Below are 113,031 nucleotides of genomic sequence, written 5' to 3' on the forward strand. Positions count from 1 at the left end.
ACGTTTGATGAACGCAAACTGGCTCAGTACTAAATATATATTTTTTTTTTTTTTCTTACCATAAAGCTCCATTATATAATGGTAGCTTTATTCCTACTACAATCTAGCCTATGGGCTAATAAGTAATTTTATTCTAGCTTAAACTTCTACTTATGAATAATTTCTAAATCTAATTTCAGTCCAATAACTGTCCTTAGTTTATTCTAATATGCTTACTATGTTATTGTGACCTAGATAAAAATAAAGTAGCACAAACACTATTACACAATCACTGCATTTATGCACTTTTTAACACTAGTTCGAACGGCTTGGTTCTTTTGAGTCTTCTTTTTATGTCCAAGTTATCTAGAAGCTTCACAGCCTCGAAATTAACGTGATGATGAAGTCGATGTTGGTGAGCCTCTGCGAACTTTTGGATTACTTTGGATACGAACTCTATCTTAAGGTCCCTGTGGAGATCGTGATTTCTTACATACCAGGGTGCATTTGTTATTTCCCTGAGTACTTTGTTCTGGAATCTTTGTATTACTTGTACATTGGTCGATTTAGTACACCCCCAGAGTTGTATACCATACGTCCATACAGGCATCAGAATTTGCTTGTATAGCATAAGTTTATTATCTATTGAGAGTGTTGAGTGCCTTCCAAGCAGCCAATACATTTTTTTATAACGTAGTTCCAGCTCCTCGCGTTTCTTTTTAACATGAGCTTTCCATCGAAGCTTTGCATCTAGCGTCATACCTAAGTACTTTGCTGTATTGACATATGGAATAAGTTGCCGATTAAGATAAATCGGGTGATATTTCGGTCGCTTATTCGTAAAATCTATATGCATTGATTTCGATTCGTTAAGCTTAATTCGCCACTTTATAGTCCATTCGTTAACTTTATTTATGGCAACTTGAACTTTTTCCACTGCTTCTTCGTGACTTTGACCAGTTCCTATAATCGCAGTGTCATCAGCGAATGTTGCAATGGTATTATTTTCTAGTGCTGGAATATCACAGGTGTATAATAAGTACAGGACCGGACCTAAGACACTTCCTTGTGGTACCCCAGCTTTAATTTCCTTGAGTTCAGAATACGCATCTTCTAAATATATTGAAACAAAAATTTTACTGTAAATTAAAAAGTATTTACCTTAAATGCGCGGGTCTATGTTTAATAAACTAAAAATCCTGTTACCAACCACCGTTTTGATAAGAGATCCCTACAGCAGCGGCTGAGTTGAACCTCGAACGACTGAACATATTTTCATGAAACAGTTAGCTAAAATATAGGAACTCTATTAGCCTTTATAATAACTCTCGTTATACTCATATTCCGGATTAGATTGCAAAATGTTTTATTTTGGAAACGATATTTTATAAAATACCTATATCCTATTGTAACATTCTAATTGAAGAGTTAGCACATAATATTGTTATACCTACTTAACAGAACTACACTTTGCTTATATAAGTATTTATGAAAAGTTGGGATAAAATCTCAAAATCAGCTAAGAAAAAAACAACACAACATATTTTTATCACCCAGATGTTTTAGCCATTCAAGAGATCCCTGTTCTGTGATGTCAGTAATCAAGGAACAAAGATCAACCGCTCAAATAAATCGCAATCTTTCCTCGTTGTGGAAAAACTGGAAAGACTAAAGCCGCAGCGCATAGATAAGAAGCAAACAAAAAACTTCTGCCCTTGTCGTCCCTGCTCTATTAAAAGAATAATTATTCCGTTATTCTACGAAAGCTATCTTAACACAGAAAATATCAACACTTTTAACACGGCGGGAGTCGCACCTCTATTTAAAACACAAACCGCTGCTACATGGGTACTAAATACCCACACAAATTTAACATTGCAGGTTAGTGTTAAATATAATATTTTGTAGTACGAATCAAAAAGATGGATGGATACATTTATAATCGTACCTATTTAGGTAAGCTGAAATCCAAAGCTGTTGAGCGCGTTTCACTTTACGCACTACACAAAATTATCTAGGTACACAAAGCATTGTCTCGCTACATATTTTTATTGATGTCAACCATGCTTTTGCTAGCGTCGCACGAGTTGTTTTTGTTTGCATATCTAGATTGCTTAGTAAAAACTAATTTTTCGGAAGCGGAGCATCAACTTATGTTTCAAAGTCAATCAGCCAATCATTTAAAGTCTGTCTTCCTAGCGCACTGTTAATAATTATCACGCCCCAACGGCGAAAGCCAATCTTGACGGAAGACTTGCTGTCTATGTCTATGCTAGGACCTAACTCGAAATCTAGATTTTTCTTCTATTAAGTTTAGCAATCTATACATATAATAAAATTGTAGAAAAGTGGTGTCTGTACAATGGAAATATATAAAAAAAAAGTAGCAGGGGTTGTTATTATATCGATGCCGAACCCGAAATTGTTATTAATTTTTTTTTTGTCTGTTTGTCTGTTTGTCTGTTTGTCTGTTTGTCTGTGTGTTTGTGCACGCTAATCTCAGAAACGGCTTATTCGATTTAGATACGGTTTTCACTAATATATTGAAGTAAACTTCACTTAGCATTTAGTGTTTATTTCATGTCAATCGGTTCATAAATAAAAAAGTTATGTCAATTTAAAGAATCACGCTGCCCGAAAAGTCACTATTCCACGCGAACGAAGTCGCGGGCACAGCTAGTAGTAAATATTTTGATAAAAACTACTAATATAACTATACTCGGAGGTTCGGTGTTTTCAGTTTAGCGATAATGCTAAACTAAAAACACCGAACCTCCTCATCCTCCTCCGAACTCATTTTGACCATATCTACATAAATGTTTAAAAAAAACGCAAACAAAAGTATCAGCAGAAATGCATAATATGTGTGTGATATTTTTGACACGGCTTAAGAGAAGTATAGTCTAGTAATTTCTGAACGAATGTGCACGTGAAATGCATGTAGTAGCTCGGTATTCATATGCACAAAGTGTGAAGCTTAGAAGTACATCTATTTCTTTAGGAAGCTATTGAGAAAAATGTGTTCTGGTAAGTATAACCAAGAAAAAAATTGTCACTAAGATTTAATAACATTTCTGTGGTATTTTTTACACGATAGAAATTATCGGGTTAAAGATTTTTCTGAAATTAAAAAGGCCTTTAATGTTTGTCCCTTTGTGTTCTTGTATAAATCGAAGAGAAGTCTAATCTTTTATGGTCTCTATCTTGTGCTAAGTTAAAAGCTTTCTATATATTTTGTATAGCTGCATGAAGATCATTTTTAGGGTTCCGTATCTCCAGAGAAAAAGGAACCCTTATAGGGTAATTTTGTAGAGTTCTGTACAGTTTATTTTGTATTTTGTATTGTGTATTTATGTATAATAGAATATTACAATAAGTAATTTATGTACCTACAGTATAAGTATCAAATAAAATAGTTGGCATAAACTGAGTTTTGTTAAAGTTAAAAAACTGAGCAGCTAAAAACTTAAAAAGGGCAGTAAGAGTTAAAAATTAGTTGACAAATAATTTTGGCCGCGACTTTTGGAATACTTTGTCGTGAAAAAACCGCAAAAAGCGATGTCGCTCTGATGATCATTTAAAGCTTGGGTTCTACGAGAAATGAGAAAAATATATCGATTATCTACTTTACGGGTTAGCATATGGTACGAACTCCGTTAGAACCTTAACAAATTACCTGATGTAGGTACACAACAACATAAAAGTCCTGAATAGTACAACAAAAAAGTCTAAAGAAGACCCGAAAAAGATAAATAGTAAGAGTTGAAGGATTAAAAAAGTTACAATCTTGAAAGACGGACGCTTAGAATAAAGACCCGACCCGGACGGACGTCAGTAAACGAAGAAAAATCATATAAAGGAAAGAATAGGTCAAAACCCTCAAATGAAGCGCCTTAGGAAACGAATCATTTCCAAATCCTGATCTTTATCTGATTGGTTTCATTCCCCTAATCTAGTTTAGAGGCATCCATCATCGATCTTATCACGAAGGTGAATATCAATAATATGACCTCATCAGCATAAAGTCATACGGTTCGTGAACGTGAACCCGTAATATCGGTATGATAATATTTAGGATAAGAAAAAAATCATTATTATTATTATTTTCAATCTTTTTCGGAAATAAAATATGGAATTTTAGTTTCAAAATATCAAAATGTGGTGGCAGAGGCGAATACTCGTAGACTATCCAACACACAATCGCATAAAATTTTTCACAACTGTAGAGTTGCAGAACCATTTGCATTCAGCACACCCTTAGCTGTTTTAGACATATCGCACAGCGCGAAAACATATTGCGCAGTTTATTTTGAACGTGGAAGCCTGGACTGAGACTATGATGATCATCAATCAGAATACTCAGTCAACTCATTCATGAAAAACTGACTCAAGAGAGAGACTGAATTTTTTAAAGTAAAGATAGAGTCATACCGCGGTTAAGAAATGGTAGAATGAATGGAAGCTATTGAAATGAACTATTTTTATTTACCTATTTATAATTAGCTGATGCCCGCGACTTCGCTCACGTGGGTTTAGGTTTTTGAAATTCCATGGGAACTCTTTGATTTCCGAGATGAGAAGTAGCCAATGACAGTCTTCAGGTCTTTAATTATATCCATGCAATAAACTACGCCGATTCGTGGTTCCGTTGCGCCGTGGTTAAAGGACAAACCTATAAACTAAATAACCTACAAACAAACAAGTTTTCGCATTGACTATAATAATTTGGGTAGTGGTGAAGAACCGCTTCCATTATTATCCGAACAACTGCAGTTTTCGTATGTAAACGCTGAAAATTTTGTATACCTATTGTCATTATAATAATAATAAGTATAAAGTAATGGTCATAGAAATATTTATCTTTGTAATGGTAATTTCGTTTGACCGGCCACATGATCCCGTCTTTATACTTCAAAGACTTAAGTCTGACCCATCTTTTGGCTTTTGCCTTTATGAAAAGAATAGAACATTTATCTTCCTATTAAAATATTATTTTATGTTTAGAATCCCTTAAGCATCAATATTATAAGCTATTATTGTATAAAATATATTTTTCAGTTACTGGCATTAGCATTAAAATGGTAAAATTCGTTCTTCAGAAAAAGCAGACAATAGGTACCTACCTACCTAATAAATCTAAATGATTTGAGTTTTTATTGTAATCGTATGTTTTTCCCATAGACTTACGATTTTCTCACTACTACGGTTTTACCACTCTTGATCTATTTGACATATTTTTTACTACTTAAGTGGATAAATAAGAGTAAAATAACAGGATGTAATTATTTGGCTACAAGACAAAAGAAAATAATGTTGTTAATTGGAACCTACAGATAAGGTTGTCTGATCAAATACAATAATTAAGCCAATAATACGTCTTGATCAAACAATATCGGGCCCTTTTGTGAGTGAGTGAGAACCATCTAATACCCATACTCCAAACTCCATAGATCTATATTTACTTAATATTATAAATGATAAAGTCTGTCCGTCTGTCCGCTTGTTTGTTTTGACGGCCCATCTGTTTAACCAATTTTGAAGAAATCCAGAGATAGCTTATTTTATCTTGGAGATACATAACTTTACGGTAAAGGTATGCATCTCCAAGATAATTGGTTTAGGTATATTAGTAAAGGCTTTACTAATATACCTAAACCAATTACCAATTCTGCTACTTCAATGTTTCAGTTGCCTAATAGAAGTTCAAACTCATCCATATTATTGATTTTCTTAATAGTTATGCCTAATTTACTTTTGCATGATAATATTGACCGCAGTACGGGACTACGGGTAGATAAATATTCTCTCTACCGCAATAATGCGAATTATTATCATTGAATGAGCAAATATCTGTATTTGCTGTAGCTATTGTGAGCAATCGAGCCGAATGACCTATATAATTTTACCTTGTTCTTAATAGAAAAGTTGTAAACACATAGGGCAAACAATCGATTGTCTTTACGACTGAGATAACTTTTGTGATATGGCGACCTTATGATTTGCGATTTAATGAAATTCTTAGATAAGGTATTCTTTATGGAAACATCTAGAAGTAGAACATATCTAGATACCCCCGTCCTATTAGTTCGTGCAAAATAAAACGAGCCAGATACAAGACCTTACGTGGCTATGGCTACATGTGATGCCATTAGTATTTCGTCTCCCGGAGATTCTTGGCACTTCCGTACCCCAACATATTGAGCCTAACAGAGCCGGAAGAAAGGCGTGAAAAACGCCCTTCCACCAGATAGAGCAATTACACACGAAGATCCGCCGCCACTGATTGGATGTGAAAGTTGAAGATAGACAACAGTTTCGACACGATAGATGCATATTGGCTGTTAATGATGATGATGAAATTCAATGGGTTTGGTATTTGATATCTCTCAATTACTTTTACGATGCCTGTGCCTACAAATTAAAACAGGGCCCAATGGAAGGACATTATTTATCGCAAAATGTTGACTCGTCCTACTCGGTCATGAACTAACGAGGGGTCTACGGAGATACTTTCTCCACGAAATCCACCTTGGATTTTTTCATTTGCTGTTTATTTTTGGAGATAAAATTTGCATGAAGAGTCCCATTAATTTGTATTTTTACATGATTTCAAGAATCAACTACGAAACAGTGAAATGTCGAAAGTCAAAGGTTATAAAATGTTGTAGGTCAAAGGTTCTAAAATCATAGAAGGTATTACTTTCAGTAATCAGTGGCCTACGCTACTAAAACTAAATGCTTGCCTTCAATTTCTTTGTCATTGTATATAAATGGCTGTAATTTTCTTTAAAAAAGATAGGACTTGTATCAGTTAAATCAAATTACCAGCCGACATAAATAGAGGCGTGAACGTGCTGACGACCAAGCGAATCTGTTGGGTCAACATTTGCACAGATTGCGGCGCTTAATTAATCGCACGCCGCACCATGTGCAAACAGTGCAAACTCACCACAACTTTTGTGTATTATTTGCCAAACTCATGCCGAACTAACTACAAAAGCTTAGGACCTACCAAAGACCTATAAATTACTAACTGATGCCCGCGACTTCGTTCGAGTTTTTCAAAGATCCCGTGGGTAGGTACTCATTGATTTTCTGGCGATAAAAAGTAGCCTATGTGTTAATCCAGGGTATAATCTATCTTCATTCCTTTCAGCCAAATCCGTTCATAGTAGTTTTTGCGTGAAAGAGTAACAAACATACACACACACATATACAAACTCTCGCCTTTATAATATTACATTAGTGTGATTATTTCAACCAATCTACTAAGTATTGGTCGTGGAGACGTTTTCCACCAAAAAAGGCTTTGACGATACAACGCGTACGTACCTAATCACAACAAGTAACGGTTACGTGGCCCATATGAGCGTGTATAGGAGTTAGAAATTATAAATATCTTAGTTGCCCCTGCCGGGAATCGAATCCGGGACCTCCCATTTATCAAACCCCAGCGGCCACCACTGCGCTCGATAGGTCATCAGACCGTAGTAGTTCCATCAAAATCTTAATAATACAGAAGTAACGAATGGTACGAATACGGGCACTTTTGCATAGACCTTAAGCTGTACTTATCACAGACAGGTGACGTGGTTGAAGCTTCAAACCGAAAGTTATGCAGAATAGATATGTGTTCGAGACGTTAGCCATATTAAGGTCTACAAATCGTCTCCTTTATATAAACCGAGCTTAAAGTACAATCAAACTTGAGATTTGGGGCTTCCATACAGATTTCCTATAACTACTGTTCAACAGAAAATAGCTGAAAAGGTCGTTAGAGTTCTATTTGAAATATCGATAAACCTTTATCATTCACATTCCGGAAGATCCACATGGACGGGGAACTTTTAGGGACACAACCCTCCTTGATTACACCTAAGGTAAGAGCAACAGTGCTACATAATGTCCCAAATACTTTCGGTCCCTAGCAAGACCCCTGATATTATATCGTCGTCTATTTATGGAATGGATATTTAACTGTTTACCTTGCAACCCCTTTTTGACGACCTCTATTGCCAACTGTAAGCAATATTGCCTTATAGGGTATTAGATAATATGGAGAAAGGGTTCGTTTCTCGAGTGGGTAATTTGAGAATTTATTTCTAAAGTTTATTTCTTGTCTGGTACCTAGCAAGCATTGTTCGGATGTGGTTATAGTTAGCACATTACTGGCTAAGCTGTACTGCCAAGCTTTTTAAAAATATAAAAATATTGTCTTAGATGTAGAAAACGATAGGATAGGAGTATAGGTGGCATACCGCGTCCAGGTTAATCCGCATCCACCCATAAAGAAATATCTTTTCTATACTTTATCCTTTTTTGGTTACTTACTGTACAGTATGATATCTACAGAAAAGAAGGTAACAGAAAGATATATTTACAAAAAAACCGGCCAAGTGCGAGTCAGACTCGAGCGCTGAGGGTTCCGTACTTGGGTATTTTCCAACATTTTACACAACAAATCAAAAACTATTATACATAAAATTAAATAAATATCTGTTTTAGAATGTACAGGTAAACCCCTTTCATATGATACCTCACTTGGTATAGTTATCTTACTTTGAAAATTGAAACACATTTTTTTTAAATGATGTAACCACAAATTCGCGGCTTTCAGATTTATTCCTGTACTTCTGCTATAAGACCTACCTACTGAGCAAATTTCATGATTCTAGGTCAACGGGAAGTACCCTATAGGTTTCTTGACAGACACGACGGACGGACGGACGTGGACGGACAGACAGACACATAGACAACAAAGTGATCCTATAAGGGTTCCGTTTTTCCTTTTGAGGTACGGAACCCTAAAAACTAAGTATAAACAACATGCTCCCAATTTACTGGTAAGCTTGCAAACGATAAAACTAAATCTGTCTAGTACCTACCTACTCTTCAGATTTATGTTTGCATGATAACGTCTAGATCCTTGAATAAGGTCACTGTTTCAGATATACGAACAAACATATTTGATTAACTAATTCATAAAGAGAATAGGAAGGGTAGGTATATGTATAAGACTTATTGTCCATAATATTAAATAGGTTGATAAGGTAATTTTGTTTGTGGTTTTCAAAGGTTACCTATTAGTTTGCACGGATGGATCACCTGGGCCTGGGTGTGGCCCTTGAAGATAATAATGTATCCACCCTTAGGTATTCGATTTGTTGCTTTGGGATCCTATTAAGTGCTATTAGCTTAGGACCAAGTAACTCATAACACTAGGCACACGTTAGGTAGCTGAAATATTTTCACAACAATTTTGTTACACGTGTAGAGTCGTAAGCTTTTGTCATATTTCTTACGAAATACGGATACGTTCTAGATACATTAGGGCGTTAAGTGATGCGTTAACAGGACTCTCTCCGTCACTTTCTCCATACAATCGTAGTTCCCATTTCATTTGAATATTAAGCAACCAAAGTCCATGAAATTTTGCAGACATAGTCTAGAAACTAATATCTGTGTCTGTGGTGTTTTAGATTTTTCTAATAATATGTAGTTTTAAAATTACAGGGGCTCAAAGATTTGTATTTTTCTTTAAAAAAAGGCCCAACTTTGTGCTCGTTTTTCTAGACAATGGAGCAATTTAATGAAATTTGGAAAAACCACAGACCTAGAAAATTTAATGAATATTATGTAGTAAAAAAATTATCGTTATATATTTTATATTGTTATAATTGTGTGGGAACTACGAAAACCAGAAATTACACCCAGAAATCTTGAAAATTTCGTGTTGTCTCGATTTGTGCAAGCGGGGTGGTGAAGTGCGGGGGACGACACGTGAAACTGACAGAAACTGACAGTCTAAACACACGGGCCACATTTAGACTGCACCCAACTCCAAACTTGTCGATAGGTCTAACTAAATACACTGGTACATTTCAACTTGCGTTAGACGTATGCGTTACCTACTCAGACGTTGCCTGTAGATAAAAATATGTCTCATGTTTGCTGGCAATAGCGCATGCATCAAACCCTGCAAGTTGCAACTCTCTTGCAACCTATTCCTCACGCAATACGCACAGCTTTAATATTATAATTTTTGACAATGTATACTATATGTAATGCCATATCACAGGTCACTCTCTGATTTATTGCTAACAATTTACTTCCAAATGCAAAGAAATCTAAGTGTGTTGAATTCACACTGCCCAATACCAGGACCTTAAATGACATAAGTTCATTGATAAATAATCATATGTTGAAAATAAAGGAGAACCCCGTGTTTCTCGGTATAATGTTAGATGCAAAGCTTCTATGGAACACCCACATATCAACACTTGATGGTAAACTCAGCTCTGCTGCTTACACTGTTAGAAAAATTCGACAGGTACTGACGTGGAAACTGCAAAAATTGTATATTTTGCCTATTTTCACTGTATTATGTCTTACGGACTCTTGCTATGAGATAAAGCGGTAGATATTGAAAAAAAAATGTATTACAGAAAAGGACAGGACGTGCAATTTATAATTTAAAACCGCGCGCTGCCATACAATAAAAATATAAGGAAATAAGTACCTTATCTATTATCTTATAGTAGCTTTTAAATATATTTACAACTAGCTAATGCCCACAGCTTCGCTCGCGTGGATTTAGGTTTTTAAAAATCCCGATCCTTTCATTTCCCAGAACAAAAGTTGCCTCTCCGTAATAGCCCGTCCCCGGGATGCAACTTGTTTCTGTATCACGTAAGAATATTTAAACGGATGATCCTTTTCAAATCCCGAGGGATCACCAGGATTTAGGAATGCAATTTCTTACAGCATCCTATACCTTCAATATCAATTAATAATCGACACTTTTTAAATCCCATTAGCTTACCATTATTACCATTTATCCCATTATTATTAGCATTGTATTCCATTCCATTTCATTCTATTCCATTCTGTTCAAAGATAAATAGATAATAAAAATATTTGTCACCGAAACAATAATTTACGATACATCAACCAATATCAATTTTACTGATGACAATCTGACTATTACCAAAGTGAACGACTACTATAATATCTATTATATACGACTAACATAATATGTATTATAAATTGTGTGCCGTTTGCATTCTCACTAGGTTCTCATTAAGTTTGTTTTATTTGGTTAAACTTTCTGGCATTTATATTGTTATGACGTTTAATTGGCAAACAGTCTGTTTATTGGCTCAAACTCAAAAATTCAGCCAATCACAACAAAGAAAATATTGTAATAATGATTGATGCAGCTTTCTGTAATTGAAAACAAAATATTTGACATTAACTTGAATGTGACAGTGTTTTCCGAATAGGGTTGCCAGAGGCCCCGTATTTTACTGGTTACCCCGTATTTCGGGATACAGAAACCTGGCTGGCGAAATCAAACACTGACGTTATGTCCAGTAGAAAGAATATTTTCCTTTTGCGGCAATGCGTAGCCGAAACCCACTCGATATTGATCATGGTCGTAGCCAAGGCGGCGGGGCTTGGTTTGAGGATGTAAGCCTTTTTTTATACAAGTTAGCCCGTGACTTTAATCTTTTCTAGTGGTAAGTGATGATGCAGTCTAATTTCTTGGCCGTTAGGGCCATAGTAACCATATAACTAGTCATGACCGAAGCCTCCCATCAGACCAGAAATTTAGAAATGGCGACTGCGCCTGGGAATCCGTCAAAAACCTAAGCCTAAAATAATACTTACACTATTTCTTGCATTTGCTTACCAATTTTTTTTGGAAATATATCAAACATTCCGCGCTCACTTCACTCGCGCTTTGAATTTGTATTACTTGGTGTAAACTCCGCAATTTCGTTTGCATGAATTTAGATTTTAAAAAATTCCGTGGGGGATTTTCCGGGCTAAAAAGCCGCCTAGAAAAAAATGTCTGGGATGCAAGTTACCTCTGAATAGTAAGTACCAAAATTTTGGTAAAGAAGATGGGCCGTGAAAGGGTAGATAGGCAAATAGATATACTGTCGTATTCGTAATATTAGTATGGATAGGAAGCTTTAAAAATATAATCTTGCTATGGCTAAACTCGTTTCCCTTTCACTTTAATTTTTTCTGTATTGAACCAAAAACACTTACGCTCACTGCGCTCGCGCTTTTTTACTGTTGTATTTTATCTCACTGACAAATTGAAAGGCGAAATTCCACTAACCAGGTAATTAGCCCATAAAGTTGAGCGAATGTTTTTTTCCTCATGACAGGATTTAGTTCCGGCCCTGATAAAACCTCTCCCGCAATCGATTCCTGGCTACGGCCATAGTATTGATACTGTGAATGTGGAATTACAAATTAAATGTAATTTTAAGTTAAAATGAAAAGATTGTATGCATGAAATGTATAACATTTTGCTTTACAAAACTTAAGAGTTTTTAAAAGCTATTTAAATAAATAAATCTTTTATTTAAAACCACATTGCAAACACAGTTCACCAATCAAGACACGGCAACATACGGAGAAAAAATACAAAACTTACAAATAAACTAAAATATCTAAATAGGCTTTCCATGCATTTCAGAGAGAACCACCGCCTATATCTTTAAATACTTCAAATTTTCAAATTTCTTCAAATCTAAACCCCGTATTTTTGATGGTGGTAGCCTGTAAATCAAAAAGAGGCAGGTGGCAACCCTACTACTTCCTAGACAGAATTTAAAAATTGTTTTCATTACTCGGTATGCCTACTGCCATAGTGTGACAGAAAGTGTGACGGTAGTTGTGACCTCTGATTGGCCGACTCTCTTTCACTATTTGCTAAAATTGATGATTGCAACAACAATTTTTTCTTTTTTGTAATCGAAAACAGAACACGGACGTCAAACAGGTTGACTAATTGCAATCATTTCTGACCGGCTAACATTGTTCCGCTAGTGGCTCAAACTCACTGTCGCAGCAAGAACATGGTAAATTCAGCCAATCACAGCAATTTCAATTGGTTATCACAAATGTACCGATCTAGGAACCGAGAATGCACGAACCAGGGCAGATAGAGATAAGAACAATAATATCATACGTAGGAAATCGACGGGGGATCGTTGACAACGATAGCCTTAAGTGACGACGTAACATGATATGCCAATTCACACTTAGTTAGGCTACATTAAGGCATCATTTTATTAGGTACAAAAAGTAGGTGGGTACATTAGTCAAGAGAGTTTCAAAGGTAAAGTTTGCAGCTAGATTTACTTACATCTATTAACTTTCATATTATAAATAAATTCATACCTATTTTTATTCTTACGATATTCGTTGGCTGGCATCGAGTGGATGCTTAAAAGCCGATCGAGTACTTGGCACTCGCACCAAACTATTTACTATACCTACGTAGTTATTTGATTACAATAGTAGATACACATTGACAGAGGCCATGACTCCCTGGCACAGTGGTAAGTGCTGTGCTCTTATAAATGAGGGGTCCCGGGTTCGATTCCCGGCAGGTGTTTGAAATTTCATAAACTATAAATCTCTGGACTGGCCATGACTAGTTACCACGTTACCGGCAAAGCCGTGACGCCAAGCAATTAAGCGTGCCAGTATGATGCCGTCTAAAAATCAAAGGGGTATAAGCTTAAGTAATAAAAACTGCCATAGCCCTTCCACGTACTTACAAATATAGGTATAGTACTTTTACATAACAAATCCTTATAAATACCTATTACTTATAGCTTATTAGACCTACAGTATCTAGGTGAGATGCTGGCACTTATAATACGTAATAAATAGTATTCTGTGAAACTTAGGTAGGTACTCTAGACTTCTCTGAGATTAGCGTCCGATACTAATATCGGATCCGCTAATGTGGAAACGCTCTTGCCGTCACCAACTTTACGAGGTTTAATTTTGAAACAATGTAGTTGTACCTACCAAAGTTATACAATAATTTTACAGATAAATCTACGAACTGTCCAACAGCGGTCGTCTTTCAAAAGGAACAAAAGTTTCTTCATAATTTACAAACAATGTTCTGCGGCAAATTTCATGAACTCTTTACAATGCTAATATTATATTATGTTCTCCATTTAGAAGTTATAAAATAATTATGAAGAAATATATTATTATTAGGTACCAGTCGCGACTTCGTCAACGTAGAATTTCTAATTTCCCATCCACTGTAAAAGACCTCACTCCTCAGTCTAATCATGAGTTCATTCATGTATTACCAAAATCCTCCTCCTGCTCCTTGAGAAAAAAGAAGTTTTCTTTTATATACTTAAATAATTTTATAAGTTGTCGTTTGCGTCTTTTACTAAAAAAAAAAAAAAAGTTTAAAAAATATTGTAACCTGAAGATTTATCTTATATAAAAGCTTGATATTTATTTTATTTGTCAAGCGTTCAAATTGTATTGCAATATAAGATAAAGGTCAGAAACGCGATTACTAAATCACGTTTCAGACTAAGTTTATTAGTTTACAACCGAGACCAACGCATCTAACCAAATACTTTGCGTAGGTAGGTACTATAAAAACGTAGTTCAATGTAACATAATATACAGCTAAGTAATTGCGTAAATCGCAACTATAACTCGGAAAAGTTAGAGGTGCATGCTCAGGTTCGAACCCCCGACCTCCTAGGTCAGAATCAATGTCCTCAAAGGTGTCTGATGTCTGCCAATCTGCACTGAGTGAGTGTGGTAGATTAAGGTCCTTCTCTTTCTGAGTGGAGACCCTTGCTCAGTAATGAGCCGGCGCGGGCGATGGGTTGATCATAGTGATGATGATAATGATATTTACATAAGTATATAGGTAGGTATAGATTTACAAGCCTAATTTGCTAATAGCCTATCCACTATCAATAGATTTCTTAGAAAATGAAATATTAGTAATCCAAAAACTTAAGTTTGTTTAATGAAAATCGATTAATGATCGAAGTAAAAAAAGAAGCTATTAACAATTTTGCGTTTGAACTAAACAGATCATTTTCTTATTATGACATTCACTTTTAAATATGAAAACTTTATTTTTTATTTGAACGTGAACTTGAGGTGCCGTGGTTACAATTAGTGAAATTAATTTTAACACATTTCGTACTGATAAATTAATAATGTACCTACTTACGTAGTTTTGTTTCATCTATTTTTTTAGATTCTAAGCAAACTGGCTGTGTCAGTCGGACAGGGAGACAGATAGACAGACAAACACACGAGTGACACTATAAAATTCCCACTTTTACATTATGAAGTAAGCGATATTTAACTTGAAATATTAAACAAGTGTTTAAAAATTTATAACACCCCCGACAAGTGAAGGCTACAGTAACTAGAAAAGAGCTGATAACTTTCAAACGGCTGAACCGATATTCTTGGATTATAGCTAAGAACGCTCTCAATCAAGCAACATTTCAAACAAAAAAAACTAAATTAAAATCACTACGATGCCACAGACAGATACACAGATACACACGTCAAACTTATAACACCCCTCTTTTTGGGTCGGGGGTTAAAAAAAATATTAACAGAGTGAAGTATATAGAATACAAAGACATTAAATTAGAATATTTTCAAGTACACAAAGCTATAGACCAATGCAACAAGTAGTAAGTAGTAGGTAATTTCTTCCATGGGTAGCAGAAATGCGGTGTTATTGTAACTTAGTTAGACAGGCCCGCTGGAAGGCATCTATGAAATGAGCCTGATGTCATGTAATTAATGGGACATTCACCAGCCTCAGGATCACAATTGCCCGCCCGATGCCAGGAGATTTAGGTACCTACCTACATATATTAGTGTGACTATCTTATGTCCGCGATTTCATCCGAATGGACTACACAAATTTCAAACCCCTGTTTTACCCCTTTAGGGGTTGAATTTTCAAAAATTCTTTCTTAGCGGGTATCATAATAGTTATCTGCATGCCCAAATTTCAACCCGATCAGTCCAGTAGTTGGAGCTGTGCGTCGATAGATCAGTCAGTCAGTCTGCTTTTCCTTTTATATACCCATGCAGATTCGGGTCATAGAAAATATTATGATTTGAGTAGACTCAATAAACGTCGCGTACCGTATATTTTTTAGTTATATCGGGTCTATCAGGTGTACATATATTTTGATTATTTTGTATCTACATTTAGCTCAGCAACATAATTATCAGAATGACTTCCTAACCCCGCAAAACAAAGATTATTTTGAGTAGAGGTTAGATAATCCAAATAGGTATAAATGTATACCTATATGCTTATTGGGGAAATTTTCATGTGTCTTCATATCTTGGAATAATATTGTTCCGTGTAGTTATGTTTGTTTGTGTACTAAAATACCTATACTAATGTCTTAAATCAATTTTAAAGTTTCGAACGTATTGTCTAGGCTAATAGCCTGTTATCAATTGTTTTAGAAAACACTATACAAAAGTTTTGTGTATAGAGATAGGTAAGTACCTACATTATATGCGGATGAAATCGAAGGCATCAGCTCGAACTATATTAAACGAGGAAAAAAATAACTAATCTGTCTGTTTTATTATATTTCGAAAATCGAATATTAGAACTTACACACGGAATTTTTCAATAAGTAAATATATCTTGAATTATTTGACACCAAGACAAATTATTGTTCTCTCAGTCAAGAAAACCGGCTCTTGTTAAATTGCTTCTTCCTTTAAAGTTGAGGATACAATATCGAGCATTTTTCTTAGGGGAATAAAACTCGGCGTAAATCTAGTTTGAGTCTCCATCGGAAAACTTGTAAGTGAAACTAAACTTGTTACAGGATTTAGTTGAGTCTTTGACGGTGCATTGCGAGAGCTCGCTGCCACCTCGACTAACCTGGGAGGATAATTCAAGGCTATAATTTTGTATGTACTTTATTTTATTAGTAGTGAAGTAAGAAAACATGACCGGAAGGCTAACCCTTCACTAACGAGGTTACAAAAGAATAAATTCTTCTTGGGAATGAATCTAGAATTAATTCTTTGCTCCGGCGCTCGTTAACAATTTAAACTGAAAAATAACCTCAAGGCTGAGTTATTAGTCTAATGAGAATTTCTCAAGGGTTCACAATGTAAGTATATAAAAAGTACATGTGTATATGTATGTATACTATGAAATATTATTTTTATAAGAACTAACAGTAGGTATATAGGCACCTATCTAGAAACGATTGGCGAAAAATGGCTATTTTATTTGTAGAATATTTTTCGGATGCAGAAAAATGCTTGAATGTACTTACCTTGATATTTCGCACTTCCCTATTGAAGCTGTAACAAGTGTAAATTAAAAATTTATAACACCCCCGACGATCCAAAGTATCTGAGTTTTCCAAAACATCATTTTCAAATAAATAATTATGTATTTTGGCAACGTCCATCTTGACAGCTTGACATTTGTCTATTGACATAATATTATGAACCAAACGGTTATCTAACCTTCTTTTCTACAAGAAAACTAGAAAGAGCTGATAACTCTTAAACGGCTGAACCAATTTTTTTAGATTATAGCTAAGAACACTCTCGATCAAGCCACCTTTCAAACAAAAAAAACTAAATTAAAAACGGTTCATTCGTTTAGGCGCTACGATGCCACAGACAGATACACAGATACACAGATACACAGATACACAGATACACAGACACACAGATAAGTACACAGATACACACGTCAAACTTATAACACCCCTCTTTTTGGGTCGGGGGTTAAAAAATATAAGGGCTTGAAGAAATATCTCATCATCATCGTCAACCGATACACGGCCACTGATGGACATATAGATCTTTTGTAAGGACTTCCCAACGACACGTTTTTGCGCTGTCTGAATCCAACGGTTTTTACCCGACTGCGGCAAAGCCATAAGGAAGGGTTATGATTTTAGCAGTCTATGTACGTATGTATGTATGTGTATATGTATGTTTGTATCCAGATTATGTGTGTTCCACCGTGGCGCCTAAACTACTGGGCCAATTTTGATGAATGAGGTGTCAATTGATTCGTCGTAAATGTCCGGGTAACATAGGCTATATTTTGTATGAAAAAAATTTACCTAACGGTTGTTACATCAAAAAAGTGGATGTTTCCAAATTTTTTTTTGTTATTGTATCGAGTGGGATGTCAAATGAAAGAGGAGAACATACTAAATATAAATGTACTAGAACATTAAAACATATTAAGCGACAAAAAAAAAACAATTTTACTCTAATATTTCAGCGTTTATTAAGACGAACGCGTCGGGTTTTAGTTTTCAACTTTATCTTGTTCACGACTCGTTTTGTCTGTCCACCTAGTGGGGGTCTGCTGACGTTGCAATTTCCGGCGCGAGGTCGCCATTCTAGCACCTTGAAGAAATATGTATATAATATAGTGATTTATAAAAGAAAATAACAAGAAATAATGATTTCTTAATAATTGCGAGATAAAGACGGTTACGGGTTCGTGACACCGGCTAACAAGTAAACATGGATCGGGGGTTATCGCAAGATGAACGTATAACTGCTAAACTGCGCTTTATCCCTGCCATTCAATTCGGTAGCCTTGTAACTGTTGCACGGAAAGTTGCTGATAGACAAGTGAGTGCCTCTCGAATTTTAATTACTTTTTAAGTTAAAACCACTAGTTAGCTTATTTAGTTGTTTCCAATAACAAAAAAATAAGGTTAGGTATTTACTTGTTTTCATTTCAGAACAAAAACTTTTGTTTTTAAATAAGTACTTATTAAATATTTAACAAGTGTAAATTAAAAATTTATAACACCCCCGACAAGTGAAGATTACAGTAACTAGAAAAGACCGAAAAGACCTGATAACTTTCAAACGGCTGAACTGATTTTTTTGGATTATAGCTAAGAACACTCTCGATCAAACCACCTTTCAAACAAAAAAAGTAAATTAAAATCGGTTCATTCGTTTAGGCGCTACGATGCCACAGACAGATACACAGATACACAGATACACAGATACACAGATACACAGACACACAGATACACAGATACACACGTCAAACTTATAACACCCCTCTTTTTGGGTCGGGGGTTAAAAATAGGTAATACAATCTAAATTGGTGGTGTAGAAAAACAAACAAATTTTTAGGAGAGAGTTACATAAGGACAACTGTCCAGAGCTGGTAGAGAAAGTAGAAATCCTTTTGGTTGTGGAATGGTTTAATTGGGTACTGATTTACATAAAAATTACATATTATAATTAGAGATACGTCCGTTTCGCACCGATGGTAGGTAACGAAGGCTTCGAGTGTAGTCTGCATTCTCTATATGGTGTTATTTGACTCTCTCGGCACGTTTCGCTGATGAAGGAAGTCGTCCAGCGTAACAATCCTACCGGCTGCGCCAGTTACATAAGGACAACTGTCCAGAGCTGGTAGAGAAAGTAGAAATCCTTTTGGTTGTTGAATGGTTTAATTAATCGGTTTACATGAAAATTACATATTATAATTAGAGATACGTCCGTTTCGCACCGATGCTAGGTAACGAAGGCTTCGAGTGTAGTCTGCATTCTCTATATGGTGTTATTTGACTCTCTCGGCACGTTTCGCTGATGAAGGAAGTCGTCCAGCGTAACAAGAGAATAAATATTTGGAAGACTGACGAATTTGTCTGTCTGTTTTTCGAATTGCATTCTGTACCTATCTGCATTCCGAACCACACAGTAGAGTGACAGATGAGGCATAAGATACTCTTGTTGTGCTACATGAAATAAATACATTTCGTTTTTGATTTTTTTTATTTTAACTACGCCGATCGCGTCAGACTATGCGGGGCATGAGCCGTGAGTCTTCCAAGCTCCGTCCGAGTCACCGTACTTCATAGTTCATATACCTACTTACAGCGTCCGATGTGGCAGTCTGATACGAATCATACATTAATAGATACTTAAAGCATGTTTACTTATATTAGGACATTAAGGTTTATAATTAGGTAGGATGGTGTACAATTGTACAACTGAATAGAAGACAATAGAATCTATTTACAGCAACCTCACACTACGTCCTTTGTTTCTGAAAAGCTATATAGGCGGTAGGCCTATAGTGCTTACAAGGCAAATATTTACTTGTCAGCCACGTACCAAACCAAATTTCCTATTCATAGCACGAACGTACTGGCAAACCGTTCACTGTCTGCTCGATGGAACAGCCAAGTGCTTTCAGTTTTTGCAGATTCATCTGGGATTATCAATTCCCAGAATAAATCTAGCCAATATACATAATATTATAACACTGATGTCATCTCCATAAACAACTCCAAACATGAATCATACTTTTTTTATATTTACGCAGTAAGTAGGTACCTAACGTCAGCAAAATAAATAGAAACAAGTGTAAATTAAATATTATAACACCCCCGACAAGTGAAGGTTACAATAACTAGAAAAGAGCTAATAACTTTCGAACGGATGAACCGATTTTCTTGGATTATAGCTAAGAACACTCTCGATCAAGCCACCTTTCAAACAAAAAAAAAACCAAATTAAAATCGGTTCATTAGTTTAGAAGCTACGATGCCACAGACAGATACACAGGTACACAGATACACACGTCAAACTCGTAACACCTCTTTTTGGGTCGGGTTAGAAAGCGAACGAATTAAAACAACATATACTTACCTATAATAACCTACCTACCTATTAACCTATCTATTATTTTACTAACGAATTTTTGAAATGAAGCATCATAGACGTTTCGAGTGGGAACCTCAAAGGTAAATATTGACACAGACAAACGGACAAAAGCCGCGGTGAAACGCGCCTAATTTCTTCGTTTATATATTGACTGGACGATGCCCGCGACTTCGTCCGCGTACACTCTTTTATTTTCCTTGATAAAAAGTAATCTACGAGTACGTCCGTCTTCAGGATACAAGCTATGTCTGTACCAAGTACCTAAATGATATCCTCAAAATCTACGGATGTGGATTTAGGTTTGTTACCGTGAGAACTCTTTGATTTTCCGGGACTAAAAATAGCTTATCCCAGGACCCCGGGAACCAAGCTATCTCTCTACCTTTCGTCAAATTAAGTCAAAGGATGTGCCGTGAAAAGCTAGCACACATACAGACACATGGATAGGCAGACAGACAGACACACTTTTGTATTTATAATAAGAATAATATGTATGGTATGGAAGTATGGATATGGTTTTCTCTGAGATTTCTAAAAAGTACTTACTATTGCAAGACTATTGCGTGTTGCTTTTTGTCAATATTTTTATTTTTCATTTTTAAAACTTTGACTTTTTATTTAAAAATAAGTATTCATCGACCATTAACTATCACTACTATATATCATTACCATAATCTATACCCCACTTGAACAAAAAATAACGAGTTTTTATCTTTAATTACAGAATGAAAGTCGTACTGGTATTAGCCATCGTAGCGTGTGCCGTAGCGCTTGTCTACGGCGACCTCGTCTGCGGCACCAACTATTGCAAACAGAACCCTTGCACCGCGAAGTTATCCTCATCAAGCTGTCGCCCGCCTTCCACGTACCGTGCCTTACACGCTGGCAAGTGCGCGTGTTGCCCGGCCTGCGTCACCTTATTATGTAAGTTTATTTTGAATATCAGATACCTACATGTTAGCCCTTGACTGCAATTTCACCTGTTGGTAAGTGATAAAGCAGTCTAAAATAGAAGTAGGCTAGCCTGGAAGGTCTATGGCAGTTAAACCTTTGGTTACTACACGGCATCGTGCCGGAACCCTAAATCGATCGGCGGCACGGCTTTGCCGGTAGAGTGGTAACTAGCCTCGGCCGAAGCCTCCACCAGACTAGACGAGAAATTTTGAAATTATAAAATTCCAATCCATGCCGGGAATCGAACCTGGGACCTACCACTAGTAAGACCACAGTCCGACAAAGTTCTTATAGGTATCCGACAAAGTGCCCGCGACTTCCTCCGCATGGATTCGGTTTTCCCGTAGGAATTCTTAATTTTCCGGGACAAAACGTAGCCTATACCCGTCTCCAGGACGCAAGGATGCAAGGACCTAATAGATGATGCCCGCGACTTTATCCATGTAGATAACTTTATTTTTTGTAGGTTGTTTAAGTAGGTTCAACTTTAAACTGTTACACCTTTACTTTGGAAAACATGTCTGGCGTGGTTGAAGTAATAACACTGGATTTATTTGTTTTTAAGCTGAAGGAGCCGCGTGCAAGACGTACAGCAAGGAACTTGGAGAGACTCCGTCCGCCGTGTGCAAAGAACCTCTCAAATGCCTCACTGGTGTTTGCACTAAAGTCGCTCCCAGAGGTTAAACTCCCGTTTAATATTAAAATATTCAAAGCGAGCTGCAAGTATGGTTGCCAATATAGTTTTCAGCTGATTATAGTATTTTTTCAAAATATGTTATAAAAAATACACGAAAGTACCCTTTAAAAATAGTATTTTACGGAAAGAGTAAAAAAATACAAAATTACTTACATATTTTGTTTTATCAGTTCACTTTTTCTGTAGCTGTACTTATACTCATTTTTGCATTTCTGTTTTTTTATCTCTTTCTGCCTGGATTTCGATTCTATTTATTTCGAACATTTTGTTTATTTCTTTGAGGTCTTTGTTAAAAAAGTGGCATCCCTAATTTTACAAAGTGAGGGTTTTGCTTGTTAAAAGAAAAGTTACAAAAATATAGAATTTTTGTGTAGTAAATATATAATAGTATGCAGAGCCAAAATATAGTAAAATATCTACTGTATAATATAGTACAGTTGGCAACCCTAGCTACAAGCCCTATAACAAGTTATATAATGTCCCTACTCGTGTTGCAAACACTGCTCTTACTTAATAAACTTTCCTCGATATAAATACAACTTTTCACACTTCGGATTATTTGGATCTGTACTTAGACTAAGTTGAAAATTGCATATTAAGTTACAGTTAGAACTCTCATCCAGTCAAAACTAGTTATAACTGCAAAGAGCAATCAAAAGTGCTTTAGCCAGTAAAGAGTGAACGTAATTAATAGATAACGGTTATTGATGCTCATAACTAGAAATATAAATATGACGCGGCGCGGCTCCAACCAGTCCTATAATTATGTCCTAGAGTGTTTATTGTTTTTAAATGGGTTACGCCCGAAGATTCTTGGACTTCTAACTTTGCAAAAACACTCTAAATGTAGGACAGACCAGACTGCGTAGAGTCATGGTACTCCGATTTCGTTTTGGACTGCATTCAGTCTAATCTTATAATGCATCATTTATGAACTTTGACCAGAATTTCAGGCAGAAATAACCTCTATAGTCATACTTTTAATTGCAAAATAGTCAAATATAATCATATTTGACTATTTTGCAATTAAAAGTAGTTTTGACCGGATAATAGATTTGACTGTAACACATACAATATTATGTGCAACAATTTTCGAACTTAGTCCGAATAATTACTTCTACTACGAACTAATTTATTATGTTATTTAACAATATATTGGATTTATACATTTACCTGGAGTAAGTAAATAAATGATTTATGAAGTAAAGGTCACCAGTATTTTTATTCAATGCCAACAACTTTCGTGAGGGTGCAAAGTGGCTGAAAAAACGTACCAAATTCTAAGCTACTAATGTGTACGATATTTCAGTTGTTTAGGGTATTAGAAATCTACCTAATTCATCTCTACTTGGGGAAGTATAGACGTTTGTGGTCAGGATTTTCACAGCCTTGTACCTCCATCCATCACCATTCTACCTCCGAACAGCGTGGTCAAATCCTCCTTTTCTTGAAGTCGGTTAAAAAGAGCTCGTATTGCAAAAAGGTTTTTATAATCGTGGAATGTAAGAACTATCATGATACTATCACAGTCCCACGAAATAAACCTAAAATTATTAGCTGGAGTAAAATGGAGGAAAAAGAGTAAAATAGAGAATAGGTACCTAAAGGCTGAAATTATCTACCCCATAGTAGATAACCTACCTAATAGTTGTGGTGCACAAATAAATGTGCGTGTTTGTTTGTTATTCCCTCGTAACCTTTTAACGGCCCAACCGATTTCCACTAATGAATGGTCATTAAATTCATTGGGATCAGTGGCCTGAATGTGAGCTTTAATAAAATTGTATAGGTAGTTACAAAATTGTTTGTGCGTAACTACATAGTTACATCATATCATTCATTCATTTGTGGGAATGGGTTTAATCTTTTATAGCAAAATTCCTCAATCAATTTTCATCAGGAGCATAGTTTTAATAGATTTTTTGAACCTGTGTAAGGGCAAGTCCTAAATTGATTGAGGAATTTTGTTATAAAAGATTATACCATCGAAGATTATGTAAATGATAAAAGAGCGTGGATTTGACCTGCAGCTCGCTCCAGCAATGCGCGGAACCTCAATTGCTTTTATATATGGCATAATATTGTATATCAAATTTTTGAAAAGAGCAACCGCCGATTTTCTTGCTGGTTCTTCTTGGTAGGAAAGGCATTCCGAACCAGTGGTAGATGCTTTTGACGATTCAAAAGAACTTGTAAAAGTCTAATTGAATAAAAATATTTTGAATTTGAATATAATATTATTATAGGTTAGAACGGGATAAATAAAGATTTCATATTTTAATAAAATATTCATAATTTATTGTATTTTTCAGCAGGCTGAAGAACAGCAGTTGTATATCTATAACTGTCCAGCAACCTAAGCTAAGGGCCGCTCGAATACCGTTTAGTTAAGTAGTGGTTAAGTGCCTCTCCATGTTTCTAGTTTCATCGTTAAAGAAAAACGTTTTCTGACGTTTTATTCCTTTTCGCGGAGGTTCGGGGTTCGCACCCCTTACTTTTTAGCAAATATTACTACGGTGAAGGAAAACTTCATGAAAAAACCTGCAGGACTGAGAGTTCTCCATAATGTTCTCAAAGCCATGTGAAATCTGCCACACTTGGCCAGCGTGATGGATTATAGCAAAACCCTTATTCTGAGAGAATTATGCTCAATAGTGAGCCGGCGATGGGTTGGTGATGATGATGATGATCCATTCTCGCCAACAGAGAAACAAACGAGTAAATATCTACGCGCTAACGCAGACGACATCGAGTTGATCACAGGCACAACGCTTGTAATCGTTGTCGGGTCGGTCTCAGACAAAGATAGGAAAGATAAGAATAGGATAGATGGGGTTGTCTACGCCCAGCTTTAATGGAAGAAGCCGCAAATAGGTATGGTATAGTCAAAAGCAAAGCAATATCAGCAAGATACTGATCCTCATTCATTTTAAATGTGAAAAGAGCTACATTTATTTATATGTGTAAATATTGTCCTGGCATTTTTATAAAGGAAAACAGCTTCGCAGTATAATAGCCATTGTAATAAGGGTCGCTTTCTAATATTCCAGTTTGTAAGAAAGGACCGAATTGAAAAAAATATGTAGGTAAGTACTCAGAGGCGGACTCCTCCGTCTCGCGATGGCATTTCCGTTTGATAAAAAGAATAAATAATTAAGGCGACCCTTCCTTTTCTTTCATAATTAAGTGTTTTTATATTAAAATTAGGTATTTACTTTTTTAAATGGGTAAAATTACTTCTATTCGTTTTCTAAACAATAAAAAATATAACTTCTCTTTATTTCATACCCGAAAGCCAGTAAAGAATTAACTAGTTCATTGATTTATAAATTGTCTAGCATCATCACCCAATCGTGTCACAGTGTGACTCGTTGGGAAATGGGAACTCACCGATTTTTTCCCCATCGAGTCACACTGTTACTTGTTGCAACCTTTTTATCCATTGGGATTTCCAACGAGCCACACTGTGCTTTGGGTGGGGCTCGATGGGACGAAAATTTCCTCGGATTCCCAACGAGTCAAAAACAACACGATTGGGTGTGACTCGTTGGGCACCCCTCTTATTTTTGTTTATTAGCCCTAATTCGCACGAGCGTTAAAAAAAGCGTTGCGTTAAAACCCGGCGTTGCGCTAAACGTACAAAGTGTGCGTTAAACTTGGGAATGCATTTGTTCTATTTGAAACGCTTTTTTAACGGACGTTAAAAAAGCTTTAATGTCTGAAATGGATACAAATGAGAAAATTATTAAGATACTTAATGTAAAAACCACCAACACTAAAAAGTTAAAAATATTTTTTGTTTCTACACGTGTAATATACCTAGGTATGAAGTCGGGCGAGCTTCACACTTGGATTTCTAGTTTCTTTTTTTATAATAATTACTTATGTCGCATTGCAACCCATGCGGATAGTTATATACATATAAAATTACGCATAATCGATTAGTACCAATTACTTATCACACCAAAGTCCGTAATCTAGGTACGGTCCGATAGTAATTCAACGATTCACTCGTCGTGGAAACTTAGAGATAAATAAAATATTCTAATCGCTCGTTGTATACTTCGAGACTCCAGACTGTCACCAGTGTGTACTTACAATAGATTATTCAATTAAATCATAACCTTTGACAAGTTTTTTCATGACACTAAACATATTAGACGACTACCCACAATTGGGTCAATAGTAATTTTGTGATGGGTACCGACATTCCATATTTGCACGAGTATGTTCAATCAATTTTATTAAATTAGTCGCGTGCGTGTGTTTTTATTAAAGTTACAGAAGAAATTAATGTGTTTATAACTAGTTTTATATTATGAAGATTGAATTGCTTGAAAAACGCCTTAAGTTCATTGTTTGATTCATTTACATACTACATACAGTGTTGTTTGATTCCTTAAAAGTTATCTGAAGTGAAAGGTTAGTATGATAACTAACATTGTATTGAAGCTTTGATATTAATTGTTAAATTGGTAAGTACCTACCTGTCGTGCCTCTTGTACATTTCACATTATAATTTCATATTTTCGATATCACTTACCTACTGTGTGTGTGTAAAAAAGTATTAATAAGTAAGTAATCATAGAACAAACAATTTAGTGTAAATACTTAATTAACAATGAGTTGTAATCCTCTAAGGTACGTTTCCCTATCTAAACTGATTGTTTAACTAATAGTTTGACCTTACGTCAAGGGATTTAAATTCATTGGCGAAAATTCAATTAACGGATTAATGTTACTTGATTTATCTTTCAATAGGATTTGCTTGGAAATAATCAGATGGGCATTTTAGAACTTGCTTCAATTTCATAACAGCATTAACTATTTAATTAATCGATATAAGACAAGTTTCTTTTTTCGTATATACTTATCTGGATCTTTTAAATGTGTGGATTTTACCTGAAATATTGGTCATAGTAGGACGGTATTAAGTTGGTATGCAAAGTAGATATACGAGTATCATTAGGTATAACTACTGACGACTTAACTTATAGTTCAATCTCAACCTGTCATCAAATTCCTAAATTAAAACTTAAGCCTAAATTCAATCAAAAGATAATAATATCTCTTGATTAATCTTTCAATCATTTTTAATATAGACTTCGCTCAAAATAATGGGAATGGAAATTTAAAAAGTTTTATATTTAATCCAGCAACATGGAGAATGGATGAATATGCATCAAAAAGATGGTAGCAATGAGTCTTAGCTATTGCAAGAAAAGAGGTTCCGATTTCAATTCCCCGTTATGTATTTAATTATTATTGAGTCACTTTTTCTTAACTCTGATAGCTACCGTAACAAAAAGTATCTAAGTGATTATTTATTTAAATAAATCGATTTGGATCGACACAAGACTATGGTGGGAATATGATATCAAATCGTGGAATAAAGTAGATGCAACTAAGTATAAGTATCGGGATTTTAAGAGTAGGTAGGGATTTACTACATAAGACAATATTATAATATTGTCTAATCTAGCAAAGTCGGTACATCTATATCTATAAAGTCTTTTATCCAAACGGAAAATATTAGATATCATAATGATTGAACTATTTGTTCAGTGATAATAACATCCTTAAAGACTGTCTGAGGTCGTAGGCCAATCGCGACATGCAGAACTGATATGCGATACACTAAACTAGAAGCACTAGACAGAAACTAGGTTAGAATAATATAAACTAAGTTTTTTACTTAATAATGTCATGGCCCATAATTAAAAAAAATATATAAATCGTCAACTGACGAGCTCCCTGGTGGCACAGCGATGGTCGTTAAGCGAAAGCGTGTCTGTTTGTCTTCCTGCTGGATCTTCACGCCCACTCCGTTTAAACGTTAACTGAATTTTGAGATATTTTGTATAAAGATAGCTTGCATTCCTAGGATAGACTAAGGCTACTTTTTTCCCCGGAAAATCAAAGATTTTCCACGGGATCTTTAACCTAAACCTAAATCTACAGGACGAAGTCGCGGGCATCATCTATTTGGTACAGATAGCTTGCATCCCGAAGACGAATAGGCACAGGCTCTTTTTATTCCAGAAAATTAGACTTTCCACCATTGACGTAAACCTAGATTCCACGAAACCCTAAATCCAGGTAACAAATTCGTCTTAAATAGGTACATCTAACATATAAATGGAAGGTCACAATCGATTCTCGGCGGTAAATGTAGTCAATTTTTAAGTTCTGGTCTAAGGCACACTTACCGTAAAGCGAACTTTTTCTAAGTTGACATTACATTTTACGTTTAATTTTCAGAGAAAAATGAGTCTACGAAGGCCAAGAGGTGAGACCAGCTTACAGAATGGCACCATTACACAGGAAGAAAAGCAAAGAGCTCCAGAGTTCACCTACCGGGAGTCACCTTTGACAGTACTTTTAGAGCACTCACTACACATAAGGGCAATATACCACATATTTGTGGTCATTCTGCTGGTGCTGCTGTGTGATACCGTGATATATGACCTTATAGAACGAGGAAAGCAAGTAAAACGTTATAATTATCATTAAAGTTAAGGGAAAGAAGTTAAAACTCAGACGTGAACTGAAGGAAAACATCGCGAGGAAACCTGCATGTCTGAGAGTTCTCCATAATGATCTCAAACGTGTATGAAGTCTACCAATCCGCTTTTGAAAAGCGTGGTGCACTATGACCAAGCCCTTCTCATTCTGAGTGGAGTACCTACTCGGGAATTAGATGGTGAGGTTGATGATGAAGAATATACAAATAAAAATAAATAAAATAAATAAATAAATAATATAATATAGAAACGTCCGAATAATCAAATCAAAGCGCAGGTTCTTTTTTCTAGTCAGGCTGTAAATTGTAAGTCGGAGTAAAGTAAATAAAATAAAAAAGTATAGTAAAGTAAATAAAGTAAGGTCGGAGTAAACCTATGCTTTATAAATCTCAGACTTCTAAGTCAGTCCGCGTTGTTTCATGTTATACATGATGATTATAAACCTTCCTCGTGAAATATTCTAAACTAGCCGATGCCCGCGACTTCGCCCGCGTGTATTTAGGTTTTTCTAAATCCGTGGGAACTCTTTGATTTTCCGGGATAAAAAGTAGCCTATGTGCTAATCCAGGATATTATCTATCTCCATTCCAAATTTCAGCCAAATCCGTCCAGTAGTTTTTGCGTGAAGGAGTAACAAACATACACACACACACACACACACACACACATACAAACTTTCGCCTTTATAATATGAGTGTGATGATAATGGAAATCGCATTGAAATCCAGAGGGTCCAGAATGGCCTATTGGCTTATAAATATTTATTTATTTATTTACACCAACAATTTCCATACAGTTATGACTATAAAATTTACAAATTAATTTCAGTATGGTTGTCCATTACAGGTGCACTTATGAATAAACATTCTAACTGAACTATCACAGAAAGACCCGTATTATTCTTTTTAGATCGCTGCAATTACTGGCCAATTCTTATTTTGGTTTGTGTTTTGGCAAATATTCCGTGGTTAGGTACTTGTTTGTACGCAATATAGGCCGATATGCGTTCAGATACCTATCATAATTACTTATTATTGAAATCACGCCTGATAGTCAATCGGATATTTATTATCTTTAAATTGATGCACGATAATTAAAAAAAATAAGACAACATTTACATTATTAAATTAGTATCAGTAGTAAAATGAATTAAATGCAAGGACTGACAATAACAGGGCAATAACCTTATAAGAGCTGATTAGTTTGCTGTTTTTCCACCAGAGATAGTCACAGTTCTGTTCGAAACTAAACTAAAGCTCTAGTTTCCGAGAATATCACTTATAATTTTATCACCGACTTTACGGGGGCCCTTCTAAAATCAAGAGACTTTACGGTGCCACGCTTACAGTACTTAGGAAACCATGCCATCTTGTTCCAATCGTTACAATAATATCGTGGACTTCATTCGACTACTTATAATATAGCAACGTCATGCTATATAAACAGTAAATGACGGCACCGTTATCCTGGAAAACTAAACTCCACAAACAGTCATCTAACAAACCTATCCAAATATCCTCTCCCATTTTAATAATTGCGAAAATTCTGATCTTCATTCAATCACGCCATACCGACACCGTATTTAAATAAAGGTACAAAGGTAGGTTAATTACATTACAGCATAAGCAGGGCCTGCCGAATTCAGGCGGTGCAAGATGCGAAAGAGAAGAAGAGGCATATAGAAGCCCCTACAAAAGACCAGTCCAAAAAAAGTCTAAAAATGTCCAGTTGTGAACGTCTATCACATTGTAATGATGATGCCGATGATGATTATATTTTTTCATGTATTTTCACAGAATAAACATCGGAGTAACATCAGTGCTACATGGTTTCGGAGACATCAGGCGCGCCGCAAAGCTCTGGTTCTTCGAACTGGCGGTGGCGCTCGCATTCTATCCAGCACTCAGGATATACGAGTTTGTACGAAACATCATAAAACGATACCCAGGTAAAATAAAATATACTAAAAGCTTAATTTGCTATAATCCGCTGGAAAGACAAATCTGTATGGAGCAGCATGCGATATGCTGTGCGCACCGTCCGCCCTTTCAGTAGTATGGATTACGCTGTATACACTTACCTCTCGTAATTACCTACTATTAGATTCGCTGTGGCCTGTGGGTATGTGGTGGGTGTGTGTGTGGGTGTGGGTATTATGCTAGTTGCTAGACATTAGTAATCTAGTTCTAGTGGATAATACCTAATACATGGACCATTATTCCGAGTTACTTGGTTACTAGTAAGTTACATTGATATCCCAAAAATCCCGTGTAAATACTAATTTAACAAGCACAGGTTTGCTTAGGACGTTTTATAAACTTTTCAATCTAATAACTAATCAGTTAGGTACGATCTGTTTCTGAGCTGTGTAGGTCTACGTGTTTAATTTAAAATTGGTGCTACAATTTTTCTGTTTGGCGTTAAAACTTTATTACGTCCTATGATTATAAAATTATTCTGAACGAATTCATTTAAAAAAACATATACCTACATCCTGCACTATCTAGTTCGGCCTGAAATAAATTTCAATTTTCATCAGATTGGTTTTCTCGGTATCAGAATTATTACCGAACCAGCTTTTCTCAGTGATTTCGTCCAAAACCCACGTCATTTAGGTTTTTAATGATTCTCTTTAAATTTCTACAAAACCTTCCTTAATGCACCCCTGAGGCACTTATGTACATACTCATGGAGTATTCCCTCCTTTTAAATCTCTAGGTCCACATCTGTGTCACAAAATAATTAATTTGACTTGAGTAGTTTTTACTGATAAAGATTTGAACTGGTTTGAAAGTATACCATTACCAAAAATTTATGTTTCTACTCTCTGCCTTTCTCTGTCGAAATCGTTTAAGTCTTTTAGTAGTAATAAATATACAAATAAACAAAAGTGAATACGTACAGTATACAAACTTTCTGTGATTTGATAGGTAAGTACTTCTTGATTTACATACCTACCTACTTTTGGATTTATAATACGTTAGACCTATGGATAAAATGCATTTTTGTAAAGGTCAGTGTAGACCACCTCTTTCTCGCCCTTTATAGTTTGCAAAATGAGCTTATTATAGCACAAATATCGGTTGCGAATTGAGTATTATAGGCAGCTACTGATCAAGAGGTCACCTCCTAGCCGAGAGCCTTATGTCGCGGGAGACAAGAGGCCACTGCGCTTCACACTACCTCCAATTAGTCACTTGGTTGCTCACACGTTCCACCGAACTTAAACTCCATTGGAGAGGATATTATAGCGCTAGGCGCAACGCACACCGGCGGAATCAGGGCGCGGCTTCTCTTTTGATAACAATTCAAACTAAGCTTTATACTTGAGCATAGCACAGCGGCGTAGGCGCGCGTGCTAGTATTTTATTTTTTAAATTGCCACACTTTTTGCACACAGAGCGAAATTTGAACATAAATCTAGTAACTATACGCGAATTGCTAAAACATCCGAGGGCAACAAATGCCCTAGTAATAATAAAATTATAACAAATCGTTTTCTTTTAGTTAGGCATACTTATAATCGATTTGTTGGAAATGTAAAACTAACACAAATACTGAACTTTTGGTGAATAATAATTATTATTATTTAAAACTTTTGTTAAAAGTTGGAGCAAATCATTTAAATTATTAGTAAAATTTTGTTTTGTTACGCATACAGAGCAGTTTATATTTACATATTTTTTGGTGATGTCTTTTCTCAGTTCAATTTTAACCATAGGTATTATCAGACTACAAAAGAATGAGTTTAAGTTGTCGTCAAAAAAGTCGACTCCACTTTACACTGTCTGTAAATATGCATCGGCCCTAAGAATTCCCGTTTATTCATGCTTCGCTAGATAAATAAAATAAGTAAATGAAATTACATACTGTAAAGCAACTTAACTGTTGTAAAGTATTGGTATTGCCGTTTTATTAGCTCGTGTTAAACCTCATCAATTATCTTGTAAAAGAACTAGCGTTTCTCTTTTGGTACTTTACACATGGATAATCTACTTATAATACCTAATTGTTCAACGATCCATATTAGCGTAACCTTTAGACTGAACAATGATGGGCGTTATAAATAGTGCAATGGGGATTCAAAACCCACAAGTTTTAAGATCCTTAAACGAAAACATTGGTGGTCAGTGTTCCATTGTTGTTGTTTCAACACCTAGGAATATTAATATCATTTTAACTATGATAGTAGGCAATTAGAGAGACCTAGGTTTATTTTACACTGGATAATGCCTGCGACTCCGTCCACGTGGATATGGGCTGAGGATACAGATTTTTTTTAATTAAAGATTTTCCGGAATAAAAAGAAGCCTGTCTTGCGTTTTTAGGATGCAAAATATCTCTGTACAAAATAGATGACATCCGTCACTTTGTTTCCGTGGATTTAGATTCTTCAAAAACCCGTGGGAACTTTTTGACTTTTCGGGAAAAAAATACCCTATGACCGTCCCTGGGATATAAGCTAAATGTATACCAAACGTCAGAATCGTTTATACGGATGTGCCGTGACAGACATACCGACACACTCTCGCATTTATAATATGATATTTCGCATTTATTATATGGATATTGGATATGGTATCGATTCTGCTTTTATAGGAATAGGAATATATAGGAAAGAAGGCATTTGCTTGTGCGAGGGCAATTGCCTTCACAACAAACAAAGCTATTAGCGGGCGGGTTACCTGATGTTAAGTTATTACCGCCACCCATTTTGCAGCACCAGACAAATGGGGTGCTGGCTGTTTATAAATTACAAAGCTATTAGTATTCTGTGTAAAAGATCTAGCCTCTAATGTATCCCGTGCGCTTAGTGTGAGATTTAACATTTCACCAGCTTTGATAGGATTCGAGAGTCGAAACACAATAACACCAGAGTAAAATGGACCTAAAGCTACTTGATTTAAAATCAAAAATTTAATACTATGATTTTAATTTCGCATCGCGCTAGGAGTGCTAATTATTACAGACGTGTGGCCAAACTTGAGCGTTAAACCAAGGAACTTAAGGTCCATTTTACTTTGACGCTGAAGTGTTTCATTACTCGAATTCTACCAACGTTGGTGTTATAGCGCGTCCAACGCAGAAATGCAGCTGGTATTCTTGGCACCACTCCACGCGAGCATGGTTTTACAGTAATTAGATAAGGCTTATGTTAAGTTCTATTATAATATTTTTTAAACTTTTTAAATTATTTACAGGTTTATGTAAAATATGGGCTGTATTTGGAATACTCTGCGTGGTGGCTCTGGAGGTTACGCTGGTGGCAGTCCCTGTGCGGGACCTGGCCAATACGTACCTAGCGCTGGCGTCGTCAGCTGTTGTTACATGCGAAATGGTAAGTTCTTACGTCATTTTTAGAGTTCCGTACCTCAAACGGAAAAACGGAACCCTTATAGAATCACTTTGTTGTTTGTCTGTCAAGAAATCTATAGGGTACTTCCCGTTGACCTAGAAATAATTTTTGTATAGCTACACGTGTAATGTACCTAGGTATAAAGTCGAGCGAGCATATTAAAACAAAATTAGAAATCCAAGAGTGAAACTCGCCCGACTCCATACCTAGGTACATTACACGTGTAGCTAAACAAAAATTATTTATTACTTTTTAGTGTTTGTGGTTTGTGAAGTCGGTTTTATTTTTCTTTTGAAAATTTTTTATTTCACAATTTTTAGTGGCCCCACTGTACTATAATATGCTATGCCCAGTTAAAACCCTACTGTTTACTAAGCTATTACACTGATCGCGAGCAATTTGTTCTTATCTATTGAGGAGTTCTGTTCTCCATCTCCGAAGATATTCATTAGATCTTCACTAAATTTATATGGGACCTGCACAGTATACCCTTTCAAACAAAAAAAAAATTCCAAATCGGTCCAGGGGTCTTTGAGTAATCGGAGAAGATTCCGACAAATTGAGAACCTCCTCCTTTTTTGGAAGTCGGTTAAAAATATTCATAGCCACTCTTGGTTTTACCGGCATTGAAAATAGTGTCTCGATCACTTCTTGTGTAGCCCTCGAATCTACGAATGGCAGTTATTTCGTTATCACTTACCACAGACCTGAGAAACTTCACTGTTATTTTTATTTATTTATTTAAAATTTATGTATTTGTTTATAAAGAATATTTAAGTACAAGGTTTATTACGATTATGGTGTAAACATAAACTCGCTTGAGATTTTCTTTACACAATCGTAGTACACCATCGTATTTATCTGTACCTACCTACTTAAAGACAGATACCTTATAGCCATAACGATTAACTAGGCTTCCATTTGAATACCTCTTAATTATACCTGACACTATCAGTAAAATTTTAAAGTTAAAAGATCGATGGGGTAAAGTGTTAAGTCCTCCAGTTTCAGTTATAAAGCTCAGCTTCTTAATTGCACGTCCTTCAAGCTTACCAAAACTTTATCGCGCACTCTCGAAGTGGATCAATAAGATTGTAACGAAATCGACTTCAAGTTTAGTTACAGAACATTGTGAGTAAATTATAGAAATTCAGATTTCTCCCGCTTTGGGAAAGGTAATTTTAATCAAATAGATAATTACGGCATAGGTATAAAAGAACATAATATGAATGGTTTCCCTTTGAATAAAATATTGTATTAATTAGGAACTAAGTACTTAGAGTACCTATCTATATACCTACAATAGAATTAGGTACCGAATACATTTGGCACAAGCTTTACACTACGGAAAAGGACATCTAAAGAATACTTTTTATACCGGAAATGGTTACTACAAAATTAAAAAACTAACTAACTAAAACTAGATCTGCGCGAAGTCTCACGAAGAATCACGGGAAAAAGAATGAGATATAGAAATAGAAATGTAGAGATATGACAGTAAGCTACGAATTAGGGTTCGGTGCCCGATATATTGTCAATGGAACGCTATTAATAAGCATGCGTTGTCCTACCTATCTCATCTCATTTTTTCAATCTCTCATTTTTTTTAAAGTATATTAGCCAAGTTTATCATTATGACGAATATTCCCCTTTCCCCTCCAATTAAGCGTAAAGCTTGTTCTTGGAGTAGGTACGACAATAATAGTGCAACAGGTGGGGTTTGAAGCGGCGACCTTTCGGATTTCAGTACGCTCCTTTAACCGTTGAGCTATCGAGACTATCATAAACCGTAATAGGACGTAGAGAGTTAAAATTTTCAGTGTGGATTACTTACCTAAAAAAAAAACAAATAGGTTACCTACCTATATTATAAAAAACCAAGATTGCGATTTAAAAAAAAAGATTCCGACGAATTGAGAACCTCCTCCTTTTTTGGAAGTCGGTTAAAAATGGCCGCCATGCAAATTACAATAAATTACCTAGTGTGTAGGTACTGGGCAATTCCGACTCGCACTTGGCTGGTTTTTTAAAGACTGCAATCGCACAATCTAATAAACCACCAGGTACGCATGAAAGCATATCCATGTAACAATTCCGTCAATGGCGTCAATATTAATGTACCTACCTAGACGAAATACAGGCAAACGATAAATAATTAATCTATAGAGAGAGACGGGACTTTTCTGTAATCCATTACAAAAATGTCAAAAAGATAAATTGTTATTGGTTTTCCATAGGTATTTTGGGGCATGCCAATATTGAGATGGGTTTTAAATTCCCGTATTGCTGCTCCGTATTAATGAGCTGTACATAATAATGAAATTAATTGTTCATCCACATGCTACATTTGATTCCAAGTAGGTATTTGTTTATCACAAAAGGTCATTTACGATATCGTACGATAATGCTTAAGATCAACTGATATTGTTTGAATTATTAATAGATCAGTTTTGTCTGTGTCAGAGAGCACTTATAGAAACTTTAGATTTGAGAAAAACCGGCCAAGTGCGAGCAGAGTCACGCACTGAGGGTTCCGTACTCGGGTATTTTTTCCAACATTTTGCACGATAAATCAAAAATTATTATGCATAAAAATATATAAAAATCTGTTTTAGAATGTACAGCCCTTTCATATGATATCCAACTTGGTATAGTTATCTTACTTTGAAAATTGAAACACAATTAAAAATTTTTTTACATGATATAACCACAAATTACAGATTTTACAATAATGGCCGGAAAAATCCTTGCGGAAGCCTTCTGCAGTTTCCTCAATGCGGAATTTACATTACTGAATTTAAATTAGTGGCACGATTTGTCTAATGTCGTAATGCATGCATTGCGTCATTAGATGTTTACACATGCAGTGCAATTAATACCTAATGAACATAATGTCGTGAAACTAATTTCGTGCCACTAATTTCGTAATGTAAATTCCGCTTAATGCGTGTAACTTCATGAAGTCGCGCGGTAGGCAAGATTCCGTCGCGTATGTGTTTCAGGCTTCGGATTTGTGAGCTGCAATGTCACTTTTGGGGCTCGATTAAAGGAAACTGTGCGTAAATCTGTCGTTTAGTATGGATGCGGAAAAGTTTTCTGTTCCAGATTTGCGCACAGTTAACGTTGACCTAAAAAGTTACATTAGAGCCTAATGACCATATTTCATGTCGGTACAAAATAGGACGCTGAATTTGTAGATATCGTGATTTATGTTGATTGATGTATGATTATGAACTTAGCAAGCTAAGATTACCCGTGTAACTTATTAGCATGGACAGGAAAGGAACAGAAAAGTCTTCTGTGATCCATCTCCTTTCCATCCATACTATGATAGATTTACACACAGCTTAGGTACGTTAACTTGAAAGTTACAGGCCAGGCATAAATCTGTCACTAAGCATGGAGATTTACTTTCGGGAAAACGTCGTCATTTGACTCACTATACAAATTAGCTGATTTACGTTAACTCGTAGTTACACACAGGGCTCTGATTGGTTATTTTCGGTGAAAAAAAGGAACATAAATCGACAAAACAGTGTCGAAAGTGAAATGTAACATAAATCAGCCTCGACCCTCGTCAGGGCCACAGCCAACCCAGTAAATAACGGCATCGCACCGGCTGCGGCTGACGAAACCTTAGTACGACCCACCACCCCTTGCCCTTCATTCCATGACATTTATTTCATTACAATATCACTGAACACCCCTTTCGCGATTTGTATTAACTAGACTATATCTAAGTTTGAATATCTATATACAAAGTTGAATTCACAATTTCGATTAAGCTTTACATAACGTGGGCTGGCTTAAATAATAAGTTATGAAACCTTTAATAGCGCTACAAACTCGTTAACATAGAAAATTGCTTCATAATAATATACAAATCCTCTTTAGTGGCCATGTTTTTAATTTTCGTACATGATGCGGTTTACTGCACTTAAGTATAAAATGGATCAAAGCGCTCCAAAACTTATAAAGATAATATCTACTAGCTTTTTTCATGACTTCATACAGTTTTATAAATAAGTATTAGGGGTTTTAAATAATTTCAGATTCAAAGCATCATACGTCTTTCTTCATTAGTGTTTTAAGATTTGTGTCCAGAAGTGACCTAAATAATACAAACAGATACACTTTCAGATAATGTATGGTACAATAATAGGTAGGTATATATAGCACCTACTTACTGCCTTATTTTATACACATTAGAACTTCTAACGCCGAGGGGCTTTGGGACACCAACCCTAATAAAATAAACTTCCGGTGCATTGAATTTCTTTTATATTTATAAATAAAACGGTTTTTTGAGAATCTGAATTAATAAACTCGTCCTACGCGTGACGGAAACATGGTCCAACGCCAACACGACTTTTAAATTTTAATTGGACGTATTTTCTGAAAATACCTCCCAAATCCCAACCCACAATCAAAAAAAGTAATAAAAGAACTGCCAAATGATTTCAGAAAAGCTGCATCAGTCATTATTACAATCTCAATTGTTGTCATTGACTGAATTTATGGTATAAGTAAATGATGCCCGCGACTTATTCAGCGTGGATTTAGTTTTTCATAAATCCCTTGTGAAGTCTTTGATTTTATGGGATAAATAAAAGCCTAGGTATGCCCATCTCCAGGTCTCAAATACCTGGAGATGGGCATACCTTATATATACCTATATAATAAATAAATATCTCTGTACCAAATATGTAGTTCATATCTGCGACTTTGTCCACGTGAATTTTTGAAAATCATATGGGAGCTCTATTAATTTTCAGAGACAAAAAGTAGCCTATGTCTCTGGGATGCAAGCTATACCTTATATATACCTATATAATAAATAAATATCTCTGTACCAAATATGTAGTTCATATCTGCGACTTTGTCCACGTGAATTTTTGAAAATCATATGGGAGCTCTATTAATTTTCAGAGACAAAAAGTAGCCTATGTCTCTGGGATGCAAGCTATCGTCAAAAATGGTTTAACAGATGGGCCGTAAAAAGCTAGCAGACAGACAGACAGTCACCCTTTTGCATTTATAATTATGAATGTTTTTGTTCCAGTTCCGGTTCGTGATGAAGATTTGCGCCGCGGCCGCAGCGTGCGCCCCGCGATGTCACGACAACAGCGCGCCGCTTCCCTCCATATCGCAATACGTGTATTTTCTCTTTGCACCAACGCTTATTTACCGAGATGAATATCCCAGGTAGGGATATATTAGTGTTTAAAAATCCATCCATCAGCCTATATGCAACCACTACAGGACATATCAGCCTTTTCAAGAGCGCGACACCAAACACGGTCTTCCGCCTTCCTCATCCACCTACCTTCTTCAGGTCATCGGTCTAGCGAGCTGGAGGACGTCTTACACTGCGCTTACCGGTACGCGGTCTCCACTCCATAGTCTGCCTCCTCGGTCGTCAGTTCTGCGACAGAGTATGACCTGTCCACTGCTACTTCAACTTGCTACAAATAATCGTTTCAGCTATCTCGTCGCTTTTATTCTTCTGCAAATTTCATCTTTGAAAATCCTTTACTTAAATACTACTTAACTTAAATTTAATAATAACTGTTATAAATTAATACTAATTTAATAACAATTGTTAAAAATTGGAAAGTGTGTCTATCCGTTTGTTAGGCTGTTTCATTTTCACAGTTTTGCTCAACGCTCAAAATATCCAAAAAACTACCGTGCCCTTCTCCTTTCTCCACATAAACTCGAGTAGGTAGGTATGGTATGTACCTTTTCTATCGATTTTCCATAGAATTTATTTTAGGGTGTGTTCAGAATCACAATTATTTTGTTTCCCCTTCATCGTTTACCATCGTATCACTCACTCCCTCTCCATCAGGGTTCACTCCTTAAGGCTTGGGTACACACCACGCGTGACTTCAGCAAACACGAAAATACAAGGAAACTGTTTTTAAGAGAAGTTTATTCGCAACGCACTAACAAACATACGAGTAGTTTGTTTCTCATTTGAATATCAAACTCAATGTTTTGTAGACGCATTCGAGAAAATAATATCTGTGGTATTCCAAACTTCAGTAGAAATGTATAAGTAATTTTAAAGCTATACGGACTCAATTTACATACAATCCTCTGGACCCGTGTAAGTTGAAACTAAGTAGGTACATTTTTAAACCCCGACCCCAAAAGAGGGGTGTTATAAGTTTGATGTGTGTATCTGTGTATCTATCTGTGGCATCGTAGCTCCTAAACTAATAAACCGATTTTAAATTAGTTTTTTTTTTGTTTTAAAGGTGGCTTGATCGAGTGTTCTTAGCTATACTTAATCCAAGAAAATCTGTTCAGCCGTTTGAAAGTTATCAGTTCTTTTCTAGTTACTGTAACCTTTACTTGTCGAGAATGTTATAAATATTTAATTTACACTTGTATCTTATATTAAGGCTTGTACATACGCGTACATGCGCGTTCGGTATGATGGGGTGCGTTTTGTGTGTTCAAGCTTTAAGAGAGGTACGTGATAAATTTCCAAAAAGCACTTTGATTGTTCGATTCTAACATATTATTACATAGCTACCGCTAATGTGTTCAATGTTTCCTTTTATCTATCCAATCTTTAGGGAGTATAATAATCTTCAAAGTAAAATTTTGCATGAAACTATTAAACCATAAAGCGCGCTCGCTCATACCTATACCACGCACGAATAAATCGCGCCTAAACTTTTTGTAATAAGAACACAATATAATATAATTATTGTCTTACCCGAACACTTTAATTGCGATTCGAATTATCCTATACAATATTTAGCAAGCTTAGAGGATGCAGTTCTCGCGCACAATCTGTAGGTACCTGTAGGTAATGAAAATGAAAATAAAGTGAAATAATTATTTATTTAGTATCTAGGCAATTTGTTTTTCTTTACAAGTACTATAATATTATGAAACATTTTATTCTTCACATTTATGAGTTTCAGTTTCGCTAACTAACATAACTTTTTCTTTTTCAAATAATATGTATATCTTTTTCATTCTATTTCTTAGAATAAAGCAAGTAGATGCTAATATTTTAATAGCTCCGAGCTTCCGCCCAGCGGCTGGAAACTAATATTTTACTCAGACACAATAGCGGAGTAACAAACAAATTGAAATTTCTCTGGCCCGTGTTGAAAAGCCTAGTTAGTGTCTTGTCGTTTTGAAATTTATAGTAGGCAGTTGGCAGGTAGGCACTTACTTGTTATTTATCATTTTGAAAAGTTTTTAATTTTAACGATATACGAGTAAATACCATTCAATTTGTATAGCGCGCGCAAAACAAGTAGTTTAATCTGAACACGATGCGTGTGACTGTGTGTTATATACAAAAAAAACTGGCCAAGTGCGAGTCACACTCGCGCACTGAGAGTTCCGTACTCTGGTAATTTTCCGACATTTTGCACGATAAATCAAAAACTATTATGCATAAAAATAAATAAAAATCTGTTTTAGAATGTACAAGTAAAAGCCCTTTCATAATATGATACCCCACTTGGTATAGTTACCTTACTTTGAAAATTAAAACACATTTTAATTTAATTTTCTGTGATGTAACCACAAATTCACGGTTTTCAGATTTATTCCTTTACTTGTGCTATAATACCTACCTACCTGCCAAATTTCATGATTCTAGGTCAACGGGAAGTACCCTACTTATAGGTTTTCTTGACAGACACGACCGACGGACGGACGGACGGATAGACGGACAGACAAACAGACAGACAGACAACAAAGTGATCCTATAAGGGTTCCTTTTTCCTTTTGAGGTACGAAACCCTAAAAACAGATATCAATGGCTTATCTTTTTAACATTAGCCTATGACTCACGCAAACCGTCATGTTGCACAGATAGGAAGCTAAGTAAACCTACTCCGGTTTTGTATTATACCTTACCTTTTCACCGGCAATGCACCAGCAGTGGTTGCATATCAAGGGATATTTGTGGATCCTAAGTATTTTCCTTGGTGTGCTCATTTATTTGCACAGCTCAGATCTTCTTAACTTTAAGTTCTATTGAAAAAGAGAGAAAGAGATTAATCTATAACTCTGATGCTGGAAAGTTTAAGTATCAAGAAAACAAATTTTTTTTTTTTTCAGAACAAAGAAAATCCGATGGAGCGTTGTAGTTTTTCACTTATTAGAAGTGTCGGCTATTATATTTTACAACAGCTTCCTGTGGGAGCGTTTTATTTTACCGTATTGGTCTGATCACGGCAAAGAACCAAAGGTAAACAATCTACATAATAATATGATTATTATTAATGTCTCTACCAATGTATCTTAGGTAAACCGCTTACTTGCTTAGATTTTTCTATACAATGGAATGTATTGGATACCTATATAAAAATTCAATATTATGTAAAAGTTGAAATAAGCGCCAGTTTAAAATACTTAACAATAAATTAATTATTATTAATAGTAATTTTATACATAGATATAAATGATAATAGGCATATTTCGTAATTTACACAATGAATTTAATACCGAAATCGATGGATTTTAGGTAGGTTTCCTATCTCAATACCTTTCTTCAGTAAGTAGGCACTTAGCGTAAGTAAGTGTAATATTAATTTATTTTTGTAGGTAGAGGCGGGAACGGTGGTGAGAGGGATGTTCGCATGCGTGTTGCCGGGAGTGATCTCTTTCCTGTGTGGATTTTATTGCCTCCTCCACGCTTGGCACAATGCCTTCGCCGAGATGCTCACCTTCGGAGATCGCTTGTTTTATGAGGTAATTTTAATCTAAGTAACAAATCATGGTGGGTAATAATGCATGCTAATGGTAAGTAGTGTGTGATGGCACGCTCTAACCAAGGCTTATGTCCAGCAACGAGCTGCTGATGCGTAGGTATATAATATAAACCATGTAGGTAGGTTAATGTTACTTTATCTTACGAAGTTAAATCAGCGATAATAATAATTATTGGTAGGTACATGGAATGGTGAAGAGGTATGCAAACAAGAAATCTATCAAACAGAAATACCTCCTGGTAAAATCAAAGCTCTGCTTCTAAATTGGGTAGGTAGATAAATAAAGTCTGAAGATCTTAATATTTTTAATAATGGGTCTTATTTCCTGAGATGATTCGTCCTTAGCTACTTCAATTAGGTACTCGTACCTTCTAGACGCGTTTGAAGTTAGAACGATATCTACAATGCCTAGATATTACTCGATGCGCCTACATGCTTCAAAGTCTGGAACTTGCATATTTTCCATTTTTAATTACAACTTCCTACAGTAAATCTACGGTAGCTACGAGTATTTACGCCTAAATGCCTACCCCCATAAGCCCCTAAGGTAAGCTTCTCATTTTCAAAACCATCCGGATTAAACAAACTCAATTAGGGACTAAGCCAATTCATCCTACGGATGAACCCTTCCTTGCAGTAACAAGTAACAACGTATTAGTTAAGCATACATTAATTGAATAAAATCAGTTCATAAATAAAAAATATGTCTTCCTGTAAAAGAAAAACATTTTGATTGACCAGGTTGCAGTTTTGATCCGGATTTTAACAAATTGACCATCCCAGTAATAATGGAAATAGCTACCCAAAAACATTATTTATTCTTCTAAAACGTTTATAATAATATACCGACCATATACCATTATACCAATATACCATTTGTGGTCATCTAAACCGATGGTGGTCCATGGATATTGGACATAATATCATGTAGGTTTTGTTGATTTCCACATTCCACGGTATTGTGCAGCTGTCCACCTCTCTGCATGCTGGACATCAAGAGGCTAGTCACGGATTATAAAATGGAGGCTCTATAGCCTTTCTATAAACTCTTTCCGGTGCGGGACATCACTCTAGAACTTTAGGACCGGAACGTCTGTAGGTCCTCTGACCCATATAATCCGCCAAAGATTCTCTTACATAATAGTAATAAGTAGGTAAAGTAGGTTCGGCACTACTAAAAGCCATTAAACAAAATAAGAAGTAAAGTAGGTTCTCTTCACTATAACAGGTAGATACCTACTACTTGGATGAATTAAATTCATCCAAGACTATTATAACATTATATTATTCCATGTCAATAAGTACATTTCTTCATCTTGTTCTTAGTCGCATCCATACTAATATTATAAATGCGAAAGTGTGTTTGTCTGCTATCTTTTCATGGCCCAACAGTTTAACCGATTCTGACGTTTGGTACAGGGTTAGCTTATATCCCGGAGACGGACATAGGCTACATTTTATCCCGGAAAATCAGAGTTCCCGCGGGATTTCTAAAAACCCATCCGCTTAACCGATTTGTATGAAATTTGGTATGGTAGCTTACGTCCCTGTAATTGACATAGGCAACTTTTATCCAGGAAAATCAAACAGTTCCCACGGGATCTTCAAAAACCTACATCCACGCGGACGAAATCGCGGGCAACCTCTAGTCCTACATAAATCATAATGACTGATGCTCATGCCCATATTTTACTCGTAGATCTTTACTATTTTTATTACATAATAAACCTACTAGCTATTTTTATATTTAGTTGGCGCTCAGGTTTATAGAATCCGTAGCAATGTTAAAATAAATTATCGCAATTTGTACAAGTGGTGCAATTTACCACAGGATAGTAGCTGTTTATTGCTAGCGGTGCAAGTACTAATTTATCAGTGTCTAACCTAAATGCAAGTTCGGTACATTCCAGATATTCGCCCCACTTAGGTCAGTTACATAACTTACGGCATCTTAAAGTTTATTAGTACCCTACTTTACTAGGTAAGTGCCTACTGTGTTTATTCGAAAATGAGAAATTTTACTAACCAGATCGTTGTTTTGTTTTTTATCCACTAAGTATAGGTAGGTACCTACCTATATCGTGCGCAATAAGCTTTATTATATTATCACAAACCCATCGCCGGCTCACTGCTGGTCTCCTAGGCATAGTCCACCATGCTGGTCAAGTGTGGATTGGCAAACTTCACACACCTTTGAGAATGGAGAAAATCAAAGAGATGCCACAGGATTTTTTAAAAAACCTAAATCCATATTGAAGATGTCGCGGACATATATCTATTTGGTACAGGGATAGCTTGCATCCCAGAGACGGGTATATATGCTACTTTTTGTCCCGGAAAATTAAAGATTTCCCATGGGGCTTTTTAAAAAACCGAAACTTATGCGAACTTATTCGCGCGCATCATTTATTTAGTTTTAAATATAATTACAAATTCACGTGTAAAGACGTTCATAGCTTCACCTGACGAAAGTTAATACTTTATTAACATGTCATGGGTTGGCTTAACGCGCTATTGGACGCGGGTTTATGTATAAAACATTTTACTGTGGCGTAGTGCAAAGTGGCTCACATAATATATTATGAATTCAAAATATAGCTTACTCGAGCTTTTCATGGAACTAGTACCTGCCTATCTGTACCTATTTTATAAAATATTAACCCATACAATTTGTTTTTTGTTTCAGGATTGGTGGACGACCTCCCGATTTTCTAGTTACTATCGAGCGTGGAATCGCATAGTACACTCATGGCTACGAGACCACATCTATCGGCCGTTAGCACCGCACGCCGGCCGTGCTGTTTCCACGTTAATAGTGTTTTTAGTAAGTTTATTATAAGTGCTCACATACTACATAGGATGATAAATATACTTGCCCACATAATAGATACGTATTAGGTTTTTACAATACGCCTAGATGAAGGCTTGGTCAGACACAACCGCCGCAACTCGTCCGACGCGGCTCTAGAAATTGTAATATCTACAAGTACTAACTGTATGTAGGTATACCAAGGCCACTGGCATAGCCCAAACCATTAGCAAACTGAAATAGCAGTGAGCAGGCCATGTTTGTCGATGGGACGAAGGCTGTTGGAGCTGAAAACATCGATGGCTGAAAAGTCCTGGAGTGGACTAAGCCGCCATTCAGAACGTTGGACCGACGATATAAAGATGTCGTGCGGGCGGAAAGTGGCTGGATGAGGAAGGCTGAGCACCGGGTGTAATGACGCTCATGAGGGAAGGCTTATGTCCAACTGTGGATATCCACAAACTGACGATGATGATGAACTTAGGCTGAGAATCGGGTGTACCTACTCACGCTCTTTGCGGAAGATATAATATGTTTTCGCCAGTAGACGTTTGCAGACTGAAATGATAATGTTGAACTGTATGACGATGTTTAGGTAAGGAGGAGTTGCTCTGTTTGCTACGCGTTCTGCAAGATGAAGTATTAGATATAGGCATACATTCATATATCAACCCATTCTCTTACATAATATCGAACGCGTTCAGCAAAACGCGCGGAAGAGGCACCTGTGTTTCCAGGCCCTGCTGATAAGTTATAGGGCAGACATTCTCGGCGATATAGCTTTTATGAATAAATCGCCCGTGATCTTTACTCATTAAGCCTACTTACTGATTTTTCTATAATTATGTAAATACATAATGATATATTTTAATGGAGCTCTCGATGCCTAAATTTAATTAAATAGCCGATAATGCGAATACCTACCTATCGGTACATTTGGTATCGTGCTCCACAATTAGATACATCCTCTAATTGAGGCTACCCACGCAGCTTCCTATGTTACCCAAACGAGGTCAACGTCAAACAGCATGAGGTTGCTTTAATTAATTAAACAAAAGGTTGTTGTATTTATATCATGTATCATCATCATGATCAACCCAACGCCGGCTCACTACAGAGCACGGGTCTCCTCTCAGAGTGAGAAGGGTTTTGGCCATAGTCTACCACACTGGTCAAGTGCGTATTGGCAGACTTAACACACCTTTGAGAACATTATGGAGAACTCTCAGGCATGCAGATTTCCTCATAATGTTTTCCTTCACCCTTAAAGCAAGTGATATGTAAGTATAATTACTTAAAACGCACATAACTCCGAAAAGTTAGAGGTGCGTGCCCGGGATCGAACCCCCGACCTCTGGTTAGGAGGCGGACGTCCTAAAGTATTAAGTATCACACTTCACACTAATATTATAAAGGCGAAAGTTTGTGTGTGTGTATGTTTGTTACTTTTTCACGCAAAAACTACTGGACGGATTTAGTTGAAATTCAGAATGGAGGTAGATTATACCATGGATTGACACATAGGCTACTTTTTATCCCAAAAAATCAAAGAGCTCCCATGGGATTTTTGAAAACCTATATCCACGCGAACGAAGTCGCGGGCATCAGCTAGTACCTACTTAATAAAAATTGTTGCTTCATTCAAGGTGTCCTCGGCAGCTCACGAGGTGATACTAGCGCTTTCTTTCGGATTCTTCTACCCCGTGCTCATGGTTCAATTTGGCGTATTCGGGCTGTTGATGCTGCCATTAACTGCTAACAGTGGTCGCCGGTTTCCCAATACTTCTAATCTTTTGATGTGGCTGTCATTTTTCATTGGGAATGGTAAGTTATGATAGGTGTTCAGGAAGGTAGAATAATGACTTGAGTCATTTGGGGCAATAGCACGCAATTTTGCTTTTCCAGATACCTATAGAACGCGACAGATTGAGATGGCAATCAGGGTATGTGGCGGGGAGACGCCCCGCACACCCGCACGTAGCCCGCGCTCATCCGCAGCGGGTTAGCGCGGTTGGCTATGCGGGTGTGCGGGACGTCCCCACCCTGGTGGCCATCTCAACCTGTCGCAGGTATAGTACCTACCTTGTGAATTATTATTATTATTTATTACCTACTGATTGTACCTAATCCGAACTCGGACCAGGGTGGTTACATAGAAAATTTGCTCAGTCACGAAGTCAATATTTACCCACTGAGACTGAAATTCTTCATGTGTTGGACTGATTTATTATTTGTTTAAACTAGCCTCATTATAAACAATTAATGAGTGTTATGATAATAGCAGCTACATTAAGTTATTGTAATTTACCATATTATTATGTACCTACCTATTTTTTTGAAAGTTGTTTCACAATAATGTATTCAATAAAATAAACAAGCTTTTATGTTACACTTCATGTGAATAACGGACTGTGCCATCTATTTATGTGATTTAGTAATTTTTTTTTATGAACACATTTCAATTTTTTTTGTAATGTACCTACTTGTGCTATAAACCTATCTACCCGCCAGGTTAACGGAAAGTATACCTTTCAGGTTTTCTTGACAGACAGACGGATAAACAGACAGACCCCAAAGTGATCTTATAAGGGCTCCTTTTTCCTATTGAGGTATGGAACCCTAAAAACGGCCAAGTGCGAGTCAGACTCGCGTACCGAGTTCCGTATCTTGGGACGTGTAATTATTTTGTAACAGACAGGCAGACACTGAAGTGATCTTAAAGTGGTACGGAACCCCAAAAAATAACTTTGTCGTTTCTTTTTTACAGGTCTTCTATGGAGCTTATATGCGATGGAGTATTTTTCACGAAAAAACTGCCCAGTATCCGAACACGATAGTTTTTTCATACCGAAATCATGGTCTTGTCCAGAAATTGTGTTAAAACCAAATTGGACTTTCCAAAATCCTTTCGACTTAATTTACTAATATTTATTTTAAATATAAAGTAGGTACCTACAGTCTACACTACCTACCAATGTTAAGTTATGGTAAAACAAAACATAGCAAATCGTCCTTATGACTAAAATAATGGTACTATACGAAGTGCTGTTTTCGAATCTAATACAATTTGTATTTATATTTTATAGTTACATTTAGTAGAATATTACCTACATTGCAAAGTTGAGGCAAAATCAAGGAAGGCGGCGTCTTCAACCCTGATATCAGATACACCTTACACTGGAGTTCATAGTAAAGAAGGGTTTCTTTAGAAGACATTCCAGACATGTGTCATACTAATACACTACCTTAATGCATTGCATTAAAATAAAGGGGCCCCTATTTTGACTATGAATTCCAGTGTAAATCAGTCAGGATACAGTATATTTTGATTTTTTTAAGATTACTTACCTAGGTACTTTTATGTTGATTGTATTCATACCTAATTAATAAAAAAATATTTAACATACAATGTGTTTTATTTTACCTTAAACCGTAAGGCGCAATGTACACCGGCAGAGCCGTCGCGTGGCGCCCTATAACAATTCAAACTGAGCTTTATTTCCTTTGGCATAAAGTTACGGAGGATGCACGCAGCAGGGCCAAGCGCGCCGAGCGTCCTGTTTTGTTTTCAGAAAGTATTCATCCAAGTATTTTTTTTTTCATTGTGAGATAGGCTTGCGCTTGACAACAATCATGCCTAGTAAAAAGCAATAGTGAGTTCTAGCTTGGAGCGCGTTTGCCTATAAGATGTATATTCACGATGTTGAAATTAAAAAGAAAATGCTCTACTCCACTCCATCTGTTTGCAATAGCGCTAAGTAGGTAGTCAAGAAAACTAAGTAAATAAATGTAATATAAATTTTATTTTCCATTAATATAAAAATCTTATCATGGCATAACTATAATATTTAACCATCTCCACATAACGAATCACCAGTCTGCATATCTCGAAGTACGTTAAAACAGGTAGGTATAACTCTGACGTTATAACGTTCGACACTCGAAATCGAAAAACGCTATCGAAATGTGCAAACTCGTACTAAGTCTGTTCCTGAGATGGCAAAACAAGCGAATAAAAATGTATTAATATTAAACACATACGTACAAACGAGCACATTAACCAACAACTTCAGTCCGTATATTGAAATATGTTTTTTTTTATTAGTAATTATTATTAATTTTTAACTTACTAATATTTTATTTTAAAGAAAAGTAAGAAATTATTAATTAATGTGGCCGTTCAGTATGAAACATACAAATCTAGACCTAATCCTATATCGCCTAATCATATGTCATTGCAAGAAGATAGATAACTAGTATATATTTTTTAAATCTTTGAATAATAATTATGGACAGTAATAATTATAAAAATTAATTAATCGTGTCATTGTAGCGAGTACCTACTCTATCACAATTCTGTAGTAGATACGGCATCTATGAATCCTTAACTTGGATGCAATCATAATAAATCATTCATTATTCATTAGTTTATTACGTACATATAAAACTTAACTCAATACCTACTTCGATTTTTTTGCAACACTATTTTTATAAATATCTTTGTCAGCTTATTGCTATGATGATTATATGGATGCGGAATGTGATATAATATATATTTACTTATATGGCGCTTAATGAATGTTAATCTACTGTAAATGGCAAAATACCCTATATAAAGTTACAAATTCCAACTAAGGTCGCTTCCAGACTGACTGATGACCTCCAAAGTTTGGTGCAAGTACCACTTTCCGAGTGTAACAGAGCTAGTCATCTGTAAGTCTGAACACGGCCTAGCTGCAAAAAGTTATTATCAAAACAGTTATAATTATTTTTAAACAAATTAGTAAACTTTGGCTTACTTTCTTCATAATATTAATAAAATCGGAATTCAGAGCAATTTGGCGATTTGTAAGTATTAAGCCCAACGTCCACTAGGTCACGGTATCAAATCACTAAGTATATGATTAACCCCCCTATACCTACTATTAAACGCATCTATTATCATAGAAATAGTGCATAGTAAAAATGTATTGGACGAAGTTTAATACGATTTGGTGACCAAATGATCGCTGGGCTTTAAGTGATCTCTTGATCTCTATAAGGAATAAAATTAGTAATTCGGGTATTTATAATTTTGAAATAATGTAGTAATAACAAAATTGGTTCTTCACAGCCCCTACTGACTATCATACAGTATAAACATAATTATTTGAACTGAAATGTATGACAATATAATTATCATAGAATATTTTGTCTCAAAACATCAAATAAAGTACTTATCCAACAGCAATTCTGTGCAAGGTCTGTCTTTGATTTTCTAAGTGTCATACAGCACATTGCATTATATTTTGGTCAGGACCTGCAATCTGCTCAGTATGTTACACAGAAAATCAAAGGCACAGCACTGGCACATTTGCTTTGTGGCTAAAGCTTTAAGATTATCCTTTTATCCTTAAAATAATTCTTTTTATCCACATTCTAAAAGTTTTTTTTGTGACGAAAAATAAAATAAATTATACAGAATATCAGAATGTATGGAAAATTAAATATTATCAAATTTGACCATTTAAAAGTAATTTAATCTGAATCTTATGAATAAATTGACACTATAGAACTTCTAAATTAGGATAAAAGTACAAAATTTAGTGCTGGTAATATAAAAACTACATAAATTCGTGCCTCTGTGAAATATAATTTCAAAAATATTCCTTTGTCAACTTCCTACCATTTTACACAGCAGGTGTGCGGTCCAGTTCTTTGAACAATGCGGATGACATTCTGTAATAAAAAACAAATAGATTAATAATAATATTAGTAATACGGAAAAACCAACTTAGGAAAAAGCTATGACTAATAATATAATATAATATATATAATAATATAATATTACATTAATAATATAATATAATAATATAATATTACATTAAGTACCTACTACTTTTTGAGATCTGTTTCACAAGCTATTTTAGATTCCAGAAGACCTATTTTACGAAAATCTGATTATAATATCATGCTTTTAAGTTTCATATTAGTTGGCCCAATAATATTAATGCAACAAATTTGTGATTGTATATTATTTAGTGTAGATTCCCTGTAATAGGCTGTTATACTAAGCACATAATTTTTAACATTTTTCCTATATAATCTTGATGTTGTAAAACTAAGAAATAGATTGTCTCTTATCGACAACAATATACTATGTATACCTGTTTTATAATCCTTTATTATGGGTCGTTTCATTACACTCATTGAATGAGTCATTCTATCAATAGATTAAAAACGTGATACATAAAAATTGGCTACATAAATAACTGCTTTAGATACCTACCATATCTTTCATTTTTTAAAGTAGATACTAGATGATTCCCACAATTTCGTCCGCATAAGTTTCAGTTTTTTAAAAATCCCATGGGAAATATTCAGTATAGACTAGAGACTTATTCCTGCTTCAAGTATGCAGTTTCAACTTAATGGAGTTTATGTTTACACCATAATCATAAGAAACCTTCTATAGATTTTTTGTAAACAAATAAATAAATCATATCACACTATAAAGGCGAAAGTTTGTGTGTGCATGTGTATATGTTGGTTACTCTTTCATGCAAAAAGTACTGGACGGATTTGGCTGGGAGTGGAGATAGATTATACCCTGGATTAACAAATAGGCTACTTTTTACTGCGGAAAATCAATGAGTTCCCACTGGATTTTCCACGCAAATGAAGTTGCGGGCATCAGCTAGTAAAAATCATATTTTTGCTGTGAGCTAATCTTAAAAGATTTATAGAAGACTTATAGTGTGAGGAACTACTTGTATTTTAAGATATTATATTTAAAACGAACTTTTTTACAGAAGAAAATATAAATTCAAAGGTTTAAAAAGCATTTATACAAACTAATAATCTAAATACTTAATAGATTTAGTTACAAGTGTAAATTAAAAATTTACCAACACCCCCGACAAGTGAAGGTTACAGTAACTAGAAAAAAGCTGATAACTTTCAAACGGCTGAACCGATTTTGTTGAATGATAGCTAAGAACACTCTCGATCAAGTCACCTTTCAAACAAAAAAAACTAAATTAAAATCGGTTCGTTCGTTTAGGCGCTACGATGCCACAGACAGATACACAGATACACACGTCAAACTTATAACACCCCTCTTTTTAGGTCGGGGGTTAAAAAGCTCCGAAGTCATGTGATTTTTGCCGACTTATTCAACAGTTATCATCATTGTTCAACCAATTTTCATTCTGCATGTATCCGACAAGTGAAGGTTACAGTAACTAGAAAAAAGCTGATAACTTTCAAACGGCTGAACCGATTTTGTTGAATGATAGCTAAGAACACTCTCGATCAAGTCACCTTTCAAACAAAAAAAACTAAATTAAAATCGGTTCGTTCGTTTAGGCGCTACGATGCCACAGACAGATACACAGATACACACGTCAAACTTATAACACCCCTCTTTTTAGGTCGGGGGTTAAAAAGCTCCGAAGTCATGTGATTTTTGCCGACTTATTCAACAGTTATCATCATTGTTCAACCAATTTTCATTCTGCATGTATACATGACACACCTATACTTTCTTGTACAATCCCGCTCTCTATTCATAAAAACCATACATGAAAATACCTACTGAAGGTTCCGATATTACCAGGCACAGACAGACAAACTAAACAAGGACTTTATAGTTTATAGTATAACAGTATTTGCAGTACTCACTTGCTTATCATATGTTTGTAGATATATTGTGGAATAATTGTTATGTTTACAACGGAGGGGCTGGCATCAATCACCTTTGATATCTCCTTATCTTTCATACCCACAACGTTGACAGTGTTTATTTCCAATAATTGATGGTCAGTCAATAGACCATTCCGGGCAGCGGATGAATCCTTCACTAATCCAACAATATTGCCATCTTTGAATTGGAATCCAACATGTCCGAGAGAATCCTTATGCAGGGTAACAGTCCTCTCAAAAGGCCTAGAACACAAACATAGTCATTGTATATTTAGGTTTCATCTACAAAAAGTCATCAATTTTAATACATTAATTATTAATAAGGATGTCCAGATTATTTTGTAATTAATCTCTACCATATTATTATAAATGCAAAACTGCGCGTTTGTTGGTTTGTCCTGCAATCATGCAACAACAGAGGAACTAATGAATGTGATTTTTTGCACGGATATAAGTATAGACCTGGAAAATGATGTAGGCTACTTTTGATCCTAGAAGAACAAAGAGTTTCAAAAACCTATATGGACAACATGGACAAAGTCTCAGGCATCGTCTCATAATAGATGATGCTTTGCCAACCTAAAGATGTCCATCAATCTACCATACACATACATTTTACAAAATACAATACAACATAAAATACAAAACAAACTGCTATTTTACCTGTCCCGAACAGCCATATTGATTCCATTTGTAGGTGCCTTTTTGAGAATAGCATGACATTCCTCCATGGACATTCCAGCCACTGTTACATTGTTGATCTCCAAAATTTGGTCACCGAATCTGAGTCCAGCCAGAGCGGCTGGGCTGCCGGCCGCAACATAGCATACGAAAATTCCATTATTAACTGAGTGGAGCCTCAAACCACATTTCCCATCTCTATCTTTACAAAGTATGACTTGTCTGATACCATTGGTGACGTGTGCCTTCAAGAGACTCGGGGACTGAGAAGAGATAGGTGCTATCATACTCACTGCACCAGAAGGTTGCACCTTAAGAAACAAAGAACAATAATAATAAGATAATAGACTAGGCATGAATTGTATTGTAGTATAATTAAACTTAATATACATGAGAAAGAATGTCTGTTAGTTTGCTTGTTACTTTTTGAAGTGTTAACCACTTGACTAATCTTGACAAAACTTTGCACAGAGAGAGCTGGGATTCTGAGCAAAGACAGGTTACTTTCTACAGTAAAAATTGTTTTAATTCCACAAGAAGATAGAAAGTGGCTAAATATGGTGTGGAAAAACCATTGATTACTGCTATACTTAAATCAAATATTTTGGTAAATAGATATTAAGTTTTTTATCTTACAGTTTGTATCTGATATTCTGGCATGTTGACTGCAATGACATCTTGAGAAAGCTCCAATCCCATATATTCTCCAAGTGCAGGATAGACATGTCTCGGTGCAGTAGGGGCGACGGGCGCGGCTGGTGGAGCAGCAATCGGCTGATATGTCGAATGGTACGAAGGTGGTGCTTGGTGTTGAGCCATTTGGGCTCGGACCATCTTGTCCACTTTCATATCTTCCAACGAGGGGTACAGAGACATGTTGGCTTTATTGTATTGCACAAGATTTTGTATCAAATTACAGTAATTTTATATGACCCAACAGAATGTAGGTTTAGACGTTTTTTCACTGTAGGTACTTTATTATTTTTCAAGAATCTGGTAAGATCCTTGCCCTCAAAAAGAAAATTAAAAGCAGTCACGGTTTACAATACGCAGGAAAGGAAAGACCGTGGAAAGACGCTAATGTTTAATGTTAGCTATTGAATGACGTTATGGGGAAAACAAATTGATTAGCTAGCTACGTTGTTGATTAGTCAGAGCTTCGTCGGTCAAAGTCGAAACTCGAAAAGGAAAGGAACCATAGAGTAAATACCATACATTCGATCACCTAAAATGACATCTACGGTGTAACGATCCCAATCACCCTGATTGGCCAATACCCGCCCACTATTGGCTACAATGCATTGTTGCAGCAAAATACCACAAATTCAACCAATCATAACAATTGCGATTGTAATAATGATTGGTGAAAGTTTTCCGGAATCGCCAGCATGAGTGTGACCATCGCAAAGGAGGTAATCTACCATACCATTACACTATTATTATAGACTGGCTGAAAATCATAAATATCTTCCAGAATCTGCCAAACTTTTCTAAGAAAAGTAGGATGTCTTTGGTAAGGAGTATAAAATATGCCAGTCATATTTTTGTCGTATTTTCATGTAAATATTTTTGAGGTTCTCCCAAAGGCTGAAAATGAAGACCTATTCAATATCACATTCTACTGTCTGTCCGTCTGTACGACTGTCAGTCTTTCGTCTATCCGTCTGTCATGTCTGTCAAGAAAACCTATAATTTGGTTACTTCATGTTAACCAAGAATCGTTTAGCAGGTAGTTAACTAGGTAGGTTTTATAGCAGAATTGAAGAAAAAAATCCGAAAACCGTGAATTTGAGGTAACATCACAAAAAAAAAGCGTCGAAGGGACTCAAGGTCAGAGGGGGTTCATTATAGGTAGGTAGGTAAGCACTTGATCACATCTGATGGAAAGTGATGATGTGGCCTAAGATGGGACGCGTTTACCTAGAAGATGCCTATTTCTTGTTTTAAAGATACCTGGATTGTAATTAGTAAGAAACACAGTTTGCGGACGAGCATCCGAAACCTTAGCCATGCAATAATTATAGAATGATGATGCAAAACGTTTTGTGCGTGTAGATGGCATGTCCACGACATAAGGGCATAAGTTTAGTAGGTACTTTACTGAAAACAACGATTCAGATAATTAATTTGTAGTTTGTAAGCTGTGACCAAAACAGATTTAATTGACTGATTTTTTTTCTCTTTAAAAATATTCCACCATTTAAAAATAGTCTAAACACTCGCGCACAACAAAATAATGCAAATTCAATTTGCGTGAAAAAATGAGATTATTTATCCTGCCCTAATCATATGCTGGCTAATTTCAAAATGAATGAATTATATATTACTCTCTTACTTGGAAGAATTTAAAGAATTTTATCGATGAAACTACAATAAAATGAATGAGTAAAAAAGGGCTAGCAACTTTTTTCAAATGTCAATGTCAAAGAGATGTCAAATTCGTGAAATGTCATTTGTCATTGTCAAAAGTTCAAAACAATAATTTTTGTGTACCTACTTTGTAAATAAAAAGTAAACCCTTTATATTTTATCTTGTATAATATTATTATGTGCTACGATTCGTTTTAGCTAATTTTCAACTTAAATACTCAATATTTAGTAAAATGGAACCTGGCTCTACAAATAAACAACGTACACCAAGGTAAGTAATGTCTCTCGATAAATGCCCTTTAGTTCCTAGATATAGTGATTTTCAATGAATAATAAACATTATTTCTTAAAGTATAAGCTTTAAATCACTTAATTATTATATTTTTATTCCTAATATATAAATTATTATGCTATTTCGCAATCAATTATGTTCCTACTAACTATATACCTACCTAATTTTATCAGCTGAAATCTGATCTCAAAGCTTATTAACTATGATTCAGGTTAGGATTGTGATTTTTATTTCTTTAGGTACATTTTATCATATTTCCAATCTTACATACATGATTTTCAGCCGATGCAGAGAGTGGGAACGTCAACGACGCATAAAATTTAATGATGCTATTTCAAAACTTGGAGAGATCGTAAAATCAATAAACAGAGCTAATAATGATGAAGAAGCAGATAACGTACAGTATCCTAAAATTGAAATAGTACAAAAAGCTATACTCTGCTTAACAAACTGTCTAAAAGAAAAAACACAGCTCAGTAAGTTATTGTTAAACCTGTACATAATTTATAACTAGATGAAGGCTGTGGCTGTTTGTGTATTTTTTTTAAATTTTATATATTCATCATCAAGATCAGCAGTGGAGCTGTGAAAAAATAAAGGACAGACACACTCTCACTTTTATAAAATTAGTATTGTATAACAATAATGTCTGTCTGTGTTACTTTCTCATTGCTAAACCACTGAACTGACCTTGATTAAATTTGGTACTGTGAATATATGTTTTAAACATTTATAGAGCCTAGATATGCTACTTTTCACTTGGGTAAAATATTCAGTGCCATGGCAAAGTAGAAATTATTTGCTGGTGATGATTTAGTAAAAAATATTATGATACTAGATAATGCCCACAACTTTATCTACATGTCCATGCAAACTCTTCGGTTTTGCCAGAATAAAAAGTAGCCTATGATGATACAACCCCAAGATGCAAGCTATCTCTGCGCCCAATCTGATCAATATTAACTAAAAGAATAGGCCATAGAAATCAGACAGGCAGACACGCTTTAGCATTTATAACATATTATTATTATATGGATTATGTGGCCCTTTAAAGTCAATTGTAATAGTTGCATACTTTAAAATGTCTTAAATGCATGGGTATGTAATTAAAATGATAATTTATAATTTCAGAAGCAGACATATTAGCCTTAGAAATAAAATTAGAAACCATAGAAAAACACAAAAATAACAAAAAGGATGTCTCAATACAAGTTACTCTTGGTATAACTAAAAAAAGTCCACGTAAGTTATTATTTTACTCATGCAGTATTGAAGATTTGATTAGTTAAATACCATAAATACATACATTAGCTTCAAAATACTTACAAATTATTTAAAAGTATTATAATTTTTAAGCACTTCTTTTTAAATAATGCAAGCATGGTTTAAGTTAACATTTTTTTTTTCTTTATAGATTGCAAATGTGTAAAAATTATAAATCAAAGTACCAAAACTGATAATGCTAAAGAAACAACAACAACAAATCCAAAACAAACAGGAAAAAAAACTAAAGTAATAAACAGATGTCCACCAAAGTTACCAAAGTTATTACCAATTTCAAATCTTAAAAAAGGTAAGTATTTATGTTCTAAAACTGTTTTCAAAAATATGTTTTTTAAAAGTATAACGGTTTAAAACAAGTATTACATAATGGTTATTTTATTTTTTCAGAAGGTACTATTGTTATGTTACCCGCTACACCATATATATTTCCCCAGAGGCCAGTATTGTTTCCTCAAGCACCTACGATTGTCTTGGTAGATACAAATCTTCAGCCACTAAATAAACAAACAACAATTCCTATTATTAATAGAAATTCAAATGATATTACAAAAACAACAATGGTTAATGTGCTGCCTATCTCTGCATACTCCCATCCATTGTCAGCTAAAACTAAGAAAAGTAATTCGAAACCCAGAAATAATACAATCAAAAAAAGTGTCAAAAGACCCAAATTGAATGGGTCAAATGATAAAAAGGAAGAGAATGCAGATAAAGAAAAACCAAATGAAGAATTATCAAATAAAAATGATGATATAAATTCTAATGATAAGAAAGTGGAACCTGCTGAAAAAGTCATAGAGACTATCAAAGGAACTGTAGTTGATGATAAATCAAAAAGTCCTGAATTAGATAAATTTGCTATTACTGATGATAAATCAAAAAATCCTGAATTAAATAAATTGGCTATTATAAATGAGACTATTACTTCTACAAATAAGATAAATATAAAACCAAAAAATGATTCTAATGTAATTCTTGATAATACTCTCAACAACCTTACAGGGTCACCAAAATGTTCAGGACCTTCAATCATCAAATCAAATAACGGAGCAATTATTGCAACCTTACCAAATTGCACTGCAGGCACTGAAAAAATTACAAACACTGTTACAATACAAGAAGTTAATACAAAGTGTACTAAAATCCCTCCTGATAAAAATATTGTTGAGAGTGAATACAAAAATAAAGAAAACAAGATGCAAACTATTATGGATACAACAGTTTGTGAAAATGTTGTTGATGCTGGTAATGCCCGTTTAGAATTAGCTGAAGAACTCCTAGCGGCTTCGCCAACTGCAGCGTTCTTGATGTCTTTTCCATTAGTTAGTGGGAATAGAGCTGACAGCCCTGCTGAGGAGACTGCTAATACTACTATTGTCAAAGAAAGCAGCCGTCGAAACGAAACACCCGCACAACAAATTTCCTATTTTGACAAGTCTAATCTTGAACTTAAAAACAAAACTTCTAGCAAATCTCAGAACACAACTACTACTACTACAACAACTACTTCTAATACTCTTGTAGATAAAACTATTGAACAGCTAAAATATGAGAATAATAAATCAATGAATTTTAAACCTTCAGTACCTGCTACGGTAACTAATGAGAATCCATTTTTAAATTTACCATTGCCTTCCATAGTACCATCGAGTTGTACATTAACCGATTCAACATTCGGTTTAGACTTTGACTGCAATGTTACTAAAACTGTCACAAGTCAACCGACAACTTACAGTACGACTAATAATATTTTTTACAAAAGCGATCCCTTTAACACAGTTAAAAGTACAATTTATAGCACAAGCAGTATTTCCTCTGGTCACGAATTTAATAGTTTAGGATTATATCCATGTGCAATGGACAATTACTCTAGTAAAAATAAGTCTGATTACTCAAATGTAGAGGACAACCTAATGAAAATTAACTCATCGAGGTTAACATATGATATTGATTTAGGTTGGTCTCATAAAAGTTTTGACTTTGTCAACTGCACAACTGGTGCAAACACTTTTCACAAAGATAACATTCTCACAACTGCTGCTACTCCGTTTTCGACAGCTTACAATCCATTTAATCCAGAATTCCATGTACCTTTAGTATCAAATTCAAACAAAAAGAACCCAGCAAGTAAAACAAGTACTTTTCCTGAACAAATCACAAGTCTTTATTCTCAAAGTACTAACTTGTGGCCAGAAGACGTTTCGTCTATATACACCAACAGTAACGTGTCAAGAAATTTTATTCCAAAGCAACAAAACTTTTTCCCTCCAGAAAATTTACATCCAAATATAAATGCAAAAACTAGTGTAACAAAACAATTTGATAACAAAAACATAACAGAAAATACTCCTAATATAGTTAAATCTTCGCCTATTGTAGATCAGCACATAGTTGAAAAATATACAAAGAAATCTTCTCCAAATAAAATGCATATAAATTGGATGACATCAGAAATAAGACCTATGCAAAATAATTGCAACCAAAATCATATCAATTTAAAAGAGCCTGTCAAAATACCTTATTCTCAAATAGATCAAGTTGCCAAAAAACTACCCCAAAGTGATAGTTGTTATTTTCCTATTAATATGCATAATTTTCCAACTCAGTCAAATCACGAAGAACTTCAAGTATGGCCTACAGCACGGCCAGCTGGAACTACTGAAATTAGTATAGAACCTCCTCCAATAAATCTGCCTACTTTGGTCGGAGATTTAGCTTTAGGTCCACATGACAAAAAGAAGAGTGAAATTGGAAATAGGATCTTACCACATACTGAGCTACAAACCTGTGGTAATTTTCTCTCTGTCACTCAGTTAATGAATCGTTCAAGCGATAATATCATGCCTTCTCGGTCTAATGGTCCGATGAACGAATCACAAAAATCAAAACAAAACTTATCTCATGTTCTGAATGAATCGAACAGAAAAACGATGCCCGCGCGTTTAGAAACCCACCCACAAATATGTTATGGTTTTAATGATTCAAAAGTTTCCCAGCCATATGAAAATATAAATCAATTTTCGCAAGCTAAATCTAAATCTAATAATAAACCAGATAAGATTGCCAAGGCGCAGAAAAATAATTACTCGGCCGAGGCGTTAATACGCGGTGGCACAACTTGCAGTCAAAAATTACTAGACAACAATAACACTAAGTTCATGGGAGCTTCACAGAAATATAATGACTTCAATGTGGCACACGATAGTGGAGTGGCTCAAGTATCACATTTTCCTCCGATTCTTGACTATTCCGATAATACCTACGCAGGGCAGCAATTTTCAGGAACAACTTTGTACAATTCCACCACAAATACAATATCTAATTCATTTTATTCAAATTTTATGCCTGGAAGTAGTAATTTAATGGCTGGCAACTATGCAGGTGGCTCATTTTCTAGTGAATTCGTAGATTATAATCAAGTAGCAGAATGTAATTACTCAAACCAGAAGTTTAATGAAATAAAAATGAAAAACAATGCAAGTACATTCCAACAAGATAAAGAACAATCTAATTATAAGAGTTCAAGAAGAGAGTCCGCACCAAAACATAAGTTAGAATGTTCTAAAAAAGAATCTAGCAAGAAGTACCAAAATAAGAGAACCAAACTAGCGAACGAAGTGGAAGAGTGGAATGAAAGTAATTTACTTTGGCAAAACAAACCCCCAGTTAAAAGACATCAAAATTTAATGTCGGAAGAGCTGCCATTTACAAACTATGTCGGAAATCAAATGCCAGCACAATATCAGCCAGATTTTATTAACAGCCATATAATGCAATCTAACATACAAAATGCAGGACCAAACACTGATAGATCTTTATCAAGCTTTCCAGTAGCTTCTCGTGCTAACTTTAACCTCAGCGCGTTGTTTCCAGAAATAACAATGGTAAGTTAGAGTACATTTTGTATTATATCTGAGTAAAAGACATCCAGGCTTGCTGCTATAGGCATTGCAGAAGAAGCATTGCCACCATTCACAAACGAATCTTATTCAGAGTGAAGTACTTACTAAAATTAAGGCTTTAATATTTATTTAAAAGATGTAAGCTTGTATTTACAAACATTTTTGTCTTTATTACATTACCGTAATAACTGTTTAAAATGACAAAGTGATATTAAGTTGATAGAGTTCAAACAAGTCCAGCTATAATTTGCTGAATGACACGATTTGTTCCCCTGTACACCAGTTACTCGTACGTTAAAGCGGTTTTGCGGAACATTACTATAATAAGTAACATTAACTGCATTCTTGAACCCGTTAATTTTTTAGGGTTCCGTACCTCAAAAGGAACCCTTGAAGGATCATTTTGTTGTCTGTCTGTCGGTCTGTCTGTCTGTCTATCCGTCCGTCCCGTCGTGAAATTTGGCAGGTAGGTGGGTCTTATAGCACAAGTAAAGGGAAAAATTTGAAAACCGAGAATTTGTAGTTACATCACAAAAAAAAATTTAATGTGTTCCAATTTTCAAAGTAAGCTATATCAAGTGGGGTATCATTTAAAAGGGCTTTACATGTACATTCTAAATCAGATTTTTATCTAATTTTATGCATAATAGTTTTTGATTTAGCATGCAAAATGTCGAAAAATACCCGAGTAGAAACCCTCGGTGCGCGAGTCTGACTCGATTTTGGCCGGTTTTTGTTTGATAGCTCTTGTTTTGTTTCAGAAGGTGCAATGACATTAGGCTACATCGGTTTATGATTAAAGTATACGCGTTACGCAACTGTGATTAAGTAAATAATGTTATTTAATATTATACTTAGTAAGTAGACGAAAAATTTTATACTTACACGCTTATTTATTCTAATAAAATATGTTCTGTTATAAATTTTTTTTCATACAAAACCTTTTCCATTAAGTTATGAATGTTAAACGGTCTTATTGGTGGATTTCACAAAAATAATAATATCTTGTAGTCGCCACGCATCCCTGGAGAAGAAGCTGTTGTGTGTGAAACATAAACTAAAGATAAAATTACTCGTGCGTCAGAATGATAACAGGTAACTTACCAAGTTCAGGAAGGTTGCTGATTGCCTAGAGGGCTAAAATCCATAATCGGGATTTGTGCCCGAAAATCTGTTACAACGTACATGGAATATGTCCATCATTTTGATCGTAAAAGTCAATGGTTTAGGTAAGTAGGTATTTATAGTTGATACTTGAAAGATATCCCTATTATCTAGTCGGGATCAGCTGTATTACAAAGTATGCAATAGGAACTGGTTATATAAACATTGCATCTATAACTGTAGAAACATTTTAATATTAGGTAATTTATGACGCGTGTTGTGTATGTAAAAGGAGAAACACATATTCGCACAGTACGACTTACATTATGCTTGTTTGCCTTGACCGCTCGCTTAGGTACTTCTATGTAGTTCACTCATACAGACGTTCTGTTGATAAAATATTTAAAACTAGCGACCCGCCCCGGTTTCGCACGGGTAGCTGATTACAATTTTCATAGGGATCTCTAATTTTTTTGAAAATAAAATAAGTATAGCTTTTTTTTAATCAGAAATAATGTAACTTTTTACTAGTGAAAGAATTTTCGAAATCGTTTTAGTAAGTAGTTCCAGATATACCAAACTTACAAACTATACCTACCTCTTGATAATATTTTTTTTTTTTTTAATTCACTATAGGCAAGCGCTTGGCCACTAATCACACCTGATGGAAAGTGATGATGTGGTCTAAGATGGGACGCGCTTACCTAGAAGGTGCCTATTCACTCTTGTTTTAAAGATACCCGGATTGTAATTGGTAGGAAACACAGATCGCGGGATATTATCATAGACTTAAGTTTTTAAAAATGCCGTGGAGTGAAAACTTTGATTTTCCGGGAATATGTGTTGATTCAGGGCATTTCAATTTCAGTGAAATCACTTCAGTTATTGTGGCGTGAAGAAGTGACAAACATCCAAACGTTCACATTTATAATATTTATAATATTTTAAAAGTTCATCACACTAATATTATAAAGGAGAAAGTTTGTATGTGTGTGTGTGTGTGTGTGTGTGTGTGTGTGTGTGTGTGTATGTGTCTGTGTGTATATTTGTTTCTCCTTCACGCAAAAACTACTGGACGGATTGGGCTGAAATTTGGAATGGAGATAGATAATATTCTGGATTAGCACATAGGCTACTTTTTATTCCGGAAAATCAAAGAGTTCCCACGGGAATTTCAAAAACCTACATCCACGCGAACGAAGTCGCGGGCATCAGCTAGTACAATATAAGCCAACTAGCACCAAGTTAAGTAGGTGCTGTACCTACCTACATACCTAAATTGTCCTATAACAAAATAATGCCCAAGTAAATATTTACTTAAATAATTACATATTACGAAATTAATTTGAAATGAAGTTAATTATCCGAAATGAGGAGATCCGCAGGAGAACCAAGGTCACTGAAATAGCCCAAACTATTAGCAAGCTGAAGTGGCAGTGGGCAGGCCATGCCTGTAGTAGAGGCGACGGCCGTTGGAGCCGGAAAGTCTTTGAGTGGAGACCACGTTTAAGCAAGCGTAGTGTGGGACGCCCTCCAGCACGATGGACCGACGATATAAAGCAGCTGGCGGGAAGTGGCTGGATGAGGAAGGCTGAGGACCGGGTGTGGACTGTGGTAGCGCTCTATAGGGAATGCCTACGTCCAACAGTGGACGTCCACAGGCTGATGATGATGATGATGAAGTTAATTAATTTAATTCATGTAGGTAGGATAGTTAATTGTGCCACTTATGATTTATTATGTCAAGTCTACCACCGAGCGTGGTTCGGAAAGCAGATTAATCATCTATGTATTACTTATTTTACATATTTATCAACTAAAATACAAATAGGTAGGGTATTCATGTTTTGAATAAATTAGAAAAGGATCCGTGGAAAAGGGAAACCTACTTAATATCTAATAAATGGAAAAGTACCTACCTAGCTAACTTTGCTTATTCTTACGAAAATTGTGATCCGATTTGCCTTCAGTCTTGTCTTCCATTCCAAGTAATCATCTATCCTTTATATTATGCAAAAACTACGACAGTCACATCGCTGTAAACTGGTGAAACAGTCAGTCCATATAAAATATTGTAGTCTTTGAGAGTCAGTCTCCAAGCGCCAACGGTTTGCGAACGTTGTGTCCAAACAGTTCCGCCGCCTCCGCGGTAAACTTGCGTGATGGCGCGAAAATAATCCGCTAGTTAGTATAAATTACTTAAGTATAAACCAAGAAATACTTTAATTGTGTCGATAATATGACAAAATATTCCCAAGTTTAAGTGGAAAGTGAACGTTACGGGTTAAACATGACGAAAAGTTCTACGTGGCCTTTAGTAAGTGTTTAATTTTTTTAAACTCTTGACGTAAATTTTCACTTAAAAGTTTCACTATCAGTGAAAGAATTTTCGGATTTGGATCATTAGTTCCGGAGATTACACCCTATATCCGAACTTGCAAATTTTTCCTCTTTATCATATAAGTTTGGATATATTTTTGTACCTAGAAGGTACGCACAACAGACGGAAACCAGCCCATAGAGAAGAAGGTACACTCTGTGATATAACTTTTTCCCAACTAATTTTGTCTTGAAGCTTACAAGTAGGTAAAGATTGCATTAGCCGGATGGTCAAAGTGGTGTGGCTTGCCGTTCCAGTTGTGGCATTTGCAATAGATATTTTATTTGATAATTCATAGCAAGTTCATAGACCATATGCCTGTATTATTGTCGTAGGTATTATTTTCATTATTGTCGTATTTCTCATCGCTGAGGATGGTAGAAGTCGTCTTAGGATAATAATGCGGTGAGTTCCCTGATCCTACCGCACCCAACTCGACTAAGTCGACTTTTATAGATACAGCTATTATCAGATGTTAATGATAATAACCAGGACCGACGTCCGACCCTTCAACTTGCTCTCTGAGTCACAGGAAACGAAAAGCCCAAATTCGGACTTCCAACATCAGTCACCACAGCACCCATCCAGTTTGCGACTTGAGTCAACGTTTCTTAACAATTGCAATCGATTCAATATGTGCTGTCACAACTAGGCCACACGTTCCACGTATTATGTACAAATCTGATCTATTGATTTAGAGCCTCCATAGCTCAACGGTTATAGGAGCGGACTGAAATCCGAAAAGTCGGCGGTTCAAACCCCAACCGTTGCACTATTGTCGTACCCACTCCTAGCACAAGCTTAACGCTTAGTTGGAGGGGAAAGGGGAATGTTAGTCATGATTAAAATGACTAATATTGTTATTTAAAAAAAAATGAATGATGATAACAAAAAAAATATCGATATTAAAATGATACTTTGTAATGCCCTGACTGGGCGCAAAATGTTAATTAACTAATTAGCAAATTACATGACGAAAGAAATGAAAAAGATAAAATTAAATGAAAATGAAAAGGGAATTGTTTAAACCCCACCCATGGAAGGTAGGTGCCTACATAGTACATACCTATAAATCTGTTGATCTATATTGCACTCCAAAAGCTTTGAAGCTTCGTGAATCTAGAGACCTAGGTACCTAGATTTATTTTACGATAGGTACCAAACTACAATACCTACTGTAGTCCGTTACCATTAAATATACAAACAAACTTACGAGTATAGAGCTATTTAGTATACCTACTATGTTTTTAACTTAAAAGGTCGTTGTAGAAGCTTCAATAACTATCAGAGGATTTCCTGAACTTCAAAAATTGTACCTACCTAAGTTCAATCAAAGAAAAAATTAAACAAAAAAAATCTGGTAAAAATAAATAAATAAATTATCGTTTTGTTATTAAGAAAAATAGCGGATTTATTACCTAGTTAAAAATAAATTTTAAAAACACTTAGGTATTCTAAGTGTTTTTAAAAATAATTTTAAAAACACTAACTTTTTTGAGATATTAGACCGACATTATCTCCGAGTGCTGTACTTATAGAGGCTATAAATTAATAGCATATAGCCAAAGTACAAAGCTATCTACAGCATAGAAATAATCTTTAAATATTTTCCAATTAATGCATCGAAATTACTTAGGTAGTTATGAGTTTCAAAATTTCTGAAAAAGTGTCAGTTTTCTTCAAAGATCATTGAACCTAGCCCAAGACTTATTTAAGTTTAAGGGTGTCTGGCAGAGGGTTCCTACGATACTATGTGTCTTGCAATGCATGACGTGATTTTTAATACTATTCCGTACGTCTTAGTTACTTGTTGTCTGCCAAAGCCACCATGATCCAAACTTCATAGTCGCTGATTGTTCCTCCGTGTGTTCGGGACAATGCTCATAGAACTTTCAGTGGTTATAAAATAAAGAAAGTCCACCCTCGCGGGCTCTTAGTCCAAAGTTGGAGTAAAAGGTATTTAGTCAATAAGTAGTTATGATTAATTCTTAAAAAAAAAGTAATCTACGCAACTCGCAAACTTTCATACCTACCAAAGAAAAATATAATATGTTTTAGACACATTACTTTTCTTTGATTTTGGTTACGAAACTCAGCGTAAAAATTTCACATACGTAGGTACTTATAGTATTTTAGGTGAGTGTAGGTACCTAATAATGTAGCATTAATATGTATCGGGCGCGAGCACATGGCAAGAAGGTTGCGCGGGCGCCTGGATCACACTGTTTTATTGATGCGGGCCCAACCTCCACATCGTGCGGGCCGATCCACCGTGCATACAAATGTTCCTCAAGTGAAATGATTTTCACTCATGAAACGTGCCAGCGCTTACGAATTTAAATAGCCCACAAGCAAAGGTATTTAACTGTTTAGTTAATACAAGGCAAGATAAAAGGTAAACGTAGACCTGGCCGTAGACGAAGATTCTGGCTTAAAAAGCAGTGTTTTAACATTAATACAAGGTCACTGTTTAGGGCAGCGCGTGAGCAAAATCCAGAGAGCCTTTATGATTGCCAGCCTCCGATAGGAGATGGCACTAGAAGAAGAAGAGAATTACTGACAGAAGACACAGATGAGACAAAACAACTCATATTCAGGATTATTCGGGAGTCGGGACGCGTCGCGGGCGGGTGGTATGGAGCCTTCATTGAACGTTGCCAGCCACACACAGGTCTGGCCGTGAGTCGTGGCGAATTTTAAGAGACCCTTAAAATTCAAGAATAATTGAAAATGTAAAAGATCTTTAAAATATAAACGACCCTTACATTCAAAAACATCGAACTTTTGAAAAAGAACATAGTAAAATAAACAATAAATACGGAACGCAAACCGCTCCACTACAACTGTTACGCTAATCTTCAGGTGACAATTTCCAGTCATTTTTAACCCACTTTGAATTACCTGGGAATAGTACCTAAGTACCTACTTATGAATTTATTAGGTCCGTAGATTCGGAGCTTGTTCTTCGGTAAGAGGTTTGAGGCGAGGACCTGGTGTAACATCGACGTAGTGCACGTGCCTGTTTGACGGCGTGGTTCACCATGGGTATACTATCTGCAGGCTGCTTATTAATTTTTTATTACTGATATTAGTTGCAGTTGTCTTTTCTAAACTTACCTATCTATGAAAAAATTGATTTTAGTCTAAAGAATAGAACCTAAGTCTAGGCTATCAGCTCGTAATAATGGTTGCTAAATTTAGATACTATTATGAGATTGAGAGATATTATTAGCATGCAATTATTATACAAACAGTCTATTAATAACTTGCAGCCGAAGGTTATACCTCATTGAAGAGCAGGCGCCTTATTGTGTAGTACCTATCTAAGTACCTAATATCGAGAAAATATGTTTCCCTACCTTGTGCAAGCTTTCGTTTCGAATGTCACCGGTACCTAAATCGTACAGCGTCTCTATATTTCAGGTTCTACATTTACCTATTACAATAAATTTTGGTATTTATATGAATAACTTTTGGATTCGCTTCGCAAGGGTGGAATTTTTGAAAATCGTGAGGGGGTGGAATTTCCAAAATCCTGAACCTGTACCTACTTCTTCATTGCTGCCCGAAAATCTAAATACCAAACTTGATAGATATAATTGGAAAAATGACAGATTTCCATACAAACTTTAATCTCCTACAGAATTTTATCCCCTATAAAAATCCTGAAATAAGTATTTCTTAGTTTTAATTAAGAGCTCAAATATAGGTAAGTACTCATTTTCATAGATAGATAGATAACCTGAAAAAACGGGTTTGATGAAAGTTTGTATTCCATCCGCTATTTAACCCGTTCAGGGGTTGAATTTCCAAAAATCCGTTCTTAGTGGGTCGGTGGGTTAGTTATAAAGGAAACCTACTGTCTTTCATGTTTGTAACATTGATATTTTCAGTAAGTCAGGACTTTACCGAACCACGACTCCTTTCTCCTTCATACTTACCCATTTACTACCATTTTCCTCATCATAATCAGTGGTAATATTGTAAGATATTTGAATTTGAAAAATTGTTTTACAGTGAAACGTAGACTTAATAAATGTTATAGGTAATCGTTTATTTATCGAACACGTCACTCCCAAGTGAATCCTGGGCAGACCAGGAGATACGTCGTGTGATACACGCAAAAAACTGTGAATCCACGTTTGGTACGCTTATACAAGTAGTGTGGTATGTAGGCTTTCTATCATTAGGTACTGTTAATCGTACCTACTATTTCACCAATATTTTTGTGTAAAAAGAGTTTTCCACATACAACGTTGTGCATTCAATGCGACGATATTGGTCTTCTGGCAGATAAGGGTTTGGTTCGCGAATGACGAGTAAGCTTGCACGCGAATGCGCTGAGTAGGTAGATAAGTATTGTACTTAGTAGGTGGCTACAGTTTTCCGTGCGTTGACGTAGTGGCGCGGCAACTATGTCAATGCCGCAGTCGTACCACGGTCCTATCTATTACATTAACTCTTATCGACCTCTTGGATTATTGGAAAACAACAAAACTTAGTGAGGTTTACCGCACACTATCGATTTTAGTCGATCACCAATTTATTTCGGGCAGGACCACCTGTTTTGGCGTCGCTAGTTAGCCAATTTTCTTCTGGCTCACACGTAAATCACTCGTATGTCGTTCCAACCCTCTGACAACAATGAAATGACCAGCGAGATTAGGTCACGCTTTCTAATTTTCAGGGTTCCGTACTAAAATGGAATTCTGTACAAAAATGAAAACAGATACAGAAAATTAAAAAAATTACTTAATGGATAAAATAAAACTAAGTTTCTAACTACCACGGTTATTTTATTAATAAGCCTTTACAAACAAATATAGGTAACTATGCGCTCCCAAGCAAAATGAATTTATTTTTGGGGCGTTAGATACTATTTCTTATATACATGTATATATCTATGTATGTTTCTTTCCAAAGTACGGAACCCTTGGTGGCCGAGTGTGACTTGCATAAGGCTGGATTTGGTTTTTTGTGGGCCATCTAGGTACGTTAAAGATACCTAGCACCTGGTTTTGTGTACCTATTTAGTATATTTAGATACGCCGACGTTTATGGGACCGACTATTATATCGGTCGTCTGTGATAGCCGTTAAATAGTTAGTCCTCCAAACTCACATTATAATAGAGGAAAATAGAACCCACCTTTTTTCAAGCTACGTAAAGATAGTGAGTGTTCTTTAAACAAATAAAAATGGAATTAAACCTGTTCAAGTTCATGAAATAACAGTTTAGGATTTGATAAAATGAGATTAACATAATACCTTGGGGATTGGTGTATTTACAAAAGATTACCTTTATTATTTTACGTTTTTCTGGCATCATTACCTTTTCATTCTACATTCACGCGATTTCTACTTGTGAGATACGACAAAAAGACTGTCAGTTTTCATACCTGAGAGTTCTCCATAATGTTCTCAAAAGTGTGTGAAGTCTGTCAATCCGCCCTTGGCCAGCGTGGTAGACTACGGTCAAAACTGTTATTTAGGAACTTTCATTACCCTACACAAAATCCGCCTAAAATTGTTACGTTATATTATTGCGCAATAAATTCCAGGGCGACTCGCAAAAGAGTGTTTGGTGACGATAGGAAGGTAAATTATTGTTGTACGAGCTTCTGAGGATTTCCGCAATAAAAAATTTCGTTTTATTAATAAATCAAAAATCATATTATTTAATTTAAACTGATGTTATCTTCTGCGACGTTTCCAAAGCATTTAATATGGGATTACCTAAGTATAAACAATTTTCGTTTCTTTTTGAAGATGGTTAATTATTCTGCAAATGACCAACTGTTAACAAATTGTCGCTTTCACGCTTATGCTAAGAGGTACTTACTTAAAAAATATTCTGAAATAAATTTTACTCATATTTTATAAGGTTACCTAGAATTAGTAATATAAAATTGTATTTCAGTATCCTATGATCACGAAATAGAGGCATACAAGCACTGCTTACCCTAGTTGAAATAGCTCAGTGCTTGGTTTTCGTTATGCTCGGCCTGAAAATAGGTACCTACTTAGCTAACAATTGCCTACCCTGAATAAAAAACCTGTGCACACCCGTGGTAATAGGCTGACAATGATAAACGATGTCGCGGACATCGGCTCTTCTTATTTGTAGCTCGTGTGTAAATATCAATCACGATGTACAAACACTTCAGGGGTGTCGTAGCTGGATGCGGGTGTGTTCAGTAAGTAAATTCGGTTCGCTGCTATCACTCTATAAACAGTCTGCTAATATGGTAGGGTTTTGTTTGACAGAGCCAGCTTTATCTACTTTATTATTGAATTTACTTAATACTTATGTCTTTACTTTACCTAATATTTATCCTCGTTTACGCCCAATCCACACCCGCCGCGGCTTCACACTAAATCTATAACTAATTTTATATACTATAGATTTTTTATAAAAGTTGGCTCTCATGTGCAAACTACAATATCTACCTAACCAAAATCTCATTTGGTGCAAATCACTAAAAGCAATAGGTATAACCGGAGAATCGTAACACCGATAATTCTCAAATCAACGACTAATAGAGACATTTAGGTATTAAATGTCTCTATTATTTAATTAAGTATACTTAATAGAAAATCTATCTAATTAAGTATACTTTATAGAAAATACTAAATGGTATAGCCTAGTGGTTATGACGTCGAGCTTCAGGAGGTCGGAGGTCCTATCCAGGGCACGAACCTCTAATTTGCCAGAGTTACGTGCGTTTTCTTGCTAATGGTGAAGGAAAACAGCGTGACGAAACCTGCATGGCTAAGAATTTTTCATGATCTTCTCAAAGGTATTTGAAGTCTGCCACAGCATCAGCACAATCGTGACCAGCGTGGTAGACTATGGCCAAACCTTTCTCATTTTGAGAGAAAATCTGGGCTCAGGAGTTACTGCTCTCTACTATAATTATAAACTAAACATACCATTTATGATGAAACATGTCGACTTAACCCGGTCATAGTTACATATAAATATCTTCCACTGATGTTATTTTTGTCTTTAAAGGCACGTAGGTACCTACCTACTACACAAAATGTCCTCCGTCTAGGAAACTGAGACTGTTCCAAATGTTGCTGTTTCATTAGTTACTTTCAAGAGTTTCAAGATTCTAATTAGCATATTATAAATAGATTTTTGTGATCACAAAATGTATAGTCTATACAAATTGAGAATTCACTCGCCATTTTAACCCTATGTGTCACTGCATGTCAAAAGTACAGTTCATCCACAGAGATAGAAATATATTACAATCTCAATGGCCTTTAAAATAAGGACTAAAATCTTACTTTTGACAATATAACAGTGAAATCTCATTTTGTATGCATATGCAGATGATCGCTGATTAATTTTTTATTTATTAACTACCTAACTGAAGCGAGATCTTAAAGACTAGTAGTCTGAAACTCTCAGTCGGATTTATTACTACGAGGTAAGAATAAACATAGCACCAACTACCCACTTACCTAACATGTATGTACGAAACAAACGTACAATATGTAAGGCTTGTCGTGATAAAAATTCAAGGATTTTTAAACTGCAGTAAAGCCGACTATGCCTAAGCTTTAAAGCTTCGTATCCCTGATCTACATTGAAAATGCTCCATGTCTATTGAATCGCTGCTTCTGGGACACACAATTTTTTTTTTAGGTTAAATAAAAAAAACTAGTAAATTTTTTATATGTAAATAAATATAGAAGAAGTTCACAGACTGAAGAGAGCTCAGGTGCGTTACTTATAAAATAATGGCAACTTCGATAACTGAAGTTCTATCCTACCTAGATAAGAAGTCGATTCTATACTAGATGATGGTCCGCGTGCATACCTAGGTACAAGTTTTTTTTAAACCCCGTAGGTAGTAGGAACTGTTTGATTTTTGAGGATAAAAAGTAGCCTTTGTCAATTTCCAGGATGCAAGCTATCTCTGTACCAAAAAAGTAGACGATGTCTGCTACTTCGTCTACGTGGATTAAGGTTTTAAAATTTTAAAAATCCCTTGTGATCTCTTTGATTTTCCGACAAAGTTGACTATGTCCGTCCCCGGGCTGTAAGCTTGCTCTGTACTAAACGTCAAAATCGGCTTAACGGATTGGATATGAAAAGGTAGCAGACAGACATATAGACATACACTATTCTGACGCATTTTTAAGGTAGAAGCGTCGGGCCTGCCCACAAAATTCAAATTTAATTTGGTTTTTTGCAATTTGTAAAGTAATTACGACAACGTAGGCTTATGGTATTTTAATTGCGACAATGGCAGTATCATCCTCATAGGTGTATATAAAAATCTTTACTTGAAAGGGTCCAGTTTAAGAAATTAATTCTAGTATCGACTAATTTGTGAGAATAGTCGATACTATTCGAAATTTGAATAGTATCGAAATTTGAATTTCGCGGGCAGGCCCGTAAACAGCAACTGAGCAGGTATACAAAATCGTCGTATCGAGATGTCGTTCGTATGAATCACAACCTCATGGAGGAGGGTCATATATTTACGTGATAAATCTACTTTCACAATGCAATATATACGTACTTAATAAGCCGAATGTGTAGTCTACAATTTGAAGTGCAGCTGAACCTGTCGCAGGCAAACGAGTTTTCCGTGCCCGCCTTTGCTCATTGCGCAAGAGATCTGAAGATTTAATAAGGCGCGACGTGCTTAAATTAAGCCTGTTTGAAATGACTATAAGTAGATAGGGATCCGATCCCTACCAAATGGGGAGTTAACGGGCCCCTATTACTAAGCCTCCGCTGTCTGTCCGACTGTCATACGAGTCTAGACTACAGCTTCAGTATTACTAATAGCTAGTTGAATTTTTTACAGCAAAAAATAACAATTAAAACCCAACGGGGTGGGGTGGGTACTGGGTTCCCATATCTACAATAAAAAAACTCAAAAAAAAAAAATCAGCTCTATTTTATAAAAATTTTAAAAAGGAACCCTTATAGGATCTGTCTGTCGGTCTGTCCGTCCGTCCGTCCGTCGTGTCTGTCAAGAAAACCTATAGGGTACTTCCCGTTGACCTAGAATCATTGGATTTGGCAGGTAGGTAGGTCTTATAGCACAAGTACAGGAATAAATCCGAAAACCGTGAATTTGTGATCACATCATTAATAAAAATTAAAATGTGTTTCAATTTTCAAAGTAAGATAACTATACCAAGTGGGGTATCACATGAAAGGGCTTTACCTGTGCATTCTAAAATTTTTATACGTAATAGTTTTTGATTTATCGTGCAAAATGTCGAAAAAATACCCGAGTACCACCGAACCCTCGTGCGCGAGTCCTACTCGCACTAGGTCGGTTTTTTTTTATTTCATAAAAACGCCAATATGCCTACCTACATATAAGTTTTTGGTCAAATGTGGTAAGAACCATCCATAATAAAAAATTCAGTCATCAAATAGATTTGCAAAACAAAAACACGTGCATATAGTCAACAAACAGAAACTTATAGACCAAATGGAAACATTTATTTTGCTTATTTTCCATGCCATTACAATTTTCCCAAGATACTGTGGTTTCGTAACCTTACTAGTAAACATAAACCGCATTAACAAGCAATTCTCTATCTATCAGAGTCCGAGAGCGTGTGTTTTAAAGCTCAGACAATTTACACTTCAAAGAACTTTACGCGATATTGTAAAAATGTCGCGCTTGTCTCGGAATAGTTGGCTACAGGACCATTTTAAATTAGAATTTACTTGGGCAATACAATCCCACTTGCTTTTCCTATGTTATTACTTTATTAGGTACTAACAGTCCGCCCCGACATCGCCAAACAAACCAAACTATTATCTATTTTATGTAGTTAGGTAATTATATAGTCTATATATAATATATAGTTGTTCCAAAGATGACCACCAACGTCTAAACTCTCAATTCGCATGGAGGAGGAAACCTCCGAAAGACTATTGGTGAAAAATGTGATAAAATCCGTTCAGTATATTTTTTTAACATTAATATTTTCAAACAGACAGCTAAATGATAATTTTATTAAAGACTTATGCTCATCCGAGTGGAGTAGGTACTCTTTCAAAGCCCTATTTACCCCCTTAGTGGTTGAATTTTCAAAAATCATTTTTATGGGATGTCTGCATTAAAAATAACCTTCTGCATATCACATTTCAACCCGATCCGTCCAGTATTTTGAGCTGTGTGTTGATAGATTGGTCAGTCAGTCAGTCAGGCAGCTTTTCCTGTTATTTAGATTGCATAATAAAGTTGTTAAATAGTTTCTACGGATGTTCCGGCTCATCTAACTGAGGACGTGCGCTTTAAAACCGTGGCAATCTGCACTTCAAAGCACTTTACGAGGCGGCAATATTGGAAAAATGTTGGTCGCACGTGTCCGGGAACAGTTGGCGACTGCGAACATTTTAAATTAGAACTTGCTATGGTCCATTCCTCGATCCCATTTACTCTTCCTGCTACTCCTAGTAGCTGTGTCTAGGTATAGTAACGTGATAGCTTTTGCACGCTACTACGCGTAGATTTAGAGCCAGACACACGATGCTGCGATATTTTGCGTCTGCAACGTTTCTGCATCGTGTTTTAAGCTTTTTTTGACTACTTTTCGAGTTCGGCCGTCGCGCTGCGCGCTGTATTGATATAACGCATCTTAGGAATTATTCCTATGCTACATCTCGTTTGAGTGTTTTGGGCATTGTTGCAACTGGAGATTGTACCTAAATATGTGTGCGGATTGAAGCATTTAAACGCGGCATCGAGCTTACGAAAAGCACTGCTACGGCCCTTGGGTTTATAATTACAAAGCCTAAAATTTTTATATCTATTCCTTGAAATAGTCCCGCACCCACCAGAAATAATAATCATTCAGTGCATTTACTGGTTTATAATGAAGGATAGGATCCGGTTGTAGTGTCCTCGGTAGAGTATAGAAAAATTATCAATGACCAGGTACGTGTTAGTCCTCCGAAAGCTCGCGTGCATTATCTTTTTTGCTAAATAATTAAATTACCTATTATCCAGTATTTTTCCTTATCATTTTTATTGGTAGGGAAGTAGTATTTTAAATTTGTAGTCTGTCATCTAAGTACTTGTTAGAAAATATAATGTTTGTAGAAACTTAATAAACTTTAAAAAAATAAATGGAATTCTGAGTAACATAAAACAATAGTTTTATTTATGTCACCACACTGTTGAACATTTTGCAAATTCAACATTATGAGAATTCAACATTTTGAGCCTGAAGGGGTATTTCAAGTATCGGATCTTCTATCTTAAATTCCTTCAGGCCCAAAATGCTGAATTTCTACATTTGCAATATATCTTAGACACACCTGCTGCCGCCCCTAGCCTTAGCAGCTTAAGGCGGCAGCGGATCTCTCAATTACTTAATTAAGCAATTCTGGACCTGCCAGTAACTGATTGGATGGCCATTTACTTTCCGGATTAGTTCCGTCCTTTCCAGTGTTTATAATAAGTAGGTAGCTTTTGAGGAGATAGGTATACCTATCCAGTAGGTAGTACTTAATATTATGATCCTCTAACATAATATAATCGTTGGCTGGAAAAGATAACACTGTAATGATAAGGATACCCTCATATTTAACTTTAAGTTATACGAGCTTAAATTAGGTTTTATGTGTATATAATATTCATCGTCATCATGATTATCTAGCGATAGGTATCTACTGCTGAACATAAGTAGGTCTCAGTCACACACCTCGGTCTTGCGCCGCCTGAATCAAGCGGCTATCTGGGAGACTCGTTTGATGTCGTCTATCATCTAACCATCTAATGGGAGGTTGTTTTGTATGCCTATCTTAAAAATTCTTGCATGCCATAAAGAAGACTTAGTACTTCTGCTCGTATTTCTATATTATAAAACAGATCTCTGCCTGAGCGTTACCGTTACTTCACTGGTTAAGAATCTTGGCCAACCAGGGCTTTAGCGTCACTAAACACTTATAGTCTCTTTTTCATTTTTGCCATGCCAGTATCTAAGAGTAGTAGGCATTACTTAGTCAGTAGTGCTTACCTGGGGAATAGAAACTTACCATGGAAAATGGCACAGAATGTAAATTGACCGCAGAGTAAGAAAGCATACCTACATAATACATATGGCATTCATCATCATCCTCTTCTCAATCCTTCACCATGCCGGCCCTCTACGGACCAAGAATGAGAAGAGAAGACAAAAATACATACTATGTTGGTGAAATTGACTCATCCGTGAATTGGACCTGAAAGCACTCGCTGCGCTTTTCTTCAATTTTATAAACTCTTATAATTTTATTTGTTCACAGTGGCACTGGTGTTGGTGTATACTTATTGCGGCCCTAAATACTTCCCGGGGAGAAAAATTCATACTTGGATACCTCACGGGATCACAACGGCGACCAGGCGATTTAAATTACCAAAGACCCGGGAGAGTCCTATCAGGTAATTTTTGTTTTATGAACGCTCTTTAATTTCATATAAGTATTTATTTATAGGTGATAATATTTTTGGCCCCATGTCATATTATCAGGGAGACGCCATCAAGACTGAGAGCCGCAGCAGAAATGACTGCGCCGCTTACCGGCGCAAATACTTAGTAGGTACGTACGTATGCCTTTCTTATCGAGAATTACATTGGTATCCCGTTTGCCGTGGAGACCCTGTGGCCATGGAGTCTTAGTGCTGAAAAAATTACGAGACATTTCACCGCCCTTAATTGTCTCATCTGGTGATAGAAGGGCTGGCTCATTTTGCGCACAATCAGGCTAGCTGTTCTGCTGGTAGAATGCAGCCACTATTCTTGGCACTATTCTACGCAAGAATAATTTTTACAGTAATTTGACAAATACTACAAATACTTTAAGATACTTCAAAAAACCTGAAAGCGGTTGAAACATGATTAAATATCATAAAATATACCTAAGTAGGTACAAACTTTGGCATCAAAACTTAATCGATCATATTTTCGGCACGTCATAACTTTATTTTACAGCTTATGACTCAGTTTGCTGGTTCAATGTTGCATGAAGTTATAAATTACGCTACAATGTGTTTCATGAGTAAAACTATTGATATAATTTATGAAACGTGAATGAAAGATTTTAATATCGGCGTTCAAAATCATACAATTATTTTGATCGTTATATAAAGTCATCGTTTGATCGGTATTTAATCTTAACCTGGTAAGCAGTTCTAGTGACTCTACCATGATTCTAACTATACGGGAGCTTTGAATTTGGTGAAACTGTTTCCAATTAGGTCCAAAGTCCAAACGCACTTATTTAATTTGGAAACAGTTGCCAATTTCGTCCCTATAAAATTGGTTTATCAATTACAGTTGAAGTGGCGTTAAAATTTGATAGCAAAATTTCAGTGATTAAATCTGTGATGCATTTTGAAGCTACAAATAGGATGTCCCACTCAATTCGTGTTATTTAGGTTATACAAGCAGACCCTGATTACACATTACATCGGAATTATGCGAAGCATGTTTTTAAAAAATGGAAATCATAACAAAAACATATTGAATGAGATATAAAACATGCTACATTCTCAAATAATTTTGTTTTGATAACACATAAGATTAAAATAAAAATTTTGTATCTCCTTAAAAGTGCATGTCAATCATATCGTCTGTACAGTAAACAGATATATTTATCTACAACAAGATTTTGAGAGGAGTAAAACAATTTTAGGTAGCAGGAACAGCGTGCGAAAAAGTTTTATCGATAGTTAGGTACATCAACATATTATTATCTATTTAAATTTTTATATAAATACCTACTTAGGTCTAGATTATGAAACTACCTACAGCTCGATACGCTTACCCACAAAATAAAGTTCTTCTTTTTTTTAAAAAAATAGAACATTAGCCATGTTAAATGACTAATATTCCCCTTTCCTCTCCAACTAAGCGTCAGGCTTGTGCTAGGAGTAGGTACGACAATAGTGCAACGGGCGGGGTTTGAATGGTCGACCTTTCGGTTTTCAGTCCACTCCTTTACCGGTTGAGCTATTGAGGCTCTAAAGTTATACATAGTACTTAGGTACCTATGTTAAGTTAATCAGATTTTACAAGAAATATAGGTACTTAATTTATAATGTTCAGTGTACCTAGCTATCGAGTGTGCTCGGCTTCAGTAAACCAATCTGAAAGTAGCGAAGTACTTCCAGATTACAGTTTTATTAATACCGTATCCTAAAAAACTGATCCACACATAAGGTCCTAAGACCTGGGCTAAGCTATCCATTCACGAGGCAATAGCTCCAAATGAATGAATGAATACTATATTCATGTACCTGTAGTAAGTTACATGTAATAAGTTTCATTGTGCTGGTGTGGCACTACAAAAAGACAGTAAACAAAATAAGAAGAAGAAATAATTTTTTTATGTAAATGCGGTAAATGAGTTTAAGCTACAATTTTTACTAATACGAAACATTTATTGCCATAGACATTGTTAAGTTTTAGCAGGTAAGTCAAAGTAATTACAGGTTTTTTATTTCGACAGGGGCGATTTCAATGGCAGTAGACGAAGTTAATGAAAAACTCTTGGGGCCCATGGGACACTCATTAGAATTCGTCGTCGCTGAAACCTACGGCCAAGAAGAAGTCTCTATTCGTCAGGTATATATAATTTTCGTTAATTACGAATTATTAGAAAATTAGGATTTCGTAAAGAGCTCTCCACAAATTTCCCAAGTGCCGAAGGCTTTTAAATTCAACCAATTCGTATTCAACATGAATCGAACCAATCGAATTCAACATGAATTCAACCATCAGAAACGTAATAAGATTAAGTAAGTATAATTATTTATTTTTAATCTCTCCATCGTCTCCATAACATTTTCAGGAAATTGGATTTATTTTTGAAGAATAAAAAATTACTTGTCCAACTAAGAGGATAATTACCCATGTAGGTAGATTTTTTATTTTTAATACATACTTCAGGCACCTACCTACTAGTTTCATAGCCGGCATGCGTTAGCAAGTGAAAGACTCGCGCGTCACTTATTTATTTTATTATATCAGAAAACTTCACTCAAGTACAAAACAACAACTATAATTGCATTCGGATGTATGTATGTAATATATATATGGGAACGCTTAAAGGACAAACAAACAAAGACACATTAATTTTATATTAGTAAATTACATTGTAATAATCTCTACATCCTACTCACTGTGCCTTTTCACCTTTTTCAAAAAATTAAAAAATGTAATATACCTAATAAGCTAGTATTAGGTACCTAGATAGGACTTTCTGTACGCAGTTGTACCTACTTACCAAAATGTAATGGGTACTTATACAAATTTTTACGATAGCTTCAAGAGTGGATGTAGTCGTTCGGATACTTTTCAATGACGTCAGCAGTAAAAATGAATGATGTTAAAATAAATCGAAATTCCTTACCACACCCGTTTATGATAAAGGCTTTTGCTATTTCGACGTCTTCATTTTTACCGACTTTCGCGACAGTCACATCACGTAAGTACCTATCTAAATAAATGCGTTCACAGAATCTGTAAATTAGGTACTTTACTCTACTGTTTATTCTGGAGAGTATCTCCAAAGAGAAGAATTGACGTCAATTATTACAAGTGTAAATTAAAAATTTATAACATCCCCGACAAGTGAAGGTTACAGTAATTAGAAAAGAGCTGATAACTTTCAAATGGCTGAACCGATTTTCTTCGATTATAGCTAAGAATACTCTCCATCAATCCACCTTTCATACAAAAAAAAAACTAAATTAAAATCGGTTCATTAGTTTAGGAGCTACGATGCCACAGACAGATACACAGATACACACGTCAAACTTATAACACCCTCTTTTTGGGTCGGGGGGTCTTTATCGATACAGTTAAAGGAAAGTCAAGCTAGACTTAAGTATAACGAAGGCAAGAGTTTTCTAATGTAGATCTGAATTATTGTTAATTTAATATTTGGGATTCCAACGTTGTAAGAAGTAAATCCATATTAGAATTTATAAAGATGTGTAGTTCGGTAGGTAAGTAGGTAGGGATGATTGTAAAGCAGATACCGACGCTCTTACTTAGAAAATTTGTGTGTAAAAAACGAACAGTCAAACAGCGTGTAAAATTTACACGCTGCGCGCTGTTTTAACATAGCTACAGTAAAATGTAAATCTAAACAATATAGAGGTCTGTGAGTAGCATTGAAATGCGTAACTATTTATCTTGAACATATAAAGCGCTATTGTTCCATAATATTATGATACTAGCGACAGACTAAGCACGTGGGATGCAGATGAATGAGATAACATCACTCGTCAAGCTTCTAATAGCACCGTGTATTTATAAATACGACCGCAAAATGTCAATGAACTGCGTACATGTGACTTACTGTTCGAGTTATTTAGTTACCTGTGTACGTACTTCGCTGAACTTGTGCAATGCAATCCAATCCAACACCGTGAATTTGGTAGTCTAGGTACGTTTACACCAACGTGTGTAATACAAATTACCTACTTGACTATAGTGAAATAGACAATGGATATTGGGTGAATGGATTATGGGTACTAAAACAAAAATCCAAATTACCGAAAAATATTTTTGGCTTTTTCTATAGGAAAAGCACGCAACTGCGCGTAGGTGTACAGTAGCATGTACCTTTAAAATCTACGTGCACACTAGCTAAAAACTGTCTGGAGGAGTTCACTTTCGAGATATAAGCCTTCCTTTGCGCACTTATCTTAGTTTTAACCGACTTCAATAAGTGGCAATAAAGAATCTACCTATCTATCAATTGATGTCGTGCAATATTATTGGCATCAATATGTACAACACAAAAACTATAGGTAGGTAGTTATCTTGTCAAAGTTACTAATCAGTAGCTTCTAGTATTTTACGATCAACATACGGAGGTTTTTTTCACGACGAAGCTTGTTAACCGACTTCCAAAAAAGGAGGAGGTTCTCAATTCGTCGGAATCTTTTTTTTTTTTTTATTTTTTTTATTTTTTTTTTATATTTTTTATGTATGTTCCCCGATTACTCAAAAACCCCTGGACCGATTTGGAAAATTTTTTTTTGTTTGAAAAGGTATACTGTGCAGGTGGTCCCATATAAATTTGGTGAAGATCTGATGAATATCTTCGGAGATGGAGAACAGAACTCCTCAATGGATAGGAGCAAATTGCTCGCGATCAGTGTAATAGCTTAGTAAACAGTAGGGTTTTAACTGGGCACAGCATATTATAGTACAGTGGGGCCACTAAAAATTGTGAAATAAAAAATTTTCAAAAGAAAAATAAAACCGACTTCAAAAACGACAAACACTAAAAAGTAAAAAATAACTTTTGTTTAGCTACACGTGTAATGTACCTAGGTATGAAGTCGGGCGAGCTTCACTCTTGGATTTCTAATTTTGTTTTAATATGCTCGCTCGACTTCATACCTAGGTACATTACACGTGTAGCTAAACAAAAGTTATTTTTTACTTTTTAGTGTTTGTCGTTTTTGAAGTCGGTTTTATTTTTCTTTTTTGATTTTAAAAAGCTCTAAGCAAATGGGGTGAAAGTGTCTAACAGCCCAGAACAATATACTATAGGTAAGTAGGTCGAGATCTGATTTAAGATTTAAAATTTTAATTGAATTAATCTGACAGTATCAATTCGTCGCCTGTTCGCGTAATAGCAATGACAAGCAAGGTCGACACTTGAAAGTTGCTATCTCAATGAATCACGAAGGTAAAGAATTCTCTTATTATGAAAGTTTGGAATTATTACCGAACACGACGCCCACTTGCCACGGCAGCGTCCCCGAATTTTCCATACTTAGGTAATTCTCGTAATAATAATATTATGTCCGATTGATAAGTTTCATAATATGCTTTGCTGTATGGTTGCATCTCTGTATCAGGCAGGACATTACATTAAAAGTAGGTAACTAACTTTTTCTCGACTTCGCTCACGTGGATTTTGGTTTCCCCATCCCGTAGCTAAACCCTAGGATAAAAATTATCATATAGGTCCACCCCCAGCATATGACTAACTAAGTACATTGTACATACCTACGGCAAATTTTGTCGACATTAGAAAATGTTAAGATATGGTTTGCGGCTGAGCTGTGAACAGGTACCTACCTATCAGCACAAGGGCAGAGAAAAAGACACACATTCGCCTTACACAATTTTTTTTTATTATTTGAACATCACTCTGTTTCTTGGTAAAACTAAATAAATATGAGGATAGAAAAATAGAGGTATAAAATATGTTATAAAATCAATGAACATAAACTAATAATATGTAAGGAATATTCTGAAGTAGTGACTGATAAGTTGCACGAAGAAGTACCTAGGTAAACATCTGGAGAGCTCATTCGCGTCACGACACACTCAAATGCACTCCAAAAATATATTTAACCGTGCGTTATTCCCGCAAATTGCATTGACCTAGTAATAGCGGCTATCAAAAGGCAGCACTTGTACCGTAGTTTTTGAAACTTATTAGTTTAATTCACTTTGCGTACCTGAGAATCAGCACTCATACATACTATTTGCAACGGCATACAATACCGAATACGCCATAATTATCATACAATGCACCGAGGCACCGCGGCAATGTGATAGCATTATTTTTAACTGGTTTTGATTTTTGACCATACCAGTTACAAAGAGTTATTGAAAAACTGCCGAAATATGGTCGAGGTTTCGTAAAATTGGTACTAAGATGTACTGGTATACTTACTGGAAAAGAAAGATCAAGAAAACCCTATAAAAGTATTTACTAGTAGGTACGCTGTCATAGAATAGAAGCTTACAAGATAATAACTTGGATAATAAGTTCTTAGAGATAAATAAATTATTCTGTCATAGAAGCTTTTCTTTTCTTTAACTAAATAGGTACTCTTAAGAACATAATAAATTCTCAGAAATAAATACACTAAGCATTATCTAACGACCTAAAAGAAAAGACTAAGTACCTCTACAATTTTTGACAACAACCAAAGAATAATTCTTTGGTACTTTGCACTTATTTTCTACATAGTTGAATCCCTCAAAAATTGGCAATTCTGGTAACAGTTAAACATAATGGCAAGGGTGAAACAAGGGTGCTCGCCACGAACGAAGGGGCATAAAAAGCGAGCGCATCATTCTCTGTCAGCATCAGAACTTAGATTAAGCAGGTAGGGATTGATTTACTGTCACCCATTGAACAGTTCCGTCCTCCATCTCCGAAATAATTCATCAAATCTATCCTGACAGCGCAAACTTTGTAAAGAAAAAAAAAGGTAAAATCAGATTCGACGCAGTTGCGGGGTAGGTAGGTTGGTACACATCATAATAAGTGGCTCTTTCAAAATCAATGATAATAATATTATACATCAAAGTAACATCGACAAAAATAAAAACTATGGTAAATGTTATTCCAGACTCCAGACTATGAATACCTATTCACTGGTATTCACTGGTAACTGGTAAATACCTATTTACCAGTTACCAGTTTTTATTACCTAGGTATAGTTGCAGGTCCATTGAGAATTTTCACTCCTACTTTAGAATAACTAATAGGTAAGAATCTGTATTCGGGTTTTCTACTCTTGCTAAGAAAATAATATTTAGCAAACAGTTTTCACTAAACTTGTACTTACAATACAACTGACTTGATAAAGTTCACAGAAAAGTTTAAAAGTTGAGTCAGGACTTGTTTGTTGCATTTCTTGATAACTTCAGACTCCAGTTATCACAGCGGGTGCGAACAGCCACCAAGGGAAAAGCTAACCGGAAATATAAAAAGTTGTAATTAAAGTTACCGTCGCGTTCTTCAGTATCATACAAAAAGCGTTAAACGATGATAAATGGTGGTGATAAAACAAAATAGTAGCGTAGTTAGTATAAAACGGAAATAGCCTAATGGCTAAGACGTCATCGGCCTCCTAGTCTAGGTTCGATTCCAGGCAACGCACCTGTAACTTTTCAAACAAAAAAAAAACTAAATTAAAATCGGTTCATTAGTTTAGGAGTTACGATGCTACAGAGTACCTGAGACCGTTACACAGATACACACGTCAAACTTATAACACCACTCTTTTTGGGTCGGGGGTTAAAAATGAAATGAAAAGATGATAGTATGTTCACAACAGGTGGCTTCGTTGTGGGCTGCCAACGTGTCTGCATTCATCGGCCCGCAGGAGACGTGCGTCCACGAGGGCCGCATGGCTGCTGCCTTCAACCTGCCCATGATTAGCTATGTAAGTTAACATCCTTCTCAGTCTATTCATTTATCGTCAGCCATGCATATTCACTGTTGGAGCTTCCTTGCTATATATTGATAGTTGCTACTTTCCATAACTAGTTCTGCTTTTTGTTCGTCATCGCTTCACCTCGTTAAGTTAGAGGGACGACCCTAAATAAAGTGGTACCTATCTACCACTATACTTATATACAAAAATTGTTTGAAATTCAATGTAGATAGATAGGTAATGCTTTAGTTATGTTTAATTTAGGAATATGCAACTAGCTGCTGCCCACGACTTCATGAGCATAAGTTTTTTTAAAACTCATTGGGAATTCTTAAATGTCTTTCAGGATACTTTATAAGGCGGACGTAGGTAGGTATGCCTATGCAAAATCTCAAGTTTCTAGATTCAGCAGCGATTTGGTACAGCTATAGGTAGGCAGGTACGTTAATATATTAGACAGCCAGTTTCTCCTATACATCCATTATAAAGAAGTGTTTTTTTTTTGTGATTTAGTATGTAGAATATGGGGTAAATACTAAATATACGGAACTAATGATCGATTAATGGTGAATAGCTATATAATATACCTAGTGATATTCCTTTAATTAAAGTTGGTAATAGTAGCTGTCTATGAATGAATGACATTTGTTCCAGTACTGCAGAGACGTGGCGAGTTCGAACAAGCGCGTGTACGCAACGTTCGCCCGCACGCGCCCCTCCGACATCGACATCTCCCGCTCCGTGGTCGCCGTACTCACGCATTTCGATTTCATGCATGTAAACATTTCATATTATGGCCTCCCGACTTTTGAATTGATTTTAGATCTATAGATAAACGTGGAAAATAGCTAGTCATAAAATTTGTTCTTTAAAATCGAACCATGGCTTATTATTTCTAAGCTCTAAGTACCATCAATTTTAAATTTGCATTTTATCCGACACAATAATAATCCTCTTTAGGCACTGAAAATATTTTTAAATTTGGAATTTCCTTTTCAACGTAGAAATAATATAGGTTATACTAACCGTCTTACTTATAAAAAAATGTTATACACACAAGTTTGTTGAATGATGGACGAACACATAGAAGACAACTACTAAAATATTATTTTTTATAAGACAAATAGTAAATTTTACAGACTTATTGGGTATTGAAATTGTTTCTTGTTATTGCAACAGATAGCCGTCGTCTACCTCAAAGCACCAAACCATGATTTTTCAAGACTGGCTTTCGCTATAATAACCGCTGCTAATGAGAAGAAAATATCCATCCGCACGATACAAGTGTACAGACAACCATACTATTACGGCGATATACCGGACAACTATACGCGAAACCCTTTCATGGATATTGTCAGAGAAACGTACAAAGATACTAGGAGTAAGTCAACTACATAATTTATCATACTTGGCTTGCCATTGCATTTCGCAGTGCTGGCTTACCATTACAATTCGAAGTTCTATAAATGCTTGCCTGATTTCGAAGACCATGGTGTCCATGCATTAGCACCCTTTTCGATAGTTTAATCTGCGAGCCTCTTTTCGATAATAATCGACAATCATGCATCCTACGGGCTACAGCCCATAGCTGTAGGATGGATGAGTCTCGAATCATTGCAAACCGCTCGCAAACCACGAACACTGCGTTTTTTGTTAACACTTGCAATGGTTCTAATGTACAGTTAGGTGAAGTTCGGGAATTAATCGGCTTTAGAAAACCTTATAATTTCAAAAAAAAAAACTAAAAAAAATATTTTCTTTCAGTTTATGTCTCAGTCGGTTACTATCACGACCATATTGGACTGATGCAAGCTTTAGATGCAATGAAGCTCCTAGAATCAGGTAAAATATTTACGATCAGATTTATAATACACCTGCCTAGGTAAGTATTTCATAAATAATAACTAAAGAAATATGTAAGTAACTGCTGAAATCTAAATAAGAAACTTCTTTCTACTTATTTTACTGAATAAGTACCTATATAATTTTTCTCAAAATTTGAAATCAATCTCAACTCATTTTGTTATCATGGCCCAAGTTTTTATTTTACTATTATTTTACTTTTTTGTTATAATATATTCACAATATTCACAAATACTATAAATACTTACTCAAATATAAAAGTAATCATTGATTTCAAATTAAAACGTTCTGAAATCAAGTTTGTAACTATAGGATTATTTTTATAAAAGAATTTCTTATAATAATTTATTTTATCACTTTGAAATTATGTAAAGTGTAAGAATTTATAAATAGGTAGTTGGGTATTGGTATTAATAAAACCGTTCGGCGGAAAATGATTGCGTGGCGTGGGCATGATTGATTGATTAGCCATACCTACTACGGATCCAATATATATAATCAGTAATCACACATGGTGAATTGATAAGGTATTACTGTACTATATCATTATGTCTTACGAGAGTAAAACCAGCTACGTACATGAAAACTGTTTAGCAGATAAATTTCCAATGTAATTTTTTAAAATTTATTTTAGTTTTATTTAGCTTCATATACTTTCGTATATTTGTTTCAAATCTTTCGATGGATTTTTCGGTTGCTACTACTAAGCCATCGATATCTAGAAGGAACTTAACACATTTTGTAGAGGTCTGGCTACGCATACCTACTGCCCAAGTAAATCACGAGGACTACGGATCTAACGATTGTGAATAGATATTGATGAACAACTTAAAAGTTTTAACGTTATTGGCTTGTTTTATAACTTTATAGGCGTCATTTATTACAGCCATAATAAAATTATAGAAATGTTATTTGAAAGTAGGTACGTACCTATATCAAATCAATTGAATTAGAGAAAAGAAATAAGATAGATCCATTAACGTTGAAATATGAATGGCGTCCTTTTAGCCGTATTAATAATTTCTCTATGTGAAAAGTATGGGCGTATAAATTCGACCATCTGATGGTAAAATATTTGTCTACAATATTCCCTTTGTTGTTCCAACAATAAAAGCTATAAACCTATTACTTTCAGTTGTAAAGTTTGGAATTTTGGATGTCGCCATGGAGTTTATTATGGGCAACTTGTAATATTAATGCTATACCGCACTTTAACACCTTATATCTGTACATTTAAGATTTAGGAGATTGTGTTTCTTCTGAAGAAGGGAGAATATGATCTATAAATTATTTTGTAAAATTCTTAAAGAACATATTCTTTACAGGAGAATACGCTGCAATAGGCGTGGATGTAGACAAATATGAGCCTGACGAAGCCATTCGATACCTTGCGGGACCTTTACGCAAAGAACCGGGGCCGAAAGTTCCGAAAGCATTCCGTTCTTACCTGGCAGTAGCTCCGTCGCCTGCGCCTTCCTACCCTGTGTTTGCCAGAGAAGTTAACAGAAGACTTCAGATGCCTCCGTTTAATTTTACAAATCCTTTGCTTGCATTAGGCGGAGGTAAAGTGGTGAGTACGAAGATTTAGTAGATTTAGACTTTAAGTATCAAGATTCTAGATACTCACATTTTCAAGTCAGTATTTTTTATATTTCTTTATATTACTCAGTTACATTATGTAGTATAATGTAATTCTACTTTTTTATTTTATTTTGAATCCGCGTACGCCGTAACTCTATTTAACTATCGTCTTTATTTATCGTTCTAACCCAGATTTAACAGTTCACCAATTTTTATGTGGAACGATTACCATCTGCTTTTGACATCATAATACCTACCTAACGAATTGGTATCTCTACATTGATGACAAATTGCGGATTGTTATAAAAATGCGTTTCAGTTCAGATAGAGTTCAGAGCATTGAAGCGAGCTGTGAATAAATACAAATTCTATCAAAATGCCTAATTATTACATGAGTATATATTCAATTTTAATTTTTATAGTTGTAGCACACTACTTGGTGAATATATTTTAGTAAAATAAATACCTACAATAGGAAGGTCCGGAAAAGAAACCTTTGTTTTGTTTTTCATTCGCCTTTTTGTGCGATGTAACAAAATTAATTAATTTTCCTGCTCTACACGTTTCGAATATTAAAAAGCAGGTAGGTAATATAAATTGTTCAAGTAGGTACTTACGAAATACAATTCTTTTCCTTCCCTAATAGGTAGGTATAAAAAATGCGAGTGCTTTTACATGTTATTTTTAAGAGATTTTAATATTTTCCAAAATGTTCCATAAAGTCTTCATATTAGTAACTATCAATTTAATTATTATTTCAGCAATAAAATATAAAACAAATAAACATCGGACATATTTTTAAATGGATATAACATAATATTAATCAAAGAGATTATAATATCTTAATACTTTTGGGTATGATATTATTTTACAAGTACCCGGGTGAGGGTGGTATTGAACAAAAGTTGTATAGGAATAAATAACATTTTCCTTTACGGTGCAAACTTTTTTCCATTTTCTATCAACTTTCAGTGTTCTTATCAGCGCGTTAACCGGAAAACAGATAACATTGACTGTTGTCCCAGATACCTAAATTTAACGTTTATTAGGGTAATTTGCAAATTCTTTTTAGAACTGGGTTTATTACGATCCGATCCGAGCCGAGTGGAAGAATTAAGAATTGTATTTATAAATGTTTTCTGTGAAAGATCTAAGTTATAACGAAAAGTACCTAAAAGAAGTTTGAAAAGTTAGAAAATAAAAAACTGAAAAAATTTAAGCAATTAAGTACTTGGTTTTGCGGTTTTTAGGAAACATTGTTTTCATTCAGAAGATCGATTCCCTTTATTCAAATAATTTCAGACATTATAATTTTCTATGTTTATAAGTCATTTGTATCCATACCTACCTACTCTATGTATTATACTCGAATATAGATTTTTTACAATTTAAAATCAATTAAGAAAGTATTTATTTATTGGATCAAAATCGTAAGTATATATTTAACAATCCATAGAACAAAATATTTACCAAATAAACTTCCCAATAAAAGTTAATAAAATTTACAAAAAATAAACACTGTGCAAGGGGCATAGTGCCTATGTTCGACTGGGCATTGCTTCACTGAATGGCTAATCTAAATAATACATTACCTTGCGTTATATACTTTGGTTACACCAATGTTCAGATCCCAGTGGAAGCGGCATGGCTTCACGATGCTGTTTGGGTGTATGCCAGAGCCTTGGCCGATGCTCTGCGTACAGGAGAAAACGCCCGTGACGGACGTGCGATTGCTGTGCGTATGCGCAACACTACGTATCGCAGTGTCATGGGGTGAGTATTTCATGTCTAAACTAAGCTATATGTAGAGCTATATAAGCTATATAACGAGTACCTATGTAGAGAAAATTATGCTATGTAACTAATAGGTTCTAAGTTATCAACCGACTAGTAACACCTTCGTTATCTGTTGGTGAAAACGGCTTGACCTTAATTTTTACATGTCCCTTTGCACAAAACACAAGTCCCTGGATAGGTAGGTATTATAAAAAATAGGACTGTAGGTATAGGTACCTATTGGTAATCATCTATCGTCAACATTTTCAAGACTAATGTTTTTTACGTAATAGTGGTAAATATATAAGTAATTTAATATTCTAAGAGCGTACAACTTGACGGAACGAGAAATCAACCAAACCACTATACTGTTTTATTACCTACCTATTTTGCTAAGTAGACTCGTAAAAATTCGTAACAAAAAAATTCAAAACATGTTTCATTTAGATAAGTAGTAAATATCTCCAGCTCTTTTGAATCGTTTAAGCCTTTCTCTTAGTATGATGGTTCATTTATTCCCTGTCTTTGGCTACTGCCTTAATAAGCTTTCACGAGAGTCCCACTCTTGTAAGGTCTGCTTTAATGGTCCTCTTCTAGGTGTTGGTTGATCGACCAGATCTCCTTCCACCTGTCAGCAGGCTATCATAGCAACGCCACTTGAGTAGCGTTTTCCTCCTCTCTTCGCAGAGTATGCCCGACCCATCGCTATTGCCTCAGAGCTATTTCTTATTTAAATAATCGCAGAGTGGTCTTTGTTAAGAATATGATAAGAAAGTTTTTAATTTACAAAGTGCTTTCAAAGTTTCGAATTGTGAAGCGAATCTACCACTTTGGAATGCCCGTCCGACCGAGGGAAATCAGCAAGAAACTCGACGGTTGCTCGTTGATATTATGAATAATAACATTGCTATAGAACGTTTATTATGGGGATAGTAATGACCTACTTTTATAATAATTATTCTGAATCTGCGTTTATCAGTCGGAAATATTAATTTTCAGAATAGGCACGGACGCGCTTGTCTGATAATAAATACAAATTGATATTAAGCATCAAGGTTCTGGCAGATCTGCGAAATGTTTCATCCATCCATTAATTGAAAACGGTGGAATTAGGTATATACTTATTTAACAAAATCTTTATCTCTAGAAAAAAGGTCATTCATCGTATCGTATCATATCGTAGGTCATTGAGCGAGTGCTTAGAAAGTTTTAGACAAAACAAAAGCCCATATAAAATGAAAATACATACATACCACCATTCAAGTACCTATTATTATAGCTATTTAGTACGCCTAGTAGCATAGTCTAAGTAATTATCATTCCTACATTCTTAATTAACATTTTTCCTTTTTGTAAGTACAAAATAATTTGCACCTTATCTTTACGGCTTTCAACGGACTCTTTTTCGATTAGCTTAGGAATGTTATCTTTTTATAAAGGTACCTACTTATACCTACCTAAATATAAAAGTAGCAGATGCTCAGATTGCTTTCAACTTAAATGAAGTTAACTTTATGAGATTAGATTTTAATTTATCGAAAGCTTTCAGTGGATCTCAGGGTACTGACTAGCACCTACAGTTTAAAAGCACGTTACTTCGTTACTGAAAATATACAAAATGATTTGTACATCTGCTAAAACTCAGATTCGTCAAAAACTTGGAAATGTGTGAAAAAGAAAAAGTGTAAATTAAAAATTTATAATAAAATAATTTATAACACCCTCGACAAGTGACTACAGTATAACTAGAAAAGAGCTGATAACTTTCAAACGGCTAAACCGATTTTCTTGGATTATAGCTAAGAAAACACTCTGGATCAAGCCACCTTTCAAACAAAAAAAAACTGAATTAAAATCGGTTCATTAGTTTAGGAGCTACGATGCCACAGACAGATACACAGATACACACGTCAAACTTATAACACCCCTCTTTTTGGGTCCGGGGTTAATAAAGATATCTGATATCAACATCATGTTCTCGTATGTACCTACATATATACTCATAGCAAATAGATTGCAAAAACCTTTCAAGTTGCTGTGTTATCAATGTTTATCCTGAATGCACCAACAAGTAGTAGGTAGGTAGGTAAAGTCTCATAATAATAACTATTGCAACGTTTGTTACGCATTTGACAATAATTATTTTTATTAAATTTTTAATCTCCAACCCAAAAAGAGGGGTGTTATAAGTTTGACGTGTGTATTTGTGTATCTTTCTGTGGCATCGTGGCTTCTGAACGAATGGACCGATTTTAATTAATTTTTTTTTTTTGTTAGAAAGGTGACGTGATTGAGAGTGTTCTTAGCTATAATCGAAGTAAATCGGTTCAGCCATTTGAAAGTTATCAGCTCTTTTCTAATTTTTTTATAGAGGTTTTTGTGTCGGGGGTTTTTAAATTTTAAGTTATTAAAAGGAAAGATTAGTCATTTATTTAAACAATACCCTTACATCTGTTCTTTCACAACAGGTACTGGATTCATATGGATGAAAACGGCGACGCCGAAGGGAATTATACCCTTTTATCCGTTGACGCTACGCGGCCCCCGGGTCTCTACCCTCTCGCCGTCCTGCACAAAACAGCGCCGGTTGGTAACTAAATAACTTTTCACTTAGATTTTTTACCAAAATTACTGCTAAGTACTACTTATACTACTACCCAAAATACTCTTAGTTTCATACGAAAGTAAGGCTCTTTTCACAGTATAAACAGCTGCTGTGTTGTATTAATGCACAAAATATTTTTCAACCTTTACCTAATTGCTTCTCAAAGCACGCTAAAAAACACCCTAGGTGATAAAGATGCAAATACCTGATGAAAATGATCTATTCATGAAACAATTACGCCCTATAACAAGCTAAATTGTTTTAAAACGTCTATTAACTTATACCAAAGTGAATAAAATACGTTCTTAAGACGACGGAAATTACGTTAACTCGTGGACTTCAGTCATAATCTTCTTCCTCTCATTACTGGCATTTTGACCAGGGTCAGCTTATTTATTTGTGTTTCTGAACCGATTTAATCAGTTACAAGTTTGCTAGAGCTCCACTGCCATTTGACTTCCCCGACCATTGAATGAATGAAAACTATGAAAACGGATGAATGAAAGATATTTAGATAAATAAATGCCTAAACTTACGTAACAAAGGATCTTTTATAGTGAGAGTGAGGAACTGAGGCTTTTTAAAGTGGCAAATTATCTTAACTGCTAGTGATGTACATTTTGTTAGTTTCGTGGTTATTTATTACTACAAATACATAGATCGTACCCACTTAAGTGCTACTTAATAAGAAAATCAAACAGTTACATAGGTCACGGGCACAGCAGTCACGGGGCTTTGAGTGGTTCAAATCATGTTTATTCTGCAATCTGGATAAACATAGCAAGTGTTTAAATTAAAAAATTATAACACCCCCGACAAGTGAAGGTTATAGTAACTAGAAAATAGCTGATAACTTTCAAACGGCTGAACCGATTTTCTTGGATTATCATACACTCCAATGAAGTGAAGAACACTCTCGATCAAGCCACCTTTCAACAAAAAAAAACTAAATTAAAATTGGTACATTAGTTTAGGGGCTACAATGCCACAGACATATACAGAGATACTCCCACAGAACACCCCTCTATTTGAGTCGGGGGTTAAAAAAGAGAACTTTATCTGCATCAATTTCTTTTTTTTTTTGAATCAATTTCCTGTACATCTGTTAAATAACGAAGTCATTTTTTACTTTAAATAATATCAGGTAATTAAGCAGCCTATAGTTACGAAAGAATAGCTTATGAAAAATAATAATCAAGTTTACATTACGACGGAATTTTGCTACGTCAGATTATTATTATTGTGACCGTAAGTAGAATGTTTCTCTACTCCTTATAAGTAGACATTCTTTCGTACGATAAAAACAGAGTGGAATTCCAAACAAAGCTTGTGGTATAAGATATTACTTTCAGAGAATACGAAAGAGGTGCATTAAATGTTTTTCATTATTTGTGACACGTTTTCTTGACCACAATCTCAACCTGTCTTCAGGTTAAGTATAAAAACTAGACTTGGGTTTCACGCCCATCAGAATCACAAATGTTATTTTTTCTGCCAATCACAATCCCCGCTGTAAAGCCTACGTCTACCACGTGATGTCTTGGTGATGTGATTGCCGATCTAATGCGGCCCAGATAGTTAGTTATATTGAAGCGTAATCATCACCGCGTTTCGGATACGCAAGAGTATTTTTATGTTATGCTTAGGTAAGGCAGTTTGAACATTGCGTAATAGACCACCGCATCAAGCTAATGACAAGATGTGGTTAAAATGTTAGCCGAAACTTAAACGAATGCTTTCTACGATAATGCGAGATCGTGATGGGCGAAAACATAAGATCCACGGCTTCTTTTTATCCTAGTAACCTTGTAGTAAACTAGTTAACCTTGGTAAGTCTGGTAAGTTTTGAATGAAAACTCAATAAACTTACAGACTTTCTCAAAAAACTACTAAATTTTTTTATGCCTAAGCATCTAAGTAGGTACTTATTTTATACAGGAACTACGGTTCATTCGAGACATGAAGTGGCCCGGCGGTCGAGTGCCGCTGTCAGAGCCTACGTGCGGGTTCCGTGGAGAGAAATGTGTTAGTAAGTAAAACATTCTGTATTTTTTATCAATTTCATGAACGATTAGCCACGAAAATGCGTGCAATTTAGGTACAAATTGAGCTTTTAGGATAATGGCAATGGCGATTTTAGGATAATGGCAATAGCAATGTGATTTAACGTAATGAAATGTTTTCCAGATAAAAAGATGTTTCTGAAAATAGATTTAAATACACGCAAAAACATATTACTTATCATTATACTTATGGTAGTAGGAACATATTATAATATGTAGGCACCTATAATTTTTCATCCACAGTAGACATCTACCTAATGTATAGATTTGCAGGAATGGGTATTTCATTTCCCATTCACGATGAAAATCGGATTTTACTAAATATGTGGAGTGTGGTACTTAAGTAGGTAATAGAATAAGCAATGAGTCGATTTAGTCCATTAGCTGGGCACAGTTTGCCGGATGTAAAAAACTTACACTTGGTCGGAGGTCGGGTGGAATTAAGTACGGGGTTTGTAAGCGAGTAAGTGGGGTGGGTCGTAAAAGCGTCGTAACGAGTGTAAGTGACAAGCAATGCTGAGCAGCGAGCCATCGGCCGCACGCGACTCCCGCTGCGGCCGCCCACGCGCGCCCGCCCGCCCCGGGCGCCCTTGTGCGCCCGCGTTTTCGCACTTTACCCCCTACGCCAAAACATGACTAAATAATATAAGCTTTTTACTTTAGTACTTACTTGTAAGTATTATTATTAAGAAATATAAGTCATTAGGGATTAGGGATTGTAAATGCATATTTATTGTGTTTGTTACTTAGAACTTACATCTTTTTATGTCACCCATAGGAATAAGCTCGGCTGCCATTATCTATGTGTACCACTAAGCGTTAAATTCTGTTTTCGTCATACTTAATCCTATATCTAACCTTTTACCGTACCTTCTTTTAATTAACTATCTAATGCCACAATTAGATCCGCATGGATTTACGTTTTTAAATATGCCGTGGGAACTCTTTGATTTTCTGGGATAAAAAGAAGCCTATGTCACTCTCCAAGTTTTTAATGTATCCATGCAAAAATCACGTCGATCCATTGCTACGATGCAGCGTAACCTCGTAGGTACCTAACTGCAGGTCAAACCAATAAACAAACACACTTCAGCATAATATGACTACTATAATCACTATTACCGAATAAATCGACTATTACATTTAAATATAGTTACTCTAAAAGCTCGTCATTGCAAAATTAACTTGTAAATATCGTAAACAACCTATGCCTACGTATTTCTGAAAACATTTAATGATATTATTATAAACAAACACTTCAATTAGTTCATACTTAGAATACGTTGTAAATCCGTTTAATATTATGTAAATTTATTTTAAACTAATTGGTTATGTTTGCGCATTTCACTCCATTAGAACATACCTAATATTATATGCTGAGGCAGCTAGTAAAATCTACTTCGACAAAAAACCTAAAAGAGTTACAGCCAGTTTATTGTACCCTCTTATAGGTAGGTATAAGAGACTACTAAAAACCTCCTCTCTGTTTAAAGTTGGTTAGTATTTAAGTAATATAATATTTTCCATATTATGTATTGTTCCTTTCAAGCTCGGGTTTAAAAAGACTCCCTTGGCCACATTCTGCTTTTTTAAAACTTTTCATAAAACTGACTTCACTCTACAAAGCGTGTGCCAACTGTCGGTAAGCTTAAGATTTATTGAGATCTATCTGAACTTTTTCTTGAAAGCATTTTAAAAATATTGACTTTAGAGTTTTCTTATACGTATTTCATTTTCATGAATAAGAAGTAGATACCTACTTATTGCGGTTTACAAAATTAAATGGTTTAAATAATTTAGTACATGCTGATCCATGTATTTATTAAACATATTTAGGGTTCCGTAGGTCAGAAGGAAAAACGGAAGCCTTATAGGATCACTGTATTGTTTGTCTGTCCGTCCGTCCGTCCGTCCGTCGTGTCTGTCAAGAAAACCGATAGGGTAATTCCCGTTGACCTAGAATCATCAAATTTGGCAGGTAGGTAGGTCTTACAGCACAAGTAAAGGAATAATTGGTGGTTAAATCACAGAGAAAAAAGTGTGTTTTAATTTTCAAAGTAAGATAACTATACCAAGTTTAACTATATAACTATACCAAATAAAATATATTTAACTATACCAAAACAGATTTTTCTTTATTTTTATGCATAATACTTTTGATTTATTGTGCAAAATGTTGGAAAAAATACCCGAGTAGGTACGGAACCCTCAGTGCGCGAGTCTGACTCGCACTTGGCCGGTTTTTATGTGTTGTGTTTATTGATATAAAGTACCTAATAAGTCTAAATGGTTGTGTTTTATTTATATATTGTGTTATATTATTACATTATTCTGTGATATTGTGTTGTGTTGTTGTTAGACATTAGTCTTTGCAAGCAGCAAACTAGTGAGTGTCTTTTTTATCGAGTGTCTCAAACTCTCCAGTCTATCCCTAAGTTTGTTTCGAGGAAATTTTTTACCATCCATAGATTTTGTACATTCTCCTATTCGAAATTCAAATTTCGACAAAACGATGTACAAAAAGAACTTGTGCCTATATTTTAAAATAAACAGCAAAGTATCTTTCGCTTCAAAGACATATATAAACATTAAACTTTGAAAACAATTACCTTACAAAATAAATCATATTACGGTTGCTTTGAATACAATTATTTTAAAACAGGAATAGCTCCTGATTTTATTCGTTTCCCTGTCCCGGACAATAATGTAACCTTTCCTTTGCAAAGGTCTTCAGGCTCGATTTGAAGCGCGCCTTCCCTCTTTTCATTTAATACTTTGACTTTCCCTCAAATCCACTTTATGCAATCCCATTGAAGACCCCGTCTGGATTCTCTGCTTGCAAATTGAAATGAAAATTGTATTACGAACTCTTGAATCTTGCAAACATTCCCATCTCTTTATCTTTTTTAATTGACTTTAAATCTATTTATATTTTACAAGCTTGTGCCTTAAATGTAACCCGAGGCACGTTACTAATTCTTAGACAACGACAGCATGATAAATGAATACAGCAGTTAATTATGAATTGATAAATGATCTAGCCAGCTTCATTTTTAACGAACCATACAATTAGAGTTTTATGATTTCTTTGAAATAAGCATTTGGTGTATAATCAGAGCTTACTCACACAAAGTACCTAATTGACAGAATTTTATATTTACTAGTATTACAATCATGCTCGAAAACAAGCAGAAAGCGAGATCTTAGTTCAAAGTTCAAATAAGTAATAAGTTTACTAGTTATAATATGGTGGCAATATTGACGACAAGTGAAAACAAAAACATGTATAGACACCTATAGGTATCTGCTGGTATAAACTGCATAACATTTTGAAACAGTTGCAACTTCCCTGGTGTAATTTATTGTTCAAGTGAGACATCACAGACTGTGGCCCGCTCCAGCATGACGACTTAGTGAGGGAACTGCCTGGATGGGTAAGGCTGAGGAAGGCCTATGCACAATCGTGGGATATACATTGTACAGACTGATGATTTTGTTTTTTTTTAATTCTTTTAATAATAAGAGTATATCATAGGTCACGTCGGTGCTTGGGCCCTTGGTGCATCTGGAGGTACACTAGCTCTATTAGCTCTGGCTGCATTGGCGCTGTATCGTGGTTGGCGGTATGAGCAGGAGCTTGACTCTCTGCTTTGGAAGATCGACTTCAGAGACCTGCATTTACCAGACGAAGACCAGCGCACCAACAAACTGAGTAGGTAAACGCAAATTCTATATGTTGTTTGCATGATCTTGGTGCTGCATGCTGGATTTCGTTATAAATAAAGCTAATAGGTAACGTCAGTCAGGTAGGACTTTAAATGTGAAACTGTATTTTAATTGTTACCCTACCCTACCTATCTACTGACTAAAATGTTATTGAGAAAAATCTAGATAGGTACTATACTATTAAATATCTTATTTACTAACCTGCTTCTACCGCGGCATAAGACTGAGAACAACATTGCACCTCTTTCCGCCAAAGCTGATCTCTATGAAAATGACAACTCGAGTATAGTAAAATGCTGCCTACAATTTAACTCGTAAATCTAGATCAAGCTGTAGATGTATCTATTTATCTATGTATGTACCTAAATTGGTACGCTTTGATGTAGCAAGTTGGTCAGAGCTAATTTTTTTCAGCAAGATAGCAGCGCCGGTGTGAACGCGAACTCTAGCAATGCCATCGGGAATAACGAGAAAAGTGGCGGCAGTACGGGCGGCGCTCGTTCAAGTCAAGTGTCGTTGAGTTCAAATCCAGACCTGGACTTCAGATACTCAGCGATCTTCACTGAAGTGGCCTTCTACCGTGGACGATTGCTGGCAGTTAAGCGCGTGCGAAGAAATCATATCGACATCACTCGAGAAATTAAAAAGGAATTGAAAATCGTAAGATACATATCCATCCATTACTTTTTTTCCCTCACATACCATTTTTCGTCACTATGTCTGTAGTTAATGAATAGCTTTTTATGGTGTATTAAACGGGTCTAACCGAGAAATTCAAATTTAATTTGGTTTTTCGCAATTTGTAAACTAATACGACAAAATAGGCTTAAGGTATGATTCCGAACTCGGCAACAAGCAGCAGTGCTGTTGCCGCAGTGCTGCCAAGAAGGTGCTGCCCAGCAGTGCTGCCTGCCGCGCTGATTTCGAGCAAGGCGGCAGTGTCGCTCTGTTCGTGGTGATAAGATGTCGATTGATGACCAACTTTTATTTATACTGTTGGAAGTGGAAGAAGATGACGATGATTTGTTGTTGCTTTATGCTAATAGTAAAAGAAAAGCAACAGATTCGTCCATTTGCTGTCAATTTACTTGTCAACATTCACGTATATATTCTTGGTGCGGCGGCAGACGCGTCACTACTGGTCTGTCGCGGCGGCAGGGCGACACTGACGCGCAGCAGTGCTGCCGCAACATTGCTGCCGCGACATTGCTGCCTAGCTCGGAATGTTATCTCATATAAGCTCATAGAGATTGTATGGGGACCAGTAGTGCCGCGACAGCACTGTTGCGGCAGCACTGCTGCGTGCAGCGTGGTTCGGAATCATACCTTTATGGCATTCTAATAGCGCCAATGGCAGTATCATCTCCACAGGTTTATATATACCTAAAAATCTTTACTTGAAAGTGTTCAGTTTAAGAAATTAGTCATAATAATGAGTTTTCCGTGAGTTACTCAGAAATTAGTCGATACTCTCTCTGACTAATTTCTTACACTGGACCATTTCAAGTAAAAATTTTTATATAAACCTGTGGAGATGATAAGTACTGCCTGATTTCCGTTTCTGTCTGACCATGTACTGACACACTGCATGCATGACTGACTGATGACGACGCACTTATCTACTTCATCATGACTTCTTCATCATCGTCGTCGTCAACCATTTACAGCTGGACATATTATTACGTCTCTTGTATGGACTTCCAAACGCTACGGTCTTGTGCTACCTGAATCCACAACGCTCTATGACTAATTCGATGTCGTTTGTGCACCTTGTGGGACTGCGCTTTCCGAAGAGACTATAATGTATCCATTCTAGTATCTTGGGACCCCAACATCTTTCGTGTGTCAACGTCTACTTTGAAATAGTAAAAAATCTGCTAAAACCTTATATTTACGGCTTAAATTAAGATCTCTCATATACCTACCTAATCAGTAGGGATATTTTTAAACTCTTTCTTCATACTTAAAAAATACTGAGTATATCTCGAAACTTTTTAATAAGTATAGTTACTTACCCACGAAGGTACTATAAAATATAAACGAAGTTTGCACAGAAAGCTCGTTTAAGCGATCGAGATGCAATTTCTAACTAACTCCATCTTCAGCAAATTCCTGTTTACGTGGTCGCTTGCTCGCTATAATGCGATTGCATTAATAATACCTACCTAAGAGCAGAAATCGTGACTAACTTATAATCTTATATTGCAAGCTAAAGCATAAAAATAAAAATTGGTCAAGCGTGAATCGGGCTCGCACACGAAGGGTTCCGTACTTCCGTAGCATCGTAGAAGAAAGAACACGTTTTAATTTTTTTTTAATTATCATGGCGGCCGTTTTAAATTTTCATTATTAATTGTTGTTAAAGTGGCAATAGAACTAACTACACATTCTGTGAAAATTTCAACTCTCTACCTATTATGGTTCACGTGATACAGCCCGCTGACAGATAGACGGACGGACAGTGGAGGCTTATTAATAGACGACTTCGGGTACGGAACCCTAAAAATTTTGAATGTAGATAGACGTAGGTATAAGAAGTATAAGTTACGCGGTACCTATAAGACACTGGTTTACGAGGTTTTCGTTTGGTAGATAATATTATGTAAAGGCACGTTCACCGTACCGTACGTAGTACGTTACGTGTTTGTAATTAATTCGGTGAAATTCTAATTATAAGGTAGCTTACCTACCTAGATACTCTATTCTAATCAACTTTTAAAAACAATATTGATCAACTATGTTCGGTCCACTAGCTGATGTAGGTATACGTACTATTTCGTGCGGGTTATGCCGAATGCAAATTCTAGTTTTTAACCCCAGCTATAAATCTACGAAGAGCATGACAACATTTTCAATATGCTATCTGTGGTTTATGTGTAATAAAACTGGCTCTCGGTAACGAGTTCCAAATCCTTTCCTAAGAAACTGAAAGTAACGATGCCTATCAAAGCTCTACCGCTCGAGAAATACGTTATTTCCTCCTACAATAGCTCTTACACGGAGGAATGAAGTGAGATAAATCATTCTCATTCAACTTTTACGCCTCAGGTACAACAACAAACAGCTTATTACAGAGCTGTGATTTGAGATATGAACCCACTCAATTTCACTGAATTACTTACGTCTACTCGTACTCACAGGGCTTACCTATTGTTCGCGACAGGTAAAGATGGCTTTCTAGTGAGATGACATATCGGGTAATCGATGTCGATATTTTTTGGTACTCAATAAAATGAGAGTAAAATTACTACACCCTTTTTTTAACGTACCTATTTTTTTATTGATCACATTCACAATCAAATACTTATGGGTATTAACATAGCTACAAACACTTGATTCCAAATTGTGAAAGTGATTAAAACTATGACAGCGCGGGTGTGCCGGGTTCCCTCCTGCACGATTCACCTCATACCTCGATTGCCATCTGGACCTGTCGTGAACAATACATGGGCTAATGCGCGAAGTATACCGTGCTCCTGCTTTCCTCTCCGGCGAATATTACTCGCAAACAATCCTAATTCGGCTTGTCAAGGCAAATCATAAGAAATATTCCATTCTTGCAATTTTCCTGTTTGAAAAATGTTAAATGTAGGGTTACGTTGACATTACGAGATGGTCAAGAATAATAGAGATAGCGGCCACAAAGCTCACGTCATCTTGTTGTAAGGCATGTGAAGGATAAGCACATGAAATATCTTTACGGATGTGTTTCTATTTTTATTTATACGAGCTATACAGTAGGATTAGGGTTACGTATGATGCCTTTGTTACAGAACTAAACTTAATAATAGCGGTAGTTTTTCGTTGTCTTTCTTAATTTAATATAGGTACTTTAGGTAGGTACCTAGTACAAGACTAAACGTTCCAAATAAAAAAATACTAGGGTAGGTTACTATGGTTTTCAAGAATTTGCAAGAACAATATCGACAAGTTCATTATCTACCTAAGTAGAAAATATATAAAAGTTTATTAAGAACAATCATGTTTATAATTTTAAGTATTTTTTACTCTACCTACGATAATTTTTCAAGTTGGATACTAAAACGACATTAGATTCTAAGAAGGTAGGTAACAGCGATATAAATGGTTGGTAATAAGGCCGGATACAGAGGCAGATACGTGTGGAGTGGTCTGCTTGAATTCTGAGAACGAACGTGCTTTGATCCTTGATTACAAACTGACATTTTTCGGCACTCATTTAAATCATAATCTTCATAATAATGATGCCTGCGACTCCGTCCGCGCGGATATAGGATTTCTTTAAATCTCGCGAGAACTCTTCGATTTTCCGGGATCAAGAAAAGTAGCTTACCTAGTAGGTAGTTAACCTATGGGTTAATTCAAGGTATAGGCTATCTGTATTCTAAACAGGCAAATCGGATCAATCATTGTAGCGGAAGGAGTCACAAACATGCAAACTTTTATATTTAGGTATGATATTTTTTCTTATTTTTTAGATTAGGAGTGCAGCGGATTCCGTACGTGGATTTCCGATAGATTTATCCCTGAACTAATCCTAATAACTTGATTTGCACAATACATTTTACTGACCACGCCAAACAATTCTTTGTCACAGATGCGCGACTTACAACACGACAACGTAAACGGTTTCGTGGGTGCGTGTATTGAACCGCCCAACGTGTGTGCTCTCTCCGAGTACTGTACCAGGGGTAGTCTTAAGGTAAGCCCCATATACCTATTCCTATGTTTATCGAGACTTTTACGCTGCCACAAAGCGTGCTTTTTCAGTCCCTACGGAAAATGTGATCGAAGTTGGACTGCAACAGATGATACCGTAGGGAAGCTTAAGCAAAGACCAATAGCGCCGACATCTGCTGACGTAATCAGCATTTCTTTATTGCGCCTGATGCGGCTGACTTTTGCTGCTAACTTTACCCACATTTTTATTTTCACATGATCCTCTTACAGCTCTTGAAGACAGTTTCATGGTATAACAATATTACCTTTTTCCTACAACTTCTAACATTCGCTGGTTTAACGTGCTACTTATAAAAATTTTCGTTTTCAGGATATTTTAGAAAATGAAGATATAAAACTAGATAATATGTTCATCGCCTCTCTTGTTGGTGATATTATAAGGGTAAGAAGACGTTTCAGTGTTTTCTTTTGATAATAATATTTTCCAAAGAACCTTAATGCACCATACCTTTATCAATTGTTAATTTTCATACTTAGTAAATCTGTATTGTGGCTGAGGTTTACATGGCCTTGTTAAATTAATTCAATTGGATATATTTTTACATAAATTATGATCATCAGGTACCACCAACAAATAGACTTGACTGATTCCTACATAGATTATTGCCTGTTGAATATTTAAGAATTGTTACCTGTCTTTTGTATAAACTTGGATTACTTGAAGAATTTTAATTAGGATTGTTATTGGATGATAACTGAACAATAAATACCTAGGGTATTTATTGTTCAGTTCTAAAGAAGTTCTAAGAACATATATCAGATTTACAGTAGGTATGTTAACTAAACTGAAGTGTCAAATAAAATGTAGGTAGGTACCTATCCACCTGAACTATACCTCCACGAACTAATAGTTCACGGACCTACCTAAAATCTAGTAAGTAATATCCATTCTTAGGATATCCAAATTCAACTGGGCTACTTTAATACTAAACATCTAAATAAATCAAAACTTCATTTCCAATTATGAATGCCTTTTGGGCTTCCTTTTTCCCGTCAGTTACATTATTAGGACCGTATTATTACGACCTCCAAAAGATGAGTGAATAGGCATCTTTTAGGCAGACAAGCTTCACCTTAGGCTTCATCATCACCTACTATTAGGTGTGATTGTACTCAAGCACATGTCTATTTAGTTAAAAAATTAATCATCTCCAAAAATTTATCACCATGTCACACAAAATCAGACTTTGTCTAGGCACTGCAAGGCGACAACTGCCGATATTTGATATAATCTTACCATTAAATAGGGTATGATCTTCATCCATGAGTCGCCACTTCAGTACCACGGAGCACTTCGACCATCCAATTGCCTGGTCGACGCGCGGTGGGTGGTGAAGCTTGCTGACTTTGGACTGAGGGAATTCAGAAGAGGCGAGGTTCCCCCTTCTGATCCTAATGCTCTGCGATCTCACATAGATAGTGAGTATTATTTTAGTACTTAGTTTTAGTTTTTGCTCGTATATGTAAGACTCAATAGCAACTGCGTGGCCTTTACGTCGCATCATCGGTCTTCGATAGGTAGGTACGAGCTGCCTGCACCATAATAATATTATGGATTTTGATTGATCGACATTGGTCCAATAAGTATGCCGAAAAAAAAAACTTGCGAAGTAATGAACCTATATGCAACATTTTATACTTAGGTAGATACATATAAACAGAGGTACTTATGAATTTACGTGTGTGCTGAAAATATCATGCAAAAGCTCTGAAACACTGCTATCTATCGTTAACAGGAAACATTTTATGCATCGGTTTTGCAGTTATGATTCATTTTAAGTCGATCCCATTACCCGTGGCTATAAAATAAAGGCTATAAACATTTGGCGATTTTACGCACATTGGCCTCAATTTCGATACTTAGTATGTAGGCATAATTCTGTATTAATATAATAGGTCAATCGTCCATCCACGAAAGGTCTCGTAAAAATACAATTATTTGTTAAAGACAAGTAGTTACCTGATATCGTAAAACTGTGCGATTATATAACTGTGTATATTACGTGGAAACTACGGGTAGGTATGGCGAAAACATAATTTACGAAACCACAATGTGAATTCCGTTAGTTTTCACTAATGGACCTCGATTTAAATGTTTTTGCTCTTCTCTTGGAACTTTATAAATGGAATGAATGTTCTCAAAAGGTTGTATGAATACCATAATATAGGTAAGTACGCTTAACTTGAAAGCTCCTGCACCACTCATATTTTTTTTTATCAAATCTCAGATTTTTATTATTTTTAGGGTTCCGTACCTCACCAGAAAAAACGGAACCTTTTATCTGTTCACTTTTGTCTGTCTGTCCGTCTGTCGTGTCTGTCAAGAAAGCCAATAATAAGAAGTCTGGATATACTTCCAATTGACCTAGAATTATGAAATTCGGCAGGTAGGTAGCTCTTATAGCACAAGTAAAGGAATAAATCTGAAAACCGTAAAGTGAAAATAAAGTCACAGAAAAAAATGTGTTTCAAAAATACCCGAGTACGGAACCCTCGGTGGGCGACTCTGACTCGCACTTGACCAGTTTTTCATGGTATTTCAATAACGATCAACAATCAATTTGCGACTGCGGTAACGCGGAGTCCGCAAGCTTTGCAGTTTGCACGCATTTGTTTGCATACAACTCCTTGTAAATATTACAGCTTGGATAAAATTGCATTCGCCGCACCGCGCTGTCGTCCAGCGCTCTTTATCAAGTCTTAAGAAATGTGAATAGAAATCTTCTAGGTATGCGCCGCATCCCGTCTTAGGCGATGCACTTTTTTCACTTTCCATCAGGTAGGATTGTGGTCATGCGCTTGTTTATAATTAAAAAAAATGATCCCTATGCTCTATTACCAGGTCTAGCGTACTTAGCACCAGAGTTGCTCCGCTCAGCGGGGTGGGGCAAGGACTGCTTCCCCACGTCCCTGGAAATCCGCAGCGGGTCTGCGGCGGCGGACGTGTACGCGTTTGCGCTGCTCTTGTACGAGTTGCACACGCGACGAGGCCCTTTCGGAGCTGAAGCCCTGCCTCCGCCGGCGCTCATGCGACGCCTCGCGCACCCCCACCCTGCGCCTTACAGGTAGGTATGTGTCTCGCTTTGTGTGTTCTAAGTTCTAAGGTTTCTAGGTTAAAGGGCATGACACGGGTCATTAAATTCAAATTTAATTTCGCGGGCAGACCCGTGTCATTACAGACAACAAAGTGATCCTATAAGGGTTCCGTTTTTCTTTTTGAGGTACGGCACCCTAAAAAATCTCTATTTTATAGGTAAGCTGATAAATATTAATGATTATGGTAATTATGCCTAACGAGGTAATGCCCGCGACTTCGTATGCGTGGATTTTGGTATTAAGAATTCCGTGGGAACTCTATGATTTTCCGAGATGAGAAGCTAATGTCCGTGGCTCCGGGATGCAAGCTCTGCACCTTTGGTCAAAATTGGCTAAGCGGATGGGCCGTTAAAGGTGGATTTACGGAAAGACAGACAGATATACTTTCGCATTGTTCATAATAATATGTATGTCGGTTCTTATTTAGGCCACCACTGGACGAATTGGCGGGGCGGTTCGACTGCGTGCGTGAGTGCTGCGCAGAGTGTTGGGCCGAGGAGCCTGCTCAGAGACCCGACTTCAAAGCCATACGCACGCGACTACGACCGCTCCGGAAGGGCATGTATGACGAGCTTATACCTGTGCTTATACTTTTTTGTACTACTGTAGCTATATTTTCCCCTCTATTCATCTCTCCCTAGCTCTCTTACATCTCCCTTGAGATATAGAAACTAATCGTCCACATTGCACTAGTTAAATAGGTAGGGTACTTACTAGGTACAGGTGCGTACCTATGCCCACAATAAAAGAATAGGAACCTCCATTCTTATTGCTATATCTATCAACATTTCTAGGTGATGTGGTAATAGCTAAAATCGACCATTTGTTTGCTGAAATACTTTAACAAACCTTGTGCCTAATTTTTTCATTCATTGTAAATTTACACACAAAAACCTTCATTACACCGTAATAAACGATTTACCAGTAGGTACATGTTTCACACTTTAGTATAAAAAAACAAAAATAAATTGTTAACTAATACTTGATATATCGCGTCCAAACTAAGAAAGGGAAAAAGTGTCCGCCATATTTTTAGATTTCCCTTTCTTAGCTTGAACGCGTTATATCTGATTTAGAATCAGTCTAGGAACACATTATCCTCTAAGTCTAAAGGCTTAGCATACATCGTAGGTACTGGAACGCTAAGTATCACTGTACGGTGATCGGTGTCTGTATGATATTCGGATGGATAAGTTTTACTCACAAGATGCACGGACCCGACGCTGCAGCTGTGAAGACAATTGTATGGCGCTGTATGGAACGAAATACAACGTATTTATAGTAAAGTTCCATAGAGCGCCATACATTTTGTATTCACAGCGTTCCGTCAGCGCGCCCGGGGCGCTTGCTATCAAGCCTCTTAGATCGTTCAGATTGCTTTGTTCTTGGTACCTAGTCAATTTCAAAAAATAAATAAAAATGCATAAGTACTTAACTATTTTTTTTATTTCAGGAAACCAAACATTTTCGACAACATGATAGCGATGATGGAAAAATATGCAAACAATTTGGAAGCTCTAGTAGATGAGCGAACTGATCAATTACAAGAAGAAAAGAAAAAAACGGGTAACACAATATAAATAGTAAATTCTTTCGCAGCAGAACCACTTTATTTTGAAAGTTATATCGAAACACATGCCTCCTTATTAGGTTTCCTTCATGCCTAATGGGAAACTTCAGAAAATGCGTTGTCGGGGCATCAATAGTATCATTCATATCATCATTCGCTAAAAGCATTGATATTATGGTTTGCATCTTTAGACTGCAAGGTCAGATTACAATCTAAAGTAATTCCATATTCGCCATTAATAGCGCAATTTGCAGAAAATCATCAGAGTTCATTTTTAAGTACCTACTATCAATACCTAGCTTCTAAATAAATAATAAACAGCGCAATATCTTCTTTATAAATATGTGGATAAATGTTTACCTACGGTCTACAAATTGTTCATCAGCGAAACGAAGCGAATCTGAAAAGTAGGTGCCTATATAATCGGCTCGCATAACAGCGTAATTTACCTTTTGCATCGAAACCTTCTAGGTTTATTCAAAATCAACAAACTAACTTTTTCCATTACATTTTGTATTTTGTACTTTTCCTATTAGATTTCTTAATTTCTGCATTTATAGGTACAATTCTAGCTGATGCCCGCGACTTCGTTCGGTAAAAATCCCATGGGAACTCTTTGGTTCTTCGGGATAAAAAGTAGCCTATGTGCTAATCCAGGGTATAATTTATCTCCATTCCAAATTTCGGTCAAAGCCGTCCACTAATTTTTGCGTGAAGGAGTAACAAACATACACAGTAACTTTCGTCTTTATAATGTTAGTGTGAAGTGTGATAATTGTAGTCGTACTTAAATGATCATGTGCATATATTTAGAGGCGTTGCTGGAGGAAATGCTGCCCGCGCCGGTGGCGGAGCAGCTGAAGCGCGGGCGGCGCGTGCTGCCTGAGAGCTACGACTCCGTCACCATCTACTTCAGCGACATCGTCGGCTTCACCGCCATGTCCGCGGAGAGCACGCCTCTACAGGTCGGATTCATTATACACGACTAGCTTCCTCTTTATGAACTACACAAGTTTCAAACCCCTATTGTTAATTTACCCCCTTAGGTATAGAATTTTCAAAAATCCTTTCTTAGCGGATGTCTACGACATAATAGCTATCTGCATGCCGAATTTCAGCCTGATCTGTCTGAACTGTGCCTTGATCAGCTAGTGCTCGGGTTACCTACCTACTTATAAAGAAAAAAATCAAGTGTGTATAAAACAAAAACAGTTTTTGACCTAAATAGTTCAAAAAATTACTAGATCTCTACCTATATATAGACCTCGCATATCTACCTATTAGATATCTAGGTGTAGTCTTAATGAGTTTATTTAGGTGGACCTTTGTTAACTTTTGTGAGTATACAGATAGGTACCTACCTATTGATATGTTAAAAAAATTATCCGTAATAAAACTTATTTACAAATTGCAGGTGGTGGATTTTCTCAATGATCTCTACACGTGTTTCGATTCAATATTAGAAAATTTTGACGTTTACAAAGTGGAAACGATAGGCGACGCTTACATGGTGGTGAGTATTTAATGAATATTTCATATCTATGGAAAGTAAATTGAAAGCAAATACGAGTCATCCACATGAAAAGGTTCTTTCTGTCCTAATATGAGTATGACTTGACTTGTTTTATTTTCAAATAACCAACTGTTAACATGATTGATGTATGAATAGATCATATTTATAAAACAGAATGAGTTGGTAGATTTGGGCATGTAAAAAGAACCGTTCAAGGGACAAGGGTGAGTCACACTTGCCCTGCCATGATCCATGAATTATTAATTACTATTACAACTGCTAATTAGTTCATTAGGTAAACTTAAAACTTGTCTCGTGCAGGTATCGGGTCTCCCCATCCGCAATGGAATCCTCCACGCGGGCGAGGTGGCGTCCATGGCGCTGGCGCTGCTCTCCGCCACGCGCGCTTTCCGCGTGCGACACAGGCCGGACCACCGCCTGTTGCTACGCGTCGGGATACACTCCGGTAAACTCATCATAATCGCGACCCATCATTGGACTATTACTGAGCACGGGGCTCCTTTCAGAAGAAGAACGGTTTAGGCCACGCTGGCCGAGTAGGTAGATTAGCAGACCACACACTTTTGAGAACATTACAGAGAACTCTTAAGCATACACTCGCGATGTTTACCTTCACCGAAAGTGAGTAATAATTCACACTTGTTTTAAAACTGTATAACACATATTATGTCGGATTTAACCATTTTCCCCACATCATCGGACCCGCGACCGCTTGATAAGGGTCCATACTACCTAACCACAACGAAGACATGCGCTCTTCATTTAGTAAATTACGACAATTTAAAAATTTAATTATTCTGCATAGCAGTGCAAAATCATCTTTTTCTTATCAACAATCATTTATTTCCTTGAATAGGTCCAGTATGTGCGGGTGTCGTAGGGTTGAAGATGCCTAGGTATTGTTTGTTCGGCGACACCGTTAACACTGCCAGTCGCTTTGAATCAACAGGAGCTCGTAAGTATTGATTTTAATTTTTGTCAATGAAACTCCGACATTAATTATGTCGTGTATTAATTATGTATGTATGTTCCAGCTTTAAAAATCCACTGTAGTGGCACATGCAAGGCGTACCTTGACCAACTGGGCGGGTACATTCTGGAAGAGCGAGGAATAGTGTCTATGAAAGGCAAGCGCGACCAGGTGACGTGGTGGCTACGCGGGGAGGAGCCGAGTGCGGCGGCCGCGCGGGCGAGGAGGCGAGCCCATGCCAAGGGTCTACCGCCCGCGGATACGAAGGACCCTCAGGACCGACGCGGGCAACGCAGCTCGTTGAAGACCAGGAGTTGGAAAAACCAAATGGGAGGATTACACAGGTATGAAATTGCTGCAAAGATTTTATGGGTACGGCGCGTGCATTCTAGAAGATGAGGAAAAGAGACCATAAGAGGAAAATGTGAACAAGTGCCAAACCCAGGAGGTTGAAGAAATATACACACAGAGTTAGGATACTAAGTAGTGGTAGTACCGGATCTAAGTCTATTTGAGTAAGCCTAGTTGGGAATTAAACCCCACTTACGAGTTTACTGCCCAGAGCATAATATCATTTAGAGCTGAGACTGAAACGTTGTCACAAGGAAGCTGAGAAAGAGATTTTAACAAAATCGATTGATTGGTAATAAAATTAGGCAAATGGCCTATTTTATAAAATTTTATAATATTGTTTTCTTCTTTTGCAGATGTTGCAGTTTAGAATCTCCAAAGAAACTTAGATTTGCATCGGGAAACCATTTAGAATCATACACAGATAGCGTTTTACATCATCGAAGCGACGAATATTTAATGGAAGTAAGTTTTACTCGGACTACATATTGACTTTTAGGCTGCTTCGCCACCAAGATGTGGGAAGATGGGAAAAAGCTTATCTACATCGCAGTCGCCCACTTACCTACGTGGTAAGAAAGCTTTATAGGTCCATTAGAATATAGGTTCGATTCCGTTCAGTAGATAAAGTCATGAATAATGGAGCATAATCACATATCGATAGAAACGAAGTCGCGGACATCTAGTAGACTGTATTTTAGTTCCATCAAACCTTGTACATCGGTCATAATATTGTATACGTTCGCAGGTAGTGGGCGAGGCTCAGCGGCCGGAGCTGCTGGAAGCGCCGACGCTGCGGGAGCACGCCAGCGTGTCGTGCCCCATCATCGAGCAGCGCTGCGACATCCGCCTCGTGGTCAACGGCCACGACCCCGCCGGCATACCGCTGCTTGCCGATGCCTAGTTTCCTACCTTACTCCGTGGACGTAACTAACCGAGCAGCCTAGAGCGCAACTGTGTTGTGATGTGTCATGACTAGAGCTCTTATCACATTGACATTCCGAGACGAAGGGTAGGGTACAAGAGCGCACACATTGAAATTTATGTTTTGGAATAAAAATATTTAATTATTATAAATCTCGGTGCTGCTCGTCGGTAGCATTTGCTGCGGACCGTCTATTTTACTGTGTACATTTAGACAATATTATATACGACTGTACATACCAGAACGCTAGCAAAAACTTAGCGTTATTAATTATTATTATACTCCCTTAGTCAGATGTTTTATTTGCAATATATTGTGAACTTTTAAAAATACAGGGTTTATAAATTGTTTTTCGTATTTTTTTAGGTATCTTATCAGTAATCATCAGTACTATCACCTATCTTCGTTTTTGCTAGCGTTCTGGTTACACCTGTATTTGCATATTTTTTATTATATTGAAATAATTTCCCATAAGCTTATATGTGTGCTATCTTGTACCTCACCTACCTCACGTCTCTTTTGTCGTCTGCGAATGCGACAAGATAACGAGTGATCTATAAATCGTTCTACTATTCCATCGTGGCGTTTCAAGCGTACTGACGCTAGAAGCGCCCTTCGATACGTTGATCATCGCGTCAGAATGCGTTGCGACACGCAACAACACAGTAATGCGTCTGTAGCTTCAAATATCAAGCTGCGTATGTTCTGTGTTTGCTCACCAACTGCACTCCACTCATTTTCAAATATTTGAAACTATGCTCTTATATCGACAAAAATCT

At 35.9% G+C, this 113,031-nt stretch overlaps 5 protein-coding genes across 11 annotated transcripts; 4 read left to right on the forward strand and 1 right to left on the reverse strand.

Moving 5' to 3' along the window:
* Positions 1-18,422: 18,422 nt before the first annotated feature.
* Positions 18,423-22,805, forward strand: LOC123880911 (fungal protease inhibitor-1-like). Its single transcript, XM_045929315.1, has 3 exons — positions 18,423-18,448; positions 21,234-21,432; positions 22,028-22,805. The coding sequence occupies exons 2-3, from the start codon at positions 21,234-21,236 to the stop codon at positions 22,144-22,146; spliced, it is 318 nt and encodes a 105-aa protein (XP_045785271.1). The 5' UTR covers positions 18,423-18,448; the 3' UTR covers positions 22,147-22,805.
* Positions 22,806-26,156: 3,351 nt separating this feature from the next.
* LOC123880906 (sterol O-acyltransferase 2) lies at positions 26,157-48,523 on the forward strand. Of its 6 annotated transcripts, XM_045929306.1 has the most exons (11): positions 26,157-26,634; positions 27,095-27,097; positions 28,421-28,644; positions 30,480-30,631; positions 33,885-34,021; positions 39,102-39,244; positions 42,137-42,266; positions 42,623-42,769; positions 45,476-45,613; positions 47,245-47,422; positions 48,366-48,523. In XM_045929306.1, exons 3-11 carry the CDS (start codon positions 28,427-28,429, stop codon positions 48,521-48,523), a joined length of 1,401 nt encoding a protein of 466 aa, XP_045785262.1. In that variant the 5' UTR covers positions 26,157-26,634; positions 27,095-27,097; positions 28,421-28,426. The 6 variants fall into 6 exon arrangements, with proteins under 6 accessions (XP_045785262.1, XP_045785263.1, XP_045785264.1 ...); XM_045929307.1 differs by lacking the exon at positions 27,095-27,097; XM_045929308.1 differs by lacking the exon at positions 27,095-27,097 and having other exon boundaries at positions 26,157-26,384.
* An 859-nt stretch (positions 48,524-49,382) lies between these two features.
* On the reverse strand, positions 49,383-55,137 carry LOC123880908 (syntenin-1-like). Its single transcript, XM_045929311.1, has 4 exons — positions 54,599-55,137; positions 53,945-54,273; positions 53,261-53,524; positions 49,383-51,316 (listed from the first exon to the last, which is right to left on the reverse strand). Exons 1-4 carry the CDS (start codon positions 54,836-54,838, stop codon positions 51,268-51,270), a joined length of 882 nt encoding a protein of 293 aa, XP_045785267.1. The 5' UTR covers positions 54,839-55,137; the 3' UTR covers positions 49,383-51,267.
* A 1,306-nt stretch (positions 55,138-56,443) lies between these two features.
* Positions 56,444-62,727, forward strand: LOC123880901. Its single transcript, XM_045929292.1, has 6 exons — positions 56,444-56,603; positions 56,907-57,100; positions 57,756-57,866; positions 58,039-58,197; positions 58,296-61,792; positions 62,572-62,727. The coding sequence occupies exons 1-6, from the start codon at positions 56,566-56,568 to the stop codon at positions 62,581-62,583; spliced, it is 4,011 nt and encodes a 1,336-aa protein (XP_045785248.1). The 5' UTR covers positions 56,444-56,565; the 3' UTR covers positions 62,584-62,727.
* A 2,293-nt stretch (positions 62,728-65,020) lies between these two features.
* On the forward strand, positions 65,021-112,601 carry LOC123880904 (guanylate cyclase 32E). Of its 2 annotated transcripts, none has more exons than XM_045929302.1 (26): positions 65,021-65,231; positions 77,574-77,709; positions 79,779-79,894; positions 85,375-85,482; positions 86,128-86,250; positions 86,653-86,854; positions 87,238-87,315; positions 88,662-88,906; positions 90,545-90,690; positions 93,162-93,279; positions 95,237-95,327; positions 98,897-99,077; positions 99,510-99,747; positions 103,664-103,768; positions 104,117-104,188; positions 105,054-105,225; positions 106,649-106,871; positions 107,330-107,464; positions 108,356-108,468; positions 109,286-109,437; positions 109,887-109,985; positions 110,307-110,451; positions 110,863-110,961; positions 111,041-111,320; positions 111,684-111,792; positions 112,076-112,601. In XM_045929302.1, exons 1-26 carry the CDS (start codon positions 65,205-65,207, stop codon positions 112,229-112,231), a joined length of 3,669 nt encoding a protein of 1,222 aa, XP_045785258.1. In that variant the 5' UTR covers positions 65,021-65,204; the 3' UTR covers positions 112,232-112,601. The 2 variants fall into 2 exon arrangements, with proteins under 2 accessions (XP_045785258.1, XP_045785257.1); XM_045929301.1 differs by having other exon boundaries at positions 98,897-99,073; positions 99,506-99,747.
* Positions 112,602-113,031: the final 430 nt, after the last annotated feature.

The sequence above is a fragment of the Maniola jurtina genome, chromosome 3 (assembly GCF_905333055.1).
Source record: "Maniola jurtina chromosome 3, ilManJurt1.1, whole genome shotgun sequence".
Classification (NCBI taxonomy): domain Eukaryota; kingdom Metazoa; phylum Arthropoda; class Insecta; order Lepidoptera; family Nymphalidae; genus Maniola; species Maniola jurtina.

Coding starts and splice junctions, on each gene's coding strand:
- LOC123880911 (XM_045929315.1), top strand. CDS start 21,234: ATGAAAGTCGTACTGGTATTAGCCATCGTAGCGTGTGCCGTAGCGCTT. Junction 21,433..22,027: donor GGCCTGCGTCACCTTATTAT/GTAAGTTTATTT, acceptor TTTGTTTTTAAG/CTGAAGGAGCCGCGTGCAAG.
- LOC123880906 (XM_045929306.1), top strand. CDS start 28,427: ATGAGTCTACGAAGGCCAAGAGGTGAGACCAGCTTACAGAATGGCACC. Junction 28,645..30,479: donor GACCTTATAGAACGAGGAAA/GCAAGTAAAACG, acceptor GTATTTTCACAG/AATAAACATCGGAGTAACAT. Junction 45,614..47,244: donor CCACGTTAATAGTGTTTTTA/GTAAGTTTATTA, acceptor GCTTCATTCAAG/GTGTCCTCGGCAGCTCACGA.
- LOC123880908 (XM_045929311.1), bottom strand. CDS start 54,838: ATGTCTCTGTACCCCTCGTTGGAAGATATGAAAGTGGACAAGATGGTC. Junction 53,525..53,944: donor AATATGGCTGTTCGGGACAG/GTAAAATAGCAG, acceptor TTTGTGTTCTAG/GCCTTTTGAGAGGACTGTTA. Junction 51,317..53,260: donor TACAAACATATGATAAGCAA/GTGAGTACTGCA, acceptor TTTTTATTACAG/AATGTCATCCGCATTGTTCA.
- LOC123880901 (XM_045929292.1), top strand. CDS start 56,566: ATGGAACCTGGCTCTACAAATAAACAACGTACACCAAG. Junction 57,101..57,755: donor AAAAGAAAAAACACAGCTCA/GTAAGTTATTGT, acceptor TTATAATTTCAG/AAGCAGACATATTAGCCTTA. Junction 57,867..58,038: donor TATAACTAAAAAAAGTCCAC/GTAAGTTATTAT, acceptor TTTTCTTTATAG/ATTGCAAATGTGTAAAAATT.
- LOC123880904 (XM_045929302.1), top strand. CDS start 65,205: ATGACGAAAAGTTCTACGTGGCCTTTA. Junction 86,251..86,652: donor CGCATTTCGATTTCATGCAT/GTAAACATTTCA, acceptor TTATTGCAACAG/ATAGCCGTCGTCTACCTCAA. Junction 95,328..98,896: donor CCGTGGAGAGAAATGTGTTA/GTAAGTAAAACA, acceptor AGTATATCATAG/GTCACGTCGGTGCTTGGGCC.